The sequence below is a fragment of the Populus trichocarpa genome, chromosome 3 (assembly GCF_000002775.5).
Source record: "Populus trichocarpa isolate Nisqually-1 chromosome 3, P.trichocarpa_v4.1, whole genome shotgun sequence".
In the NCBI taxonomy this organism is placed as follows: domain Eukaryota; kingdom Viridiplantae; phylum Streptophyta; class Magnoliopsida; order Malpighiales; family Salicaceae; genus Populus; species Populus trichocarpa.
The window spans coordinates 20,552,438-20,656,575 of NC_037287.2; the positions used below are offsets into that span (position 1 = coordinate 20,552,438).

A 104,138-nucleotide genomic window follows, 5' to 3' on the forward strand; every position below is an offset into this window, starting at 1 on the left:
TTAACTTGTTCCCGGAACCTGCGCATGCCCTCTGCTCCTTCATAGCAGTCGCATCTTAATGCTCCACAAGCCATCCACTTATTGTCCAAGGCAAATGTCTTCTAGCTCATTGATCTTTAGCATGGGGGCAATATCCATGAAAGTCAATCTTGCATTTGTCTCCATACTCATCATAGCCTCTTCATTGGCTATACACTTGTCCACTAATATCCAGCCATGACATTGGCTCTGGGGCGTTCTGTAATTGGGCTCCTATCATGGCCCTCTCACCTTCTCCTGAGGTGTCTCCGTCTGTCATTATGAGACGGTCTGAACTTGGACTCATATAACGGTCCTCACACCTTCTATCTGAGGTGTCTCCGCCTGTCGTCATGAGACGGTCTGAACTTGAACTCATATCCCAGTCCTCACACCTTCTGTTTGAGGTGTCTCCACCTGTCGTCATGAGACGGTCTAAACTTGGACTCATATCCTGGTCCTCCCACCTTCTCTTGAGGTGTCTCCGCCTGTCGTCATGAGACGGTCTGAACATGGACTCATATCATGGTCCTCACACCTTCCATCCGAGGTGTCTCCGCCTGTCGTCATGAGACGGTCTGAACTTGAACTCATATCATGGTCCTCACACCTTCTCCTGAGGTGTCTCCGCCTGTCGTCATGAGACGGTATGGACTTGGACTCATATCATGGTCTGCACACCTTCTGTCTGAGGTGTCTCTGCCTGTCGTCATGAGACGGTATGAACTTGGGCTCGTTTCATGACCCACACACCTTCTTGCTTGAGGTGTCTCCGCTTATCGTCATGCGGCGGTTTGTACTTGGGCTCGTTTTATGGCCCACACACCTTCTATTTGAGGTGTCTCCGCTCATTGTCATGTGGCGGTCTGTATTTGGGCTCGTTTCATAGCCCACACACCTTCTACCTGAGGTGTCTCCGTCCGTTATGAAGCGGTCACATCCTCCTTTATCGGGGATGTCTCCAGTGGCTCCAAGATTCTCTACCACCATGTGGACTTAGGAGAGATCACTGCCACTGATCACATAAAAAGAGAGAGTTGCGGTGCACTCTTCGCAATCCTCCATCTCATTTTCTATGTTTGGAGCTTCTATGGCTTTCTGCTTGATAGCTCCACCCACACCAACTCTCTTTGGTGTTTTCGCCTTTCATCGGCGGTCGCACCCCCTTAATTAGGTGCTTCTGCAACAGCTCATCTTTCCATCCTTGCATGCATTGGAAAGGTCCTCGCTTGTTGCCTTTATCAAGAGCACAAGAGACTTCCTGTTGTAAAACTTTTTTTTTTCACACAGTCTCTGCTCTGAGCTTCATCTGGGAACTCTTCTTCTCCTTGCACCTATCGTCTCATTACAGTACCTCGTTGGATCCTACGGGTACTCCTACACAATCTCCGTGTGCTCTCGTGCAATTTCGGTTCTCCAGATTTCTCCCTATTCTTTGCTTTTATGTTTGACAGCAGCTCATCCTGTCACAACATTTATCCAAGTCAAAATAGGGTGCCAATCTTAATCCCTTGTTGTATTTCTCTTCCATTATCAGGGTCTTCATTAATTCTCCCTTCGAGAAATTACAGTCACCGAATCTAACTTCTTTGGAGAAATCACCACTCCATCAGATCCTTGAACATACGGAACCCAACTATTCCTTTGTGCCGTCATCTTGCTAGTCTTCAATAGTTTCATTACAAACTGTTACATATACAAAAATAGTACTGTGTGGATGATCCTTCAACTAAGCAAGTTCCCAGGAAAGATTTGGAGGGGTCACACTGGTCCCGCTTAAAACCCAATCTCCTAGACAGAACTTCTTAGAACGTATCTATCCACCGTACTGCCTTTTCGTATATACAACCATTTGCTAGCTTTGTTGCGGCTTTCCTTTACAAGTGATCTGGGGTATCCCGGTTTTATACCTGATTTCTCAACATCTGGCGAGACTACCAATTCTTAGATTCGTCAAGATTGGTCTTCATCAATCTCCACTCTCCACCTCAAATCGTCCACATGATCGGGTGTCCAGAGTATCCCAATTTTGCCTTCCTTCAAGGCAATTAAAATTTCTCCCCACTTAGCAGTTCAGCACATGTAATTGGGCAAACATGTGCACTTTCTCCTTCTTCATCTCCATCGACCACCATGATGAACTTCAGATGCCTCTTCATCGGGCAATCTCTTTCAATAATTCACCACCACCATTTTCAGTCTCAATCGCAATGATTGGACCATACCATTGCATCCGGAACGATTAAGAAATGAAAGGAACAGTCATTGCTTAGGATTTTAAGTACACTGAAATCATAAAAAGAAAGGAAAATACAAAGGGATTAAATATTTATCACTTATGAATGATAGAGCACACCGTTTGTATGACAGTAAGAATAAGGATAAAAGAAGCAGCAACAACAGAGATGCTAGTGCATGGATTGTTGAAATAAACCTGCTTCAAGGTTGCCTTCCACTTGTGCCTACGCTTTCTGCAATGTGAATCCAGCTCTTCGCAGACATCCCAAAGAAAATTATTAGTAGAGCAAATATTTTCATTTATGAAATATTTGAAAATATAATCATTTATGAAAGTCTGCGCATTCCTGCCATGGCATTGCTCAAAAGCCTGGAGATTTCTGAATAAGATTTCTGTCTGGTCAAATATTTTTAGTTGTGGAATTTCTAGAATCCCATTACTGAATCTTATGTCTAATGATGAGCTTTTTTCGGGACGCTTAAACTTCACTCCAGATTGATGGAGCTCCGTTGCAGTGGGTGCGCTTAAAAAAGCTTCTTTTTAGTTGTGGAAGGCGCTTAAAAAACTTCACTCCAGACACTTTCTTATGAAGTCAACAAAATGAAGGACTCCAGAATTTGATTATTTCCCAACTGTCCTCTTTTACACAGTCAAGCCATCTCGTTTTAATAACCAACAAGTAAGCTCAATTCTTCTACAATTCTTGTTGAGAAGATAGTTTGAGTTGATCTAAATCGACTGTAATTCCACCTTTACAGGGTTAACAGTTTGTGTAGGACTCAATCTCTTGTAGCTCCGACTTCTCAGGCATATACTTGTATATATAATCGTTGTAACACTGCAGAAGAATGACATTCAGAAATAAATTCCTTTCATTCTTTTGGTTTTCATTCCTTTAATTTGTTTTCATGGTATCAGGAGCATGGTTAAATCCTAACGTCTCTACCAATCTTCCGCAAATTTTTTCAACTGAGGATAGTGATAGACAGATAATATTGATATAAAGATGAAACAGAAATAAAGAAAGAATAAAGAGTATAAAGGAAGAAGAACAGAGGTTCTGTTTGTACAGAGAAGCAGAAGACGAAATTCATGCACTGTTATATTGTTGTTTTTGCTTGACTGTTTACATTACTATTTCTCACTTTATATATGCAGTATTGGAAGATACTACACGGAGAATATGCTTTCTTTTACACTCAATATAATGCTAACAGATTCTCTTTTAGTAACAAACACTACTAACAGAATGCTAACAATATTAATTGCTAATCTTCTGACACTTGGCGTCATTAGGACCGTTGATATCTTTACATGCCCCCTCAATCGCATGCTGGGAGGAGCCAAGCATGAGATTGGAGCAATGATGCTGAAACAAAGAAATGAAAATACCTTTGGTGAGGATATATCAGTAGAGGAGACATGTTGGACCAGGAAATCATCCGGGATAGCCCGTTCCCTAACAAAATGATAATCGATCTGGAGATGTTTCATCCTGGAATGAAACACTGGATTGGAAGCAAGGGAGATAGCAGAGATATTTTGAAAAGCTAGCAAGAAACGTCACAGAGAGGAACAGAGAAGTGAATAGAATGAGAGGGAGATACTGCAATAGAGATGAAGAAAAGCAGAGAATAGAGATGAAGAGAAGAAAAACAGAGAATAGAGATGAAGAGAAGTAGAGAGAAATTCTGCAGTGCAGAGGAAGAAGAAAACGTTTATGTGTATATTAGAATAGAGATGAAGAGAAGCAGAGAGAAATTTTGCAGTGCAGGGGAAGAAGAAAACGTTTATGTGTATATTCTCTTATTAGAGTTGAACAATCTGAAGTTGAGAAGTAGTCGCTATTTTTAGAGTGCAAGAGATAGAAAAGAAGAGAATCAAAGATTGAGAAGGAAGAATCTTGCAGAAAGTTGAAGATTTGAAGAAGAATTTTTTTTTTTTCGGTTTGACAATATATCAAACAAATAAGAGACAGATCGATTATGATGAAAGAATTGTGTGGATAAGGAGATAATAATACCAAAAAAAAAGAGATTAACAAGATATTAGAACCATTTCAGATCCACGTTGTGCTTTGGCAGCAACTTCATCGAGAGAAAGGCTAGCAGCAGCTGCAGCTCTAGCAACCTTTTGGAGATTAGCAAACTTGGTAGGATCTGAAGTAAAGAGAATCTGAGACTGAGTGAGAAGAGTGGTCGTGATTGTATTAGAGGGATGACCAAACCGTTGGTGCCAGAGACTGGTTTTAACCATCACTATACAGTCCCTTGAGAAGGACATTCCCCGTGATCTTTTCCTGAACCTCCTTCATCAAGAACAAGAGCCTTGCCTTGAGACACCTGATTCTGAACCAGCATTGCAGAGACAAATGGAGATGATGAATGAGTCTGCTCAATAGTAGCTTCTTCAGCAAGCAATTGAGACCGAAAGTCTTTAAGAGATAACACATTGTCTCTACCTCGAACCATACATCGGAACATGTTATAGTCAGAAGCAAGGCCATTGAGAGCCAAGATCACAATATCATCATCTTCAAAATAAACTCCTGCTGCAGAGAGATGATCACGTGCATCTTTGATTCTCTGCAGATATTGAGACACAGGTTATGAACCTTTCTTGATAGTTTGAAGTTCACTCTTCATCTGAAAGATTCTTGCCTTGGTCACTATAGAAAATCTATCTATTGTAGAAAGCAGGAAGTGAAAGAAGAAAATTGAAGATTGTAATGATCGGTGAAGTAATAGAAAAACTAAAGTTTTGAAGAAGAGACTCTGTTAGGCAATATATCAAATATCTTATAGGCACATCAACAAGTACACAAGAATTGCATGAAGAGAATGAGAATAAAGCCAGAATTCAGAAGTTAATGGTCACAAGATCAAGAATTCCAACGCTCTGACACCATGATAGACAGATAATATTGATATAAAGATGAAACAGAAATAAAGAAAGAATAAAGAGTATAAAGGAAGAAGAACAGAGGTTCTGTTTGTACAGAGAAGCAGAAGACGAAATTCATGCACTGTTATATTGTTGTTTTTGCTTGACTGTTTACATTACTATTTCTCACTTTATATATGCAGTATTGGAAGATACTACACGGAGAATATGCTTTCTTTTACACTCAATATAATGCTAACAGATTCTCTTTTAGTAACAAACACTACTAACAGAATGCTAACAATATTAATTGCTAATCTTCTGACACTTGGCATCATTAGGATCGTTGATATCTTTACAGATAGTACTGATTCAACAAGTGCTACCAAAACACCACCCATTAGAACATGTTTTTTTTAACCATTGATCCATCTGATCCTTTTTTTTCTTATCCATGCCTCAGACTATCCAAGTCAGATTTTCTTTTGTCCATGGAAGTTTGTCGACGTAGTGTTCGATATGTGCTTGCTAGAAAATTAGCTTCCATTCTTCTTCCTCGGGAAGTTGTTTGAGCTATCCTGTGAAGCCAATCCTATGAATTGTACCCTTATGGAACTTACCTGTGAGTTATTAAAAGAAATCTGGGCTAACTGGTAAAAGAGGACAGTTGGAAAAAAAATAAATTCCCCTGAAGTCCTACATTTCGTTGACTTCCTAAGAAAGTGTCAGCAGCCAACGGAACAGTATCTTCCAGCGAAAAAAACTACTTAAGCGCACCCACAGCAACAGAGCTCCATCAATCTGGAGTGAAGTTTAAGAATCCAGGAAAAAACTCACTATTTGACATAACATTCAGTAATGGGATTCTAGAAATTCCACAACTAAAAATAGATGACAACACAAAAATCTTATTCAGAAAATCTCCAGGCCTTTGAGCAATGGCATCATAGGTTGGAGTATATTTTCGTAAGTGACTATATATATTACTTTCATCGGTTGCCTCATCCGTGCTCCTAATGATGTGGAAGTGCTTGCTCATAATGAGAATTTGAAAAATATGCTAAACAGTGACGAAGCAGTGTCAAATCTTCTTTACAGCCTCGACAAAGAAAATGTTATCGCTAAAAATAGTTTTCTTTCGGGTATCTGCGAAGACCTGAAGTCACATTGCACAAAGCGTAGGCACAAGTGGAAGGCAACCTTGAAGCAGGTTTATTTCAAAAATCCATGGACTGACATCTCTGTTTTTGCTGCTAGTTTCTCCTTGTACTCATTGTCATACAAACGGTATGCTCTATCCTTCAATTGTGATAGATATTTAATCCCTTTGTATTTTTTTTTCTTTTTATGATTGGAATGTACTTAAGAACATGAGCTAAGATAAATTTTATAGTGCTTAGTGAATCACTAATAATATCCTTTTAATTATTTTCTCTATTTATTTTAAAGGAAAAAATTAATCTATTTATTATGACTATGATTGTTATTTAATAAAAAAAATTATTATGAAGGGACAAGTATGATATTAAGTTGGTGGAGGGACCAATAAAATATTGTTTTAGTAGAGGAGGGACGACCATATTCTTTCTCTAATTTATTAATGTTTTAATTTAATTATATCTTAAAATTATTAATAAGTAAATTTTATTTAAAAAAGGTTTTCATGTTTAATATTTAAACTTTTGTATTATTTCCATAATTTCATATAGATTATTGTAATTTACTTTTAAATATAAATAATTAGATTTTACAACCTACCATCGAACCAAATCAGGGACCAGTCTGCTTGAGTCCAAGTCCAATGTATTCTCAGTGAGCCTGGACATGAGTTTTGCACCAATTGGGCTTGATTAGGCATAGATTTCAAGGCTGAAACATGGGCCTAGCTCATATCAGCAATTTATAAGGCTATAGAATTATAATTTAGAAGGCAATTTCCCATACTGGCTGCATCCACTGGCTAGTGCCAAAAAAAAAAAAAAAAAAAAACTATTAGCAAAAGATGAAAAAGCTCATGCAAGGAAACTTTAGATTTTTGATAGCCATGGTAGTTAAGTAATTTTATTGGGTATAAAAAATTGAAATCTCTGTGAAGCCCCCTCCACCATCCTAATTATATCAAAAAAATCCATTACAAAAATACCAAAACACCCCTAACCATGAATGGAATTTTATTTTTTAGGGATAATTTAGTTATTATAAATTGCATAAAAAGTTGAAAATACAAAAACACCTTAAGCTTCAACTTTAAAAAAATTGATTTCAAAGGTAATGAAATCATTTTATTTTGCATAAAAATTTGAAAAAATCGATCTATCTCCATATGACTAATGTATCCATGTGAAAATAGTAAAGCACCTCCCATAACTGGTTATACATGTAGTTTTGAGATGGGCAAAACACTGGAAAAACACTGTGGAGTGTTTTGCCCTCACGTTTTATATTTTCTTTTAATTTTAATATTAATCCAGATCTTGACCCACTAAAATACATGAACTCTGTCCAGATTCTGCAAATTTTAGCTGAGGGAAGGAACAGTTAGCCTGGATATTCTGATACCGCATTTAATTCTTTAGATGTTGGTAACATGTTGTTTCTTCAAATTTTAATTCAATATTTGCCTGCGACTGCATAATTCTATGATTTCTAGTGTCTAAACATAGATGAGCTTACAGTACCAGGTACCCATATGCATGAAAATCAAATCATGTCATCAGGAATAGCATGACAAATCATTTGCTTTGATCTTATATTAATCAAGGATAACATTCTGAAGCATAGTGCTACTGGAAACTTATACATACTAATTGAGGGGGGAAAAAACAAAACATGAAAGAGACAAGCATTGATCACACAGCAATCCAAATCCATGGGACACGTAATTGAAATCCTGGAAGCTACAGTTGAATAAGAGAACACACAGTTTGCACCATAGTGAGTATGAGGAGAACCAAGGCTGCGATAAGAGAGATTATGGCCCATGGAGTATGGAAATACTCTTGTTTCAAGGTTGCCTTCCATTTATTCCAACGCCTCCTGCAGTATGCATTCAGATCTTCAACGAGACTAGCGAAGATGAAATCATCCGCGGAGAGAGCATTTTCCTTGGAAATATTATGAAGAAGAGTCGTAACTGCTTCATAGTCATGTATCCAGTTTTCTATAATTCCATTTCGAACAAGGATTTCCACATCCTTAGGAGTAATGACAAGGAAATTGATCATTGAAATATAGTTAGCTATATAATATTCGTCGCAATGGCATTGCTCAAATGCCTGGATATTCCTGAATAAGATTTCTGTGTTGTCATCTATTTTCAATAGTGGCATTTCCAGGATCCCTCTATCGAATTTCATGTCGAGTAAACTTTTGCCCTGTTCAAAGCTGCTGAACTTAACTCCAGCTTCATCGAGTTCAGTTATACTTGGTACGTTTATGGTCTCGAGTTCTTTGTCCGTTTTATCTGACTCTGATGGCTTCTGACATTTTCTTATGAAGTCAACAAAATGTGCTACTTCAGACGAATTGATTTCCTCCAAAATTGCCTTTTTCAACCAAGAATCCCATCTCTTTTCGAAGAACTTGTGTGCAAGCTCAATCACTGAATATTCCTCTTCAGCAGGGCTACATTTGGTTATGTTGGATGCTTTAAACAAATCCTCAAGAATGAAGAATGGGAGCTGATTTTCAATCAAGCACATGTCAAGTGATATATCGCTCAGCATCCATGGTTTATTGAATATACGGTCATTGCTACTTTCAAATCCTTCACAACAATCTTTGAGCAGGACCATGATGATGAAGGAGGCATCTAGTAATATCATTTTCACAAAGTCTTCACGACCAAGATCGATGGTTTCTGCGTAACAATTACGCAATCTTGTCTCTCTCTCCTCTACAACTTTAATTACGTCCTCCATGCTTGCCGTGCTCCATTTAAGAAAATCTTGCAAGTACAATATTTTGTGCTCCTCCATTGCTTTAAGCTCTTCTTTTCCATGGTGAAGTGGACCAAGGTTTACTACTTGAGGTGTGAAGATCTTTTCATTCGACTCACGTAGTCGAATAGGGACTCTGTAGATACAACATTGATCGGAGAAAGAATGCAACATTTCCATATCCGCTCTCAAGGACTTCGCCAACTTGTTAATATCAAGTGGAAGTTGTGAATTTTCCTCTTCGCCAACATTTCCATGGCTCTGATCAATCATCTGCTGATTAGTACTTGATGTTCCACCATTTTCCATCTTGTGCTTGAACCCAGATGATGGCTTGCACTGTTCAGAACCAGCACGTATAATTAATCACTATTGATAAAAACAAACTGAAATACCAAAATAATATTCGCAAGAAATCAAATTCGAACAATATTCTCTTAAATCACGTCTTTTCACAAGTTCACAAAAACAACAATATAATGGCTAAACGCAGATATTTTTCACGGCTACTCAAGCTCAATTAAATTATATTGGCTTCAAAAGGTTCCTTCTCATTTACAAGCCCCCGTAAAAGAAATTTAAAAAAAAAAACACTATTTTAATCGTTTTCTATTGAGATAATTCATTGTTTATTTTGCAACAAATAATCAATTTTTATCATTCTTCAATTTTTTTTATATAGTTTATCACCTTCGGAATGAAAATTAAATATAAAGAAATAATGGGAAAATTTTCCTTCATGAAAGCATTATTGAGCATGGTTTTATGGAATGATTTTTCCTTTATTAATTCTGAATCTATGCATTTGAAGATTAATACTTTCACTGATTTGTATTTTGTCGGAGCGGGTCACAAAAAAGTATTTTTGACTCATAACACATCATCAGCTTATACTTTCTAGAAGCGGGTGGGTGTAATTGTGAAAGAAAGAGGCAAACACCAATATTAAAGAATGCAATAGCCATTAATGAAGGAGGTGCAGTAACAGAACAAAAATTAAGAAAATAGAAGGGTTGATGTAATCAATGAGGTTTCTTAGTGTTTTGTTTTCCTATACTTAGGCATGTAGTTTGGGAGTTTAGATGTGTGGATTGATCAAGAGATTAAAGAGTGTTAGAGAGAGCATAGAAATCTTGAGTATTGTTTGATAGAATTCTGAATTTCATGTTTGTTTGTGTGTATTTATCTCTCATGGAGGTGCACCACTAGTAACCTCAATCATCCACTCCACCCAACTATGATATCAAAGCTTAAGAAGCAAAAATATAAAATATTCTCGATTTTTTACCCTGAAATCATAATGTTTGAAAGTGTATTCTGAATACACCATTGAAAAGTACTCGACAAGACTATTGTAATGAGGCAATAATCAGCCTAAACAGAGTTTAGACGAGCCTCTTGAAGTTTCACCGTAAAAAGTCATCTTCGCTGGAGAAGACAATCTGAAAAAACCAAATCGTTCAATTTCTAAAATTGCTAAACAACCACATAAGTTTCATAAATTTCAGAATAGACACTAAATATTTCAAAGTCATCCAAAATTTTCATAAATTTCATAACAATTACTCATGTTTCTAAAATTTAATTAACACCCCAGCAATTTCAAAAATTGAAAATAACCCCAGAAGTTCTAAAGTTTTTAACAATCTCAGGAATTGCTACTCTTCCATAACCAATAGACCAAATATTAGTCTACATTACAAGATAAAAAGGAAAGCTCATGGAGAAGTTCAGAGGTACAAGACTAAGCTTGTCGCAAAAAAAGAAAGAATTCACTATGGGGAAGTCTTTGCCCAATTACTGGACTTGAGATCATAATTTGTTACCTGCTGATCATCAACCGATGTTCCTACATACTCCATCTTGTGGGGATACTGATCAAAGCAATTCTATTGTCAGATTCAATATAAAAAATTTGACTACCATGAAGTAGCTAGTCTCAGACTAATTCTGATTGCTTCAGTTTAAAAAAAATAAATTGTTTTATAATTTGCCATCTACTACTAGCATGTTATAATATAATTGACTATTAAAAAAAAAAAAAAACTCTCACTACTAAAACAATTACTTCACTTTCTTAACTGCTGAAGTATCTAATCTTCTTGATTAATAAAAAGGATAATGACGACTGCAACATGTAAACACGCTAAGCGAATTGTAAAGTACTGTCACCTGTTTGCACAATCAAGAAATTAAAAAAAATCATTAAAGAATAATATAAAATTATTTTTGTAGCTTCATCTAGTAACTTCAATTTTAATTTGAAATATTATACCTTAACTGGATCATATTTATGAGTGTCCATGATATAAAAAAAAATTTAATATATTATTAAAGCCTTAATATATAACTAAGGAGTGAGGAGCTCAATTTCATCCTGTATTGAGAAATAATATAAAATTATTTATAGAGATTTTTTGGATTAAGACAATATTTTAACATAAACTAGATAATTAATTGAAAATGGCAGCTACATCAATGTAGTATCAGGAAGAAAATAACAATATGCATTAAAACAATTAACAAAGACATGAAAAGCCTATAGGACTCGAAAACAATATGCATTAAAACAATTAACATATAGAACTGGTATCCAGTTCTATATGTTACCCTATTTTGGACTCGAAAATTTCAGTTTTCTGATGGGTTTTTAGCGACAAGCTTTTCACTTATGTGTGATTATGGAATGCAAATTAGTGGTGTCTTCTTGTAAAATAAAAGGGTAAACTTCAATAATTATCCTTATAGATTCATCATTGTTCTACTTCTACTCTTATAATTTCAATTTTCCCACTATTACCCTTGTAGTTTTCATAAAATTCCATAAATATTACTCTAAAAGCAATTAACAAAGACATAAAAAGCCTGTTGGATAGAAACTTACATACCTAAAAGCTCTCGACAACCGGCAGTTTTAGAAGTTCTCGTTTCAAATGATGACAATCTACCTCTAGTGTCCAAAAAGATGTGCCGAGAATGGTAGACTTTCCCTCTTTAATATACCTTCCAAAATGTTCTATTGCCCCTTTACAATTGCTCCCATGGCAAGAAAAGGATTCTCTTTGATAATAATTAGCTTTTTCCAGAATATTTATTCTCCCATGGTTGGAGCTGACTTCCTGGCTACCTTAGTGGCTAGCTGCTTCCTTGGGGCTTTTCCTCCGGTTGATTTTCTTGCTGTTAGCTTTGTGCCGTTGAAATAAGTGAATTGGGAAATAGGGTTTTCGGGTTTCTGTTTGTTTCTCGAGAAAACGAAGGGAGGTTAGGGATTTGAAAGTTTTTGGCGAGTAGGGATAGGAGGTTCTGGGTATTTTTATAGGGCAAGGGGAGAGGTGAAAGAGGAAGGAAGGGGACAGTGAAATGGGATTTGAGCACGTTTTTATATTTTAACACAAGCATTTAATCATTATCGTACCTCTTTTGACATCTTACCTGCTAATTTTGAACACGTTTTTTTTTTTTCAAAATTGGTTTCGTTTTTCGTAGATATTTTAAAAGCAATGCTATATTCAAGAATAATTATTTATTGATTAAACTAATTGACCCCCATCCAATGGTGGAAAATATTCGAAGGAGCAATCCGAGACATGATTTTTTGGAGTTTTTTTTCGTAATAATGACAGAGGGGACAGATCTAGAGCTTCGAGTCTTGTTTATTTATACAGTATAAAATCAAATTCTGTTTATCGGGGTAAATACTTTATATGAAGACTATTTAAAACTTTGTTTTTGATGATGTACAAAAATATACAGAAAATTTATTTAGTTGCTTTTAGTGGAAAAGCTATAAAGGTCATCAAGGGGGCAAAGGTGAAAGTAAATATTGTATCTGTAAATACTATTACTCTTACAAGTAATTTGTGTGTTTTTTTTATAAAACAATTCAACCGTGCATACGGGTTAGAGATACAGGGGTTTTACAGGACAATGTTTAATAAATAACGCAGGATGCATATCGACAAGTTTAAGTTCGAGAAAAAATTTACTTTTTTAAAAAATTAACTAGTAATATATATGATAATTTAGAGGATTTTGGATTTGAGAAGTCGATCTATTTGGTATATGGTATAGTGATGTGGGTGTGGGCTGGCCCCAAAACAAAAGATGCTCTGTGGAAGTTTATCTCTATAGTTATCTACTTAGATGACATTTTTCAACATCTTAAATCTTTATGAGATCAGCAATCCAAGAAAGGACTGGGTTGTTAAAAGCAAAATTTAAAAAAAAAATAAGAATCATGCCTTGATATTTTATGAGTTTGTGAGCCAAAATCTATTTTTCATGACAAGATGAAAATTCTATATCAGCAACTTCTCTATGTAAAACAAATATATTAACACCATGATTATCTTTTATTGTGGTTGAAATAGGGTGAACCGGTGTCTTTTTTTCTCCTTCCTGTTTTCCGGTGACTTATTCTCACATCTCTAAAAACACAAGAACCCGAACATCTGTAAAATCCAAGCCGTCAAAATCAAGGCACATGGAAAAATTATCTTATCATCAAAAGACGATGACCGAGAAGCTAGATCATAGGCAGAATAATTTTGGATATGAACGAAAATCAGTCCCCAATTACATGGAAGTTGTGAAATAACGCAATTTTGTATACTATTATCCTCCAAACGTCCTCTTATTGTATTTCCTTAAAGCTCCAATATTTAAAACGTTGGTTAAAGTAATAAGAATAAAATAAATGATGTAAAGAAAAAGAAATATAGTGAAGTATATAGTTAACATCCCGACTAGTGCCCCTCACATGCGGTGTTCTGTGGCTTTAATCTTGAATCGTAAAGAAAAAAAAAATCTACGAGTTTGTCTTTTTAAAATATTTAATACTTTATTTTTTGAAGAACATTTAGTGTAGGTAGAAACCGAAACATATATTTGCTATCTTTAATTGATTTGATATAAAATGATATTTTTATTTTAATCATGTAAAACATATTTAATTTTATTAATAAATACCTTATTTATTTTTAATATTTATTTATGTTTAATTTATAAATTTCATGTTAGATAAATAAATTTAAAATAAAGATAAAGTTCTTGAATTTTCCAAAAGAGATTATAGAAATATTATGATCATGAGATTCTTATTAAAAATATGAATTTGTTCTTCCCAAGTAGTTCTACAGAATATTTTTATATAGCCATCAAAATATGCTTCAATCATATTAAAAAAAAATGTTTATTTTACGTGGAATATTGTATGAGATATAAAATATTTTACACATCAATCTATGAAGTTAATTTATTCATTAAAAATATTTTTAACTTACATAACTCTATAAAATATATTTTTAAATAATAATCAAATTATAACATCATAAATCTTTCAACTATCACTATCATTATTATAATGTTTCAATCATATTAAAACATATTACAAATTCAAATTAATAATATAAAAGATAGAATAACAAAAATATGTTCCTAGTTTGTACTGGATACAGTCTATGATGATGTGTTTAATTTCTTGAGCTTAATGAAATTTGATGATGTTATTAAAAAGAAAGAAACGAAATATTACAAGAAACGAAATAGAAAATAAAAGGAAAATTGTTTTGTATGGATAAAGCTGCTTTTGAATAATGACATTTTTGAAATTTTATAAAACATATTTTTGAAGCACATGTATGGATAAAGTGGCTTTTGAATAATGACATTTTTTAAACTATCCTTAATGATGCGGGGTACTATTTTTTAATATTTTACGGCATAATTATTTAAATACTTATTTAATTATTAAGATTTATAAAAATTTGTTTATTTTAAAAATATTAATTCATGTAATTTTTCATAATAATCATTTCTTATAAAAGTTTTAAATTTAAAACTAGTATAAATAGAGATATTTAATTTATTTTATATTAAAAAATTGATAATTCAAAAATTTACTTAAAAATTTTTTATTAAGATTTTCTCTACTATTTAGAGCCTTAAAACTTCAAGAATAGAGTAATGTATAAATTACTTAGAAGGTATTTTAAATTGTGATAAATGGTGTTTTTTAAAATAATTTTTTATTTGAAATTATATTAAAATAATTTTATTTTTATTTTTATTTTTAACTTTAGTATATCAAAATTATAAATAAATATTTTTTAGTTAAAAATACTTTAAAAAATATCTAAAAGTAAAATTTATGCCGAACACAACAATAGATTCAATTGACATTGCCTATATTGCTCGTGTTTTGACACATTCATACATTAAAAAAAAACTCGATTGCTCTCAATTCTCACACAAACTGTGCAATTCTGCCGTTTTTCTGAAGACTTTTCATCTTCTACAGTTCTGCATCCTGTCAGGTTGTGTTTCCAATGTATTTTAAAAGTATTTTTTAAAAAAAAATTAAAAAAATTATTTTATTTATTTTATTTTAAATTAATATATATTTTTTTATTTTTAAATTATTTTGATGTATTGATATTAAAAATAATTTTTAAAAAATAAAAATATTATTTTAAAATAAAAAATATTTTAAAAAATAATATCTACAAATCCCTAAATCAATATCGCATCAGGACAATGCAGCACTTTTCAACTTTCTTTCCACAAAGATAGCAGTTAAAAAGCGACAGTAAGTGGGGGAAATGCAGACAACTCAAATAAGATGAAAAATAATATAAATTATATATAATAATTTATTTAATAATTTAAATTTTTGAGTTGTATTGATTTTTTTATATGGTATTAAAATTTTAATAATTAAATAGTTATGAATTTAAATTTTATTATTTTTATTTATTTGATAAAAATTAAATATAAGATAATATATATCTATACAAGTTTTAAATTTTAAAAAAATTTGCTTGAAAAAATATATTAAAAAATAATATAATTTATATCTTATAATTTTATTTAAAAATTTAAATTGAATTATTGGACAGTAAATTTTCACCAAAATACATAATTAATTCGTGAAAGTTGTTGTGATAATAATGTTTTACAAAGAGTTTCTTAAAGCAATGTGAATAATTGTACTAGGATATTTATTTGCCCTATCTATGCCAATTTCATACTAGAATTATATTTTTAAAACTTGACCTGACATGTTGATCCTGGATCTAGAGTTGAAATCGGGCCGAGTTTATAAAAAAATAGAAGTAATTAAAAACCTGGCTGATCCGGTCAAAAATCCAGTTGCAACCCGTTAATTATTTTTTATTTTTTTTACTAAAATAATATCATTTTAATTTATAAAAAATTAAAATTCATCCAAATAATTTAATAACCTGATCAAAATCTATAACCCGTACCGAATCAGGTTTAAAAACACTGACAGAATTTCCATGTAAAACATGGGGTCTCCATTATTAAAGTTTAATGCAAGACTATAAAAGTCATGCCAATTTCCATGAATAATTGGCATGACTTTCCACAAAGCCTACTTTTAGGCAGGGTAGAGGACTGTGACCGCAGGTATTGTTTGTTTCTGGCGTGACTTTCCACAAAGCCTACTTTTAGGCAGGGTAGAGGACTGTGACCGCAGGTATTGTTTGTTTCTGGCATGACTTTCCACGAAGCAAAGAATAATCTTATTTTACTAGGAAAAAAAAAAAGGACGAGAAGAGAAAAAAAAAGAGAGAAGAAAGAAAGAAAAAAGACGTTTTGCAGAGAAAGCGAGACACAGACATAGAAGAAACTAACATTGTTAACATTTTGCAGGGAAAGCTCGAGCCTTTTGTCAAGGATGGCGACAACATTTCTATCTAATTAAATATAACCATATACATGTTTATACAAAAATATTATGAATTCAAATTATGAATATAAAACATATTGATATATAGATAGAATAATACAAACATATTGATATATAGATAGAATAAAATATTATTTTTTCCATCGATCCATCAATTAGCTGAATCAATAAATAATGATTCTGCAATTTTCTATTTCCAATTCTTTTTTTTTTTTCCTGAATGATTGGCCACCCTCTATTATTTATCTGATAAAAGGGGACCACCTCTATTAATTATTTATCTGATAAAAGGGGACCACCTCTATTATTTCTCCTGAAAAGGGGACCGCCTCTCACTTCTCACTCAAACTGTGCAATTCTACAGTTTTCCTGAGGACTTTTCTAGTCTTTTTCCTTATCTTCTACAGTTCTGCACCACTTGAAAATGAAGCACTCTCCAACTTTCATTCCACGTAGATAGCAATTAAAAGGCAACAGTAACTGGGGGAAATGCAGCGACTTTAACTGGTTGTAAAATAATATAAATTATAAATTATATTTTATTTAATAATTTAAATTATTGAATTAAATTAATTTTTTTTATATAATATTAAAGTTTTAATCATTTAATAGTCATGAATTTAAATATTAATATTTTTATTTATTTAATAAAAATTAAGTATAAAATAAGTTAAACATATACAAGTTTAAAGTTTAAAAGATTTTTATTTGAAAGAGTATTAAAAAAATATAATTTATAATTTATATTTTTATATGATAATTTTAAATTTTAAATTAAATTAGTTATTTGAAAATAATTCATCATCAAAATACATATTTAATTCATGAAAGCTGTCGTGATAATGATGTTTTAAAAAGAGTTTTTTTAAGCAATATGAATAATTGGACTCGGATATTCATCTGCCCTATCTATGTCGATTTCAGACCAGAATTCCCATGTAAAACATAGCTAGGGTCTCCATTACTAAAGAGAAGCTAGAAACCTGAAAAAATTCATGTAAGACTTGTATAAAAGTTGTTGTTATTTATTTTCGAGTCTCCACACAAAAATTAAACAAATAAAAAAAATTATTAAGAAAAAATCCAAAAAAATAATAACAGCAAGAAAAGGATATTGAAGTGCCCAGAAAATAGCTAGAAATTGGTCAAGGAGGTTCAAAAATACAAAGATTAAAATTTGACAGTATATTTTTTTACTGATAAGAGTTTTATTGACAAAAAAATTCAATTTAAAGATGAAAAATCTAAAACCAGATGTTTATGAACTTGATTAAATTTTATTAAAGATTTAATTGAATTAAATTTTAAATTAAATATAAAGTAATATGAATATATATAAGTTTTAAATTTAAAGGGTTTTTACTTGAGAGAATGTATTAAAAAATAATATAATTTATTTTTTATAACCTTCTCTAATAATTTAAAATTTAAAAAATATAAAGTAACATTTAATTTTTTTTATCCATCCATCAATTAGCTGAATCAATAAATAATGATTCTACAATTTTCTATTTCAATATACCAATAAACCATTTCCAATTTTCTATTATTTCTCTGATAAAAGGGGACGGCCACCTCTATTATTTCACATAAAAAGGAGACCGCCTCTCACTTCTCATTCAAACTGAGGACTTTTCTAGTATTGTACCTTATCAACTACAGTTGTGCACCTCGTCTTATTCTACAAATCTCTGAATCAATATCGCATCACAGGAAAATGTAGCACTTTTCAACTTTCATTCCACAAAGACAGCAATTAAAAGGCAACAGTAAGCGGGGGAAATGCAGCGACTTTATGACGTTGAAAAATAATATAAATAATATATATTATATATTATTTAATAATTTAAGTTTTTAAATTGGATTATATTTTTTTTTATATAAGCGTTTTAATAATGAAATCTTACTATTTTTATTTATTTGATAAAAGTTAAATATAAGTTAATGCATGTCAAAGAATCATTTTAACCCAATAACTTAAACTGTTAGGTAAGGTCTTAGTATATAATTTATATTGTTCTCTAATATATCCCCTCAGATGAAAGCCTTTTGTACTTGAAATTTATATAGATCCATATTATCTTATACTTAATTTTTATTAAATAAATAGAGATAATAAGATTCAAATTCGTAATCGCTAGATTATCAAGACTCTGATACCATGTCAGAGAACCATCTCAATTCAATAGTTTAAGTTGTTAGGTTAGGTCTTAATACATGATTTATATTATTTTTTAACAATATAAATTTAAGTTTCAAGTTTGATAAGATGTATTAAAAATAGTATAATTTATATCTTATAATCTTACCTGTCATATAGGATTTTAAGTTGAATAGATTATTTGAAAATGATTATTAATCAAAATACATAATTAATTCATGAAAGTTGTTGTGATAGCGATGTTTTAAAAAAAGTTTTGTATAATCATACATAATAGATATTATTTTTTAACAAATCTTATCAGGTGAAAACCATCATTAAAGAGAAGCTAGAATCCTAAAATGTTTAATGCAAGACTTGTATAAAAGTTTTGTGGAAGTTTTATCTCTATTGTTTACTATCTTGATGACATTTTTCAACATCTTAAACCTTTTTGAGATAAGGTTTTACGATAGTAATCTTTATCTTCAATTAAAGGATGTTTATTTTATGTAAAATATTGCATTGGATATAAAATATTTTAAAAATAAATCTAGAAACTTAATTTGTTAATTAATTTGTTTTTGGCTTAAAATATGTCTATACAATATTTTTTAAATAATAATCAAATCTTAATGTCATAAATCTTTCACTTGCCACTACCATTCAATCACTGATTTTGAACACGTTTTTCTTACCAATGAAATGTTGGTTTATCTGTTAAGACATCGTTATATTCCTGTAAGGATGAGAACACAAATTTGATTCCAAATGCACTTGTTGGGAGGGACAGCCACAAACTCCGAACAAGAGTAGTTTCATTCTATAAAAAAGTGTGAGGATACTCGGGTAAGAAAAAAAAACATGTTTTTCTTAAATATTTTACAAGTAATATACTATGTTTTAGAAATTTAGCTGCTTTAGATATATATCTTCCTTGAATTTGTTTACACGGTTAGACGACCCTTATTCAATGGCGGGAGCAATCTGCTACATGATTTGTCAAAGTTTTCTTAAAAGATAAAAGAAAATATTATCATTACAACTAGTGCCACTGGCAAGCGGTGTTTTGTGGCTTTGATCTTGAACTATTAAGAAAAAAAGTTCAAAGAGTTTGTCTTCCTAAAATATTTAATATTTAAAAAAAAACATTTGGTGTAGCTAGGTAGGGAAGCCGAAACATATATTTGATATCCTTAATTGATTTAATGTAAAATGATATTTTACCATTAGAAAAATTTATGATAAAGAAATGTGAAAAATGTATGGCATGCAGTGAGTATAAGGAGAGAAGAAGCAGCAACAACAGAGATGCCAGTCCATGGATTGTTGAAATAAACCTGCTTCAAGGTTGCCTTCCACTTGTGCCTACGCTTTCTGCAATATGACTCCAGATCTTCGCAGACACCCCAAAGAAAATTATTAGTAGAGCAAAGATTTCCTTTGCTGGGACTCTTAAAAAGATCTGACGGGCCATTAGAACATGTCTTTTTTAACCATTTATCCATCTGATCCTTTAGTTTTTATCCATGCCTCATATCATCCATGTCAGATTTTATTTTACACTAAGGCTATGTTTGTTTCTCGAAAAGTGATTTATGAAAAATCACTTTCCAAACTTTTTTGTATTTGTTTGTCATTAAAAAAATTAGTCAACGGAAAACACTTTCCAGTCAAAGGAAAGTTTGGCTTGGTTTCCAGGAAAATGTTTTCTTGAAAAATTTGGACGGAAAACACTTTCCGGAAGTTGTGAAAAATTTAGAAATGTCATATTATTTGCTGATTATATCAAATTTGGTCCTCAAACTTTTGATTCCTATATATAATTTGTTTTGAATATTTATTTCTCAATTTCATCTCTTAAAATTTAATTTTTATATTAACTTTGGTCCTCATTTTTATAATTGTTATTTGCTTTTTCCTTATCATTTTTTTATTGAAATTTTTTATCTACCAAATTTGGTCCTCATTCTTTTGATTGTTACTTATTTTATTTATATTTTATTTGAAATAATTTATGAAATGTTAATTATTATTATTTTAATTTCTTCATCTTTCATTTTTTTTTATTTTTTAGATTTGATTTCTATTATTTTGATTATTATTTATTTTATTTGAGATAATTTATGAAATTATATTTTTTTTCAATTTCATTCTCATTCAACTTTTTAATTTGTAAGATTTGTTCCTCATTATTTTAATAAACTTGAGAAAATAAAACATTAATAAGTTATTTTCCAGCTCATTTTCCATGACATAACCAAACACTAGAAAGTGTTTTCCAACTTGTTTTCCGTTACACTACCAAACATCGAAAAATAATTCACTTTTCTGAAATTCACTTTCGAAAAGAAAACTACTTTCCAGCAAATAAACGGGGCCTAATAGTATCTTTTTAATTATTTTCTCTATTTATTTTAAAAAATAAATAATAAATAAATTTTTTTATTAATGTGGATGTCCGGGCCAGTTTGCACGCATCTCGAATAATTCCACGTGTCCTGAAATTAACGACCATGTAAGCCTTCATTGACAAAAAAAAAATCTATTTATTATGAATGATAATTGTTATTTAATAAAAAAATTATTATGAAGGGACAAGTATGATATTAAGTTGGTGGAGGGAACAATAAAATATTGTTTTAGTAGTGGAGGGACGACCATATTCTTTCTCTAATTTATTAATGTTTTAATTTAATTATATCTTTAAATTATTAATAAGTAAATTTTATTTAAAAAAGGTGTTCATGTGCTACCATCGAACCAAATCATGGACCAGTCTGCTTGAGTCCAAGTCCAATGTATTCTCTGTGAGCCTGGACATGAGTTTTGGGCCAATTGGGCTTGATTAGGCATAGATTTCAAGGCTGAAACATGGGCCTAGCTCATATCAGCAATTTATAAGGCTATAGAATTATAATTTAGAAGGCAATTTCCCATACTGGCTGCATCCACTGGCTAGTGCCAAAAAAAAAAAAAAAAAAAAACTATTAGCAAAAGATGAAAAAGCTCATGCAAGGAAACTTTAGATTTTTGATAGCCATGGTAGTTAAGTAATTTTATTGGGTATAAAAAATTGAAATCTCTGTGAAGCCCCCTCCACCATCCTAATTATATCAAAATATCCATTACAAAAATACCAAAACACCCCTGAATGAAATTTTATTTTTTAGGGATACTTTAGTTATTATAAATTACATAAAAAGTTGAAAATACCGAAACACCTTAAGCTTCAACTTTAAAAAATTTAATTTAATTTCAAAGGTAATGAAATCATTTTATTGTGCATAAAAATTTGAAAAAATCGATCTATCTCTATCAACTTTGTAATGATTAACGTATCCTTATGAAAATACTAAAGCATCTCCAATAACTAGTTATACATGTAGTTTTGAGATGGGCAAAACACTGGATAAACACTGTGGAGTGTTTTGCCCTCACATTTTATATTTTATATTTTCTTTTAATTTTAATATTAATCCAGATCTTGACCCACTAAAATACATGAACTCTGTCAAGATTCTGCAAATTTTAGATGAGGCAAGGAACAGTTAGCCTGGATATTCTAATACTGCATTTAATTCTTTAGATGTTGGTAACATGTTATTTCTTCAAATTTTGATTAAATATTTGCCTGCGACTGCATAATTCCCTCTCTGATTTCTAGTGTCTAAACATAGATGTGCTTACAGTACCTACACGCATAAAAATCAAATCATGTCATCAGGAATAGCATGACAAATCATTTGCTTTGATCTTATATTAATCAAGGATAACATTCTGAAGCATAGTGCTAGTTGATAACTGGAAACTTATACATACTAATTGAGGGAAAAAAACAGAACATGAAAGAAACAAGCATTGATCACACAGCAATCCAAATCCATGGAACACGTAATTGAAATCCTGGAAGCTACAGTTGAATAAGAGAACACACAGTTTGCACCATAGTGAGTATGAGGAGAATCAAGGCTGCGATAAGAGAGATTATGGCCCATGGAGTATGGAAATACTCTTGTTTCAAGGTTGCCTTCCATTTATTCCAAGGCCTCCTGCAGTATGCATTCAGATCTTCAACGAGACTAGCGAAGATGAAATCATCCGCGGAGAGAGAATTTCCCTTGGAAATATTATGAAGAAGAGTCGTAACTGCTTCATTGTCATGTATCCAGTTTTCTATAATTCCATTTCGAACAAGGATTTCCACATCCTTAGGAGTAATGACAAGGAAATTGATCATTGAAATATAGTTAGCTATACAATATTCGTCGCAATGGCATTGCTCAAATGCCTGGATATTCCTGAATAAGATTTCTGTGTTGTCATCTATTTTCAATAGTGGCATTTCCAGGATCCCTCTAACGAATTTCATGTCGAGAAAACTTTTGCCCTGTTTACACCTGAACTTAACTCCAGCTTGATAGAGCTCAGTTATACTTGGTACGTTTATGGTCTCGAGTTCTTTCTCCGTTTTATCTGACTCTGATGGCTTCTGACATTTTCTTATGAAGTCAACAAAATGTGCTACTTCAGACGAATTGATTTCCTCCAAAATTGCCTTTTTCAACCAAGAATCCCATCTCTTTTCGAAGAACTTGTGTGCAAGCTTAATCACTGAATATTCCTCTTCAGCAGGGCTACATTTGGTTATGTTGGATGCTTTAAACAAATCCTCAAGAATGAAGAATGGGAGCTGATTTTCAATCAAGCACATGTCAAGTGATATATCTCTCAGCATCGATGGTTTATTGAGTATACGGTCATTGCTACTTTCAAATCCTTCACAACAATCTTTGAGCAGGACCATAATGGTGAAGGAGGCATCTAGTAACATCATTTTCACAAAGTCTTCACTACCAAGATCGATGGTTTCTGCGTAACAATTACGCAATCTTGTCTCTCTCTCCTCTACAACTTTAATTACCTCCTCCATGTTTGCCGTGCTCCATTTAAGAAAAACTTGCAAGTACAATATTTTGTGCTCCTCCATTGCTTTAAGCTCTTCTTTTCCATGGTGAAGTGGACCAAGGTTTACTACTTGAGGTGTGAAGATCTTTTCATTCGAATCACGTAGTCGAATAGGGACTCTGTAGATACAACATTGATCGGAGAAAGAATGCAACATTTCCATATCCGCTCTCAAGGACTTCGCCAACTTGTTAATATCAAGTGAAAGTTGTGAATTTTCCTCTTCGCCAACATTTCCATGGCTCTGATCAATCATCTGCTGATTAGTACTTGATGTTCCACCATTTTCCATCTTGTGCTTGAACCCAGATGATGGCTTGCACTGTTCAGAACCAGCACGTATAATTAATCACTATTGATAAAAATAAACTAAAATACCAAAATAATATTCGCAAGAAATCAAATTCGAACAATATTCTCTTAAATCACGTCTTTTCACAAGTTCACAAAAACAACAATATAATGGCTAAACGCAGATATTTTTCATGGCTACTCAAGCTCAATTAAATTATATTGGCTTCAAAAGGTTCCTTCTCATTTACAAGCCCCCGAAAAAGAAATTAAAAAAAAAACACTATTTTAATCGTTTTCTATTGAGATAATTCATTTTACTCGATCTTTATTTTGCAACAAATAATCAATTTTTATCATTGTTGATTTTATTTTTTTTATAGTTTATCACCTTCGGGATGAAAATTAAATATAAAGAAATAATGGGAAAATTTTCCTTCATGAAAGCATTATTGAGCATGGTTTTATGGAATGATTTTTCCTTTATTAATTCTGAATCTATGCCTTTGAAGATTAATACTTTCACTGATTTGTATTTTGTCGGAGCGGGTCACAAAAAAGTATTTTTAACTCATAACACATCATCAGCTTATACTTTCTAGAAGTGGGTGGGTGTAATTGTGAAAGAAAGAGGCAACCACCAATATTAAAGAATGCAATAGCCATTAATGAAGGAGGTGCAGTAACAGAACAAAAATGAAGAAAATAGAAGGGTTGATGTAATCAATGAGGTTTCTTAGTGTTTTGTTTTCCTATACTTAGGCATGTTGTTTGGGAGTTTAGATGTGTGGATTGATCAAGAGATTAAAGAGTGTTAGATAGAGCATTGTAATCTTGAGTATTGTTTGAAAGAATTCTGAATTTAGTGTTTGTTTGTGTGTATTTATCTCTCATGGAGGTGCAACACTAGTAACCTCAATCATCCACTCCACCTAACTATGGTATCAAAGCCTAAGAAGCAAAAATAGAAGGTGTTCTTGATTTTTTACCCTGAAATCATAATGTTTGAAAGTGTATTCTGAATATACCAATGAAAAGTATTTGACAAGACGATTGTAATGAGGCAATAATCAGCCCAAACAGAGTCTAGACGAGCCTCTTGAAGTTTCACCGTGAAAAGTCACCTTCGCTGGAGAAGACAATCTGAAAAAACCAGATCGGCCAATTTCTGAAATTGCAAAACAACCAAATTATAAGTTTCATAAATTTCAGAATAGACACTAAATATTTCAAAGCCATCCAAAATTTTCATAAATTTTATAACAATTCCTCATGTTTCTAAAATTTAATTAACACCCCCAACAATTTCAAAAATTGAAAATAACCACAGAAGTTCTAAAGTTCTGAACGATCTCAGGAATTGCTACTCTTCCATAACCAATAGACCAAATATTAGTCTACATTACAAGATAAAAAGGAAAGCTCATGGAGAAGTTCAGAGGTACAAGACTAAGCTTGTAGCAAAAAGGTACAAACAAAAAGAAAGAATTCACTATGGGGGATGTCTTTGCCCAATTACTGGACTTGAGATCATTAGATTGTTGATTTCACTAGTTGCACAGAAGAGATGGAAGATTTACCAGCTAGATTTGAAATCAACATTTTTAATGGCTTTCTTAAAAAAGGAATCTATATTAATCAACCACTGGATATGTGAAAAAAGGCCATGAAAATATGGTGTACAAGCTAAAGAAAGCCTATGGGTTAAGTGCATGGAATACCAGGATCAATGACTGTTTTATGAACAATGGGTTTGAGAAGTGTCCTAATGAACATGTACTATAATTGTTCAATTTATATGTTGATGATTTAATCTTCACCGATAACAATCCAAATATTTTGATGCTTTCAAGAAGAGCATGATCAAAGAATTCAAAATAATAAATATAGGCAAGATTATGCATTTTCTTGGAATAAAAGTTGTGCAAAACAAGAAAGAAATCTCCATCTCCCAAAGCAACTATGCGAAAGATATTTTGAAGAAGTTTGGGATATAAAACTGTATTCTTGTGACAACTACGGTTGAAACGGGACAAAAGTCTAGTTGGAAGCTTGAAGTATTTGACTTGTACTATACCAGATATACTTTCTAGAGTTGGGCTAGCAGGTACAATATGGAGACCCCATACTAGTCCCATCTGAATACAGCAAAGAGGATACTTGTCATGTCATCTATTCATTAAACTGAAGATTGCAGACTTATTTGCTATTCAGACAGCGACTAGGGAAGAGATCTTGACAAGGGAAAAAAAAAACACGATTGGATTCATATTTTTTATGAAAGATACATCATTCATATGTTCATCAAATAAGCAACCCATTGTAATGTTGTCATATGTGAAGTTGAGTATCATGGTATCTGGATCAGAAATATTCTAAAGTACTCGGGATTTTCACAAGACAATCTCACAGATCTCTATATTTTGATAAGCGATTATCTTAGCAAAGAATCTAGTTTTTAATTTCATAAGAAAAGCAAACATATTGATACCATTTCATAAAAGAGCATGTCAATAACAAAGAAGTGGAGTTCATCTTTTGTAGGACTTATGATCAAATTGTAGATAATTTCACGGAGCCCCTCAAGCATGATATATTTGTAAGACCAAATACAATGCTCAAATTGATTAACCCTAGAAAGTCAAGTTTAAGGGGGCAAGTTGTTGACTAAACTTGACTCATAACTTATCATCAACCCATACTTTCTAGAAGTGGGTGGGAGTCATTGTTAGAGAAGGAGGCAACTATACCAATATTTAAGAATGCAATAGCCATTAATGAAGGAGGTGCAGTAATAGTTCAAAAATGAAGAAGATAGTAAAAGAGGCGATGTAATCAATGACCTTTTTAATGTCGTATTTTCTATAAATAGGCATGTATTTTGAGTGTTTGAATTGGCGGAGTGATCAACATAATAAGAAGAGTTAGAGAGAGAATTGTAATCTTGTGTAGTGTACACTAAAAAATTCTGAATTTAGTGTTTGTTTATGTGTATTTATCTAAATACTTGAATCAAGCTCATCTTTCATGAATAACCAGGCCTAACCCAATAATCAACATTAACCGTGCAAACAATTATAATTAATGGTAAACATAATAGCTTTAGAATTAGAACATACCTTGATTTCTATGAAAGCGTCCAGTCCAAGTCAAGTAAATCGCAACAGCTTTCACTTTCTGCACAAATTCTTTAGCAGTGTTTTAGCGACGAACTTCCCCTATACATTTCTACAGCTTTCTTAACAAACCTCTAGACTAAAAGTTTGGTAATGATTGTGTAGTTTCAATAGAAAGTTTCGTTGGGATATATATATAGTACATGTGAATCTCAGAGAGACGAAAACTCACTCCAGTTTCTTAACTGGAGAATGATTTTATATGACAAGTTGAACATACTTCATTGATTTTGTAAACTAGGTGGTGTCGGCACGGAAACCGAACCTAAATTTGCACGCCATATTGTGGAATTTTCTTCGTTGAATGGTCTAACCTGAAAATGTTGAAATTTTCTTATGAACATGCACTTAATTAATTTCGTATAGGAAAACTGCTCCATTGATCAAAGGCAAGCTCAAGATTACATTAAAGTCTTTTAAGAATCAATCGAAGTCAATGTTTCTCTTTTTGAAATGGTCTCTTCCCGGTTATCAAAAAAGAAAAATCCTAGTAAACTCCTTGAACTATTGATCGTTTTGATTTACATCCCATGAATTTATTTTTATTATTTTTAGTAGTTGAACTACTGTATGTTTGAATTTACACCTCTTTTGTTAGCTTTCGTTAATGAATATATTAAAAAAACATATTCATAAAATAGATCCCAAAATAAGATATTTAATAATGTCACTAGTTGCAGATGACATTAGCTAATATATAGCTGTGATATGAGACTCGGTAAAACAAACGTAGCTGTCAAATGACAATATTCATTTAAAAAATAAAAAGACACAAGATTTGATAGTATTTGAGAGTGCAATTGCGGTTATTTTTTAAAGTTTTTTTTATTTAGAAATACATTAAAATAATATTTTTTTTATTTTTAAAAAATTATTTTTGATATCAACGCATCAAAACAATTAAAAAAATATAAAAAAATATTAATTTTAAACAAAAAAAATTAAATTTTTTTGGAACACGAGTACTTAGACCGCATTTCTAAATAGTCTCTTAAAATCGAGGTTGTTCCCTAATTAAACTCAAGGTAGGTGAGGAGAGGTTTGAACTAGCTAGGTAATACCATATGCCGTTAATAATTTTAATGTTAATGACAAGGTTTTTTTTGCAGGATAAACATTGTAAGTTTGAAAGATGTGTTGGGGGTTTTATGTTTAGCATTATTTGTACTATGTAAAATACTTGGAACAACTTGATATTTGAGGAAAAGTAGTTTATTTAAGAAGATGTAATATGACATTTGTTTTATTTGACTGCTGGTTGGGTTAGAAATCTGAATGCATTATTTTGGTATACAAATAGAGAATTTTTGAAAAAATCTTTGGTGACCGTATCGGACATGATCATCTAGAAGTTTACTGGAATTATCCCAAGGAATATCCATAGGATATGCCAAATGGATTAGATATCCCTAGCTAGGATAGCCTCCTCCTCCGCACAAAGTACTCCAAGCACCATAGAAATTCAGACAAATCCACCTCACACCATTACCACCATGCATCCATCCCACACAGCCTAGACCAACTGTAGCGCGGTCCATTGAAACAACCTCTAGTAAGCCTTGCTTTACTTACTTTTGTTGGTAGTTGAGATTACCACCTTCATCAAAGGTTGATCAAACCATTCAGGTTTTTCGACACCTCACAACAGTCCCAAGAAGGTCTCCAAAAACCTCCCAAAAGTGAGCTGAATCACCTCACTTTATCTTTCTAAAACAATTGGATTTTTACAAAATTCGTTTAGGGTGCATTGACTTCTATCCTTGTAAGGTTTTATTTGACATGGAATGTGCTGTGAATACTCTTATGGATCATATAGATAATGCAAAGTCATATCTAGACACATTTTTAAAGGTATATGTTTTGAAGTAGTTTAACAGTATAGAGACAAAGAAAATAGGACAGCTATAATAATTGTTGTTATTGTGACTGCAAGCATAATTCTTTATTAATGAAATCACTTTTTTATAGAAGAGTTTTGATAACAAACTATAGAAAAATAATGACAAAATCTTAACAAACAAAGAGCTGTTCTATAACAGCTTTATTTGTAACAAACATGCTAACATAATGGAAAGCTAATCTTGACTAAAACTTCTCAGTCTTCTCAGCATCGAAGACCTCTTCTTCAGCAGCAAATGAGGCAACTGTTAACACTCCTCATTGTATCTTTTGCTGCAGACACCTATCTTGTTTCTTAATATTTCAAACCTTGTTTTTGACAATGGCTTGGTTAAAATGTCAGCAAACTGGTCTTCTGTCCTGCAATAAATAAGTTGTATCTCTTTATTTTTCTGAACCTCTCTCAGAAAATAATACTTGAGCTTGAAATGCTTTGTTTTGCCATGGAAGATTGGATTGTTGGATATTGCAATTGCAGCCTGATTATCAACATTGACCCTAGTAGCTTTCTTCTGCTCCATGTCCAAATCTGCTAAGATTTTTCTCAGCCATAAAACTTGATTTGCAGTTGTAGTAGCTGCAACATACTCTGCCTCTGCTGTTGATTGAGCAATTACCTCTTGTTTTTTTGAACACCAGGAGAAAATTCCTGATCCAAAACTGAAACAATATCCAGAGGTGCTCTTCATGTCATCACAACTGCCAGCCCAATCACTGTCTGCATATCCTTGGAGATCAAAATTTTCAATACAACTAAACTGAATGCCATAGCTTAGTGTACCTTTGATATATCTCACAACTCTTTTCGCAGCCTTGAAGTGAACCTCACTTGCACAATGCATGAACCTTGATAACAAGCTTACAGCATGCATGATATCAGGTCTTGTAGCAGAGAGATACATCAGACATCCAATCAAGCTTCTGTAAATGGCTTCATCAACTTTATCAGCCCCATCATCTTTACAAAATTTTTCTTTCACGTTTATGGGAGTAGTCATTGATTTGCATTCTTCCATTTTGAATTTCTTCAAAATCTCTTTGGCATATTTCTGCTGACAAATAAAAATTCCATGCTGGTTTTGTTGCACTTCCATTCCAAGAAAATAAGACATTTCACCGAGATCTGTCATTTCAAAAACCTTCATCATTTCTGCTTTGAATTTGTTTATCATGCTTGGATTGTTTCCTGTAACAAAAAGATCATCCACATAAAGTGAAACCACAATGTAATCAGAATTTGAATTTCTGATGTATAAGGTTGATTCATTCAAACTTTTCTTAAAGTCAAGTTTGAGTAAATGCTCATCAATCCTGTTATTCCAGGTTCTTGGAGCCTGTTTCAATCCATATAAAGCTTTCTTTAATAAGTAAACCTTTTCTTCTTCTCCTCTTACAACAAATCCCTTTGGTTGTTCAACGAAAATCTCCTCCTACAGATAGCCATTCAAGAATGCAGACTTCACATCAAGTTGAAAGATTTTCCAACCTTTTTGAGCTGCAACTGCTAGTAGCATTCTTATGGTATCCAGGCGTGCAACTGGTGCAAATGTCTCTGAAAAATCAACACCAAAAATCTGTGCATAACCCTTAACCACCAATCTAGCTTTGTGTTTGTTGATAGTGCTATCAGCATTCAATTTTGTTCTGTAAACCCATTTTACTCCAATAGGTTTTTTGTGCTCTGACATGTCCACCAATTCCCATGTTTGATTCTTCTCAATCATCCTCAGCTCTTCATTTATGGCATCAATCCATTTTGGATCATTTTTGGCTTCTTCAAATTCTGCAGGTTCTAACACAGCTACATTGCAGCTTTGATAAATATCTGTAAGCAACTTAGTTCCTCTGACTGGTACTTCATCAATGTCTTCAACATCCTGCACAAACTCCATACCTGCACTTGCATCTTTGAAGTTCCACTTTTCGGTTTCAATGAATTTGATATCTCTGCTAACTATCACTTTTTCTGTTTGAGGTTGAAAGACCCTGTAGCCTTTTGTAACATTGCTGTAGCCAACAAAGATGTCAGTCTCAGCCTTTTTGTCAAGTTTATCTCTTTCTACCTGAGGAACATAGGTGAAACATAAGCAACCAAAAATCTTTAAATTTTGGAGTGAAGGTTTGTAACCATGCCAAGCTTCATATGGAGTATTGTTTTGTAATGCTCTTGTTGGCAGCCTATTCAACAAGAACACAGCAGTGTTCACAACCTCTGCCCAAAATTTCTTGGGTAAATCTTTCTCAAATAACAAACACCTTGCCATCTCCATGATTGTTCTGTTTTTTCGTTCACTTACACCATTTTGCTGAGGAGTGTAAGGTGTAGTATATTGATGTTCAATCCCTGCATCATGACAAAACTTGGCAAACTTGTTTGATGTGTATTCGGTGCCATTATCAGATCTTACAACCTGAATTCTATGACCACTTTGATTTTCAATCCAGTTTTTAAACTTCAGAAAAACACTTGCTACCTCAGTCTTAAACTTTAGAAAATATACCCAGCACATCCTTGTATAATCGTCAATGAAAGCTATATAATACTTGCTTCCATTTAGAGATATTGTCTTCAGAGGTCCAGCAACATCAGTATGAATAAGCTGAAGCTTTTTCATTGCTCTCCAGGCCTTGTTTAGAGGAAATGGAAGTCTGTTCTGTTTGCCATATTGACAAGAAGAACAGACTGTGATTTCTTCATCCAGTTTTGGCATTCCCTGCACCATCTTCTTTTTCTGCATCTGCATCAATGTTGCTTGATTAAAATGCCCCAGCCTTTTGTGCCACAATTCTGACTGATTTGTTGTGCTTAGAAAAGCAGTAGACTCCTCTTCCATCCAGTCAATTGAAAAACTTTTTCCTTTCATCTTTATAGTGAATATTTCTAATCCAGCAGGATCAGAAATTGAACAATGTTTGTCTTTAAACACCAATGAGTATCCTTTTTCAAGAAGCTGACCAACACTCAACAGATTCTGATCAATTTCAGGAACAAAAAGAACATCTGAAATGAGTTTTATACCTGAATTTCCTTCAATAGCAACTGTTCATTTTCCTTTGACAGGAATATATTCACCATTTCCAATTCTGACTTTAGAAACACTGGATTTGTCAAGTTGCTTGAATAGATTTTCATCATTTGTCATGTGGTTTGTGCAACCACTATCTATCAGCCAGCAATCACTTGCATGTTTGCTAGCAAAACAAGTAGCCACAAACAGCTGCTCCTCCTATTGTTGATCTGCAACTTGAGCTTCATCTTCTTGCAGGTTAGTTTTGCTTTTGCAAATCTTCTCCATATGTCCCAGTTGATTACACTTTCTGCATTTAATATCAGGTCTCCACCAGCAATATTTCTGTAAGTGATTTGTTTTCTTACAGTGTTGGCAGGGAGGAAAGTTTCTAGATCTTTTGCTGCTATCGGCTCCATTGTATTTGTTGATCTTCTTTTTGCCTTTGTCTCCTTTCTGAACATGCATTTTGGCTTGAAAAGCTCCTTCCATGGACTCCTCTTGCCGTATTATTCTTCTTTGTTCTTGTGCCTGTAAAGCATTGAGCAATTCTGCCAAAGATATTTTTGACATATCTTTAGATTCTTCTAAGGAAGAAATTTTTTATTCAAACCTTTCAGGTAAAGTCACCAGAATTTTTTCAACAACTCTTTTATCAGGAAGATCTTCTCCCAATAGTCTTACTTTGTTGACTATGGAAAGTAATCTATTAGAAAAATCTCTGATTGTTTCTGTTTCTTTCATCTTCTGTATCTCAAACTCCCTTCTCAAATTCAATACCTGCATCTGAATTATTCTCTCATTACCATGGAATTCTTCTTGAAGATAATTCCATATTTGCTTGGCTGTATCAAGTGCAATTATTCTGGGGAATATTGCTTCTGAAACTGCAGAGTAGAGACATGTTTTTGCTTTGAACTTTCTTGCTCTTTCCTCACGATGGTTTCTGATTTGAGCAATAGTAGGATCAGCAGGTAGTGGTTGGGATTCATGTTCCTGTTCTATTGCATCCCAGAAATCACAACCCTGCAAGTATGTTTTCATTCTTGCAGCCCACATTTGATAGTTTTCACCAGTAAATACTGGTGGTGATGCAAGAGAATACATATTTGATGCCATTGAAAAAAAAGAAGAGGCTTTGGTGTTTGTATGTTTGGTGAAAAAAAGGTTTCTCACAGGTGACTCTCTTCACTCGAGCTTGGTCCCGTAAGATCAAATGTAGCTCTGATACCAATTTGAAGTAGTTTAACAGTATAGAGACAAAGAAAATAGGACAGCTATAATAATTGTTGTTATTGTGACTGCAAGCATAATTCTTTATTAATGAAATCACTCTTTTATAGAAGAGTTTTGATAACAAACTACAGAAAAATAATGATGAAATCTTAACAAACAAAGAGCTGTTCTGTAACAGCTTTATTTGTAACAAACATGCTAATTATAGCTAATCTTGACTAAAACTTCTCAGTCTTCTCAGTATCGAAGACCTCTTCTTCAGCAGCAAATGAGGCAACTGTCAACATGTTTAGTTAATTCTTGTTCTCTTGTTCAACTTGTCAAATCTGAAACTGGAGTGAGTTTTTGTTTTATTGGGATTCACATGTACTCCATATTCCACCGAAACTTTCTAATACTAGCTGTTATCTCAATTCAGTAACAGACAGGATGGAAAGTAGTGGAACATCAAGTACTAATCAGGAGCAGAGTCATAAAGTTTCACTTGATGTTGATAAATTAGCCAAATCTGTGAAGGAAGATCTTCAAATTTCATATGCTTTCTCCAAGACATGTTGTATATATAAAGTTCCTGAGCGATTACGCGAGTTGAACGAAAAGGCCTACACACCTCGTGTAGTCTCCATAGGACCAATTCACCATGGTGAAGAAATGCTAAAAGCTATGAAAGACCACAAAAGAATGTATCTGCGGGAATTTCTTGAGTGGAGCGAGGTAAGCTTGGAGGATTTTATTGAATTTATTATGGAGAATGAAACAAGATTGTGTGATTTCTATGCTGAAACCATTGAATTTAGTAGTGAAAACCTCATAAAAATGATCTTAATGGATGCTGCCTTCGTCATTGTCATAACCTAATTTTTGACCATTTTATTTTAATTATTATTATTATTATTTTATTTACTGAAAAGGATAAAAAAATGATGATAATGATGAAAAAACAAGTAAAATGAAATAAATGAAGAATGAATTAAATTTTGGGTTAAAGACAACATGATTGGAAGTTTTGTGGTTTAATTAAACTTTGGAATTAATTTAATTAATCCAATCAAGGGTTTAATTGGAGAATTGATAAGTTTTGAGACTTAATTAAGCTTGAAATTAATTTAATTAATCCAATTAAGGGTTTAATTGGAGAATTGATAAGTTTTGAGACTTAATTGGACTTGGATTTAATTAAATTAATGAAATCAGGGACTTAATTTAATTAATCCAATTAAGGGTTTAATTGGAGAATTGATAAGTTTTGAGACTTAATTGGACTTGGATTTAATTAAATTAATGAAATCAGGGACTTAATTGAAGAAATAGCAAAGTTTGGGGTTTAATTGGGGTTCAAATTGCAAAAATTAAAATCCAAGGACCAACTTGAAAATCGCGCAGAAATGTAAGGATCCAATTATATTTTAAGCAGGGGGTTTGATTGCAAAATTAGAAGAATCACAAGGACCAAATTCGTAGCCAGCAAAACGGGGTCGTTTTGCAACGACTGTTCACCGTCTCTCTACTCTGCAACGGCTCTGCCATTAAAGGCAGAGGCGCTTCGTCCGTTGGCAATGATGGCAGACGTTTTCTTCATTCAAATGCGTCGGTTACGGATCATTTAGGAGGGGGGCAGCCGTTACCACCAAGGTTGCCGCTGGTTCTATAAAAGCGGAGCAAAGGCGACCTCGCGAAGGGGACAAGGGCAAGACAGAGGGAAGAAACCCAGCAAAACACAGACAAAAAGAAAGCCAAGAACGAAAAAAAAAAAAAAACGGTGAGCGACCGAAAAGGGGAAAAACTAAGAGAAAAGGAGGACCCGGAGGCTAAAATTCCCAGACGAAAAAAACCCAGTAAAGAGGACGAAGAGAGACAGAACCCAGGGAAACTTCTGGTCACTCAACCAGCAACAAATCCTCGTGCTTTTACCACCATTTGTCTTCGTCTTGAACGGAGAAGACTGGGCAGAGACACAAACAAAGAAGAAAAACTGGGGGAATTGGACTGAAAAGGAGAAGAAAAACGGGAGCTGAACCCAGACGAGAAACCAGAAACCGGAGAAAAGAACAGAGGAGAAAAACCCGAGAACCAGCAAGAAAAAAACCCGAAACAGAGGAAGAACAAGAGGACAACGCAGGAGCATACAAGGGAACCGAAGCAGAGCTTTGGCCGGTCATCCATCACGCCTCCGTCTCCTGAATCAGAGAGCAAGCCAGGCGAACAAAAACGAAGAAGAGCCAGAGAACAAGAAAACTTCGCCTCCAGCAGACCAGGTAAGTTCTTCCTCTTCCCCGCTTTTCATTTTAATTCACCGGCTAGTGTTTACTTTGAATTTTAATTCACACATTCTAACTCATTTCCTCTATTCTGCTCATGCACGCGTGAAATCACTTCACGCGTGCTTTACTTTGATTTTTGCCCAGCCGGGTCACTGGCTTGGGCTAGTGACCGGGCTGGGCTGGCTGGGTCTAGCCCAGCCCATGTGGGCTGAGCTGGGCCCAGCCCCAAAAAAATATAGAAAAAATAAAAAAACAGAAAAAATAAAAAAAAAAGTAGAAAAAATAAAAAAATAAAAAATGTGTATGCATGAATAAAAATAATGTAAATTTACTGGTTTATTCACTGACGCCAGAGTCAGGAATAAAAATACCGGTTTAAATTTATATTATTTTTATTCGGTGTATTTTATTTTATTTAGCTAGAAAGATAAAAAATATGTGCATGCGTAAAAATCAATTTATTTTTATTTATTTATTCACTGGCGCTAGAGTAGGGAATAAAAAAATATTGATCTAAATTTTCGTAGCTACGAATTTTTACCAACGCCAGAGTTGGAATTATTCGAGCTCGAATATTCACTGACGCCAGAGTCAGGAATATTATAAACAAATGATCAAAGCATAAACTAATAAACATTTAGCAGCAATTTAAGACAAAACAGCAATGCAGTTTGCCTTAGGCAGAACGTTTAAGGGGTGCTAATATCTTCCTTTTACGTAACCAGTCCCGAACCATAGAATCTCTGTTGACCAGTTAGGGTTCCTAGTGACCATAATACTAGGTGGCGACTCCTCAAACAAGACATTTTTTCTAAAAGAACAAGATGCCAGAAATCTGTTCTTTTTCCACAATCGAGAAATTTTTTAGGGCCGCCGCGATGTCGGGTGCGACAGTCATTATGTTCTTGCTGAAGTGGAATTACAGAGACTTCAGAGGAAGCAGAGACAACATTTTCTATCCTCCATGGAAGAAGTTCGATGTAAAGGCTGATATCTGCTTGCTTGAAAATCAACTCCCGTTCTTCATCCTCGAGGAGTTGTATAGACTATCCAGTATATTCGTCAATTCCCGGAAATATACTGTGATTGAGCTTACTCATAGGTTCTTTACAGTTGAATGGGATTCGTGGGCAGTAGGGGACATTTTGGAGAAAATAGATTTCTCCGAAGCCAAACATTTGGTTGACCTTCTTAGAATTTATCATCAGCCAACTAAACAGAAACCGAGTGAGAAACTCCAAGTTCTAGCCGCACCCAGTGTAAAGGAGCTCCACCAGGCTGGGGTCAAGTTTGTGTTGAGTTCAAGCAAAAAACTTCTTGAAGTAAAATTCGACGGAAATAAAGGGAGATTAGAAATTTCACGATTAAAGTTAGTTGACGGTACAGAAATCATAATCAGGAATATGCAAGCCTTTGAGCAATGCCATGACCTGAAATATGATTATGTTGGTGACTACATCTTCTTGATGGGTCTCTTTGTCAGTGCCTGTAAGGATGTGGAAATACTTGTTGAAAATCGCATTATAGAAAACTGGCTATCATCTAATGAGGAAGTGGTACAACTATTTTACAATCTCAACAAGGAAAATTTAGTGTCGCGAGATGATTTTCACTTTACAGGTCTCATTAATGATTTGAATGCATTCTGCGAAAGGCCATGGAACAAGTGGAAGGCAAATTTAAAGCAAAGCTATTTCAATACCCCATGGGCAGCCATCTCTGTTTCAGGAGCTGTTACTCTTCTGATTCTGACTGTCATACAATCCGTCTGCTCTATACTTCAAGTAGTTTAGCTTCTGCAATTTCAATTCTTTCATGTTGCTATGTACTCAATACCCATAATCCTTGTTTTCAATGGAAATTCCAAGTAATGAGACTGTATAATTTGTTCTGATTGTTTCTTACAAACTGAAATTGTTTTATTCTATGCCTTGCACTTGACATGGGGTTTAAGACTTCAGCGTGTGCTTTCTTTCATCTTAGATCATGTCATAAATAATTAGTCGTAAGGAAATGGATAGTTTACAGTTTGTTGGTTAACAGAGACCAAGTCCCTCTCTAGGACCATCTTTAAGATGCACCTCTCACATCGATTTGGAGCATATAGAAAAAATTAATAAATTCTGTCCAATGTTTGTTCACAAAATTTGAGTCTAAAAAATCAAGAATGGAAAATACCAATATAGAGTCTTCATTGATTTTATTTTGATTTTTAAAATTCTGATTCAATATTATCCAATATTTTTCCATGTTTTTTATTTGAAATAAAATTTGTTTAAGAAATAATTTTCATAAGAGAAACAAAATTATCAACATCATTTGCACCTTTCTTTATCATACTTTTTTCTAATGATAAAATGTGATTTTATAATAAATAAATCATTTAAAGATACCAAATATATGTTACAGTTTCCATAACCTCACCAATTTGTTTTTTTCCCCCAAAAAATTAAGTATTTAACATTATACGAGTACGAACTCTTAGATTTTTTTTTACAAATATATAACTTATTAGGTAAGTTTCATAATAAAAAAAAATACAATTATTATTTATTTTAATAGTTACTTTATATCGTTTGATACATATTATGTGGAGATAAGGCACATTATTAATTATTTTAATTGAAGAGATTTTAATATATAACTTATTTTGTATCATTTTGTTTTGGGGGCCATCCCATAACAATATACCAAAAAGATAATTCCACCAGCCAAAAGAACTGAGTCAGAAAAGGTTGGCGAAGAATTTTGCGTAGAATAAGAAGAGGTGAGGAATTTTCCTCCATCAAAACCTCCTTAGAAAACCTCCATGGAAATCACCCGTACACACTTCCAGCAAAATATATAGCACCACAAGCCACTGGCCTTATCCCTGAACAAACACACAAACCACTGGCTTCCTCCACCCAAAACCCTCCAAGCACCATCAAAATTCACCCAAAACCCTGCACCTAACACCATCACCACCATTCAGCAAAATCCCAAACAGCCTAGAACAACAGTAGTGCTGTCCATAGAAGCAACCGATTTTTGAGCCTTATTTTGTTTTCCTTTTAATGGTGGTTGAGATTTCCACCTTCATCAAAGGTTGATCAAACCATTCATGCTCTTGGAAACCTCAAAACAGTCCCAAGAAGGAATCATCTCCCTTCATCACTCTAAAACAATTAGATTTTTGCTAAATTCTTCTAGGTTCAACTACTGACATGCACTTTTTAATTATTGTTTTGAGTAATCCCACATGCATTGACTTCGATCATTATAAGGTTTTCGATTAATTCCTGATTTTTCTTGTAAGCTATTTCACAATTTATTAGTGACACTAATAGCTCTGTTTGGTATTGTGTTTCAAAGGGATTAGGTAAAATTTAAAAAATATTTTTGTTTAAATTTTTTTTATGATTTTAAATCATTTTGATATGCTGTTATTAAAAAAAAAATTAAAAATAAAATAAAATATTATTTTGATGTATTTCTAAGTCAAAAATACTTTAAAAATCAACCACTATCATATTCACAAACACCCCTAAATACTTTTTTAAGGGTGGTTTCATTTGGCAGGGTCTTCTTTTTTTTCACTCTGAATCTTGAACTGGGTAGCATCTCTACACACATTTTTAAAGGTAGACATTAAACAACATGGGCCAGATAATAAGATGCTAAATAGTGAGTCCATATATTGTAATGTAGCTGATCAGCAGATAATGGATCAGAGCGATGAAGTTTCACTTGATATCAATGAGATAACCAATTCTTTGAGGGAGCAATTGAAGATCAAGAAGGCTTTCACCCCGGCATGCTGCATCTATAGAGTCCCCGAACGATTGAGTTAAATGAAGAGGCATATACACCTCGATTGGTCTCAATAGGGCCAATTCACCATGGTAAAGAAAATCTAAAAGCTACGGAAGACCACAAAATAATGTACCTGCAACAATTTCTTGAGCGGAGCAAGGCAAGTGTGGAGGATTTAATTAACATTATTAAGGAGAACGAAACAGAAGTGCGTGATTGTTATGCAGACACCATTAATCTTAGTAGGAAAGACTTCGCAACAATGATCTTAATTACTGGATGCTGTCTTCATTATTATGGTCTTACTGAAGTTCAATTGCGTTGGAGAGTCTTATGAAAGTCGACGTAGTGACCAGATTTTCTTTCGTCCATGGAAGTTTGTTGACGTAGTGTTCGATATGTGCTTGCTAGAAAATCAGCTTCCATTTTTCTTCCTCGAGAAGTTGTTTGTGTAGGAAAGCTGAACTTGTATTTATGTATATTGTTCGTGCCTTTAAATAGGCATTTCATACATTACTACATTACAGGTCATTGATTCTTACTATATATATATATATATACATGATTTGATGCAGGAATTATGGAAATCATGAAGTAAATGGAATGAAGAATTATAGCAGGGGATCTCTCAACAGAGTGATGTATGCAGAAGATCCATGCAGGATTTCTGCACTTGAATCCTGCATGTAATCTCTGCATATATTTCCATATCTCTTCATCCCCCCTCAAGCTCAAGGCGGGGCTGGACCGAGGCAGAGTTTGTCACGATTTAATGTAAACATTGCAGCACAAAGTGATTTGGTGAAAATATCCGCAATTTGATCGGATCCTGGAATATAAGCCAAAGAAAGAGCTCCACTTGCAACTCGTTCTCTGACAAAATGGACATCTATTTCAATGTGTTTTGTACGATGATGGAAGACTGGGTTCTTAGCCATATGGATGGCACTAATATTATCACAATAGAGCTGAGGAGGAGGAACACAGTGGCCAATATTTTTGAGTAAGTGGACGAACCACATGAGCTCAGCTGTAGTGGAAGCTAAGGCGCGATACTCTGCCTCAGCTGTTGATCGAGACACAGTGGCCTGCTACTTAGCTCCCCAGGATATCAAATTGGGGCCTAAAAAGATAGCAAACCCAGTAGTGGAACGTCTGTCATCCCTACAACCAGCCCAATCTGCGTCACAAAAACCACGAAGTTCATGAACAGGAGTGCGAATGTAGTGAAGTCCAACATTGAGTGTCCCTTTCAGATACCGAAAAATCCTTTTTACAGCAGTAAGGTGAGTATCATGAGGTGCTTGCATGAATCTGCAGACATGATGTACAGCAAACGAAATGTCTGGTCTAGTCAGGGTGAGGTATTGCAGAGAACCAACCAAACAACGATAGTGAGAAGGATCAGCTAAGGGAACACCATCAGTGGCAGACATGGAAGCACCTGATGCTAGTGGAGTGCTTACTGGTTTGGCACCGTCAAGGCCAAACTTTTGAAGAAGAGATAGCAGATACCTTGTTTGAGTGACTGTGAATGTGGACTCATCACGAGCAATTTGAAGTCCTAAGAAATAATGAATGTCACCAAGATTTTTCATATGGAAGACAGCAGAGAGATGGGCAATAAGCTTGGTAATATGTGAAGATGAGCTGCCTGTTAAAAGAATGTCATCAACATAGATGAGTAAGAGGAGAATGTCTGATCCTTGAGTGCGATAAAATAAGGATTGATCATAGGGGCATCGTGTAAATCCCATTTGCTGAATATAGTTACTGAATTTGAGATACCATGCACAAGGAGCCTGCTTCAATCCGTATAGAGCTTTATGAAGATGACAAACATAATCTGGATGAGATGAATCTTCAAAACCTGGAGGTTGAGCCAGATACACTTGCTCCTGTAGATCACCATGAAGGAAGGCATTGCTGACATCTAGTTGTTTGACAGACCATCCTTGAGACAGGCTAATGGTGAGAATAAGCCGAATGGTGCTTGGTTTGATAACAGGACTGGATGTTTCATCATAATCAAGTCCTGGTTGCTGTGAAAATCCACGAGCCACCAACCGAGCTTTATATCTTTCAAGGGAACCATCAGATCGTGTTTTGATTTTAAACACCCATTTGCTGCTGATAATATTCATGTTGGCCTGTCTAGGTACCAAGGTCCAGGTTTTGTTGCTGTGAAGGGCATCCATTTCAGCTTGCATTGCCTGAAGCCAATGTGGATGTTGGAGAGCTTGTTGAACTGAAGATGGCTCTTGTGGTTGGGCAACAAGGTCAGCAACAAAACAGGCAGGGATGGGATGTCGTGTAGAAATAAATACCTTGGGTTTTAGCTTCCCTGTTTGAGTTCGTGTAATCATATGATGTTGTCGCTGTGAAGCTGGAGCAGATGAACAAGAGATCACTGGTGGTTCAGGAGTGATTTCTGCAGCAGTGGATGAAGAAAGTGAAGCAGAAGAGGCAGGTTGAGGTGCTAATTCTTCTTGAATATTTGCAGCATTTTGAACAATTGTTGCTGGATCGTGATGACTGACTTGTGGGGCTGTGGCAATTGATTTTTCTGCCACAGTTTTGAGTAGTCGAGGAAGTGCCTTAATTTTAAACAACTAAGAAGCATGTGGATCAGGTTGCTGCATGCACTTGTAGGGAAACTGGAGTTCATTAAATTTTACATGGCGTGATATGTAAAAACGATGTGTCTGTGGCTCAAGGCAGAGATAGCCTTTGTGATTGGTGGAGTAACCAAGAAAGACACATCGTGTGGATTTAAAATCCAACTTTGATCGACCAAATGGTGCAAGCAGGGGATAGCAAGAACATCCAAACACTCGTAAGGAGTCATAAGTAGGAGCAGAGCCAAAAACCACTTCATGTGGTGACTTGTAACCCAAGACTGAAGATGGTAAGCGATTAATTAGGAACACTGCAGTACGAAACGCTGCAGTCCAGAATTTGATTGGAACAGAAGCATGTGATAACAGTGTTAATCCTGTTTCTACGATATGTCAATGACGTCGTTCGGCTAATCCATTTTGTTCTGGTGTTCCTGGACATGAAATTATATGAATGATGCCATTAGTTTTGAAAAGATTCTGCAGACTTTGATTAACAAACTCACCGCCTCCATCGCTTTGAAATATTTTAACATGAGTATCAAACTGTGTTTCCATTTGCTTGAGAAAGGAAGGAAGTATTATTGCTACGTCAGATTTTCGATTCATAGGAAAGAACCATATATGCCGGGAATACTCATCAACAATAATTAAATAGAATCGGTTTCCATCATAAGAGGGGACAGATGCAGGACCCTAGACATTTGAATGCAGTGTATGCAGAAAAGCAGTAGCATATGATTTTCTAGATTCAAACGGTAACTTTGTTGATTTTCCCATAACACAGCTTTCACAGAAAACATTTTGTTTATCCATAGATGGTAAACATAACTTTGTGAGAATTCTGGCTTGAGGGTGGCCCAGTCGTGCATGCCATAAGTTGCTGGACACTTTATTTGCTAAAAAACTGACTGGAATTGTGGAGATTTGCTGCAGATTGAATATCGGATATAACCCATCCTTCATGAAACCTTTAAGAATTACCTGCTTTGTCTTCATGTCCTTAAGAATAAAATCCCATGGATAAAATAGAAAATAACAGTTATTATCTCTTGTGAATTGAGATACAGATAATAGTTTCTTCTTAATGGCAGGAACCACAAGAACATCATTTAGCTTGAGAGTGGTAGTGGGAATAGTAACATTTCCAGTACCAGTGATAGGCAAGCCTTGACCATTTCCAACCATAACAGAGTCATTTCCAGGATAAGAAATAATACCTTGAACTTCATTTGTGTCAGACGTCATATGCTAGTTTGCTCCAGTGTCAGAATACCATGGATCTTCTGCAGTTTCACCAATTTTAATTGCAGCAAAGGCCTTGCATTGATCAGCTTCTTCATCAGATGCAAAACATCCATCTGCTTTGTGATTAGGTCCCCCACATCGAAAACAAGTGATGCTACCACGTCCACGATTACTGTTATGTGAGATTTGTTTCTGACGAGTCCCAGTGAAGCTTCCATTTTGGCGAGGAAAACGAGTCTCTTTAGCTCGTGATGGAGTGTTGTTAGTGGGATTTCTCCCAGTGAAGCTGTGATGATTGTGACCACGAGTGCTGGTGTTTATCCATGGCTTTGAGTTTGTGCGGCCACGATTTGTATAAAAAGCCACAGAAGGAGCAATTGTCTGTGCTCCTTGAATTCGAATTTCAAAGTCACGGAGTTTGCCAATAACTCCTTCAAGAGATGGAAAGGTATCTCTAGCATTTAATGCTGCTACTATAGGATCAAATTCAGATCCTAATCCTCGAAGAATACAAATGATGAATTCATCATCATCCATTGGTTTACCTGCACCACAAAGAGACAGAGCCAAAGCTTTTGCTTTGTGTAAATAATCTTCCAGTGAAGTGGTACCTTTTGTCAGAGACTGTAGTTCACCTTTGATTTGTTGGATGCGATCTCGAGTGTGAGTGCCATAAAGGGTCTCTAACACTTGCCATGCATCATGCGAAGATTCACTATTGATGACTTGAGAAAGAGGTCCATCAGAGAGTGAACTGTTGATCCATCCAAGGATCAATTGATCCGTGCGCAGCCACACTGCTGCAGCAGGATTTGTTTGCAACTCACCATTCTCACCAATGATAGTTGATTCTGGGCAGGGAACTTCATCCTTCACATATCCAAGGAGTCCATAGCCACGTAAAACAGGAATAACCTGTGCTTTCCACAGAAGATAATTGTTTGAAGCCAGCTTGATGGAGATATCAGGCAGATGTGATTTTGGGAGTGTAATCTCAAGAGAAGAAGCAGGGAACATTGTTTGAACTGAAGAAGAAGATGCCATAGTGATAGAAGGCTCTGATACCATGTAGGAAAGCTGAACTTGTGTTTATGTATATTGTTCGTGCCTTTAAATAGGCATTTCATACATTACTACATTACAGGTCATTGATTCTTACTATATATATATATACATGATTTGATGCAGGAATTATGGAAATCATGAAGTAAATGGAATGAAGAATTATAGCAGGGGATCTCTCAACAGAGTGATGTATGCAGAAGATCCATGCAGGATTTCTGCACTTGAATCCTGCATGTAATCTCTGCATATATTTCCATATCTCTTCAGTTTGAGCTATCCTGTGAAGCCAATCCTACGAATTGTACCATCATTGAACTTACCTGTGAGTTATTAAAAGAAATCTGGGCTAATTGGGTAAAAGAGGACAGTTGGAAAAAAATCGATTCCTCAGGGGTCCTACATTTCACTGACTTCCTAAGAAAGTGTCAGCAGCCAAGGGAACAACATGTTCCAGCGAGAAAAACTACTTTCTTAAGCGCACCCACAACAACGGAGCTGCATCAATCTGGAGTGAAGTTTAAGAATCCAGAAAAAGGCTCACTATTTGACATAAGATTCAGTAATGGGATTCTAGAAATTCCACAACTGAAAATAGATGACACTACAGAAATCTTATTCAGAAATCTCCAGGCCTTTGAGCAATGCCATTATAGGTTGGAGTATATTTTCGTAAGTGAATATATTACTTTCGTCGGCTGCCTCGTCCGTGCTCCTAATGATGTGGAAGTGCTTGCTCGTAATGAGAATTTGAAAAATATGCTAAACAGTGACGAAGCAGTGTCAAATATTCTTTACAGCCTCGACAAAGAAAATGTTGTCACTAAAAATAGTTTTTCTTTCGGGTGTCTGCGAAGACCTGAAGTCACACAAAGCGTAGGCACAAGTGGAAGGCAACCTTGAAGCAGGTTTATTTCAAAAATCCATGGACTAGCATCTCTGTTTTTGCAGCTAGTTTTCTTCTTGTACCCACTGTCATACAAACGGTCTGCTCTATCCTTCAATTGTGATAGATAGATATTTAATCCCTTTATATATTTTTTTTCTTTTTATGATTGGAATGTACTTAAGAACAAGAGCTAAGATAAATTTTATAGTGCTTAGTGAATCACTAATAATATCCTTTTAATTATTTTCTCCATTTATTTTAAAGAAAAAAATTAATAAAAAAATTAATCTATTTATTATGACTGATGATTGTTATTTAATAAAACATTATTATGAAGGGACAAGTATGATATTAAGTTGGTGGAGGGACCAATAAAATATTGTTTTAGTAGTGGAGGGACAACCATATTCTTTCTCTAATTTATTAATGTTTTAATTTAATTATATCTTTAAATTATTAATAAGTAAATTTTATTTAAAAAAGGTGTTCATGTGCTACCATCAAACCAAATCATGGACCAGTCTGCTTGAGTCCGAGTCCAATGTATTCTCAGTGAGCCTGGACATGAGTTTTGGACCAATTGGGCTTGATTAGGCATAGATTTCAAGGTTGAAACATGGGCCTAGCTCATATCAGCAATTTATAAGGCTATAGAATTATAATTTAGAAGGCAATTTCCCATACTGGTTGCATCCACTCGCTAGTGCAGCAAAAAAAAAAAAATCTAAGAGTAAAAGATGAAAAAGCTCATGCAAGGAAACTTTAGATTTTTGATAGCCATGGTAGTTAAGTAATTTTATTGGGTATAAAAGATTGAAATCTCTGTGAAGCCCCCTCCACCATCCTAATTATATCAAAAAAATCCATTACAAAAATACCAAAACACCCCTAATCATGAATGAAATTTTATTTTTTAGGGATAATTTAGTTATTATAAATTGCATAAAAAGTTGAAAATATCAAAACACCTTAAGCTTCAACTTTAAAAAAAATTAATTTTAAAGGTAATGAAATCATTTTATTTTGCATAAAAATTTTAAAAAATGGATGTATCTCCATATGACTAATGTATCCATGTGAAAATAGAAAAGCACCTCCCATAACTGGTTATACATGTAGTTTTGAGATGGGCAAAACACTGGAAAAACACTGTGGAGTGTTTTGCCCTCACGTTTTATATTTTCTTTTAATTTTAATATTAATCCAGATCTTGACCCACTAAAATACATGAACTCTGTCCAGATTCTGCAAATTTTAGCTGAGGCAAGGAACAGTTAGCCTGGATATTCTGATACTGCATTTAATTCTTTAGATGTTGGTAACATGTTATTTCTTCAAATTTTGATTAAATATTTGCCTGCGACTGCATAATTCCCTCTCTGATTTCTAGTGTCTAAAACAGTACCAGGTACCTATATGCATAAAAATCAAATCATGTCATCAGGAATAGCATGACAAATCATTTGTTTTGATCTTATATTAATCAAGGATAACATTCTGAAGCATAGTGCTAGTTGATAACTGGAAACTTACGCATACTAATGGAGGGAAAAAAACAAAAACAAAACATGAAAGAAACAAGCATTGATCACACAGCAATCCAAATCCATGGAACAATTACGCAATTCTGTCTCTCTCTCCTGTACAACTGTAATTAACTACTCCATGCTTGTCTCTCTCCCTTCAAGAAAATCTTGCAAGTACAATATTTTGTGCTCCTGCATTGCTTTAAGCTCTTCTTTTCCATGGTGAATTGGACCAAGGCTTACTACTTGAGGTGTGATTGTGTGAAGATCTTTTCATTCGACTCACGTAGTCGAACAGGGGCTCTGTAGATACAACATTGATCGGAGAAAGAATGCAACATTTCCATATCCGCTCTCAAGGACTTCGCCAACTTGTTAATATCAAGTGGAAGTTGTGAATCCTGATCATATTCTGTTACCTGCTGATCATCAACCGATATTTCTACGTCCTCCATCTTGTGGGGATACTGACCAAAACAATTCTATTGTCAGACTCAATATAAAAAATTTGACTACCATTAAGTAGTCTCAGACTAATTCTGATTGCTTCAGTTCAAAAAAAATAATCTGGTTGCTAAAAGTATGGACCGGGGAATAGCTACCTATCACTTCAAGGTTGCATTTGGTTAACATCATGGAACATAAAAGACAAAAACGTTTTTGATTAGAGAGACAAATATAAAAATATAAAATAAATCTATCTCTTAGATTCACATTCTCCTTCAAAACATCTATTATCTTTATTTCTTGTATCTTGAGACAGTAATTCAATGCCACCCAACAACTTTGATTTGTAATGTGTCAGAAGTAACCAGCAATGTGTTCATCTAGAACTGATTACAAGCACTTACAAAAATTGCTGCTGAAGAGCATATGACAGAGTTGAGAAAATTGCTAGTGTCGGCATCAAAAAATTTATCATTACTACAAATGCTCGAACAAATCCAACTCCTACTAAGTAGAAACAGATGAAAATATAAAAAAGATTAAATATCAAACAACTGCGAGAATGCAATAAATTAAATAAGGATTTTAAACTTCAATTTCTAATTTCTTACTATTGATGACTACATAACTACGTACAGCAATTTCTACTTAGATTGGCTTTAAAACGTCCTTCTACGCTGTCCCAGAAGATAGTGGTTAATTCCCAATTTCTCCGTGAAGAGTTTAACTTCTTTTTATTTTCCAATGGTCGAAGTCAGCATATTTCTCACTCTAAATCAGAGTTTTAAAACCCGGACCGGCCAGGCGGGTCGATCCGGGACCCGGCCGACCCAGGCCTGGGACCGGTCCGGGTGGAGGCAAAAACCCGCTTGGGAATTGGCCCGGCGAAACCCGGTCCACCCGGTCAAACCCGGGTGAGACCCGGTCAATTTTTTTTATATTGAAAGTTATTAAACGACGTCGTTTTGGCCTTTTAAAAGGCCAAAACGCTGAAGACCGAAGAATGAAAACGAACGAAGCAATTTTCAAACCTAATTAACTCAACTCTTTAAAACTCAGTTGAGAAGCAGAGGACGGCTGAGGACGTCTGATTTGATGCTTATTACATCTAGATGCAAGGTGGGTTCCCAACGCAAGAACTCATCTACCAAAATCACCAACCTCACAGCAGAGGGCAGGAAGAACAGGAGGTTGCATCGAAAGCCCTTAAGGGAGAGCTCCGGTAATTACAATATCTTTTATCTTATTGCCTTCTTTATCTTTTCCATCTCAGTTTTCATACCCAGAACAGAAGCTTTATACTTCATGGAACAAAAAGCTGCTTCAGCCTCAAGCCATAAATTCTTGTAGAACAAAACTTGAGGGTTCTTTTCTTCCTCAAGTTCATAATGTCCTTCCAGAGCCTTCTCATTGACCTGCATCACCAACAAAAATGCAAAGATTTGGTTGCTTAGAAATAAATTCTACCCACAAGTTCCAGAAATTGAGATTGGTACCTGAGTAATGTGTTCATTTTTATTGAATCCTCCATTTCTTGCATTTAAAGAATCCAGGAATCTCTCCCTAAAACTAGTAGAACTCATCTGAAAGCTTTCATGCTTGTTCTGATGTCGAAGATTCTATTTATTTGGTTTATGTTTTTTTTTATAGGTTTTTTTTGGGTTGACCCGGGTTAACCCGGGTCAACTCATCTGACCCGTAAACCGATCACTTGACTGGATCGATGACAGGGTTGGGTTTCAAAACTATGCTCTAAATGCGACACATTGTATATAGCAAACACTCGCCGGATATAAAGTTAAAGTGTTAAAGTGAGAGTCACTTTAACTTTATCTGTACTTTATAATAAAGAGTGCTTGCTATATACTAATCTTAAGTTACAGATGATTCTCACTTAAAAAAAAAGTTGTTTTATTGCCATCTACTACTAGCATTTTATAATATAATCGACTATTATAAAAAAAATATCACTACGAAAACAATTACTTCACTTTCTTAACTGCTGAATTATCTAATCTTCTTGATTAATAAAAAGGATATCGACGACTGCAACATGTAAGCACGCTAAGCGAATTGTAAGCTGTCACCTGTTTGAACAATCAAGAAATTAAAAGAAAAATCATTACAGAATAATATAAAATCATTTTTTAGCTTCATCTAGCTAGTAACTTCAATTTTAATTTGAAATATTATACCTAATTAAGCATTATGTCGATCATATTTATGAATGTGTTGATCATAACATTAAAAAAAAATTAATATATTATCAAAGCCTTAATATATAACCAAGAAGAGAGGAGCTTAACCTCGTCATGTGTTAGAAACTCACTAATATGACCTTTTGGATTAAGACAGTATTTTAATTAATATAAACTAGATAATTAATTGAAAATGGCAGCGACACCATTTTGAAACCAGCCGGGCTAAATGAAATTATGAAGAATTTGATGTTTTGCATCAATTGAAAATTAAGGAATCCATAAATCTCTTTATTTCATATATGATTCTCACTTTAGCTCTAGAATTGTGACTTTTGCTTTCATTTAGTAGGGTCAGGTCAATTCTAATCACTTTATGGAGGAAAAGTTCGAGTCTACAATGAATTATTGACATAAAATCTCAATTAGTTGAGTGAAAATTTGTAAATAAAAAGCAAACTACGTCAAAATATCTAGTAGTATTAGTAGACTCATGCAAAGTTTCGAGGAAGAAACAAAAGGCATAAAATGCCTTGTGCCAACCAACTATACATCCCATCTTCCTTTCAATAGCTTGGTAGGTAAAACAAAAGCTGGGGCTTAAACAAATTACAAGTTTCAGAAAAATCGCAGCAAGATGAACAAATGCTATTCTTTAAAAGAGAAAAAGAAAAACAGTGAATGGAGACTTAAAATGAATTATTATTACATAGATTAAGTATCTAATTATCTATAAACAAACCAATAAACACAAGACACATAGATAAAATATAATAGCCCCCACCTAATGATTTATGTATTGCACATGATATTATTTAAGTGTTTTATTAACATAGTTTTATGAATAATGCAGTAGATTAATCTGTGTAATAATTCCTCTCGTTCTCCAAGCCTTAACCCCCTCAACTCTTGCAGAGGTGGAATATATTCACCGACGATCCAAACAAAATTCAAGAACACAAAAACAAGAAAGTAGAACTGCACATGCATCTTTGAAAAAGCACAGATTAATTTTAGATGAGCATATATCATCTGTGAAATAGGCATGGCTAGTAGCTTGTAGCAGAATCCCTGTGAAGCAATTAATTTTAGATGAGCATATATCATCTGTGAAAAAGCTGCAAGTGCCTGCAGCAATCCAAATGATGAATAAGATGGTTTCTTATGATTTATTTATTTTATTTGGAACCAATAAATGCTGGGTTGAAAATAGATATAGAGAAAAAAAAAGAAAAAGAAAAAAAGAGGACCGTCAGGTTTCTTAAGAAAATGTATTGAAAGAGACATTATGATTAAAGAAATGGTCTTGATAAGTGAGGACATAAGGGCCCGCATGTCTAGGTGGTGCAAGGAGAGGGGATCTCTTACGTGTATGGTAAGTTGCTTGGGTGGCGTGGTGCGATTGGCCTGAAACCATGGAGGGATTCTACGGCTGAGGAACCATCCCATTAGGGTTTTTTAAAAAAAACAAAAATCAAAAGGGTAAGTGAATATTTTTAAGTTAGGAAATAATAGTATCCTCCCTGTTTGGAGCTGTGGTTTAAATAAAAATTATTTACTATAGGTAAGGTCAAAGAAGATTTTAAGAAAATTTATTTGTTATGACATGTGACATGCATGTGATATTTACGTTGTTTCACACCCGCCATGAGGTTGGTCGATTCATAATTGCAGAAAGGACGTCGGCTAATTATAGAGGGGACCGATCAACAAGTTCCTTTTTTTTATTTAATTTAAAAAGAAATACATTTTCATTGAAAGTTTTCTCTATTTGTTATTTTTTATTATCATAGTTAGAAGACAAAACTAATTCAAATTAAAATCTAATTTAAATCAAAGTCAATTATTTTAATATATTTTAGAATAAAAATAATTATTAACACATTTTCAATCAACACTTAAAAAAAAAAATCGTAAACTAAAGGTGACGGAGACCACATCAACTAGTCAGTTTCATTTCAGGGGCCACAATGAAATTAATAATAACAACACTGAATTTTCCTTATGCGTGCATTTAGGAGATATTTATTTTTCCTGCCAATCCATCAATTACTTGAATCAATAAATAATTCATGATTCATGAGTTTTCCTTTTACACTATAAAATTTAACAATTTTATTAACGAAATTTTCCATTAACATAAAATACATATTCCATCAATAATTAATTTACCAATAAAATTTCCGACAAAAATACTCCATTGATGAATCTTTCATCGGTAATTTTTTGTCTATCGGTAAATCCATTTATAATAAAAAATATTATTACCGACGGATTTACTGACAAAACAGACACATAAAAAAAATTATTCACTTTATTTTGCCGGTATATCCCTTAGTAATATTTTTTTTATTATCGAGGGATATACCGATGGAAATTCCATCGATAATTCCGTCGGTAATTATTTAAAAATATTTTAAAAAAATTCAAGTATGTAAATATTATTACTCTTACAAGTAATTTACTTTCAAAATTTACAAGTAAATATTGTATATGAGAAAATTTACGTGCTTTTGAAAAAAACAAGTCAGAATTTACTTCTAAAAAAAAATTAATATTTTTCAGAAGTTGTGAAAAATTTAAAAATATCATATTATTTACTAATTATGTCAAATTTGATCCTCAAACTTTTGATTGCTATATATTTTATTTAAATCTTTTTTTTCCAATTTCATCCCTTAAAATTTGATTTTTATATTAATTTTGGTCCTTATTTTTTATGATTGTTATTTACTTTTCTCTTATTATTTTTTTAATTGAAATTTTTTATCTATCAAATTTGATCCTTATTCTTTTGATTGTTACTTATTTTATTTAAAATCATTTATGAAATTTTAATTATTATTATTTTAATTTAATCTTCTTTTAATTGTTTTTTATCTGTTAGATTTGATCTCTATTATTTTGATTATTATTTATTTTATTTAAAATAATTTATGAAATTAGATTTTTTCAATTTCATTCTCATTTAACTTTTTAATTTATAAGATTTACTTTTTATTATTTTAATAAACTTAAAAATAATAATTACTTCCATGGATTTAAAGGAGTAATAAGAGTTTGCCTTTTTAAAATATTTAATACTTTATTTTTTAAAGAACGTGAATCATGTATAGGGGTACCTAACTTTAACGACACGAGTCTTCACCAAAATATATAATTAAATGGTGAAAGTTGTTGTGATAATGATGATTTAAAAAGAGTTTTTGAAAGCAATGTAAATAATTGGACTCGGATATTCATCTGCCCTATCCATGTCGATTTCAGACCAGAATTAAAACACAGGGTCTCCATTATTAAACAGAAGCTAGAAACTTAAAAAGTTTGATGCAAGACTTGAATTAAAGTCGTGCCAATTTCCACAAAGCAAAGAATAATCTTCTAGGTTTACTATTTTGCAGAACGTAAATCAATGTTCAGGGGTACTTGACTTTAATGACACGAGTCTTCATCAAAATATATAATTAATTCATGAAAGCTGTCGTGATAATGATATTTTAAAAAAAAGTTTCTTAAAGCAATGTGAATAATTGGATTCAGATATTCATCTGCCCTATCTATGTCGATTTCAGACCAGAATTTCCATGTAAAACAGAGGGTCTCCATTATTAAACAGAAGCTAGAAACCTAAAAAGTTTAATGCAAGACTTGTATAAAAGTTTTGTGGAAGTTTTATCCCTATCTTCGTGCTTCTTCATCCTCTGTTTTTCACTCTCAGTCAGCAGCTGACAAGAAGGTAGCAGTGAAAAAGAAGGATTAAAGGAAAAGAACTTCAAAACTCAAAAGGTTTGGAGACAAGAATACAAGTCCAAACTGTTGGGATATTGTCATTATTGGACAACAACATATGCAGCCTACTCTAAGAAGAGAGGGTTGCCATTGTCGATGGTAGTTGCACCAACCATTGACAAAATGGTGCAACCCATGTGCTGCCACCAGTAGTGCCATAATCTATAGCCAAGTTGTCTTACCATTCATGCCTATAAATAGAGTCATACGTGAGAGAGCTGAGAGAGGAAAATGAGAGCCAAAGATGTGAGAAATGTAGGAGAGAGTGGGCTGCCAAGACAGCTAGCAGTAGTTGTCATTGCAGCACTGAGAAGAGAGAAATAAAGTGAGGTTGAGAGTTGCTAAAGAAGGAATGATTCATTCTTCTTTATTGTTGTAAATCTTGTTCTCTCCCTATATAATCAAATGGCTTCTCCGATGGATGTAGACGGTTTGCCGAACCACGTTAAATATTGTGTCAGTGTGCTTAGCCTCCATTGAGCAAATATCATAACATCACCGATCGGAATTCCAAACACAAACATGACATTATCCCCTGGAGAGCAAGAGAAATTCGACAATATGAAGATCAAGAGAGAGAGTAAAGCTAATTCAGGAGGAGATAACTGCACAATCAGTATCTAGACCGATAACCAAATTAATCTCTTCATGAAGGATTTAACATTGATGCAGAAATGGCATGAAATGTTTAACGAACCTCTCTGTTCTATCGAATGGATTTGCACTTTCTTTTGGGAATATTCAGCAATATAATATAACATTCTCAAACCTCGTTTCAAGTATAGGATAAATCAAAGGCATCAAAGGTGGAAGTATTTTCTACAATGGCTTTATTAAAGCATTACAATTAAAATTGTTTGCACGTTAACAATATTCTATTATAAACCCCGTTTGAAGTATAGCATAAAGCAAACATTCATGGCACAATACTATAGAGCATAATTTATTAAAAAATTTCTTGATGCTTTTTCATTGAGAAATACAACAGGTAAATTTAAGAAGCTAACAATGACAAGGTAGTGAAGCACACAGAGTGAAAGTCATACGATACAATTGAGATAGCATAATCAAGCAACTTGAATGATCGAACACACTGCCTGTATGATAGTGAATATGACTAGAACAGCAGCTGCTACAACAGAGATTATAGCCCATGGATTACGGAAATACTTCTGTTTCAAGAAAGCCTTCCATTTGTGTCCCCGCTTTCGGTAGTACTTGTTCAGATCTTCAACGACACCAGAAAAGTAGAAATTTTCGACGTCCAATATAATTTCCTTGGAAAGATTGCGAAAAAGGCGTGAAACTGCATCATTATCATTGAGCCAATTTTCTATAATTCCTTCTTTAACAAGTATTTCCACATCCTTGGCATCGGGGACAAGCAAAGAGAGCATGATAATATAGTTACATACATATGTAGTGGCACCGCAATTGCATTGCTCGAAGGCTTGGAGATTTCTAAATAGGATTTCTGTATGATCGAATATCTTAAAATGTGGAATTTCCAACGTCCCTTCATTATCATCAAATTTTATGTGGAGTAGGTTTATGCTGGGCCCTAACTTAAACTTGATTCCAGCCCGACGGAGCTCCGCTACACTAGGTGCGGTTAGAGTTTCAAGTTTCTTTGGCTGCTCTGCTGGCTGCTGACAGATTCTTAGAAAGTCAACAAAATGCTCTACTTCAGACAAATTGCCCCGCGAAATGTCCTTTGGCACCCATGAACCCCATGAAGATGAAAAGAGATCATGAGTCAGCATAATCATGGAATATTCCGTACCAGGGGGCAGTATTTTGGATAGTTTGAACAAGTCCTCAACAATGAAGAATGGAAGCTGATTTTCAAGCAACAACAAATCAAACTTTATTTCTTCTTTCATCCATGGTTTATAGAATATGCGGTCAGTATTGAGACGTCGGATATCAGTGTTGAGTCTTTTTAGTAAGAACATAATGAGAAAGGAGCAATCCAGCAACACCATTTCCACAAATTCCTCTTTACTTAGTTTATCAAAGGTTTCTGCATAACAATTACGCAATCTAGTCTCTCTCTCGGCAATAGCTGCAATAAAACCCTTCACCCCTACCTCGCTCAAATCAAGAAATTCCTTCAGGTACAGTATCTTATGCTCTTCCATTTCTTTGAGCTCTGGTTTTCCGTAGTGAAGTGGACCTATGGAGATCACTTGAGGTGTGTAAGCCTTTTCATTTAACTCACGTAATCGTTTAGGAACTCTGTATATTGAACAATTATTGGAGAAAAGACGCAAGATTCTCAACTTTCCTTGCACAGAGACTTCTAATTTGTCAATGTCAATCGAACTATCCATCTGATCTATTGATGTTCCAGCAACGTTCATCATGTGCCTAGACATTCGCTAGAATCACAGTTATCAATTTGTTAGATAAATGCTAAAAAAATTTCAATAACAATTGTAAAAGGAGATGAAAAATGCACAATCAAACACAAGATTCCCAGACAACCATAAGAGCATCTGTAAGGAATCAAATCTGTTTTTCTTTTTCTTTTTCTAATTGTAAATGTTTCACATAAATGCATGTCTTTGTCTACTTGAAAGAGCAAAATATTAAAAATCCATAACTTCTCTAAATTAAAACTTACAAGCATTTTCTGAACAAAAAACAAAAAGGACTCGGTAGCTCTCACATACACAAACTGTGAAATTCTGAAGTTTTTCTGAAGAGTTTTCTTGTCCGCTACTTTTTTTTCCTGCAATTCAGCACCTCTTCTAATTGTACACAAAATTCTTCGTCAACGTTTTCAGACTTGGACGTCAACTTGAAAAGTAGGAAAAACTAAGAAAAACTACTTTTTTTTAGTTATTTAGTAGTAAATAAACTTTAAGGATAGAAGTGAAAACGTTGGATAATTTTAAACAATAGGGATAAAAGTGAAACATTGATAAATCTATAAAGGCAAAATACCAAAATGCTAAAATAAATTCAATGTAGTATATATGAGGAAGAAAATAACAATATGCATTAAAACAATTAACAAAGACATAAAAAGCCTATAGGACTCGAAAACAATATGCATTAAAACAATTAACATATAGAACTGGATACCAGTTCTATTTGTTACCCAATTTTGGACTCGAAAATTTCAGTTTTCTGAGGGGTTTTAGCGACAAGCTTTTCACTTATGTCTGCTTATGGAATGCAAATTAGTGGTGTCTTCTTGTAAAATAAAAGGGTAAACTTTAATAATTATCCTTATAGATTCATCATTGTTCTACTTCTACTCTTATAATTTCAATTTTCCCACTATTACCCTTGTAGTTTTCATAAATTTCATTAATATTTACTCTAAAAGCAATTAACAAAGACATAAAAAGCCTGTTGGATAGAAACTTAAACACCTAAAAGCTCTCGACAACCGGCAGTTTTAGAAGTTCTTCTCGTTTCAAATGATGACAATCTACCTCTAGTGTCCAAAAAGATGTGCCGAGAATGGCAGACACTCCCTCTTTAATATACCTTCCAAAATGTTCCGTTGCCCCTTTACAACTGCTCCCATGGCAAGAAAAGGATTCTCTTTGATAATAATTAGCTTTTTCCAGAATATTTATTCTCCCATGGCTGGAGCTGACTTCCTGGCTGCCTTGTTGGCTAGCTGCTTCCTTGAGGCTTTTCCTCCGGTTGATTTTCTTGCTGTTTGCTTTGTGCCGTTGAAATAAGTGAATTGGGAAATAGGGTTGTCGGGTTTCTGTTTGTTTCTCGAGAAAACGAAGGGAGGTTACGGATTTGAGAGTTTTTGGCGGGTAGGGATAGGAGGTCCTGGGGATTTTTATAGGGCAAGGGGAGAGGTGAAAAGGAGGAAGGAGACAGTGAAATAGGATTTGAGCCGTTGATTGGTAAGCTAAAGGGCAGTGGAGATGGAGATCCGCGTGCACGTGATGCGGCCAATAGGATTGCTTTTACAATATTAATCTCTATTTTTAATTTTTTTCAATTAAAGAAAGTTTATTTCATGCACAATACTGCATGGGATATATATAAACTATTTTGCAAATCAATCTGTAAGCTTAATTTATTAATTAAGTTGTTTTTTTAGCTTAAATAGTTCTATAAAATATTTTTATAAAAATAAAAATCATATTATAATGTTTCAATCATATTTTTGAAGCACATGCTGGAATTAAAATGGCCTATCTCCTAGATTTTTATTTTTATTTTTTAAATTCACGCACCATTAAAGATTGAACAAGGTTATTTCTCACCTTTCAAAACACTTTTCAAAAGAGATTGTTGAAATATTATGATCATAGATTCTTATTAAAAATATGATTTTGTTTTTTTGCAACTTGTGTACCTCTTATAACCGAGCACATACACTAAAGAAGCGTACAATTAGTCTACAAAAGCATACCTTTAATGATGCGGGGCACTATTTCTTAATATTTTATGGTATAATTATTTAATTATTAAGATTTATTAAAATTTGTTTAATTTTAAAATATTCATTTATGTAATTTTTCATAATAATCATTTCTTATAAAAATTTTAAATTTAAAACTAGTATAAATAGAGTTATTTAATTTATTTTATATTAAAAAATTGATAATTCATAAATTTATTTAAAACTTTTTGATTAAGATTTTCTCTACTATTTAGAGCCTTAAAACTTCAAGAATAGAGTAATGTATAAATTACTTAGAAGGTATTTTATATTGTGATAAATGGTGTTTTTTAAAATAATTTTTTATTTGAAATTATATTAAAATATTTTTATTTTTATTTTTATTTTTATTTTTAACTTTAGTATATCAAAATTATAAATAAATATTTAAAAATTATTTTTTAAAATATTTTTTAAGTTAAAAATACTTTAAAAATATATTTATAAGTAGAATTTATACCGAACACAACAATATATTCAATTTACCTTCCCTATATTGCTCGTGTTTTGACACATTCATACATTAAAAAAAAAAAACTCGATAGCTCTCAATTCTCGCACAAACTGTGTAATTCTGCAGTTTTTCTGAAGAATTTTCATCTTTTACAGTTATTTGTTAGAGAATAATATAAATTTTATCTTGAAATTTTATCTAATAGTTTAAATTACTAGGTTGAAATGGTTTTCTGACATGATATCAGAGTCTTGATGACCAAACGGTCACGAGTTTGAATCTTACCACCCTCATTTATTTGATAAAAAATTAAGCATAAAATAATATGAGTCTGTGCAAGTTTCAAGCTTAAAAGACTTTCACTTAAGGGAGTGTGTTAGAGAATAATATAAATAATATCTTGGGACCTTACCTAACAGCTTAAGCTATTGGGTTGAGATGGTTCTTTGACATTCTGCACCTCATCAGGTAATGTTTGGCATTGTGTTTCAGAAATGCTTTTGAAAAAAATTGAAATTTTTTATTTTATTTTTTTCTTTAAATTAATATTTTTTTATGTTTTCAAATATTTTAATGTGCTGATGTAAAAAATAAGAGTAGTTAAAAACCCGGTCGACCCGGTCAAAAACATGGCTGCAACCCGTTGATTATTTTTTTATTTTTTACCAAAACGATATCGTTTTGATTTATAAAAAAATAGAGTTGATCTAGATGACCTGATAACTTGATCAAAACTTGTGATTTGAACCTTGAGCCAAGTCGGTCATTGAACCAGTTTAAAAATACTTACCAAAATTTCCATGTAAAACATAGGGTATCCATTATTTTAAGTTTAATGCAAGACTTTGTATAAAAGTCATGCCAATTTCCATGAATAATTGGCATGACTTTCCACAAAGCCTACTTTTAGGCAGCGTAGAGGACTGTGACCGCAGGTAGTGCTTTTCTGGCATGACATTCCACAAAGCAAAGAATAATATTTTTAAAATTCCCTTTTGAAAATTCAAAAATCACAAATAATATTTTAATATCATTATATTATTATTTTATTATTAAATATATATTGAGCCGAACGACCTGACTTTAATGAGATGAGTCTTCACCAAAATGCATAATTAATTCATAAAAGTTGATGGGTGTTTTAAAAAGAGTTTCTTAAAGCAATGTGAATAATTGGACTCGGATATTCATCTTAAAACATAGCTAGGGTCTCCATTATTAAACAGAAGCTAGGAACCTATAAAGTTTAATGCAAGACTTGAAAGTCATGCCAACTTCTATTATAAAAATGATTAAAATGATTTTTGAAGAGTGTCTGATATTTTAATTAACTCTAAATGAATAATTATAACTAGTTATGATATTTATTTTATATTTTTAAACATGAAAAATATATAATTTTATTTTTTATAAAAATATACTTGAAAAATTTTTAAGATTCGGTTATATGAACAAAAACAAAGTTTTTTTTGTGTTTTTAAAATAAGAATTTTTTATTTTTTCCAGAAATTTTAGTGAAAATCAAGTATTTTGTACCAAGTTTGTATTTTATAATATAAGTCTCCGGTCCAATTTTAAACAAAATTGATTACAAAAAACATGGAAGAAAATTATAAATATTTTTAAAATTCACTTTTGAAAATTCAAAAATCACAAATAATATTTTAATATTATTATATTATTATAGCTCCGACTTCTAGGCATATAGTTGTATATATAATTGTTGTAACGCTGCAGATGAATGACATTCAGAAATAAATTCCTTTCATTCTTTTGGTTTTCATTCCTTTAATTTGTTTTCATGGTATCAGGAGCATGGTTAAATCCTAACGTCTCCACCAAGCTTCCGCATATTTTTTCAATTGAGGATAGTATTTCAACAAGTGCTACCAAAACACCACCCATTAGAACATGTTTTTTTTAACCATTGATCCATCTGATCCTTTTTTTTTTATCCATGCCTCAGACCATCCAAGTCAGATTTTCTTTCGTCCATGGAAGTTTGTTGACGTAGTGTTCAATATGTGTTTGCTAGAAAATTAGCTTCCATTCTTCTTCCTCGGGAAGTTGTTTGAGCTATCCTGTGAAGCCAATCCTACGAATTGTACGATTATAGAACTTACCTGTGAGTTATTAAAAGAAATCTGGGCTAACTGGGTAAAAGAGGACAGTTGGAAAAAAATAAATTCCCCTGGAGTCCTACATTTCGTTGACTTCCTAAGAAAGTGTCAGCAGCCAACGGAACAGTATCTTCCAGCGAAAAAAACTACTTTCTTAAGCGCACCCACAGCAACGGAGCTCCATCAATCTGGAGTGAAGTTTAAGAATCCAGGAAAAAACTCACTATTTGACATAACATTCAGTAATGGGATTCTAGAAATTCCACAACTAAAAATAGATGACAGCACAGAAATCTTATTCAGAAATCTCCAGGCCTTTGAGCAATGGCATCATAGGTTGGAGTATATTTTCGTAAGTGACTATATTACTTTCATCGGCTGCCTCGTCCGTGCTCCTAATGATGTGGAAGTGCTTGCTCACAATGAGAATTTGAAAAATATGCTAAACAGTGACGAAGCAGTGTCAAATCTTCTTTACAGCATCGACAAAGAAAATGTTGTCACTAAAAATAGTTTTCTTTCGGGTGTCTGCGAAGACCTGAAGTCACATTGCACAAAGCGTAGGCACAAGTGGAAGGCAACCACGAAGCAGGTTTATTTCAAAGACAAAAATTTATAATAAATTAATCTATTTATTATGACTATGATTGTTATTTAATAAAAAATTTAGTATGAAGGGACAAGTATGATATTAAGTTGGTGGAGGGACCAATAAAATATTGTTTTAGTAGTGGAGGGACGACCATATTCTTTCTCTAATTTATTAATGTTTTAATTTAATTATATCTTTAAATTATTAATTAGTAAATTTTATTTAAAAAAGGTGTTCATGTGCTACCATCAACTAAATCATGGACCAGTCTGCTTGAGTCCAGGTCCAATGTATTCTCTGTGAGCCTTGACATGAGTTTTGGACCAATTGGGCTTGATTAGGCATAGATTTCAAGGCTGAAACATGGGCCTAGCTCATATCAGCAATTTATAAGGCTATAGAATTATAATTTAGAAGGCAATTTCCCATACTGGCTGCATCCACTCGCTAGTCGCTAGTGCAAAAAAAAAAAAAAAAAAAAAACTAAGAGCAAAAGATGAAAAAGCTCATGCAAGGAAACTTTAGATTTTTTTGATAGCCATGGTAGTTAAGTAATTTTATTGGGTATAAAAAATTGAAATCTCTGTGAAGCACCCTCCACCATCCTAATTATAAAAGAAAAACCATTACAAAAAAATACTGAAAAAATTGAAAATATCAATCTACCTCCATGAACATTGTAATGACTAATGTATCCATGGTCAAAACACTAAAAAAAACATTATGAATTGCTATAATATTTTATGTTCATGTTTTATATTATCTTTTAATTTTAATATTAATCCAGAACTTGACCCACTAAAATACATGAACTCTGTTGCAAATTTTAGCTGAGGCAAGGAACAATTAGCCTGGATATTCTGATACTGCATTTAATTCTTTAGATGTTGGTAACATGCTATTTCTTCAAATTAATTTTGATTAAATATTTGCCTGCGACTGTATAATTCCCTCTCTGATTTCTAGTGTCTAAACATAGATGAGCTTACAATACCAAGTACCTAAACGCATAAAAATCAAATCATGTCATCAGGAATAGCACAAATCATTTGCTTTGATCTTCTATTAATCAAGGATAACATTCTGAAGCATAGTGCTAGTTGATAACTGGAAACTTATACATACTAATTGAGGGGGGAAAAACAAAACATGAAAGAAACAAGCATTGATCACACAGCAATCCAAATCCATGGGACACGTAATTGAAATCCTGGAAGCTACACTTGAATAAGAGAACACACGGTTTGTACCGTAGTGAGTATGAGGAGAATCGCGGCTGCAATAAGAGAGATTATGGCCCATGGAGTATGGAAATACTCTTGTTTCAAGGTTGCCTTCCATTTATTCCAAGGCCTCCTGCAGTATGCATTCAGATCTTCAACGAGACTAGCGAAGATGAAATCATCCGCGGAGAGTGCATTTTCCTTGGAAATATTATGAAGAAGAGTCGTAACTGCTTCATAGTCATGTATCCAGTTTTCTATAATTCCATTTCGATCAAGGATTTCCACATCCTTAGGAGTAACGACAAGGAAATTGATTGTTGAAATATAGTTAGCTATATAATCTTCGACGCAATGGCATTGCTCAAATGCCTGGAGATTCCTGAATAAGATTTCTGTGTCGTCATCTATTTTCAATAGTGGCATTTCCAGGATCCCTCTATCGAATTTCATGTCGATCAAACTTTTGCCCGGTTTAAACCTGAACTTAACTCCAGCTTGATGGAGTTCAGTTATACTTGGTACGTTTATGGTCTCGAGTTCTTTCTCCGTTTTATCTGACTCTGATGGCTTCTGACATTTTATTATGAAGTCAACAAAATGTGCTACTTCAGACGAATTGATTTCCTCCACAATTCCCGTTTTCATCAAAGAATCTCGTCTCTCTTCGAAGAACTTGTATGTAAGCTTAATCACTGAATATTCCTCTTCAGCAGGGCTATATCTGGTTATGCTGGATGCTTTAAGCAAATCCTCAAGAATGAAGAATGGGAGCTGATTTCAATCAAGCACATGTCAAGTAATATATCGCTCAGCATCCATGGTTTATTGAATATACGGTCATTGCTACTTTCAAATCCTTCACAACAACCTTTGAGCAGGACCACAATGATGAAGGAGGCATCTAGTAACATCATTTTCACAAAGTCTTCACTACCAAGATCGATGGTTTCTGCGTAACAATTACGCAATCTTGTCTCTCTCTCCTCTACAACTTTAATTAACTCCTCCATGCTTGCCTCGCTCCATTCAAGAAAATCTTTCAAGTACAATATTTTGTGCTCCTGCATTGCTTTAAGCTCTTCTTTTCCATGGTGAAGTGGACCAAGGTTTACTACTTGAGGTGTCAAGATCTTTTCATTCGACTCACGTACGTAGTCGAATAGGGACTCTGTAGATACAACATTGATCGGAGAAAGAATGCAACATTTCCATATCCGCTCTCAAGGACTTCGCTAACCTGTTAATATCAAGTGAAACTTGTGAATCCTGATCATATTTTGTTACCTGCTGATCATCAACCGATGTTCCTACATCCTCCATCCTCCATCTTGTGGGGATACGTACTGACCAAAACAATTCTATTGTCAGACTCAATATAAAAAATTTGACTACCATTAAGTAGTCTCAGACTAATTCTGATTGCTTCAGTTAAAAAAAATAATCTGGTTGCTAAAAGTATGGACAGAGGAATAGCTACCTATCACTTCAAGGTTGCATTTGGTTAACATCATGGAACATAAAAGACAAAAACGTTTTTGATTAGAGAGACAAATATAAAATAAATCTATCTCTTAGATTCACATTCTCTTTCAAAACATCTATTATCTTTATTTCTTGTATCTTGAGACAATAATTCAATGCTACCCAACAACTTTGATTTGTAATGTCAGAAGTAACCAGCTATGTGTTCATCTAGAACTAATTACAAGCACTTACAAAAATTGCTGCTGAAGAGCATATGACAGAGTTGAGAAAATTGCTAGTGTCGGCATCAAAAAATTTATCATTACTACAAATGCTCGAACAAATCCAACTCCTACTAAGTAGAAACAGATGAAAATATACAAAAGATTAAATATCAAACAACTGCGAGAATGCAATAAATTAAATAAGGATTTTAAACTTCAATTTCTAATTCTTACTATTGAGGACTACATAACTACAACAATTTCTACTTACTTAGATTGGCTTGAAAACGTCCTTCTACGCTGTCCCAGAAGATAGTGGCTCCCAGTTTCTCCGTGAAGAGTTAACTTCTTCCTTTTATTTTCCAATGGTCGACTGTTGTTTAATTTTGCAAGTGTACAAATCTTAACAAGTAATAAAGTGATAAGTAGAATATCTTCCCACGAGAATTTATAAAAATTACTACTAGTTACCAGAGTCTTTTAAATTATGATCTATTTAAGGAATCGAATGAGATAGTTTATTAAACAAAAATTAATGATTAAAAACAAACAATCAATTAATTAAATATTAATGAATTCAATTGTACTGGTTCTAGGATTTCTTATTACCGTAACTATTCATATGTGAACTTTCTCAATTGAATTAATTACTCCTAACATTGATAATTAGGTTTTTCTAATTAAAACATTAATCTCTCTCGAGTATCAATGAATTATTTTGACAAGCAAATTTCATATACTTTACAAAAGTTCTGAACTTGTCGAAATTTATTAAGTACCGTAAAACCTGTAACGATTACAAAAGTTCCTAAGATATCTCTATCCTATAGATTTCTTAAGGTATTTCAAATAATAGCTAAAACAATTATCACTTCTCAGTCTCAAATTGAATTCTAAATCATACAGATGTTGGCCAAACATACACAAGCATTACACATATAGAATGAAATACTCAACAACTTAATGTAATAATTCAATCGAAGAAATTGTTCACATGTTCATAGTAAGGTTACATAAAAAATTCCAGAATAAAAATCTACTCCATAGTTAAATTAAAGAGAAACAAACTTGATACGATGAACATCACTCAAAAGCAGAGAATGGCAGTAGAATAGATACGTGTCCTCCAAATCTTCTTTGTTTTTTCCTTTGTTTTTCATTCCTCTTTGTGTCGCCTCTCCTCTCCCTTTATTCTATTTTAGGGTTTCTCTATGTATGCATCTTTTTCCTTGCAGACCCCTCTTTTTTTCTTTTATATTGTGGCCTTTTTACCCCGCTGGAATGAAGATAGTTTCCTTTTCTGATTTAAATTCCTTTCTACCCAGACATTGCAGGCCAAATTTGAGGTAGAAAACGTGCGAATTCAAAGATCTCTATTTCTATAGAAATTGTAGAAAATCGAATCTTCTTTCCAACAACACCAATCTTGCAATTTTTGGACCTCTGAGACTTGAGATAAGGGCCATAAACCGAGACAGTATTTGGAGTGCAGGAAGTTCGGGTCCGATTCAATCCCTGTTTTTAGACTCGCTTTTTGGGTTTCGAAACAGCAAAACTGAGTTATATGCCCTGCATATATTTTATAGATCTTCATCTCAGATATTTGAAAATGATGACGAACATCTAGAACTGAGTTGTATAGCTTCCTTTGCAGCACACAATAAATCAATGTTCGGTTTTACTGCCGGATTCTACCTGCTCAGTAACCTAGTATCTGAAAACACATTAATTTCCCACAAGATCAATAGTTCAAAAAAAGATCCAAAATTCTAATTATCTTGTGCAACATATCCAAAATATTTCAAAATCAAGTATAAATAGTGAAAAATATACTTACTAAAAATTCATTTATCATCGACTTGAGCATATTTCTCACTCTAAATGTAACACATTATATATAGCAAACACTCGACGGACACAAAGTTAAAGTGAGAGTCACTTTAACTTTATATCTGTAGAGTGCTTGCTATATACTAATCTTAAGTTAAAGATGATTCTCACTAAAAAAAAAAAAAAATTGTTTTATTTGCCATCTACAACTAACATTTTATAATATAATCAACTATTATAAAAAAAATCTCACTACAAAAACAATTACTTCACTTTCTTAACTGCTGAAGTATCTAATCTTCTTGATTAATAAAAAGGATAATGACGACTGCAACATGTAAACACGCTAAGCGAATTGTAAACTGTCACCTGTTTGAACAATCAAGAAATTAAAAAAAAATCATTAAAAAATAATATAAAATTATTTTTGTAGCTTCATCTAGTAACTTCAATTTTTAATTTGAAAGGTTATACCTTAAGCATTGTGTGGATTGCGTTTATAAGTGTGTACATGACATAAAAAAACATTATTTAATATATTATCAAAACCTTAATATATAATTAAGGTGTCAAAGTTTAATTTACGTTAAAAAATAATATAAAATAAAATTATTTGTATAACCTCATCTAATATAACCTTTTGGATTAAGACGGTATTTTAACATAAACTAAATAATTAATTGAAAATGGCAGCTACACCATTGTAAACCAGCCGGGCTAAATGAGATTATGAAGAATTTGATATTTTGCATCAATAGAAAATTAAGGAATCCAATAAATCCCTTTATTTCATATATGATTCTCACTTTGGCTCAAGAGTTGTGACTTTTGCTTTCATTTAGTACGGTCAGAACAATTCTAATCACTTTATGTTGAACTTTAAATAATTGAATGGGACAAAATCAATCAATTATGGAGGAAAAGTTGGAGTCTACAATGAATTGGCATAAAAATCTCAATTAGTTGAGTGAAAATTTGTAAATAAAAATCAAACTACGTCAAAATATCTAGTAGTATTAGACTCATGCAAGGTTTCGAGTAAGAAACAAAAGGCATAAAATGCCTTGTGTCAACCAACTATACATCCCATATTCCTTTCAATAGCTTGTAGGTAAAACAAAAGCTGGGGCTTAAACAAATTACAAGTTCAGAAAAATCGCAGCAAGATCGATGAACAAATGCTATTCTTTAAAAGAGAAAAAGAAAAACAGTGAATGGAGACTTAAAATGAATTATTACATAGATTAAGTATCAAATTATCTATAAACAAACCAATAAACACAAGACACATAGATAAAATATAATAGCCCCCACCTAATGATTTATGTATTGCACATGATTTTATTTAAGTGTTTTATTAGCATAGTTTATGAATAATGCAGTAGATTAATCTGTGTAATAATTCCTCTCGTTCTCCAAGCCTTAACCCCCTCAACTCTTGCAGAGGTGGAATATATTCACCGACGATCCAAACAATTCAAGAACACAAAAACAAGAAAGTAGAACTGCACATGCATCTTTGAAAAAGCACAGGAATCTGTCAGACATACATTTATGCAAACATCTCTACAAGCAAAGCGCATCAATTCAAGTACAACAGATTAATTTTAGATGAGCATACATCATCTGTGAAATAGGCATGGCTAGTATCTTGTAGCAGAATCCCTGTGAAGCGCGCGCGCTCGCCATAATATAGATGCGCGGTAAAAGCTGCAAGTGCCTGCAGCACCAGTGAAGAATCATTTCCCCACCGTTAGGCCCCTTATCTTTAAATGCGAAGGCAAGTCGTGTCATTATCACACTAATGCTTCACGTGTGCTGTCTTGTTTTATAAAGGAAAAGGACGAGTATAGTTAAAATCACCGCTGAACAGTACCCATGGTCCAAAAAAAAAACACTTCATCGCGCCATGTATGTGTATACATGTATGGCCAGCACTTCTTGCTAAATTAATATGCACAGCCGTAACGTAAAGATGTAGATCTTCCCATCCAAATCTTCAATGTCCATGATCATGTGTAGTCTATTACAAATCTTGGTTGAGTGTCATGATTTTGATGATAGATAGGTGGCCTTCAGGACAGGCTGCTATTTCAAAGGACTTATAAACTACTAGTCTATTTTAAACTGATGCATCCTCACGGCTTAGCCTTTGAAATTTCCCAAAACATTCATGTCATGTGAAGAGTATAAAATCCGATCCGGGAATCAATCCAACTCAAAACCTAGACTATGAGTCAAGTGGGTTTGACTCGAATGGTTTTATTTTTTATTAGCGCTAGATAGGCTCATCCATAGAAGTACTAATAAAGAAATCTGAAAAGAAAATAACATTAATTTGCTTTTATCATTTGATTTGACATAATCTGGTATTACATCTATGTTTCTAGTTACACTCATTGCATCAAAGCTTGGTTTCGTGCAAGATTACGTGCATGAAATTAACCTTTTTAATTCCCCTAACGACGTTACTAATTAAACACACTTTACTGTTACATTTCATAATCATACAAACATGTGGTATTTAACCAATCCCGAAAAAATGAAACTAACTTCCATCTCGGCTGACCGAAACATATAGTCTCGTACGTCTACCTGCAAGCTCCGAGTGGCTTACCGCAAAGACAAGCATTATAAGCAAACGATGATGCTTCGAGGTGGTCGAAAGGCGGACCTGCTGGAATCCTCCCACATAGGCGGTTGTGACTCAAATCCAAGTGCCCGATAAATGATGCTTGGGACAAAGATTTTGGTATCAGACCCCAAAAGTTATTGTAGGATAGATCAAGAACCATGAAGTAAGATCCCGGACCGAAAACATCCGGTAGATATCCATGAAATGAGTTTTTGCTCAAATTCAAGTTACCAATAGCTGAATTAAACAAACTATAAGGTATATTTCCTGATAAGTTGTTGGCATCAAGATTTAGTGTTGCCAAGACTGCCATTTTACCCAAAGAAGCTGGTATTTCGCCCGATAATCTGTTCAAGGAAAGATCCAAATCGGCGAGACGATAAATTTTAGAAATTGAATCGGGAATTGTCCCGCCAATATAATTTCGGCTCAATAAAGCACGACTCAACATCCGAAGACGCCCGAAATCTCGAGGCAAAGAACCCCAAATCCGATTGTTACGCAAATCGAGATGCATCAAACTCGACAAATTAGTCAAGGATCTCGGGATCCTACTTGTTACAAGATTGTCGGCGATATTCAAAACGGTCAGCCTGTGCAACCGTCCGATGTCTTCCGGAATCGGGCCTGAAAGCCGATTCCCAATCAAATCAAGAATCCTCAAGAACGGCAACGACGTAATGCAGGCTGGAATCGGACCTGAGATCCCTTTCCAATCAGCAATTGTAAGACTGGAGAGCCTCTTGAGCTTGCAAATAGAAGGAGAGATCGAACCAGTCATGTACCCGGACCGACCAGCTTTTTGGAAAATGGGGTCTTCAGATTCACCTCGGAGGTTAATGTCAGCAACCCTTTTGGTCTCCATGTCACAGCTGACACCATACCAGTTACGGCAACAATCGGTGCCCGCCCAAGAATTGAAGATGCCCAAGTAAGGCTCGTGGAGAGCTGCTTTGAAAGCTAGCAAAGCTGCCCTGTCTGAAGGAGGACAGCTTCGAACTGTACAAGTAGAGATGAATATTGTTAAGGTTGCTAGTAATGTAATGTAAGAAAACATTGTCATTGTTTCTTGATTTCTGCGTGTAGAGTGTATGCTTTTTTTTATGAGTTTACGTTGGGGAGTGAAGTGTGGGCATGGAGATGAGGGATAACGTCGTTGTTTGTGTGTGTATATATATTAGGTGGGATTATTATAGTGACGATTTTGCCCATAACGTGGATTGTTACAGGTCTTGCCTTGCTAGATGTGTGATGACCTATTTGCATGTTCCTTTTCATTTTTCAAATTATGGGAGGTTTTTTTTTTTTTTTAATTTGTGCGAATTCGTGAGAGTTATTAGAAGAGATAATATCCAATAGGGATGCTCATTTCGTAAATAAGATGATGTTTGATGATTGTCTCATCATAGAAAAAATATAGTAAGAATAGAATAGATATATTTCTTTGTATGTTTTTTTATGAAAATACAAAAAATTATTTTAAATTTATTTAATAGATAGATTTATTTTATATATTTGTTTTTTTAATTAAATTCATTTTTATCTCTTTTGTATTTATTTTTTCTATCATGAAACACTAACCGAATATAATTTAAAAAATAATTCTTTTAATTTTTTGTGTTTTAACCTCAGCAATTTAAAAAATTCATTATTCTGAATGTATCAAATTGAATAATTAAGAGAGTTTATTATCATAAATATATGAATTTGATAAAAATATGTGTTTTTAAAATCATTTGATAGAAAGATTCTATCTCAATTAGTTCATTAATTGATGATAAAAATCCAAGTGCATGTACATGCCATTTCAATTATTATGGATAATTTGTTAAAACTTTAATTTTTCCAAAAAAACATTTTCAAGAACAATGAAAATTTGTATGTTGTTTAAAGACTTCACATTGATTAATGAAAATTTTTATAGATCTAGGATTGTTTTTTCTAAGAAAAAAATATTTCTTGTAGGATCAGGATTATAACTAATTAATCCCATATCAATTAAGACTATTTCTTTTCTATTTATTGGATCCTTAACAGTATATTATTCAATATGTCATCTAAACATTAATATCCCTTCAAAGTAATCAAGGAATCTAGTCTCTTCTCAGAATCGAGAATCTATATGGATGTTTTAGGAAAGGAAATGTTCGGATGCGTGCGTGAGTAATTATAATCTGATATCTATGAATTAATTAGCTGTTATTAATTATCAGGTAAGGTCATCTGTTCTCATGAAAAGAATCACTGACTCGTACGAGCTAGAGTTAATACTGCTACAGAAATTTCTGGGAAAATTAATACGTGGGGATTCAATACATGCTGACAATATCAATCAGGCACGCGCTCCAAATTAATGTACAAGGACATGAGCAGCAGCATGTTGGTTGGATCATATTAAATGTTTTGCTGCTAACTATGGTTGATCTTGAGAGAATCAATTAACCTTGATTCTTAAATTGACAATGCACCAAACTAAAATCCTGAACTTGTGATCTCTAATATGCAGGTAGTACTAGATCAGTGAAACGACGGTGTCTCTCATGTCCTTGCCTATCAGCTCACATTATGTCTCGACAAAATACACAGGGTGCAAATTCGAGGTTAGAAATCAAGGGAGGGGGGAGCTGAACCTAATAATTGAGGAAGAGCATATCAACATGGAGATATATGGGGATAAGCTCGGCTGAGAAGTTAGCTGGGGAGGGTGAGGGAGAGAGTTGGGGGCATGTGGTGCTGTATACATCGTGGCACTTCGAGGTCCATGATTGGAGAGGATCAGAATGTTGTGGTGACCACAATAAATCTGTGAAATAAATTAATTCTTCTATGAAGCAAAAGCCTTCCTTGCTTAGGATAATGCATTGCCAGGAAGAGAAATTATTAGCCATTGGAAGGTGAGGGAAAGCGACTCTATGAAGTAAGTAGTATACAGGAGATGTGAGATCTTAACCATGCCTGGTCTCAGGATCTCTTTCTACTGTTGAAGATGCAGACACTCTGGCTTCGTTAAAACTTGAAGTTTTGTATGGTATGCTTGGTTTTTTGGAGTAAATTAATGTTTCTGAAGTGTTTACTTCCATAGAGTGGAACCATTTTTCATGAATGTCCTCTTTAAATTTAATCAATTCAGAACAAAGTTCTATCAAAACTTTGGGACAATAAAATGGGACTCTACTTGCTGATTAATTGACCCTAGACTGAATCTTTGTCTCCCAGATTGGAGTCACAGTTGTGATCCTCCATTAAAGGAAAAAAACTCCTTGCCCCTTAGAAATCTGGCTCATCCACATGCCCTATCTTTACACTGTTTAAAATCGATCCACCAGGAGAAGATCGGGTGTGTGGGACATAAAATTTTGTACGTAAATCAAGAGAGGACAGGCCATCATTTTCCCATGTCGTGAAGATTTCAAACCAACCTGTAATCTCTCGAATTTCAAGCATATCTTGAAGACAAGTGATCAGCCAACACTGACATTTAACTGTGTATGAACAGATGAAAAGGACAATATTGTAAATTAGAGAGATGGGACGTGATATAACTTTTCACAAGTGATTATTATTGAATGGGTAAAACACATTCATGGTCCCTCAATGTTTTATAATTGATCATATTTGCCCTTCAATTCAATTTTGGTCACACAGAAACCCACCATATATTTTTAACATTTTTTTTCTTTAGTTTCAAAGTAAATAATATAATTTTCATGAGTTTTTCAATTCCAAGATGAATATTTTAATCAAATTAACGTGATTAAATGAATTTAGAATCAAACTATTTGATGTAAAAATACCATATTACTATCCAAAACTAAAAAAGTACGAGTATATATTTCAATTTCCCAGCCACTAACAAAATATTGCTTTTAAAAAAAATCATCAGTGGTGAGATAATTAAATAATTAAAATGGTGAATAAAAATATGTGTTTCGAAAATCAAAAGTTGGTGTTGCATATCTGCATTCAATGAGAAATCAAATGATTATGTTAAATTACACTTTCATCATACCATTTTTATAATCATATGATTAGGCACTAGCCATGTGGTGCACGTGCAAGAGGGTCCAGCAAAGAAAAGTTTTCACACTTTTTATTATTTAGCTATTTTAGGCTCTCATAAGAAGATCAAGATTTGAGCTATTTGATCTTTTAAATAAGTATAAAAGAGAGGGTGTTTAGGATAGCGGTGGATATTATTTTTTAAAATAAATTTTACTTAAAAATATATTAAATAATATTTTTTATTTTTTAAAATTTTTTAATATCAATATATCAAAATAATTTAAAAATTATAAAATTATGATCCGATCGCAATGCTAAATATGGAAGATATGATATGAAATTCACAAGTACATTGCTTTCTCATGCACTTCCTCTCTCTTCTTATAAAAAAAATAATATGATCAAACACAATAACCCTTCGAATCCCTAGAAATCCACCTAAAATAGATGGGAAGAATCATTTGAAATTTTATGAATCCAACATCCAAATTGTTAATTAGGCAATATCATAGTTATAATCATTTGAAATTTTATGAATCCAATCATTCAAACATGTTTGTTAGGCAACATCAATGTTATAATCATTTGAAATTTTATGAATCCAATCATCCAAATTTGTTAGGAAAAATCAATATTATAAAATAATATAAATTATATTTTACATGTTAGGTAATATTAAGTATAAAAATTTATTTCAAAATTGTCTCAAATATGTCTGTTTTTGTCCTAACCCTTGTGTATTTGTCTCTAGAACACTAACCAAACAAAAACTTATGGAACAACCAACAAATAGCCATGCAATGATCAGTTTTATATATTTGGTTGCTTTCTTGCTCAAGGTTAATTGTATTATAAATCGGGCAAGAGCAGAAGAGTAAGGTCTAAGTGAGTAATGGAAGAGCCAAGAAGATCACTTATAACTAATTAGTTGAAGCTTTTACATACAAGCAGAGATTAACAACTGCACAACACATCCTGCATTCTTGGGACCAGTGTTACAGTAATCAATAAATACAATTTTTTACAAGCAAATGCAAAATCATACTAACGAGGGAGTCTCGTATCGTGCAAATGTGTTGAAGCTATGTTTTGGAACTGAGTCGGCATGATATTATGAAATACTGTAGGTACAGCATTTTGCAACTGTGCTGGCATCATATTATGTGATTGTGTTGGCCCCAGGTCAGATATGCCCTGCGATTAGTATAATAGGATGTTAAATTAATAAGAACTCAGAGTGCAGATCATTGATGATGGCTCCACTAAAGTATCCCAGAAAGAAGTGGAGATAAATGGTTGTCATCATAAAGTTGATTTCTTATCAGGAAATACACACAGAGAGAGCTAAAGAGTATTAGGCTGCAAAAGAATTAGGCAAGAAAATAAACAAGATGGCAGTATCACAAACCATTAAATGGAAGCCTTCCTGTCCCCCAACGTTCACATCTCCTGACCGAGTTACCTGCTGCATACATGACACAAGTTCTAATGAACACCGATTATTGATAAAAAAAAATAGCAACATAGGCAAAGAATATCAGCAATCAGCAGACCTTTCCCTTTTTAACCGCACCACTGTGGTTACTTTCCTTTGTGTTTGCTGCTCCAGCTCTTCTAGTAGCCTTGTCTGCACCAGTAACCTGAAGATCTGGTGCCCTCTCTTTAGAAGTATTCCTGTACTGATTCTCTTCCTCAATGCTCCCTGAGGTGTTAGGACAAGCACTGGTTTCAGCAGAGTTATTTAAACTCGCACATTGTTTCAAAGCTTCTCTTATAGCACAAAGTGCGATGTTGTAACTCTCCTGTGAAAGAGACCCCTCTTCACCTAGTATTATGGCTCGTCGACACAAGTCATTATAGCGACGGACCTTAGTTTGCACCTCATCCAATCTTTCACTGATGGGATGCCTGCTCAAAGCAGCATTTGTCCAACGTTGCAATACATATTTAGGTGGAATGCTGAACACGCCTGACATTTGAAGAACAACAATAGCATGTCTACAGAGATAACCTTTGTATTCAAAAGAACGACATGAACAATAAATATCTGATTTTGTTTCATTCCATTCCACCACGTAATTCTGACCGTCTTCAAAGTCCTTCACAGTATACATTGTGGTTGTCTCATCCTGACTTTCTTTCTTAAGATGACAAGCAGCTGCTCCCAGAACCTCAACTTGGAATTTCCTGAAAATTTCATGTGTGTACACCAGTGACATTTGCTTCTCGAAAGGTGATGGGGATTTTAACTCAGCCGTTTCATGCCATGCATCAAAATCTGCCTTGGCTTCCTCTTCATACCTATCTTCAAGAATCGTTTTGTATTGTTCTATAAACTCTCTCATTGATGTTTCTGCATGCACATATTTCTCATATGAAGAGGTCAAGCTTTCAGAGCGCGACATTGTAGACAAACCAGCAAATGATACATCTCTCATGAAGGCAGGCACCCAATATTTGCGATCTTCATATAACGATCGAACCCATTCAACCTCTCGAAGATTAAATTTGTCAAGCAACTTCGACCATCTCTTTTCAAATTGTTCCTCGGTCCATGATTTAAAAATACATTTATTAAATTTTACCATAAAATTATCATGCCAAAGACTCAAATATTCAAGCTGCCTAGGGATCTTCTCCAATATATGCCAAAGACAAAAACAATGACATGTTTGTGGAAAGACTGCTCCAATAGCTGCTTTTAAGGCGTTGTTTTGATCAGTGAGCATTAATTGTGGAGCACGTTCCCCCATTGCCATGAACCATGTTTGCATTAACCAATCAAAAGTATAAACTGTCTCATCTGCTATCAATGCACAACCAAGCAATGTGGGTTGAATATGATGATTCACCCCAATAAAGAAAACTAATGGTATTTTATACTTGTTTGTGAAATATGTAGTGTCAAAACAAACTACATCATCAAAGTTGCTGTAGTCTTCCATTCCTTTTGTATCAACCCAAAACAAGTTTCTCAACCGATGCTCTTCATTCAAATCAACAGCATAGAAGAACTTAGGGTTCTCTTCCTGCATATGCATAAAAAGGTCTAGTAATACCTGAGCATCTCCTGATTCTAAGACCAAACTCCGCCCCTTATCATGCTGATTTCTCATGTAACCCTCTAAACAATCCACATTTTGATATGCACCAAAAAGTTTGGAAACTGAAGACAGATTCTTTCGTCGTCGTATCCGGATGTCATTCTTAAGAGGATCATCATTTCTATGGCTTCGAAAGAAGTGCACCTGGGCTGGTAAAAGCTCATGATTGTGTTCTTTTACAAAACTGTATATGTACCATTTTCCATTCTGTCTTCTCTTCACATGCATGCTAGCTTTACAGCCAATTTTTGGGGAGGGTCGTGGATTAATGGCATCATCAGACTGCTGCTTATTCCCATACCTTATGCATGAGAATTTTGCATCAATGAATTCTTTTGATGACCTAGATCGCCTGCTACTCAACTTAGCAGTACCAAAGCCTACAGACTTGGCATAATCTTTGTAAAATGAATATGCAGCTTCATGTGATTCAAATTCAATACCATCACGAGGTTCTGGAATTGCACTGCCTGTGATCACACTGGAATCCATTATTGTAGTGAGAAGATTCAGATCCGCTTTGTATCCCCAATCTGCTCACATCAAAATCTGCAGTCCTCCATAAAGTATACAATACATGTTGTTCAAAATCTCCTCAGATGGAGGTAGCATAAATTTTTTACTTATGATTTCATAGCCATGGTACCTAAAACAAAAGAATATGATTGGACAAACCATATCAGCAAGAAATAAAGTTAACAAAGCAATATCCATTCCAAACCGTGCAAAGCCTCGATCTCAAACTAAACACACAATGCATCAAAAAAGTCCAAATGAATTTAGCACCCAGCAACCAATTCAATACCATTTGTTCACACAGATCACCTAATTGCAACCTAACAATGCCTCAAGCACATCTTTTTTTAGCAAAAAATAATCACATGGAGACCATAACTCCCAACACGAAAACAAAAAGTAAAACACAACAAATCTCACACCAATATAATGAGATCATCCACCCGTTGTGCTCAATTCATCCATCTAACATATATGGTTCATTTCCAAATATTTTTCCTATCCCTTCTCCTTCCATTGCATTCCACTTCCATACACAACACACAATGCTCATAACCATTTAACACACAGAACAGAAGCTTCGCATCTCACGGCATTCATGCCACTCCTGTTCTTCATTCCAACCATTCCGATTTATCTAACTAAATTCATAAAATATCATATAATCTCGACAAAACCATTCGATACAAATTCAACTTAATATTTCTAATTTCTATATTAACATGTATTCCTTCTCACCTTCAACACAAGCACCGAATTTTTGGCCATTTTTTATCATCTAAAATGCAAAACATTCCACAACTCTCCATCATTCTTCTTCTAAAGCCAAAAATACACTAACCCTTTTAGCTCAAAACACATAAAGAACAAAGCTTTCCAATAAAAACTCACCAACCCATTATTTTTTACACAAATTTAAAAACAAACCCATCTCTTCTTTCCATAAATTCCAACAAAAACGAAACTAAACATCTCAAAAACTTTCAAAAGAAGACTTAATAACAGAGCTTGAGCTGGAAAAAAAATCATTAGGTACCTGAAAATTGCTAAAGTGTTGAGTCCCCACAAATACAATAGCTAAAGATTGAGTCTTGGAGGTTGAAAAAGATCCGATTTTTGGAGAGACATGAAGATTTCGTTGTCGGGTTAGGGTTTTCGGGTCTGTGATGGAGGAGAAGCGAGCGAGGATGATCTCGGATTTTTCCGACGCTTTGTGCTTCGAGTGATATACCAAGCGTTTTGTGGTGGTGACGCGTGGAGGTTAAGGGGTGTTTTGCATATTCTCTATGAGGAAGTCAAGGGGGTTTTTGGTAGTACAGTGCGAGTGGCATTGCAAGTGGGTTTTCTTTTCTGGGCAACCATCAAGTTAGTCACCAAATTAAAACATATAATCAGTTCGGTCCCTGAAGACAACTTTCATGAGGTGGCTCATTAACGTATTTTGAGATTTTCGGTGTAAAAATATTTTTTATTCAAAGATATATTAAAATAATAATTTTTATTTTTAATATTATATATCAAAATCATCTGAAAATACCAATAAAAATATTAATTTAAAATAAAATAAAAAATAAAAAATTATCTTTTAAAAAAATATTTTTAAAACCCAAAAACAAATCACTTTTAATAAATATAACTTGAGTTAAGACTCAGGTCTATACAGATTTTTCAATAAAAATATAATAAAATATAATAAAAAAAATATTTAATTTGATGAGTGAAAGGGCAAATATTCAATTATTTTTTTTATAAGTTTTTTTTTTTTGTTGAAAATACTTGTTTTTTATAAAAAAATTTAAAATTCAATTGAGTTTTTTTTTATTTTCTTTTTTTTTGGGGGGGGGGGGGGGGGTGTTTGGGGTTTTGTTCTAGAACTTAATAGTTTGATAAGGAATAATGGAAGAAAATGATTGTCTCTGGAATTATCAGGCTGACAAGAAGCACTCAAAAGTTATATAAAAGAAAATGACTCAAAAGTGGAACTATTTAATATTTATTATGTTCAACAATTATTCTCCACCTTTTTTTTTCCTTTGTCTTCCTTTTCTTCTCCTTTGAAAAATGCATTCGAATATTAAAGTTTTTAGCCAATTATCCAAATTTCGTATTGGGCCTTCACCATTTCTCTTGGGAGTGGATGAAAAAAAATGAAAAGCCTCGTCCAAACTCAAGGCTTGTTCATCTCCTATGGGCTTATGGACAGATAGGTATATATCATCGTCAGAATTGGCCTGAGATCTTATCCAAGAAAAAATTAGGGTTATTGGATTATCAAGTAAATTGTTTTTATTAAAATAAAACTATTTCATTAAAGAAATCATTGATGTTGTTTCAGTAGAATTGGATTGATTTGACTAAGTAATGGGTTAATCCAGCAAATCTATCAAATTTGTTGGGTTAATATCTTTTATAGCTAAGATTAAAACCGAGCCTTAATTAATTAACTACGTACGAGACGTATTCTTTTGCTTTATTTGTTTTCTTTTAAGAATTTTGTAAGCAGTGAAGGATACACCGCCAGGCGACAGCACAAAAAAGTGGCCACACGTTGTTGAGGAACAGTCTTCCTTGACCACCAATTTTTTTTCCTGGTGGAGATTTTCTCCTGAGAAAAAACAAAACACAGGCATCTTATCCATTCAAAATTTGGTTCCATGCCAATTTTTTCATGCTTTAAATGTTGTTGTTTCAGGAATATATTAACGAAGGGCATATCATGGTCAATATTTCCATTGTGTTGTAGGGATAAAAAAGGGGGGAAACAGATTGAAGAAGAAGCAAACTAGTTCAAATAAGAAATTAAGTACATGAAATCTTTACCTAAAAAAACAAGAAAATGTTTCCTTGCATCGTATCATTATTAGAAAAAAACATAAATTATATCTTGGGATCTCTCACCTAATAGTTTAAGATTTTAGGTTAAAAAGGTTCTTTGACATGCTATCAGAGCCTTGAAGACCAAGTAGTCACGAGTTTAAATCGCATCATCCCTATTTATTTGATAAAAATTAAGCATAAGGTAGTGTGGGCATGTGCAAGTTTCAAGTGTTAGAGAATAATATAAATTATATATTGGGACCTCACCTAATAGCTTAAACTTTTAGGTTGAGATAATATATATTGGGACCTCACTTAATAAATTAAGTTTTTAGGTTGAAATGGTTCTTTGACAATCATTACATCCTGATCCTCTAATTTCATCACTATAAAAAAAATTGATTCTCAAATTGAATTAGATGACAAAATAATGGGATCTTCTTGAGTTTAAGTAATAGAATTTTAATGCAACCAAATTTATAAAAATTGAAGTTTTAAGCATCCGGCTGAAGATTTGATACTACTTAATGAGGATTTGATCCAAATATATTATGTTCATGGCCTAGTATATGCTTTTATAAACTAATAGAACAAGTCTAGGCTGAAGAAGAAGCTTGGTCGCGCCAGACTAAGTTAACACCTTAAAATTAAGATAACAAGAGATCCGATTGTTGGATTGAGTTTAAGTTTTTTCAGGTAATTCTACATGTAGTTTTCTAAGGAACAACAACATTACATGTCGCTTTTTTATCTTTGGATCTTCTAAAATTAAGCCCAAAAGTTGTTGTTCGGGCCATTTTTTTTTATTTTCTTGGGATTTTTTGAATTTATTATTTTTATTTAGGATTCTATTTTAATTTCCTGAATATTTTTAGACTTTAGGTTGTTTCCTAGTAGATGTAGTTTTTCCTAGCCTATTTAAAGGTCTTATACATCTCTTAAGGATGCAGCCACCATATACTTGGTTTTTAGAGAATAAAATTGTGAATTTAATATTCAAATCTACAATCCTTTTTCTTCATTAAAATTTCTGCATTTTCTATGTTATTGTTATTGTTTTAGCTTCCACATACATTAAATTCTTGTAGAAGGATGGAAACATGGTAAATCATGCAAGATTTTAATACACCTAATGTTGTTGGTAAAGTATAGATATGTTTAATTAAATATATCTGTTAATAAATAATTTCTCAAAAAAAAACCTAAAAATCTTATATTATCAAACACATTTTCATGGAGATGTGTTTGATAATAATGTGTTTGATAATAATGTGTACCAGCCTAAAAAACCTAAAAATATGAGAAAATTATGTTTTTTATCTTATATCCATGGCAGAAGAAGAAGAAGAAGAAGCAATAGTACCATCAAGTATGTGGTTGTTTTGTAGTGCAATCATTGTGCGGTACAGCTTCATGAGCATGAAAAGACATCATTGGATACAAGACAAAGATGTTTCTATTTCTCCTTCATGTCTTTCTCTGTCACCGAATGATCAACATTGACTATCTTTTGGTTTCGGTATTGAAATACAAAGCTAAGATTATAAATAAAATATTGATCGCGTTAAACTTTGTTAATTTAATTTAGTTGATTTAATTAAATTCAATTTACACCTAGCCAGATTATATTAATATTTTTTTAAAAAAATAATAAAACAATGTTATTTTAATAAAAAAAAACATTAATCTAATTACTTGCAAGTTAATTTAAAAACTGAATAATTCAATACAAAACCTTGGGAATTGGATCTAAGAACTATGCTCTTAAAAGACGAGAAAGCCGTGGAAGATGAATAAATATGGACCGTGAATATCTGCAAGACTCATTGTCGGCATTAAATTAAAGCTTGCACTACTTTTTCCTTATAAATGGAAAGATGCTGGTTTCATGTCCAAAGTCTTGGGGAAGGAAAGGGTTCATCTCTTCAGATCTTCTGGACCAATAGGTATACTCTTTTATTGGTCTATGTCATAGTTGTTAGGACCTGTTCTGGATCCTATAAAGAAAAGAGCTGGTTTACCACTTGTTAATTATTTTTATTAAAATATTTTTTTTAAAAAAATCTTTGATATTAACTCGATTGATTTGAAGTAGTTTGATTAAATCACGGGTTAACTTATCAAATTTATCAAGTTTATTGGAGTTAATATCTTTTTTTATATTAATTTAAAATTTAATTTATGTCCTGTCTGTTTTAAATTATGAGTTTTTCAATTTCATTTATACCGACAGCACAAAAAAGTGGCCACACATTATTGAGGAACAATCTTCCTTGACCACCAGTTTTTTTCCTGGTGCAGATTTTTTCCTGAGAAAAACAGAACAGTACAAGCATCTTATCCATTGGTTGCATGCTAATTTTTTTCATGTTTTAAATGCTGTTGTTTGAGAAATATATTAACGAAGGGCAAATCTCGGTCGATATTTCCAGGGCATGGTAGGAGAAAAAGGAGAAAAAAAAACAGATTGAAGAAGAAGCAACCTAGTTCAAAGAATAAATTAAGAACATGCAATCTTTACCTAAAAAACTATATAAAAAAAAAAATTACTTGCATCATAGCATTGCGTCGTGATCCTCTCGAATTGAATTAAACGATTGGATCTTCTCTCGAGTTTAAGTACTAGGATTTCTACATGAACGTACCCTTAAAATGATAGTGACTTTTAGCCCAAGTAGGGTTTTTCTTATTCTTTTTTAATAGAGTTGGAATGGCAGCTAAAACCTATAATCAAGAGAGGAAAAAAAGAAGGAGCATCCCCATAATTTATAATAGTAAGATATTCTATGAGAAGAAAAAATAAATAATTTCTTGCACTTCTATTTTTTTTTTTATTTCCTCTTCACCCATTTCAATTTAATTAATGATCAAAATATCAGGAATTATGGTACTAGATTGATTATCTTTCTTTTCAACAATCTGGCTTTTAACACTCACACCCATCTTAATCTAACAAAGTGATCATCCACAAGTACCAGTTGTCCTATATATTAATTTATATACATAGCAAAAAGACTTTGATTCCTTATTTTCCATTCTTTAATTCGAGGAAAATGGGCATGATGCGACCAATATCTTGTAATTTATCCTTGGCAAAAAAAAAAAGAAGCAATAGTCGCATCAACTATTTATGGATCGAGTTGTCTTGTAGTGCAATCATTGTGCGGTACAGCTTCAAGAGCATGGAATACATCAATGGATACAAAAAAAAAATGTTTGTATTTCTCCATCATGTTTTTCCCTGTCACGTAGTCATCAACATTTATCATCCTTGGAAGTCGTATTGAAATACAAAGCTAAGATTATCATATAGTTGTTAAATTCAATCCTAATCTAAATAGATTGATCAGATAATTTAGAGTTTAAAACCTTAAATCAAATAAATTAATCATCCGATCAAACCTGATTAATTTATCTTATTTTTTAGTAATTCAATTGAGACATTCAAACCTAATATAAATACAAACATGGTACGTACGTAGCGTCAATAATATTTTTAAAAGAAAATAATACAATGATTTTATTTTAATAAAAAAATTAATTTAGTGATTTGCAAATTAATTCCACAACCTAATAATTCATATTTTTTTATGAATAAATGACGATGCTCCTAGAAGACGAGAAAGCCATGGCAGAAGATGAATAAATATCGACCGTGAATATTTATAAGACTTGTTGTCGGCATTAAATTAGCATTGAAGAGTAGAAGGAGGTGGTCCAAGTTCGTCATGTTTATCGAGATGTCATTGGTTGTAGTGACTAGTTAGCTAAACCAAGCAAGAGTTGTCTTCAAGTGAACATTTGAAAAGTAGTTAAGAAATAAAATTACCATTTAACGGTCCCTTATCCAAACTCTTAGATGAGAGATGAGGTTTAAAGGATTAGCTGCAGAAGGGTGCCTCTAATCATATATATATATATATATATATATATATATATATATATATATATATATGCAAATGGTGGTTATTTATTATTACATTTTTGTATAAAAACCTTACAATAAGTTTTATTATATATATAGCTTGTATTCGTGTGTGTGTGTGTGTGTTATGTTTTTCCTACTTCTTTTTACATTTTTAAAAATTAAAGATTTATTATCATGTAATTTTATTCTTGTTAATTGTCACAATCCTTTTTAAAAAAAACATATTAGAGCACCTTGTCACGCTAACAGCATCATTAAACTTTTTATTTAAAAATAGATATAATTATGAAGAATTATGTTTTCTACTTTTAAATTTCTAATTTCATTTGAATGTAATCAACATTTACAATAATATTAATATGAGAAAAAAAATATATCACAATTATTCACAAGTGACAAAATATGAATATTCCCAAAGATTGTTGCACCAAGTATCTTGTTATAGAGTTTTCGTGCAAAACAATATATCATGTAGAAATTATTTAGAAAAACAATATGATTAAGAGAGTTATAGATAACATCCTTGACTCAAAAATCATAAGTATTATATGCGATTCTCTCTAAATTATAAAATGATTTACAAAAAACTAAACTAAGACGAGAGAAGAGGGATGAAAGAAAAAAAAATATTAGAGACATACCAAAACTTCGAAAATGACATCACCAGTATTATCAAAAAAATCTCGTTGAGACAAATCTAACAACACTAGAAAAGGTCAAGCAAACCCTACTATTTTTGAGTAACTCATGCAACCCACTCTAATCTCTGTTAGCAAGCTTTCCTGGTATCACTAGATTTTTCTTGTTGAAATATTTTTTTATGGTACTAGTGGTGTTATTATTAAAGTTTTGGTATGCCTCCAAAATCTTTTTTTTTCTCTTTTCTCTCTCCTCAAATTAATTTTTTCACTTACCATTTTGTAATTTAGAAAGAGTCACATATGACATTTGTGACTCGCGAGTCGTAGATATCATCTCCGACTCTCTTAACTTTGTTATTTTTTTAAAATATTTTTTTGCAAAGTGTTTTTCTCTAATTTTTTTAATTGTGCTAAAATAAAAGGAATGAAATAAAATAAAAACTCCTTATATATATATGATGTATATAAGTGTGGTATTTTTGTTTGATGATGAGTGATTTGGAATTTCCTGTCGAACAAAACAAATAAAATGAAAAGGTGTCAAGGACACGAAAATTGTCTTTGTGCAAATTAACCTGGTAGAGAAAGTAGAAGCATAATGATGAAAAAAGCAACCCCAAGCTTCCCAAGTTGGCATTCAAGCAGCAAGATGTGGGAGGTAGAAAAGCACTTCCCACAGGAATGTCAAAATGGAGATTTTATAAAAAAGATGAAGATATTCAGTGCTGTTTGTTGGCTCTTACAACTTAGGAGAGAATCTAACCTCTATTGTCTTTGGCCCCTTGATTACTATGAGAAATTAAGCAATTACCCACATGTGCTCTGGTTATGCATATTTTGCCTTCCACATCAGCCAGACACCCACCAAGCATTTGTGGGAATCTTTGCCCTAAATTCCTCTGCCCTATTCGATTCCTCCGTGCTATTCTTGGTACAGGCCATCATTTCTTTCCATATTATAAAGTGTAAAGTGTTTATGATGTGTTTATGTACTATGTAGATAAAATAAATTCTGCCAAAAAGTTCAGATCCTTCAAATATATTGTCTAAAAAAACAATTTCAAACTATTAAATTTTCTTAGAAAGTTTTACGGATCTAGTTTTATAACAAAATTGACTAACTATAACTAGGTTAGATCTGGAAGGTCCTCAAATTAGGTCTAGAAGATGATACTTGTATTGTTTTAATTATTTTTTTAATTAATTTTAAATTTTAATTATTTTTCATATTTAGTTTTGGATTCTTTTGATTAGGTTAGTTTTGATTTCTATATAAATAGTTGATCTGTTATTTTTTTTCATTGTATTATTGAATTTTAGACTTTTCAAAAAATACCAGAGTTTTTTGTCTATTTTTTTATAGTTTAAAATAGTAATTTTAGGATTTGATAACTCTAATTTCTATACACAATGTATATTGCTATCTTGTATATTGATTATTGAACCCAGTAGTGAAACCTGACGTTTTCATCCAATTAGGTTACTATCTTGTTCTTGGAAATCATAAAGTGGGGAACTAGGTAATGGATATATATATTAAGAAGAGAACACCGCACCATCCACTAACATTATTCTTACAATTATGTTTGATAAGGTGAAAAATATGGAAAAATAAATAGATGCTCGCTTTAGTTGAGTTGCATGGATGAATATACAATCTAGTAGGAATAATTATTATATTATAGGATAAACTAGAAGAGGTAAAATTTTTACTATAATGACTTTACTGTTTATTTATTTATTATTGTTCATCGTCTCACGTATTATCATTGATTATAATAGTAATTTTTTAAAAAATTCAATTTAATTCTCGAACTTTAATTTTGTATAATTAAGCTTTTTTGAGCTCATATTAGAATCCAATTCAATATTTTTATGGAGGGTTGAATTGAAAACAGAGAACTATGGTGAAAAATAAGGATATAAATAGATGGTGGTTTTAAAATTCATTTAAAAAGTTCATTTTAGTTCCCCATATTTTTTAGCTATGAGATTAATCGGACCCTATAATTTTTAAAAAATCAATTTTAGTACCAAACCTTATTTTCCTCTTTTTAAAGGTCTTTTCTTTTTACAGAGAAGAGGGGGGTTACTGGATTTCGATTTAAAGAGAGAAAGTTTCTATTAGAGATGATTTTGGCTACTAAAAAAGTTAATTTTTATGTCAAATGGTTCTATATGATGAGGGGAGTTAATATTATATTTTTTTTTAATTAATACCTCTTCTTTTAATATGTCAATTTCTATTACAAATTAATTTTAATAAATAAATTCATTAAACACAATAAGATAAATGACTTCTCTTTTTACTCTTGGATATTTTTTTCCCTATGTTATGTTATTGTTATTGCTTTATATATATATATATATTTGCTATCATTGTTTTTATTTATTTATGTGGAAATGATTTATTTTTCTTCAAATTTGACCTGTTCGACATTCTATAATCTCTGCAATGGATTGTCCCCACGCACCTGCAGACATAGTACGTTATAAAATATAGCTCAGCTCACTGGTTAATTTAATAACTTGTTAACTTAAAATCTAATTTAAACAAATTTTCATATTCAATTAATTTTTTTATTAATATGATGTTATTTCAGTTTTTTTTAACTAAAACAATATTATTTTTATTTTTTATTTTTTTAAGTGAAACAATGTCTTTTGGTTATTCTTAGAAAAAACAAAACAATATTGTAACTTTAATTAAAAATAAAATTTGATTGATTCCTCCATCTATAAGTTGATCTATTCAACACGTAACCCAAGCTATATATCAAATCTTATAACTATGCTTTAAAATAACAAAGTGTATTTAATTAGCTTGTGTGTGTTTATTAAACTTCATTTATTACTTATTACTTTGGCCTCTTTTCCCTCTAGCAAAAACAATCTAGCTTGAGATATATCCTTTCCTTTTCTTGCTAGCTAGTTGAACAAATAAAGTTAAGGTTTCCTAGTGATGGTTCTTTCTGACTTGCAAGATATTTTTCATATTATAGTAAAAAAATTGAAGAGAGACAGAGTTTCTATACATGGTGGGGGATTATAGCAAAATTCAGATACCTCGTCCTTAATTAATTGATTATATTTATTGATTTTGAGTTCTACCATTATTACCTCCCCAACTTGTGTTAAATATTTTTGTTTTTTCTTTGACATTAAATACTCTTAGAAAGGATCTCTTTCAAATTAATTCTTTGCAGAGTTCTTCAGTTTTTTCAACAAAATTAGTTGTCACCAAGTGCCAAACGTTCTTCCCCTTTTCTTTTTCTTCAAAACAATGGACCTATCTATTCTCCTCAAATTAGGGAATTGAATTCCAGTTCAAGCCTCGTAAATATTTATAATATTGTTAGATATTTTTTTGTTTTTTTTAACTGATGCTATAAGATATTTAAGATTATATTTTATTAATGTTTTAGAAAAGAAGAGGCAAATACAGAAATGATAGAAACATGTTTAGATTGAAAGACAAAAATAAAATAAAATTTGTTTTTAAGATAATATTTTTAAAATGAGTTTTTATTATTTTGAAAAATATCCTCTCTATTTTAACTATTCTCATCTTCTTCTTTTTTTGTAATCAAATGCTAACTAATGATGTATAAAACACACACATATAGTAATTGCTCTTTTTCCTTTTGAATCAAGTCGATTTACCATATACTCAAAATTTATTAATCATACACTAGCTAGAATGTAAATTTGAAAGTGTATATTGTCGAAGGAAAGAGTAGCTAAGAGAAATTAACAAATAAAATCAAGATTTAATGGCTTGGAAGTGGGGCTGTGGGGGCAAGATTTGTACTTTGACTTGGGAAATATTTAGATCTAGAAAAGCAAGAAAGCACATATGATGTTAACTAGTTAATCTTTATCTATTAATGATCTAATTAAAGCCTTAACCTACCTTTTTGGGGCAGGTGATCAGCTACAGTTGTTAGCAATTCCTTTCCTTTCGTTTTCTTAAATTCAAGCAACAGTGCTAAAAAATCCAAGCTTCTATGAAAATTGATTATGTGGACAGCCGACTCAATTATTATCTATTCAGTGGTGACTAATCATGCAACAAAATCAAGATTTGTGCTAAAAATTTCATAAAATAATCATAATTTATTTTGGTGAACCCTTAAGCTTTGCCATAATTTGAGCAGAATTATTTTTTTCGGTTGAAATCTTATGTCTGCAATGAGTTCAATTGTTTCCATATATATATATATATATGCTTTCATAATTCTGGTGTACATGGGTGTTTCTATGCTTCTATATATGTTGATTAATATAGGGATCAATTTAATTATGAGTCTTAACAATCAAGGGTATTTTTCAATATAGCTTTCGTATATCAAAAATATTTTATTTTTGAGTTTTGAGTAAATTATTATAGAGAATGTTATCTTTTATATTCACACATGTTTTCTTTTTTAAAAAAATTAATTAACCTCAACCGCATATATCAAGATTGAAACTTAGAATAATTTTCATGAGTGGAATTAGCTAAATATAAATATTTCAATTCTCTGAAGAAGTTAGTGATAGGACTTCAAACTAAAATATCACACTGAATGAGTTTTTTTCTTAACAAATACACCAAATATATAAGCTTCTTTGCTTTCAAAACTTAAATTTTAATTGAGTTTTTTAATCTGAAGATCTAGATTTATAAAGGGATTTACTATATTTTAAATTGATTGCTGGGTACATATGCAAGTGGTAATTAAATATCCTATATTAAAAAATAAAAAAAAAGCGTTCATTTATAATTAAGATGAACTTGTAACTCATTAATCTAGACTTTTGGATAGAAGGTCTTAATTATGTGTGCAGGTCCCATGCATTTTCTTGAACACAAAGCAGCTCCCTTATAAATTGGTATCAAAGTCAATATGGTTCGACTTAGAACAAGTAACGATTGTCGCTAGAATCTCATGATTTTGTTTTCTCCTTCATTATTTAGTGGAAGAGTTAAGCTCTAAACTGTGGATATCATACTCAAATTGTTAAATAATTCTGCCAAATGAGAAGTCGTGTTCATTAATTTATGCTTTCAAATTAAAGATTTATTTACAAAGCACACACCCAGTACAAAAACAAGAACCCACACATATCCTCGCCAGCACTTCTTTGCTGAAATCATATGTTACAGCTCCCTAGTGATTTATGCGACTCTCTTAATTAAAAAAAAAAAAAAACAAGAAAATCACCAAATCATTCATGTTTTTTTTTTTTTATCAAATTATGAAAGTAAATATAAAAAATTGATGGAATAGCACTGTTTGAAAAAAAATTGACGAAATAGCACATTTTAATATTGTCGCGTTTCAAAATAGCAACATTTAGTAAATATCGTATTTTTGAAGCGCGATAAAGTGAAAATCCAATCATATGGCTCAACCGGTCGGCCGATTGGATCCAATTATATTAACAGTTCAACCGTTTCACATAAAAATCATAGTTTTATGAACCTTTTCTTCCAAATATATTTTATGAGTCAAAATATACATATTTGTCCAACTGGTAGACTAAAAATAGACTCCAATTAAAATCTCAAAAACATATTATCCAAACAGCAGTTGTTCTTTGTTTTTTAATGTGAATGATGTAGTCGATCTTGTGATAACGATTGATTTTGAGCAGTCAGGTGTGGATCTGCCATAACTAAATAAGAATTTGCCCCTAATAAATATATTTATGGACTAGTATGACATGTTTAGGCCTACGAGGAAATCTGGTCACACCAAATTAGAATACACAGATCAAAAGGGTCATTACTTTTTATCAGATCGTTGGATTGCGCATAAATTTTTATTAGAGTTTCTGGATATCGTTTTTTCTATAGTAGTCATTGCATCGCTGCGTGGACTATCAAATCAAAAATCTCTCTGACGCCCCCTGAATTTGATAGATTTGAGATTTTCCTTGTTATTTTTTAACCGATCAACCGGTTTCACTGACCATTACAAATCGATTGACCGCTTGAGTTAGATGATAGTATACTTTCATCTTGTCGTGTTTAATTTAAAAATGCGATAAAATAAAAATATATTATTTTATTAATTTTTTAAAAAACTATGTTAATCCGTCGATGTTATTCTATTAATATCGTAATTGTACAATCTCTCCGTCATTCAGGTGCAAGTAAAAAAATGATAATTTTTTACAATAAAAGTGGAAGCTTTCAAATTTACTGTATGGACGAAACGTTGACAAAAAGCTCTCCCAAAATGATGGAGGGTGGTCCAATGCTATTGCAGCAGAACACGTATAGAACGCGACCTTGTTCGCATCATACTGGCACTGATTTTTAGTTTTTAGTTTTTCGCTATTTATATTTTCTGGACCCTAAGATTTGCACATGCCAAGATATGGCTTGTCACGTGTAAAAGATATGCAATGAAAAAAATAATTAAAACTTTACATCAAAGACAAACACTTCTAATTATTATATAATCTTTGTGTCGTTAGTGGAAATAAAATAAAATAAATCTTGAGATCATTGTGCTCCAACTCAACTCGAATTGAAGTTTGTCTTCTAGTGATTTTTATGAATCCCAATGTTAAATTGTTTTTTTTTTCTATTTTTTTTTTGAATCTTTTGTACTTTTAAAAGAAACTTTATTTCGCTATTTTTTATATTTTAATTCGAGATATGAATATGTGAAATAAATATATGAACTAGCACGCAGAGAAAACCAATGGTTATGATTGAAACAAAGAAAGAAAACAAGGTCTAAAAGATGATGTAATGGCATACAAGTTGTGATTGGTCATGAACTACATAGAATAAAGAGTTTATTTTAGCCAACTTTTGGTACAACTTTAGACTTGATTTTCTCGATGGTATTCTTCTTTATGTTCACAAGGAACCGAACCCAAGATCAAGGTGCAATATTTTTGGAGGCCATTCTCCCTGAAAAAGGGAAAAAGAAAGGTCGGTGAAGGGCTTACTTTTGTTTGATTAATATAACAATATTGACAATCTGGACATGGTTGGCATAGGTGATATTGTGCAATATTTTTCTCACGATCATGTAACTAATCATGTTTAAGAATGATAATTTTTTTCAGAGTTATTAAACTCATTTGATAAATTAATGATTTTTGACCAATTAACAGATTCTAAGTCAACTCGAGTTTTTAATCAGATAAATTTTTTTATTTTTTATGAAACTCGACCTAGATAGTTTCTAAATCACTTGGCTAGTTTGAGTTTTTTATTATGTTTTTGCTTTCGCAATTATAATTAATGTCTCGCTCATAAATAAATAAACCCCATAAATTATAAAGAAAAATCCAACTCAATATGTTACACCTATAAAAAAAAATTCAACTTAATATGTTACACCTAAGCGTGCATCAATAGAGTACTATGGTCCATGTAATAAATTAAAAAATTAGAGCATGGTACCCAACTTTCATTTTTTATAAAAATAAATTATTGAAGCTTTCTATATATACTTTATTCTCCCAATAAAAAAATAGAACTTGTCACTCTCCTATTTGTCAAAATCTTATTATATAGAACTCATATATCTAAGTATTGTTTTGCCATGTCTCCCATAGTGTTGGAGGGAATTTTCTGTTTTGTACACAGTATTTGGTAGAAAAATCATACTAAAAAGTCCATTTTGTCCCTTTATTAATCATCACTTGTTTTTCTCAAAAAAAAGATTGAGGGCAATTAAGACAAGGTTTGTAAAGGCAATATTGTCCAAAGGTTTCTTGGTGAAATACGAATTGGCAACTGAGATTTTTGTTGTGCTGTGATTTAGCTATATATATCCCCATCTGGTTTATATTTATTTATCTCTTTTTACATTAATTATTTTTCTTAAAACGAGAAAATTTAGTTGTGGTGTGATTTTAAGAGATTTTTGTTCAATAACTAGAAGAATATTAAATAGAATAAATTTTAAACTTCCAAGAAAAATCATATATTATATCAACATCATTGAAGAAAATAATAGGTATAGATAAGGTCCGCATACATAATTATATTATATTAATAATCTTTGAAGTAGCTAACGAGATGATTTGGTATGTTTTTTGTATTTGAGATTTAAGAAAATAGAAACATAAAATTTATGTGTTTTAATTGAATCTTTTATAGAGAAAATAAAACCACACATGGACTTGGAGATTTATATGATAATTTTATTTCACACAATTTATCCTAAGATTTGAATTCTGACACCTAAAAAGAAATTAGTTGACTATCTCATGATTTTTTTCTTCTCCAAATAAACAGAAGTTATAACCAAAAGAAATCCAAATTTAAGTAAGAAAAGTATTTTAAATTTTAAATTAAGTAGAAAAATAATTAAAATAATATTTCCTAACCTTAATTTCAGGGTTTTCCGAATCTTGATGGCTATATATGACCAGTTGGCCCTATATAAAACTAAGCATATATATAGAATTATATAGCATAATTTAAACCTGATTTAATAGTAAAATCTAAAATTACAATTGTTTTTATCATACTATATATTTAACAAATTCAAGCTTTTTTTCACAGATTTTGTCCTCTATATCTTATTTATATAAATGTACCCTTACGCATTCAAAGCAGAACATTTGGAAATTTCCAAAACTCTACAGACGACTACCGACAACTCAAGCCTTCACAAGCGTTGAAATTTGCAAGCCCTCGTTTGCCAAGAGACGCCATCTAACTTTCCAAAGTCGTGTCGTCTAACAGAAGTTAGCTTGGTTTTTGTATTATACAAAATAATTAAGTAGAACCCTTGAAAGGTGAACCGAAATTCTTTTCATTAATAATATCGTATAATAAAAAAAAAACGGAGAAAAAAAAAAAGAAGGATTGAAGAAGAAGAAAGATCATCATGAAGAGGGACATGTACAATAATTTGGCATTTGATTTCAAGTGTCTTTTATGTCATTTTTGTTACATTGAGTCACGAATTCATGAGACAAGCAGTACAAAAAATAATTTCTCATCATAAATGAAGGTATTTTATAGCTCCAAGAACTCAAAGACAAAGTTCTAGGTAGGTGTTCTATGTAAATTTAATAGAATATTGACAAGGATAAAAGATAATTATTTGATAATTAAAAAATAAGAGCATATAAAAAAAATACAGATAAACATAATATGAGCAGTTATAATAAACCACGTAAATTAAAAATGAAACGAGAATGGATTTTACCCGTAAGAGAATTCATAACGAATTACTTATAATGAATCAGACTTAACTTTAAGAGGATTTAGATTTTTTCCATATATAGCAATAGTAATTAATACCATGAACATGGGAGTTTGTTTTTGTGTTTAAAATTGTATTAGTGTGTATTTTAAAAATGTATCTAGCTTGAAAAAGCATTGAATAATTTTAACAAATTCAAAATAAAGAATAAAAAAAATATTTTCAAATAAAAAGACTTAATAAATAAAATTCCCTACACCATAGTGCGAAACGCACACAATAGTGTTTAGCTTTGCGATCGCTTAGGAGGAAAACCAATAAAAGAAGTCACTATTTGATGGATAAAATTTTTTGAAAAGCGATTTTTTTAATTAAAATGTTTTTAATAAATCAAGTGCCCCTACCCCAATATTACTAATTCCAGGGTCCAACTGATACGGTACGATAATTTCATCTCATATCTACTCCGCATATAATAAAAATAATAAACTAACTTTAAGATGTGTAATTTAATTGGTTAGACTCTAAGTTTGTTCTCTAAAAATCACAAGTTCGAATCTTATAAATTCCAGGATCACTGGAAGCTTTCATGGTCGTTAACTTCAAAACCCTTAGAATTAGTCGAGGTGCACGCAAGCTGACCCGAACACCCACATTAATATAATAGTAATAATAATAATAATAATAAACTAGATCTTATATTTTTGTTTTGTCTTTTTTTTTTAAAAAAAATCTATGTTTATTTTTTGCAAAATATGTTACAAGAAAATTAATGAATGTAAAATATTTATAATCAAATTTTAAATTTAATTTATTTATTAAAAAAAATTTCAATTAAAATTTCATAAAATATTTTAAAACGTAGAATTCTTTCAATACATCTTTCACAGCATCTTTCAACCATTCCAGTGACCATTATTTCATTATTATACCGCTACCAGGGGCACTCTCATCCCCACTTCACAATCACTAAATTTTATTTACCACTATATTTTTACATTAATATCTATTAAAAAAATTATATATAAAAAGATATTTTATATAAAATGCAAAAAAAATACCCTCTTGGAACATTTTATGATTTTAAAAAAATCATCTCATATCTTAAAATATTTTATTTGTAACAAAACCCTCCAAATATTTACATGACATTAATGTAACGCAGCCATTTTTTCTAATAAATAAACAAGAAGGGCATTAAGGTCCGAAAAATCGTTAGACTAATAGCAAATTTGACGGCCTAATCTCTATTCTTTTCTTGATTCTCATTTGCCATACTCATAGAAGAGGAAAGAAAATGGTTTTATAAATTAATTTTGTTTTCTTTAATATTTCAACCAAAAAAAATTCAGTCTCTCCCTTCACTCAATGGCATTGACACCACCTCCCCCACCACCACCACCACCTTCACCCTTTTGAAGCATCTTAGAGAGGGTTTTGTGCTTGTCCTGTTCTTGTTCTGTTTTTGTTCTGGAAAGATAAGTTGTTCTTTTTTTTAGTGGCTTCTTTTTGTTGTTAATGTTATCTTCTTGAGTGAAGGTAGCTTAGTTTCATGGTAAGAAAAACGGGCTGTTTTCAGATTTGGAAACTGTTGTTTGTTATGCTAAGATTCAAGCAGGATTTCATCTAGCTCTCTGTTCTTGCTCTGTTTTCCCTGTTTCAGTAGAATTCACATGGATTTGCTTGGTTCTGTCTCTTGTTACTTCTGTTCAGCTTCTTTATTTGTGAGTCTTTGATCTGATTTGGAAGAAAATAAATAAGCCTTTCAGAAAGCAACTGAGCTGCCTTTCTTCTTAGAAACTTAATCAAGAAACAGGGGATTCAATGGAGTCAGATCTTCAACACCAGCATCATTTTCTTCATGGTCATAACCAGCACCAACAAATTCATCAGAAACAAATGAATTCTGGGTTGACAAGATATCAGTCTGCACCAAGTTCATATTTTTCAAGTAATTTAGACAGAGACTTCTGTGAAGAGTTTCTCAATAGGCCAACAAGCCCTGAAACAGAACGAATTTTCGCGAGATTTTTAGCCAATTCCGGTGGCAATACAGAGAATATACCAGGTTCAAATCTTTGTGAGATTAAGCAAGATTCTCCAGTAAAAGAATCAGTCTCACAAATTAACCAGCAACCCCAGATGATGGCTTCAATGAATAATCATAGTAGTGATACAAGGCTGCATCAACATCAACATCAGCAGCACCAACATGGCAATTACTCTGCCTCACAGGGTTTTTATCAAAGTCGATCAAAACCTCCATTACCAGATCATAATCCAGGTTCTGGTATGAATCATAGATCAACGAATTCAACGGGGTTGGAGAGGATGCCTTCCATGAAGCCTAGCAGTGGAAACAATCCGAATCTAGTTCGACACAGTAGCTCACCAGCAGGGCTTTTCTCCAACATAAATATTGAATTTGAAAATGGTATGTTAAGTTTGTCTATTTGTTTTGATACCCTTTTGTTTCAGTCATTAGAAGATTGAGAAAAATGATAAGAAAGTGTTTGATTTGATAAAAAAAAAATTAAGGCTTTGTGTTAGCTTGTGCTTTTTTAAGTAACCAATGAATAGAATGGAAGGAAAGCAGAGAAATAATAGAAAGTGTAGAAAGTTGAAATTTTCTGTGTTATGAATGGACAGTTTCAGTTAAGTCAAGTGCTATTAGTTTTTTGATTAAATTCTTTTTCTGATAAGCAATCATTTGAACTAGCAAGTGGGAGTTAAAAAATTTTGAAATATCAACAGGACTTATTATTTTTAATACTCCAAGTTGTTTGATTCATGGTCTTAGAGTGAGTTTTCTGTTTCCTTCTTTGATGCCACTCAGTTTCTTGTTTTGAGTTTTGATTGACTGGAGTTATGAAAATGGGACAAAAATAATCTTAGGATATGGCAGGCTATGCTGTATTGAGAGATGTGGGAGATCTTGGAGCAGGTAATAGAGACACAACTTATTCTGCAGCTGGTAGGCCACCTTCATCTTCAGGGATAAGGAGTACAATTGCTGAAATGGGAAACAAAAACATGGGAGAAAATAGCCCAGACAGTGGTGGTTTTGGTGAAACTCCTGGCAATAATTATGATTACCCTATTGGATCATGGGATGATTCGGCTGTGATGTCTACTGGGTCAAAAAGATACCTTACAGATGATGACAGAACACTTTCTGGTCTAAATTCATCGGAAACTCAGGTGCCACAGTTTTCTATACTGGCATGTGTTAATTCTTCATCTATCTTAACGATTTGCATATGTTTTAGTTTATAGGGTAATGGAATGGAGAACATGGATTCAAGTTTGATAAGATCACTTTTGCTTGAGATTTTTTATTTTACCATAATTCTGGTTGTTTAGCAGAATGAAGAGGCAGGAAATCGCCCTCCAATGTTGGCTCATCACTTGAGCTTGCCAAAAACATCAGCAGAGATGTCTACCATTGAAAACTTTTTGCAATTTCAAGATTCTGTTCCTTGTAAGATCAGAGCCAAGCGTGGTTGTGCCACCCATCCAAGAAGCATTGCTGAGAGGGTAAAGTCTCTTTAGTGCATTTCTTGGTCATTATTTCTACTTTGAGCTAAGCATGGTTTTGGGATCTTTAATCTCTATAGTTAATACCAGCAATTTTCCCCTTAATCACCCTTTTTGGATTAATTCTTGATGTCCTTATAGATATGAATGATGTGTAGGTGAGAAGAACTAGAATTAGTGAACGAATGAGGAAACTCCAGGACCTTGTACCAAACATGGACAAGGTAGAATCTTTCACTAGCACTTCCTTTTTCTATATCTGTGCTAGTTTTGTTTAAGCTTAGATATTGCTTTGTTTCCCTATTTGCAGCAAACAAACACATCAGACATGCTGGATTTGGCTGTTGACTACATTAAAGACCTTCAAAGACAATTCAAGGTATGCTACAACAACGAATTTAAACCAAAACCCTCTAGTAAAACACCCACCTAAGGCCCTGTGAAGAAGTTCCGTCTTATGTTCAAATAGCTCTTCTGTTTCATTCATGTTTCATGTTCTTTTTTCCAGGCACTTTCAGAGAATCGTGCAAGATGTACATGCTTAAAGAAGCAGCAGCCCTAGCTGAAAAAACCAAAGTAAGAATTGGTTTGTATGTATAGAACTAATAAGAATTTGCAAGACGAGAGATAAAGGCGATGCTAGGTTCTCTTTTGCACTGAAAAAGATGAAGATACAGCTTAGCCATAGGCTATTTATTATGTGGGAGTGGGAGAGTGAAGCTCAAGAGTGCATTTAAAGCTAACTGCAAGATTCATCCAACCTAAACACTATAATGGTTATACATGAAGTGATAGAAAACCAGCTGGCATGCATGTTGTAACATATAGTTCTAGTCTTTGGAACTTAACCAAATTAAGGGAAATTTATGTGCTAAAAGAAAGAGATAGTTGTGGTGTTGCTGCTGCTTTTTATAAATTCCCCTCATCTCTTGTCTTGCTAAGAAGAAGATTATTGGCACGTTACAAGTTTTTGTCTTGAAATAAAGAGTGGTGCTAATGGTGCTATCAATGATTGCATCATTTCGTATAAGTTGGAAGCAGGTGGGGACTACTTTCCTTCTATTGACGCCATTGATTGAAGAATTTGTGATCTAATTTAAGGCTCAATGGGATTAATCAAGCTCCACCACCCACCTTGCTTTGTCTTGTTTGGGTCAGCGCTACAGAATGCAGTGTGTTCTTTCCTCATATGTTCCTGATTTATCTTTGCTCTTTTGTCCCACTATATTCCCTTGTGAGAAGGGAAGGTCCAGGTTAAGTGTGTTTACTCCTTTTCTCCACCACCACTAGGGTTCCTAGTCTTCAATCACGAAGTGGACGGGGGACTCATTCTTCACCAAGCAACCAAGATAACCTTACAATTCCTTTGTCATTTCCTAGATAACATCCATATTGCTTTAGGGAAACATTCGCTAGTGTTTGGTTACTGTCGAGATGAAGATATTAAAAATAAAAAAGACATGTTTCATGTCTGAAATTCATTTTAAAATTGTCTCATATATTTTTTTTATTTTAAAAAATTAAATCTTTTAACTAAGGTGTTCTGTTACCACTAAACATAATTAGAGATAGATTTGGATTTTCTAAAAATGGAAGTGCATGGATCCAAATAGTATCCTTTTATGTTGATCTTATCTTTCTAGGAAACTAGCCATCATTGACAAAGATTTTCTATACCTGTTCTTAGAAAAAGAATTTATTTCCCATATCTTTAGTCACGAGTCACCATATAATTTTGTTTGTGACAAGAATTGTCTTGAACGCGATGGTGTTGTGGTGTTTTCAAACGTCAAATCAGCTTGTTTAGCATTAATCTAGTGATTGAAACTAGAGAGAGAAGTTTGTTGGTGGGTAGAGGAAAGTAATTATCAAGAACCAATTATTGATTTGTTATTTTCAATTATTTCATGTATCTTTTCAAGATTTTTCTTCGATTGTTCGTTCAGTAATGTGAACCACAAATAATTTTCTTCATTAAAAAGATAAGTAATCTTATTGAAGAAATATAATTCTAGTTTATGGAATCTTTCGACAAATGTGCCTTTGGACACATCTAAAAAGCGTTAAAATAAATATTCTTAATACCAGCTAACTACCCACGAATTATAACTTGAAGAAGAAAAAAAGGAGATAATTAAGTATTAACGCGTGTTTAAGGGTGTAAGGACAAACTCAAAGTTTACTTAAAAATATTCAAGAACCAGTGATAAAAAGACATCTAAAAATAAATTGCAGAATTAATTCATCAGTTGACGGAGTTAATATCCATGACCAGCTTTAAAAATTCATTTTTTAGACAACAGAGGCGGCAGCCTCTAGATACAGTATGATGAAGATTTTTATGATCCTATTTATACTAAGATAGATAAGGTCTGTTGATTAAAAATCCATTTCACAGATGCTGGATTTGGCTGTTGACTATCAAGACAAGCTATGGCATGTTATGAAGAAAGTTGATCCGAGTAGCCTTCTCTGTGCTCAAGCTGCTGAGACTGGAAACTATTCGATCTTCAGCAGTCTGGGATAAGAGGAGGTTAACCAGTCAGAGCGTCCTCAACCTTGCAATGTCCTCAACCAAAATTGATGATTCTTATGTGCCAATATTAGTGAGTTTTCTGCCCTTGCCTTTTATTCTCTACACATTCCTTTATGAATCTTGACTTGAACTAAAGAAAATGTGTTGATATAATCTTAGCTAATGGCAAGCAATGCTGAGCTGAGGCATGGAATTCGTACTGCTGAAACGGGGAACAGAAACATGGGAGAATGGTGGTTCTCGTGAAGCTGTAGCAATGATCATTTTGCTGGTTTGTCTACTGGATAGTGGAAGCTTTATGCGATGTCTGCTGGTGCCAGTCAATGATCATCGCAAACTAAGGTAGATTTTCTTCTTTTTTCCTTATCAATGTCCGTCAGCTTCTTCTTCTTCTTCTTTTCTGTATTACAATAGAATGAATTTCTTGTGTGAAAACTACAAGATGTTAGAAGTTTCTCCTTTTCTACATCTTTTAGTTTCGGGTGAGAAATTTACTCTGATTTCCCATTTGCAGCAAACAGTGCAATACGTAGCAGACTTGCTGGATTTTGCTGTTGATTACTTATTTTACCTTACAAGAGAAGTTGAGCAGAATATTGATCCCAGAACCCTGCTTTGTGTTCAAGCTGCTGAGACTAGAAATCCCTATGTCTTCATCTATTGATCCCAGAACCCTGCTTTGTGTTCAAGCTGCTGAGACTAGAAATCCCTATGTCTTCATCTGGCCAGCATAAAAGGATCTCAGACAGAGTGATGGTCATTGCCAATCTTAACCAGACTTCTCGGTGCTGTTGTTATGTTTGCTAGATTTGGAGAGAGATGAATTCAAGACATCACATTCTGATATTATTCTATAGATCCCACAACTCGAGCCCTACCTGATTTTCTAACCCTTTTTATTTTATTTTATGGAGCTCCATTTATCATCAATATTACTAATATGACAAGTCTATTTTTATTTTATAGTTCATAAAGTATTGTTATAATTTTATACATGGATATGAACTTTAGACTCTATTTCATGGTTCTATGTTTCATAGATGAAATATAGTTTGTTTCTTAAGTTCAGATTTATTTTTTAAAAACTGAATTTTAAAAAATTGAATTAAAAATTCATTTTAATTTATAATTTAAAATCTCATGAACTTATTTTCAATCTCAAAAATTGATTGGCAATACAAAATCTTACTTTAAGGAAATTACGTTTTGACAGTCAAACACACATCAATTCACCTATCTCTTACCATGCTTTAAGAAATATCCTTAAATTTCTCATATTCAAATTCAGAAAAAAACAAAACCCCAAGAGTCATCCTAGAAGAAGAAGAAGAAGAAGAAGAAGGACACGTGTCAAAAACCCAATTACTACAACCAACGTTCAACATCCATAATTTAAATAAATAAATTCCCTCTCAAATCACAAAATTTGAATCCATATAAAAAAAATATAGAAACAGATTCAATGCCCTCAAAATAAATTCCAACGTTCGAAAACCACGAACTCCCCTGCAATCACGCACTTTTGTCTTCCTTTCTCTTCATGGAACAAGAAGAGCAAGCCGACTATACCACCCTCCGGCTCGGCTCCCCCACCGGCCCGGATCAAGTGGCTCAACCACCTTCATTTGTCACTCTCTCCCCATTCCCTCCAATCTCAACTCCCTCCTCCCGCCGCCGGCTCTCGAGCCAGTTCACTCCGAGCCGAGCAGTCCCATTGGCTCGGCGGCTGGCTAGGGTGTCTTTGCAAGGGCGGCTTGTGGATGCTGAGGAAGCTAGCTCTGCTAAAGCCATTGGGTTGAGCGGGGAGGCGGGTGTGGCTTGGGAGCTGTTTAGTCCTGTTCAAAGGTTTCTGATTGTTGCTGTTATTGGGGTTGCTGTTTCTGAATCTAAGAAGAATAGGATCATTAATCAGCTCAAAAAGTCTGTGGAGCTTAGGGTTAGTGATTTTAACTTCATTTTATGAACGGGTTTGTTGTTTTTGGATTTTGGAAAGTGGGTTTGCTTAAAAAATGATTTTTTTTAGTTTTTGAGTGTGAACTGGAGGTTTGGTGCTTGATTTTGTGTGAAAGGTAGGAACTTTAGAGGGTGTTTGGTGTTATTTTGATGGCTTAATTTGTTTTCTCTGATTTTAGTTAGGAGTGTTTGTTTGAATTAATGGCTTTGTTTATTAATTAGTTTTATCTGTAATGATGATTCCGTGGATCACAGGAGTTTAAAGATTCTGCTTTTGAAAGCAGTTTCTTTAATTCTTGGGCTTTGGTATGATAGGAGTATTAAAAAGATATGGTTTAATGCTAGATTAGATTAATTGATTCTTAATGAGTGATCCCTTTATAAATGCTGGTATTCTATTTTGATAGTTAAGACAGCAGTTACAAATATTAGACTCCAGATATCATGGTTGAAAACATTTTTGAATTTTGAATCCACTGGTATGAATGTCCATGTCTAGTGCACAGTTCCTTCTAACCCCATCCTTGTCCTGTTGCTCTTTATTGGTATTACCTTTTGCTTGAATGTGAGCAGGATTCAGATAAATTTAAAAGATGTAAAGAATGGATTGTAGGCTGTAGCCATGAGATCTGTCTGATTAAATGCTTTGTACGAAATGCTGGTTTCAGGATCAGGTGCTATCAAGCATGCAGCAGAAGCTGGATGATCTGTGTGATCAGTTGAGCAGCATTAACAACCAGGCAGGAACCAAGGGCAATGCATCTTTCAACAACAAGAAGAATTTAGAACCACCATGTAATGATGTTTTTGGTTGTGATAAAATTAAATTTGTTGACTGTGGTTGTTGGCATTGTGATCAACACCATGACCTGCTTGCTGGTTTGATGGTGAGAATCATTTAATTAGATGCTAAGTTTGTTTCTTTTGGTGTTTTGAGTAATTATAATCATAGAATCAGATTGTGTCTGCATGCTCAAATACTACATGTTGTTAATTTTGTATCAGGGGAACTCTGTTGTCAAAGTGTCTAAAGGTGATGAGGTGCTGCAGTACAAAATGCCTTTCATAAATGAGGTGGAACAAGAAGAGCGCCGCATGTCAGATTTGTCAGATTGGGCTTCAAGTGTTACATCTGCAGCAGAAATGCAGGTGATGGAAGATTCAGAAACAGTAGTTATTTCTTACAGATTTTTCACTTGGTAACATAATTTGCTAGATCAGATTACAACTGGAACCTGAATTTAGAAATAGTTTAGTATTATTAACCCCGGAAATCGGTCTCAAGTCTGCATTTCAGTGACCTCATGCTTGTGCCTAAAACAGATGAACACTTACGCAATAGACCAAGACATGTTCAATCTAAAGAGAGAGTGTGAAGAGAAGGATGCCACCATTAAGGAGCTGAACAGTATTCTTCAAACAAATAATATGGCAGATTCTAAGGTATTTTGGACTCATGAGCAATATTTTTCAACTATGTTTCCTTTGCCTTTTTCCAGTCACCATATTTCTATCTGATTTATTCTCCAACACATCTTTATTCCCATGATAATAGAGAATAGCTGAGTTGGAAGACATCATACGCAGGAAGAACACGATGATCACAAGACTTCGGAAGGACTTGATGGTATTGGAGCAAAAGGTAAGAAGTCAGTATTAGCAAAATTATTTGGAGAAGAGTTGGAACTCACTGAAACTTGATTTGAGAAGATGTATATGCTTTGCGACCTCGCATTTCTTTGAGGTTTTACAGGTGGTGCATCTTACAAGACTTAGGAGACCATCGTCCTCCTTATGTGTCTCAGACAGTTTGGAACTTCCTCTCATGGTGGATAACATAATCTATGATATGGATAGCACCACAAGCCCTTCCTCCTCAGATTCAGATTCCTCTCCTGCGAACCAACCACGAGCTCCTGCTGCTCAAATTCAGGTAACCCTTATCAGAATAGTACAATTAGTGTAACTTTCAAATTCAACTTCTATTCTATGAACTGAAAAACAAGTCCCTGTTGTTAAACTTCAGGAGACTCCTGTTCAGAGCAGTGAGCTTGGTTTGACAAAAAGCCAGAAATCAGCACCAGCAAAGGCCTCCAGTTCTGTGGTAGAACTTCACAAAAAATCTAGATCAGAAAGTCCTCTCAAAGAAATATCAACAAATCAAAAGTCCATTGGACTTCCTTCTTCGAGGCCAAAGCAGTTGTCAGCTGAAATCAGGAAGGTTAGAAGGCGGACTCAAAGTGCAATTAAGGATGCATCTTCAAAGAAGAGATGGTTCTAGTAAGTAATGCACACCTGTCATAGTTTAACATATAAATTCAGTTTCAAGTGTTACTTTCACTTGCTAATGGTACTCGAACAAAGCTTGGGATCCAAATCATTTTCTGTTTTCAAGTTTTCCTAAGACCTTTAAATTTGCTTTCCAAGAAATTGGCATCGAGTTTCATATCTCAGAATCTTAAAAATGAGGCGAAGTCAATAACTGACTCGTTGATGCTTAAAATGCAATCAAAACTTCATAACAATGACTTGAAAAATTGACCTGCTCTCAGTTGGAAACTTTGCATTCTGTTATCAAGGTTTGACTCTTCAATTCTTTCAGGAGTTAACAATGTAAATCTCCACCCAAACATTTTAATTTTGCAAACATAAGCTAGATTCTGGGAATAAATACTGGAAATTTGATTCCATCAACTGTATAAACCCCTGTGAATAACAGATGTGTCATTATCACATTCAACTGGACCCTTTGAGGGAGATATTCTTTTACTCTTATATAGATATATCCAATGCTTGTTGGTTGATATGTTGCTTATCTGAAAGCATATTCTGTCGTGAAACCTTATTTTTGCTGCCACTTCTTTGTAGGTTTATGCGGTAGATGTATGTAGATAAGGGTAACACAGGGCTGGCAATTGAAGAAAAATGCCTGTCTTTCAAACTCTTTTGCAGGCAGATATACAACAGGCTAGTTGATATCTAGAACTGGAAGGGCCATGTTGCTATCATTATGATATGTTGTTAAAGTAATAGAATTTGTGTAGATGTCCAGACATAATATTTATTTCTAAAAATATCAGCTTTAGTTAATATTTCTTCCTGTTAATGATTTGTTTTTGGTAAAGGACATATTCATCCCCCAAATATCATCCAAGTCTCAATTTGGTCCCAGACAAAAACAAAATCAACTGGGACCCCCAAATCAATTGGACATTTTCCAAATAACCATCTCCTTAGAATCATAAGGACCTGTTTGTCTTCCAGTGATCTCATTATTTTTCACAAATGTAAATGGTGGGGGTTAATTGGGTAATGTTTCATAAATAGGAGATCGAATTGGAAATTTTATTTTGTTCAAAGATCATTATAATCACCTACGCCGTTCAGATTTAGCTATTTAGCAATGCAATTTTCATTTTTTTTAAGCCCTTTAATATGGATAATAGCTATCAAACTCGGTTCAAAAAATCAACTCGATAACTCTCATCAACCTGAGACCTGGCTTGATTTTAAAAGATAACCTGGTTAAGCATGTACGAGAATCGATTTTATGTTTTTCAAAATAATTTTGTTTTAAGTTTTTTTTAAAAAAAATGTCTAAAACATAGAGTTGTTGGTCATCGGAT

General features: G+C 33.1%; 8 protein-coding genes across 27 annotated transcripts; 3 read left to right on the top strand and 5 right to left on the bottom strand.

The window, feature by feature from the left end:
* Positions 1–7,860: 7,860 nt before the first annotated feature.
* Positions 7,861–57,121, bottom strand: LOC7493259 (UPF0481 protein At3g47200). 14 transcript variants are annotated; one of them, XM_024592712.2, is made up of 5 exons: positions 11,967–12,380; positions 11,161–11,250; positions 10,905–10,952; positions 10,367–10,520; positions 7,861–9,417 (listed from the first exon to the last, which is right to left on the bottom strand). In XM_024592712.2, the coding sequence occupies exons 4-5, from the start codon at positions 10,406–10,408 to the stop codon at positions 8,038–8,040; spliced, it is 1,422 nt and encodes a 473-aa protein (XP_024448480.1). In that variant the 5' UTR covers positions 10,409–10,520; positions 10,905–10,952; positions 11,161–11,250; positions 11,967–12,380; the 3' UTR covers positions 7,861–8,037. The 14 variants fall into 14 exon arrangements, with proteins under 14 accessions (XP_024448480.1, XP_052307750.1, XP_024448477.1 ...); XM_052451790.1 differs by having other exon boundaries at positions 11,152–11,250; XM_024592709.2 differs by lacking the exons at positions 11,161–11,250; positions 11,967–12,380 and adding an exon at positions 56,724–56,824.
* Positions 22,660–63,462, bottom strand: LOC127903875 (UPF0481 protein At3g47200-like). The gene is made up of 2 exons (XM_052451793.1): positions 63,440–63,462; positions 22,660–24,219 (listed from the first exon to the last, which is right to left on the bottom strand). Exon 2 carries the CDS (start codon positions 24,187–24,189, stop codon positions 22,843–22,845), a length of 1,347 nt encoding a protein of 448 aa, XP_052307753.1. The 5' UTR covers positions 24,190–24,219; positions 63,440–63,462; the 3' UTR covers positions 22,660–22,842.
* On the top strand, positions 36,647–37,561 carry LOC127905132 (UPF0481 protein At3g47200-like). Its single transcript, XM_052451677.1, has one exon. It carries the CDS (start codon positions 36,647–36,649, stop codon positions 37,559–37,561), a length of 915 nt encoding a protein of 304 aa, XP_052307637.1.
* On the bottom strand, positions 62,147–63,475 carry LOC7493258 (putative UPF0481 protein At3g02645). Its single transcript, XM_024592707.1, has 3 exons — positions 63,440–63,475; positions 63,037–63,321; positions 62,147–62,926 (listed from the first exon to the last, which is right to left on the bottom strand). Exons 1-3 carry the CDS (start codon positions 63,473–63,475, stop codon positions 62,147–62,149), a joined length of 1,101 nt encoding a protein of 366 aa, XP_024448475.1.
* A 4,526-nt stretch (positions 63,476–68,001) lies between these two features.
* Positions 68,002–69,455, bottom strand: LOC7493257 (DNA damage-repair/toleration protein DRT100). Its single transcript, XM_002303843.4, has one exon. It carries the CDS (start codon positions 69,369–69,371, stop codon positions 68,265–68,267), a length of 1,107 nt encoding a protein of 368 aa, XP_002303879.1. The 5' UTR covers positions 69,372–69,455; the 3' UTR covers positions 68,002–68,264.
* Positions 69,456–73,196: 3,741 nt separating this feature from the next.
* On the bottom strand, positions 73,197–75,906 carry LOC7478337 (protein FAR1-RELATED SEQUENCE 4). 2 transcript variants are annotated; one of them, XM_024597849.2, is made up of 3 exons: positions 73,864–75,906; positions 73,719–73,772; positions 73,197–73,504 (listed from the first exon to the last, which is right to left on the bottom strand). In XM_024597849.2, exons 1-3 carry the CDS (start codon positions 75,904–75,906, stop codon positions 73,355–73,357), a joined length of 2,247 nt encoding a protein of 748 aa, XP_024453617.2. In that variant the 3' UTR covers positions 73,197–73,354. The 2 variants fall into 2 exon arrangements, with proteins under 2 accessions (XP_024453617.2, XP_024453616.2); XM_024597848.2 differs by having other exon boundaries at positions 73,719–73,775.
* A 17,826-nt stretch (positions 75,907–93,732) lies between these two features.
* Positions 93,733–99,587, top strand: LOC7478336 (transcription factor bHLH122). 5 transcript variants are annotated; one of them, XR_002980968.2, is made up of 9 exons: positions 93,735–94,920; positions 95,392–95,687; positions 95,850–96,023; positions 96,182–96,247; positions 96,334–96,402; positions 96,532–96,599; positions 98,422–98,629; positions 98,719–98,901; positions 99,074–99,587. XR_002980968.2 is itself a non-coding variant. In XM_052451503.1 (7 exons), exons 2-7 carry the CDS (start codon positions 94,311–94,313, stop codon positions 96,583–96,585), a joined length of 1,269 nt encoding a protein of 422 aa, XP_052307463.1. In that variant the 5' UTR covers positions 93,735–94,041; positions 94,150–94,310; the 3' UTR covers positions 96,586–96,921. The 5 variants fall into 5 exon arrangements, 3 of the variants coding, with proteins under 3 accessions (XP_052307463.1, XP_002304761.1, XP_024453467.1); XM_052451503.1 differs by lacking the exons at positions 98,422–98,629; positions 98,719–98,901; positions 99,074–99,587 and having other exon boundaries at positions 93,735–94,041; positions 94,150–94,920; positions 96,532–96,921; XM_002304725.4 differs by lacking the exons at positions 98,422–98,629; positions 98,719–98,901; positions 99,074–99,587 and having other exon boundaries at positions 96,532–96,921.
* A 132-nt stretch (positions 99,588–99,719) lies between these two features.
* On the top strand, positions 99,720–103,618 carry LOC7478334 (uncharacterized). 2 transcript variants are annotated; one of them, XM_024597698.2, is made up of 8 exons: positions 99,720–100,495; positions 101,181–101,399; positions 101,518–101,661; positions 101,836–101,955; positions 102,068–102,154; positions 102,266–102,445; positions 102,539–102,792; positions 103,381–103,618. In XM_024597698.2, coding segments are annotated over exons 1-8 (1,401 nt in total). In that variant the 5' UTR covers positions 99,720–100,099; the 3' UTR covers positions 103,382–103,618. The 2 variants fall into 2 exon arrangements, with proteins under 2 accessions (XP_024453466.2, XP_052307462.1); XM_052451502.1 differs by lacking the exon at positions 103,381–103,618 and having other exon boundaries at positions 102,539–102,793.
* Positions 103,619–104,138: the final 520 nt, after the last annotated feature.

Excerpts from the sequence above, each read along its gene's own strand:
- LOC7493259 (XM_024592709.2), bottom strand. The coding sequence starts at position 10,408 with ATGGTGTATTCAGAATACACTTTCAAACATTATGATTTCAGG. Across the intron at positions 9,418-10,366 it reads TCAAACATTATGATTTCAGG|TGCAAGCCATCATCTGGGTT; the intron begins GTAAAAAATCGA and ends GGTTCTGAACAG.
- LOC127903875 (XM_052451793.1), bottom strand. The coding sequence starts at position 24,189 with ATGGAAAATGGTGGAACATCAAGTACTAATCAGCAGATGATTGATCAG.
- LOC127905132 (XM_052451677.1), top strand. The coding sequence starts at position 36,647 with ATGTCGGGTGCGACAGTCATTATGTTCTTGCTGAAGTGGAATTACAGA.
- LOC7493258 (XM_024592707.1), bottom strand. The coding sequence starts at position 63,475 with ATGGAGGATGTAGGAACATCGGTTGATGATCAGCAG. Across the intron at positions 63,322-63,439 it reads CATCGGTTGATGATCAGCAG|TCCCTATTCGACTACGTACG; the intron begins GTAACAAAATAT and ends GTATCTACAGAG. Across the intron at positions 62,927-63,036 it reads ATGCCTCCTTCATCATTGTG|CTCCCATTCTTCATTCTTGA; the intron begins GTCCTGCTCAAA and ends GATTGAAATCAG.
- LOC7493257 (XM_002303843.4), bottom strand. The coding sequence starts at position 69,371 with ATGACAATGTTTTCTTACATTACATTACTAGCAACCTTAACAATATTC.
- LOC7478337 (XM_024597848.2), bottom strand. The coding sequence starts at position 75,906 with ATGGATTCCAGTGTGATCACAGGCAGTGCAATTCCAGAACCTCGTGAT. Across the intron at positions 73,776-73,863 it reads GTGCGGTTAAAAAGGGAAAG|CAGGTAACTCGGTCAGGAGA; the intron begins GTCTGCTGATTG and ends TCATGTATGCAG. Across the intron at positions 73,505-73,718 it reads AGGAAGGCTTCCATTTAATG|GGCATATCTGACCTGGGGCC; the intron begins GTTTGTGATACT and ends TACTAATCGCAG.
- LOC7478336 (XM_002304725.4), top strand. The coding sequence starts at position 94,311 with ATGGAGTCAGATCTTCAACACCAGCATCATTTTCTTCATGGTCATAAC. Across the intron at positions 96,024-96,181 it reads CAAGAAGCATTGCTGAGAGG|GTGAGAAGAACTAGAATTAG; the intron begins GTAAAGTCTCTT and ends AATGATGTGTAG. Across the intron at positions 96,248-96,333 it reads TTGTACCAAACATGGACAAG|CAAACAAACACATCAGACAT; the intron begins GTAGAATCTTTC and ends CCCTATTTGCAG.
- LOC7478334 (XM_024597698.2), top strand. The coding sequence starts at position 100,100 with ATGGAACAAGAAGAGCAAGCCGACTATACCACCCTCCGGCTCGGCTCC. Across the intron at positions 101,956-102,067 it reads ATAATATGGCAGATTCTAAG|AGAATAGCTGAGTTGGAAGA; the intron begins GTATTTTGGACT and ends CCATGATAATAG. Across the intron at positions 102,155-102,265 it reads TGATGGTATTGGAGCAAAAG|GTGGTGCATCTTACAAGACT; the intron begins GTAAGAAGTCAG and ends GAGGTTTTACAG.